The following is a 132,954-nucleotide window of genomic DNA, read 5'->3' as shown; positions in this document are numbered from 1 at the left end:
AGTAAAATAAATAACAAATAATTTATCAAATTAATAAAATAAATATACTACCATCAATTATTTTTCAAATAATTTTTATTTAAAGAGTTATGAAATAATTAAATTATTAACTAATCCAAATTAAAAAGGTGGGGTAATAAAGATCTAGAGAGAATGAGAATATTATAGTCACTCCAATGTAAAGTGAGGGTAAAAAGAAGAAAATGGTTTCAAATTGTCCAAAATTTGATTATTTGAAAATGGACAATATATTGTTCAAAAAATGTCTCGGTTTTTGGGATACAAAATGGTTGTTTGGTTGCAACCCACAATATATGATTGTTGAACAACATATTATTGGTTAGAATGATGTGCCAAACGGGGGCCTTAGGATAATTCTTGATTAAATTTTAGAAAATCTAAAGTTTTTCGAATGAACTATAAAATTGATCAACTTTGCAGGACAATTCAAATAGTTGACTGTAAGAACATCACAAAGGGGCATCAAGTGAGGATGCAAATAGGGTAACCGCCATTTTACATCCCTGAATCTCAAAATGGAGCCTCCAAGGGTGACATCAAATGGGGATGCAAAAATGGTTATCCCATTTTTTGGATGAAAAAAATGATCTTGGAGAAGAGAGAAAACTTGAAGATGCAAAAGTTAGTTATGACACATTATTTCAAATTTTGAGGGTAAAGTAGTAACTGGATTATGAATGTTAGAGAAGTGAAAGGATCTATATTTTTCACTCTATGTTGATTGTGTACAACATGCCTTATATAGGCGTTGAAAAGAAAAGTAAATAAGAAAGAAAAATAATGTCAATAAAGTAAATCAAAGATTTTGTTGATATCTTTGACAAATTCAAAGATTTTGTTGATTTGTCAAAGATATCATTGATATTTTGTTGATATCTTTGACAAATTCAAAGATTTTGTTCATTTGTCAAAGATATCAAAGATTTTGTTGATATCTTTGACATCCCCCCTCAAACTCAAGTTGGTGCAGTAGAAGTAAGCTTGAGTTTGGAAACTAAGTCTCTGAAACGACCTGGCAGGAGTGACTTGATGAAGAGATCAGCAGGTTGGTCAAGAGTAGATATTGTCAAAGATAAATTTCAAAGATATCAAAGATTTTGTTGATATCTTTGACAGAATTGAATAGAAAGAAACCAACTAACCGAGAAGCCAAAGAAGGAGCAGTCCGGCGACACGCACCAAAACCCAAACACAAAAGGATGGGGATCCAGCTCTGAGAATCGAGGCTACCAAAAAGCAAGAAAAAAATCCACATGGGAACCCAAGAGAGCAGACAGAGGAACACCAAGATTGCACGCAGAAATCCGGAATGGGACCAAAGAGGGCAAATAGTAAGATTAGCAGCAGCAAAACACCGAGAAGGGACCCATCTCTAGAGAAGCCTTAAAAACGTAGCAAAAGGACTCCAAGAGAGGACCGAGATCTTAGCACCAAGAGCGATGGTAGAAACAGCAGGGAAAAGCAACCAGAAACATGGACACCACCATACAGCAGCAGGAGGCCGAAGGAACGAACTGCGAGGAACCATGCTCAAACTGATGAAAAGGCAGAAGAAGCAATCGGGTCTAGCTAGGGGTCCGAGCAAAGGAGTACCACTGGAAGAGCACGACTTAACGGCGGAAGGAGCACTGCCACGGAGGACACCAAAACTCAAGAAAAGAGAAGAACATCTCAAAGGAGACCGCAATCGACTGGGGACGGACCCAAAACCAAGATCCCACCTAAGGAGTGTTGGACCAAGGCTGTAATAATATGTGTTGTATCAATGGTAGTACGTACACTACTCTGGAGTGCCTCAACAGGAGTGGCTCCGATACCATGTTAGAGAAGTGAAAGGATCTATATTTTTCACTCTATGTCGATTGTGTACAACATGCCTTATATAGGCGTTGAAAAGAAAAGTAAATAAGAAAGAAAAATAATGTCAATAAAGTAAATCAAAGATTTTGTTGATATCTTTGACAAATTCAAAGATTTTGTTGATTTGTCAAAGATATCATTGATATTTTGTTGATATCTTTGACAAATTCAAAGATTTTGTTCATTTGTCAAAGATATCAAAGATTTTGTTGATATCTTTGACAATGAAATTGTCGAAAAATGGTTGAGAAATGAGGACAATTACAAATTGGGTAATATATTGTCAAGAAAATGCTTTGGAATCAGAGTTCATATCTTGTTGTTTGGTTCATGAGTACCATATATGGTACTACAATCATAAATTGTTGCCATATAATGTGTGCCATTGTATCAATCGAGCAAAATGTCTTAGACTCCATTAAAAATATATCAGACCCCTAATAAAAAGAAGTATCACGCCTCCAATGAAAAAAAGAATACCAAGCCCCTAATAAAAAAAAAGTATCAGGGCACCAATAAAAACAATATCAGGCCAATCAAAATTCAAAAAAAAAAAATCTGAACAGACGTCTGAATGTCTGACGTACCATAAGCATCTAGATCCCATAAAAAATATAGCGAACCAGCTAATTAGTTGTGCCCACGATGAGTTGGAATCTTAGATCCGCCACACTTTCGGCAAGGCTTAAATCAATATTGTCACTATCATTTTGGCAGCCCCCACGAAATGTCAAAATAGAGCAACACAGGAGTGAATATATTGAATTGCCCCTCATTTAGTAGTATCCCATGACACCACGGGGGCAAATATGTCTTTTTCTATCCCAATCCATTTATAGGATGTTGACTTTGCAAGCCAAAGAAAAGACTGAAGGACATTTTTTCAGAGCCCTTCAAATTAATCAAATATGTTTGGAGGCTCCAGTCTAAAAGGTTATGATGGCTGTCAATTTTAGATCCATTCATCATATTGACTTTTGAAACTGTGAATTTTATGCTATGTCTGCTTTACTGTTTCAAAGAAAAATTATTATCTTTTTAAAATATGAGTTTTCACGACTCATGTTCACGTGTTTGACAAAATTTTATGCTGACTGTCAATCTATCATAATCCTCCTCCTTCATTCGGGCTTGGGATCAGCTAGAAGCGTAGGCGGAGTTAAATAATAAAGGCTCGAATAATGATGATGATGAGTTTTCTTGAAATAAACAGAGATTGAATCACATGGCGAACTAAATAGTAACACTCAAGATCAAGTTTGTAAAAATAAATTAAGGGAATTATTATTACCACATTTTTAAGCTAGTGAGAAATGAAGCTTGGTCTTCCAGACCCAATTTAAATTTTGTGTATTTTTATGAGTATTATATATACATATATATGTTTGAAAAAAAAAAGAGTTTGGTGATGTCTTGTTTGATTGATGAAACATTATTCTATATCACACGCAACTAGATTTTTTTTTCGTCAATATATCACACTGGTGAAAAAAAATTGAACAAGAGAATAAGCAAACAAAAAAGGGTAAAGGTATATGTTGATGCTAAATTTACACCGAAGTATAAAATACATATAAAATAGAAAGCTCTAAGAAAATGATGACACAAAATTTATGTGATTCGACAACTTGCCTATGTCCACGAAGTCTGATCTTTTATTAGAGTTGAGTGTCAATGATCCCTTTACAAATGTGGAAACGATATGTATTTATAGGCCTTGGGGTTTGTCAACTGATGCATTTATGTCAGTTCCTAAGACAATTTAACTACCTCTGGTAACCTCCTGTTGTAACTGCTCCTGCCTAATTGTAACCATCGGATAACTAAAATGTCGGATAAACTGCTTCTGGATAAAGTTCTTTTGTTTGGGAGCTGCCAATTTTCTAGAACCGTACATACGAAGTGTGTGTATTAATTTGCTCCACATAATAAATTGATAAGACAAAATGATAAATTCATTCATATTAATATATTGTAATTTGCTACAATAGTTGAAGAGAATAAGACATTCTATTGGTTATCTTCTGCTCTAGATAAGAGATCTCACAATTTTGACTATTGAGAATAAGATTTTTGTGGATGTGGATGTTGGATTTGTAGATGTGCTAGGCCTTGCTGTCAGTCCAAATGATTTGATAGGATTGTTGTAGGATTTTACACCGAATTTGACCTCTACACCAAACGAATCATGCACAGTTAGAAAACAAAAGGCTGCTGGCTCGAGGTTTGCCTTACGGGAAAAAGGACTTAAAATGCTTAGAGTGTCAATTTAGAAAAAAGCTGGAAGCAGAAAACTATCACCCAAATGAAAAGAACTTCTATTGAAAGAAAATGAAAAACAATACATTGTTGAAATGCATCATGATCTTCATTGAAAAGAGACACATCATGGGATGTAGGCGTGCTTTACAAGCTTAAAATAAAGACATAGCCCCGGGGGTTGAAAAGATAAATCTAAGAACTAGTTGGCACGGAGCCATGCTAAATAAAAAGATAAATGGCAGGAGCCATGCCTAAGAAAGCAAATAAGGATTGAAGACACTAGGTCTGTGTTTGAAGCGGGGTAGTTTGCTGTTTCTTTTTCTTCTTCTTTTATAGTGCCAAGGATGAACACTTCTTCTGTTCCTCTTCAAATATCTGTCATGGTACATCATGGGTATCATGGTAAGACCATTGCTTCTTCTTCAAGGAGAAAATGAACTCTCTTGTAATCGTGGTAGTCTATGCTTCGCGAGTCTTTAGGCTTCATGGTCGAAAATATGGGAACATGGCTAACAGTAATCATTTCGTTGCTACTTTTGCACGAAAGATCATGTAAAAATATTGGTCACTCTTTGTGAACTGTGAGACCCGTCTTACCACGTTTCAGCTGACGTGTGGGTTTAGATTTGGTACAAACACATTCCAAGGAAAGTATTTGATATATATACTTTTTTATTTTTTTGTGGATGAGAAAAATAAGCCATGTCTAGTCAACATGTCAAGTGTCACAAGAACAATTTCTACGCATTAAAGCTTACTAGAAGCAGCCAAAAACCCAAGATAAATACAGAACTGGGAAAGCGATAATTCCCAGCACCCAAGGAAAATACCAACTACGCTCAAACTAACGTCCAAGGATGTCAGGAGGTTAGAATCAACACGTTTGATCCTATCACGATAGGGTGATATCAACAGCCAAGGAAAGACTTGATCTCATCACCTCTAGACCCCTATATAAAGGCCGAAGTGGACCCAAGGTACACATGACAATTGACAATCACTAAAATTATTAGAACTACCTTTTGACACTAATTTGAGTATCACAGTGTCCTCGGGCCATGAATGACTGCCCTCTCTTTTTGTCCTTGCAGGATTCACTGAGGCTTGCTGCTCAGTCAGCCGTGTCAGCAGCTAAAGTGTGGACACTCACTAATTAACATAACTTACGCACTTCTATCTCAGCAATTGAATCTATTGAATGGCATGAGATTAAAAAAATTTATTGAACTTATTCCAACCCAATTATCTATACTAACCCAACATTCCCAGCATTCTTCCACCTCCCGATTTCATCCACCCCCAATTTCCCCTCCATACATCAACAAAAAGCAAACATTGAGTATTCCTAAACCTGCAAGTTATGTTAATTTGCGCGTATCGTATAAGAGAATCCTTGTGTGTATATATATTGGATTTGGTGTCTTTTTCATTAATTTTCTTTTATATGTCAAACTTCAAATAGTGAGACTACCACTAAAACCCCATTAATGAATCTTCATAATTTTTCTTCAATTAGTCTAATAAATACTTAATTGTGCGTTTGGGATGAGAGATTACACATTTTTAAGGAAATAGTGGGGCAGATGTTTGTACAACCATGTTAGAATCTTAAAATTAAGAGAATGCAAGTGAACTTGGTACTAAACATGCAAGGAGGATATATCATACATGGTCCACAACTCTATAACCATAGCAAGAATAATCCAACAATATCATTCAGATGCATATTGTCGTATTAATTAATATGAAATTAGTCCAAGGGTGAGGGTCAGCCTGCTAGCATTAATATTTTAATTCAACTACCAAAAATAATTAATTAGTTGCTAAACAACAATACTGAATTTTTAGTCATAAAGAGGGCCACCAAATCAACATGACTTTTTAGTCATGAGGTTGTATTTTTTTTTTTTGTGAAATAAGAGAATCGGGTTCACACAAAATGTAAGTGTAAATCTGAGGGTGTGCTCGGGAGACTTATCTGACGCTCAAGTCAGTACTAAACTTAACTTGGGAGGATGACTCATTGCTCAGAGTTCTGCCTCTTGCTTAGTAAGTAATTTAGAATGTAGGAGTTAAAATGTTTACATGATGTCTAAGATCCCCTTTTTATATGAGTTGAAGTGTTCTTGTTGCAGTAGGAGCGAGACTCTTCTCTCATTAGCTTTCATGAGGATTTTTCGGATGATATACATCATATGTATTCTTCTCTAATGGGAGCCAGACTCTATCAAGAGTTGGTGTCATATTGGGACATTAATTCATTAAAACTATGCTTACTTCAGTCGGATAGTTGTAACCTACCTCGGTCGGATGAGTTGGATCCACGGTTAGGTAAAGGGAGCCTACCTCTTTTGGATAGTGGGGATGTACCTCGGTCGATAATGAGCTACCTTGCTCTTAATTTGGACAGTCTTTTCGGACAATACCGAGGGAGGCACTTCGATCGATTCTAAGGTACTTCCTCATTCTTGCCTATTATGATTATGATTAGAATCTGTTAATTTGTTAATAGCTTAAGTCTAGGAGCCATTAGGGTGACAATTTAATCTTAGAAGATTGATTAGCTCGATAGCTTGATTATAGGAATTAGTCGTGATACGTTTCTCTTATTAGTTATACAACTCCTATATAAATATGTACTCTATACAATTGCAATATACACTGAAAAATTCCCCAATATTCTCTGTCCTTATTTTATCTCTTCTCCATTTAACATGGTATCGAAGCTTTGACTCCTTGTTGTTCATCTCCACTTCCTGCTAATCTGTAATAAGATTCTAGTCTTTGCACTATGTAGAAGCTTGATATCTCCCAACCTATTCATACGATCCTAGATGGATCAAACTATATCATGTGGTCTTAGTCTATGAGGACCTTCTTAAAAGGTTGTAAACTCTGGCATCTTGTCACCTGAGATATTGGTCAATCAACTCAAGCCAAAGATGAAACATACTCAAAATTTGTTGATTGTCTTGATGATTGGGACTGCAAAAATTATCAAGTTATTTCATGGTTCAATAATACGTCTCTTCCTTCCATTCATCAACAATTTGGGCGTTTTGAAATGGCAAAATAGATCTAGGATTTGTTAGCCAAAAGATATACAACCACTGGGCTTTCTCATTGTTATCAGCTAACAAGCCATCTACAACAAATGAAACAAGAATCAAGGCAATCTATCAACGATTTTCTTTCTCCAATGCAATCTATTTGGGATCAATTACAATTGTCAGAACCCTCCTGGAAGGATCCTCCAGATGTTGTTTTATATTGATGAGTATCCCACATCGAAAAAATAGGGCTACCAACTCTAGTTTATAAGGATCCAAGGCACCCTCACCTGGCAAGCCGATTTTCTGGGTTATAGTTCTACCTTGGGCATTATGGGCCGGTGTGGGTATTCTTCATTGGTGCTTTCATTGAGAGAGTCACGTTTGCGGAGAGGGCTGCCGTCCGGGAAAGGGCTGCCGTCTGAAGGGCGAGCGTAGCCGCCGTGGACGTCGGTTGTCCAAGGGGGGTGGTTTGATGAGTATCCCACATCGAAAAAATAGGGCTACCAACTCTAATTTATAAGGATCCAAGGCATCCTCACCTGGCAAGCCGGTTTTCTGGGTTGTAGTTCTACCTTAGGCCCTTATGGGCCGGTGTGGGTATTCTTCATATATGCTGAACATCGCGATCAATTGACGCTTATTCAATTTCTCATGGCCCTCACTGATGTTTTCAAGTTTGTATGCACTTCTCTACTCCAGCACACTCCCCTACCCACATTAGAATCAGCTATCTCTCAACTACTATCTGAGGAAACTCGAATTCGTTCCTCTAAGGTTCAACATACTAACATAGTTCTTGCCACTCACTCCAGCAAACCAGGGCCCCAATACTGTAAGAATTGCCATAAAACTGGTCACTCATTGCCCAATTGCCCAATGATTGAATGTCGCTATTGTCACAAGAAAGGTCACATCCTACCAAACTATTTCTCTTAGTGATTTAGAGGATCTCTTCAAATAGGTTTGCTCTAAGTCACAAACACCTATTGCACTCTCAACAATCTCAGGTACTTCTTCTTGGTATTTTGACTCTGCTTGTTGTAATCACATTACTTGTGATCTAGTATTTTTTTCTCCAGTTAAAGATCATTCTGCCCCCGCCATTCAAACAACAAATGGCTCTTATCTACATGTTCGTTCTCGTGGTCATGTTTCTACTCCTATCATAAGCTTATCTAATGCTTATGATATCCCTAAATTGACTTTGAATCTTATCTCTATTGGTCAACTATGTGAACTTGGCCTAACTGTTACCTTCTCTCCTACTGGCTCTGTTGTATAGGATCCTCAAACGAAGAAGGTGTTTGGGACAGGGTGTAGATTCAGCCGCATGTTCTAGCTCCAGTCTCTTCGCACTCCCTCTTTTTTCGCATCATCTGTGGTTGCCACAACTACCTCAGCTCCGTGCAAAAATTAAATTTATGGCATTTACGTCTTGGTCATGTATCTCTTTCTAAACTACGCTATCTTGTTTCCAAGGGTTGTTTCGGTTCTGTTAAAGATACTTCTTTCCAGTGTGTTTCTTATCATCTTGGTAAACAATCTGTGCTGTCTTTTAATCGTAATGATTCTATTTCTGCTACTTCTTTTGATCTTGTCCATTCCGATATATGGGGACCTTCTCCCAACACAACTATGGGGGGATCAAAATATGTTGTCGTGTTTATCGATGATCATTCTCGTTACACTTGGTTGTATCTAATGAAAAATCAGTCTGAACTTCCTGCTATTTATACTTCCTTTGCAAAAATGGTACATACTCAATTTGATAAAGTCATTAACATTCTTCGTACCGATAATGCTATGGAATATAAATATGCTCAACTTCTTCAATTTCTTAATCATCAAGGTACCCTTGTACAACGTTGATGTCCAGGTACATCACAACAGAAGGGTTACGTAGAACGCAAACATCGTCACATACTTAACTCAGTTCGTGCCATGCTTATCTCCTCCTTCTGTCCATAGCCTTTTTGGGGTGAAGTAGCTCTCACAGCTGTTTATACTATCAATCATCTTCCATCTCAGGTTCTTCACAACCAAACTCCTTATGAAAAATTATTTGGCACTATGCCTGAGTATCTATCTCTTAAGGTATTTGGTTGTGCATGTTTTGTTCTTCTTCAATCTCATGAGCATACAAAATTAGAACCCCGAGCTCGTCTTTGTTGTTTCCTGGGATATGGAATTGAACACAGGGGTTATCAATGTTGGGATCCTATATCCCAACGTCTTCGAATTTCTCATCATGTGGTCTTTTGAGAAAATACTATGTTATCGTCCTTATCTAAATTTTCCCTCCAATCTAGTAATTTATTTTTACAGATCCAAATATTGAGCTTTTTCCAGATACTCATGACATGATCTCTCTATCCGAGCTTGTTCCTGCTAGCACCTCTATGTCACCTGCCCCTGACTCTTCCATGTCTGAGGAATCTACAACCGGTGAGTTCTCATCTACTCTTCCCCCTCGTCATTCCACTTGTGCAAAAGAACCGCCTATTCATTTTCATGATTATCATTGTTTTTCAACCATTACTACTTTACACGAATCTTCCTCTTACAAGGAAGCTAGTACTAACCCTCTTTGGCAGCAAGCAATGGCAGATGAATTGCAGGCTTTAGACAAGACTCATACTTGGGATTTGGTGGATCTCCCTCTGGAAAAACAAGTATTGGCAGTAAATGGGTATTCAAAATTAAAACTACCTCCGATGGTTCCGTGGAGCGATATAAAGCACGTCTTGTTGCTCGTGGGTATACACAGGAATACAGAATTGACTATGAGGAGACTTTTGCTCCAGTACCTCCGTAAGAAGTCTGTTAGCAGTCGCTGCCATCCGTAAATGGAAGCTATTCCAAATTGATGTCAAGAACGCCTTTCTAAACGGGGATCTTCAGGAGGAAGTTTACATGAAACCACCTCCAGGGTATATTCATCCTCCACATCATGTCTGTCGATTGAGATGGGCCCTTTTCGAACTGAAACAAGCACCCCGTGCATGGTTTGCAAAATTGAATACTACAATATTACAGCTTGGCTTCTCTTCTAGTCCCTACGATTCAACATTGTTTATTCGACGAACAGATTCTGGCACTATTTTTCTTCTCCTGTATGTTGACGACATGATTATAACAAGCGATGACATGATGGGAATTTCTGAAATCAAGAAATCACTAAGTCAATCTTTTGAGATGAAGGATCTCGGTCTTCTCAGCTATTTTTTGGGTCTTGAAATATCATCTGATCATACTGGTTATTATCTCTCGCGGCAAAATATGCTTATGATCTATTGGCTCGTGCAAGGACAACAGATAATAAAAAACAACAACTACTCCTCTTGATCCAAACATTCGTCTCACCTCATCAGATGGGATGTTACTTGATGATGCCACCTATAACGACAACTTGTGGGAAGTTTGATCTATTGACTATCACGCGTCTAGATATTTCATATGTTGTACATCTAGTGAGCCAATTCATGTTAGCACCACATTCTAATCATTTTTCAACTGCACTTCATATCCTTCGTTGTGTTAAGGGTACATTATTCTATGGTCTGCATTTCTCTTCCAAGTCTTCCCCAATACTTTAGGCCTACTCTGATGCAGACTGGGGAGGTGATCTAACTGATCGACGATCCACAACAGGCTACTGTTTCTTTCTAGGCGACTCACTCATTTCCTGGCGTAGTAAAGAGCACACTCTATCATCACGCTCAAGTACAGAATCAGAGTATCGCACCCTTGTTGATACTACAGGTGAACTGCTCTGGCTGCGGTGGTTGTTAGAAGACATGGGTGTCCCTTAAACCTCTGCCACTGTCATTCATTGTGATGATGAAAGTGCCACGAAGATTACTTATATTGATGTCTTCCATGAACGTATTAAGCACATCGAAATTGACTGTCACTTTGTGCGTTAACATCTTGTTCGTGGAGTTCTTTGTCTTCAATCAGTTGCCTCTGCCAATCAAATTGCATATATCTTCACCAAGGCTCCTACTTTGACACTATTTCATCAACTAGTTTCCAAACTCAAGTTGATTTCTGTCTTACCTACTTGAGTTTGAGGGGATGTTATGATTATGATTAGAATCTGTTAATTTGTTAATAGCTTAAGTCTAGGCGCCATTAGGGTGACAATTTAATCTTAGAAGATTGATTAGCTTGATTATAGGAATTAGTCATGATACGTTTCTCTTATTAGTTATACAACTCCTGTTTAAATATGTACTCTATACCATTGCAATATACACTGAAAAATTCCCCAATATTCTTTGTCCTTATTTTATCTCTTCTCTATTTAACATTGCCTAAAGGGCTTCCGGGTGCCACATGCCTATGCATAATTAGTGGCGATATATTGGTAATAATATCAAAGCTCAATTAATTTTAAGTAATTTTCATGTCATATCAATATATCATAGCATGCATGCGTGCATTTTGTCAAGATTATATATTGATAAGTCGCAAAAATTGGCATAGTGGTGGTATGCTCCTTATAACTTGCAAAAACTATTCAGAGCAATAATTCAGAGAGAGTATGTGATGTGGCATCACCACCACCATGATCCACTCATCGTTTTCAAAGCAATAATTCAGAGGAACAATAGACTTGCACCTTCATGAAAATGGAAGGAATAAACGTTAGGGTTTAGGATGTAAAGCTGGATTCCGCCCTCTCGCAAAACTTTGATTCCATAACTTCATTATATATCAAAAAAAAGAGCACAGTCTTTTGCTCCGTTTGTTTGGTGAAAAAGAAAAACTTTATCATAGAAAATTAACTCATTTCCATCGTTTGGACCAAAAAAAGTGTTAATATTTTTCATTGTTTATTTGGTGGAAAATATTATTTGAGATCAGTATATGTGAGCAATCCTATCAAGAACCAAAGCCCTAAAATTTCAAGAAGCGCCTATTACATGATGAAATGAAAAAGAATATAACCAAAAGGTCATAACTATTAACCTAAAAGGATTAGATTGGATAATTGACGTAATCAACAAACCATGTATGTTTTTTGTTTTAAACAAAGGTAAAGTCATGTGGTTTTTTGTTATAAAAATCGGGATGATCGTATTGATTATTGATAACAAAATCGGGAAGATCGTGTTGATTATTAAGAACAAAATCGGAGTGGTTGTATTGATTTATTTCCATTTAAGGACATATTAAATATTCCATATAGGGATATAGATGTAAATATAAAAAATTCTAAAATTGGTGTAAACTTAACACCTTATTAGTGTGTAAATAAAATTTATCCTTTTGTCTTTTTGTTATTAATCTTGTTTATTCCATTATTACCATTTGTTTACAGACTCCCCCATCATCAATTGTACAATCCAAATACAAAGCAACAAACCAATGACAATGTGACATATTCTAAAGATCACGTCTCATCTCATGAACTATCTTTGCATAATTGAAGTGCTACAACGAAAAATCTTTAGTAACATGTGGTTATGGTTGAACTAGTCATCGATATCATATATGTGTGCAAGCAGCCATCGTGCAACTCTCTGCAAGTCTGTGTTAGGGTCCAGCTTACATGTTTACAAGTCTATACATATGGGTCACATGCCAACTCAAGCAAGTGGTGTTGACATTTTCTTAAGTATGTCTTCTAGTAGTTACAAGTTAGTTTAATTGTGGTGTTGTATTATGGTTATATTTATCTCTTCAGTGGGTAGTTAGTTATCTTATCATGTTACTAGTTAATTTCAATTAGTGGGAGGCTAGGAGGTGGGTGCAGTTATTGCACAATCTTGTGGTTATTAAGAAGGTGGAGTAGTTACTTGTAAAAAACGTATATATGTTGTGTTTAGGAATAAAGAGATTATCAAGTAAAGACCAGTTTGATCTTTGTTCTTGGGAGGTTTGGTTGCCCTCGAAGCTAACCATTTACCATTTATTGTTTCAACCATTGGCAAACACAAGCAATATTCCACCAAAAGGGATCCAAATTCCCTAGATAAGCCCGTCACTCGATCAACGTCGCAAGCATGTAACAATCTGTGTCGATGTAAGTTGTAGCATGATAATACATATAGGTGGCGTGCCTTTGTGTATGCGGTGAGCGGAGAAAAAAAAAGGAAAAAAAGGTGCAAGAGTGTGCAAACTACAATGCCGACCTAAAACAATGACCTTCATTTGTCATTTCACATATCCACACCCTCAAAAAGTGGTCCGTATTTTAGGTTCTTACTTTAAATCCGCATAGGAGAATTCCTATATATATCTATGTATTATCTATCAACACTTACTAATTAATAAGTAATGAGAGGAACATAGTCAAAATACTCATTGTCTGGTCAGACTGGTGATTCAATTAGCCAGATCAATTCAATATATGAACTACCCCTAACCGGAATGATCACCTATTCAGTTTTTAAAAACAATGGTTGTGATAATACCAAAATATCCTTCTAATGAGAAGCTGACAAGTGTCACCATAAAACACGAAGAAGAAGAGATGGGACTGGAGAGCACCTCGATGGGGTTGGGTGTCTCACCTTGGTAGACTTCATCATCGAGAAGATTGTGTTGCCGAACAGGCAACAAATCTCTAGAGGTTATATGGAAGATCCCAAGAAGATCTCAAGAGGATTTGTGGGGGATTCACCCTGTAAATCTCTCCCATAATCATAGGAGGATTTGTTTTTTAATATTCATTTAAAAAGGGTCCTCAACTCAGGTAAATCTATCTCACTTTCTCACTTTCGATTACTAGCTAAGGAGAGAGCTTTCAATACCGAGTTATCTCATTTGCCTCATTTTCTATTGAACTGACTTGAGTATTACAGTGTCCCCCTGAGGTAAACCTCAGGGATCTTGTAGTTCAAATTCGTTACCTGTGTAGGAAAGAGCAACTACTTCGTGATTTCGAGTATGATCAACCAACGAGATCGCAGGTCAAAATAGCCTACTTCTGAGCAACTAGTCAGTTAGTCTCATTCTATCTGTCATTAGTTTGATGTCGTCTATGGAAAAGGAGAAGTACAAACTTTCCTAAAAAACAACAATGGTCAAACCTAGAAATCCCTGTACTACCAATTCCAGACCAAGTGTCGCAGAAGGGTCTAAGATCATTCACATCAGATTATCTAAACATGGTTTTTTTCCCTATTTTAGAGAACAAGTATAGGGAACTAGTCAAAAATAGGCCCTACATCAAATTACCTAGAGGTTCCATTGGTTCCCTACATCTAGGTTACCATTATTCTTTCCTATCATCTCTCTCATCTCTCCTATCATCATTTCGTTAATAAAATAAAATAACAAAGAAAAGATAAATAATTATTATTTTAATATAGTGGAGAACGATAAGTAATCTGATGCATTATTGGTTGGATAGGAAATCTGTAAAATAGGGAATAGCGACATTTCATCTAGATTTTAGGGAATCTTTTAAGGGAAACTGGTGCAGATGCTCTAACCCTCAAGAAGAAAATCCCGAACAACTTAACGCTTCCGCCACTTCGGAGCAGTTTGATGTGCTTACAGCAAATGAACGTCATGATGGAGATGTTAACCGCACAATAGTTGTCTCAACTACAAACCCCAGTCAAACCTCAATCAAGGAAAAGGATGAAGATCACTCACGCTCGGACAGTCAAAGGCTCAATGTCCAAGAAAATGCTCGAGGGAGGGAGTCTGGAGTCGACAATTGCTTCCCCGACAAGTCACCCACCATCTTCATAATTGATTCTCCGATAATGGTGCCAAAAACTTGATTGACAAAAAAAAAAGTGTGGACTTATCTCAAGTGCAAGGTAGTCGGCAAGTAGTAATTTTGAGAAGTTCGGAGTCGACTCTATAGGGAAATAAATGCAATATTTTACGGATGAATGCAAACAACTAACTATAGAGTTAATCCCCGGACAAAAAAAACTATAGAGTTAATCATAAAGAATAACAAATATTTTGTAAAAAAAGTAAAAGAAGCGAAAGCTAGGTAAGCATGTGAATAAGAATCAAACTAAAAGCGATTTTGAGACAATAATTAATTAAAAACTCTAGTCTCTAATCCTTCCTAGTGGATGTTCAATTCTCATGTTCAATGTAATATTACAAACACACACAACAATGCATAATGAAATTGTGTGATATCAAATCAATCATGCAAGTGCAATGAAAATTGGGCATGAAGACTTCAATACAAATATAGAGGCCATCAGGCTTATTGATTTACTATAACTCTACCATACTCATTCCATTAATTTCACAATAATCAATAATCAACTCATACAATTGTGACTATGCAAATTACTCAAGTAATTAGGAAAATCATGAATTGGGTGTTTAAGACTTCCATACAAGCATGCCAAATTGGAATTTTAGATTATGAATGAATGCTTAGAACACAACACACCTCATATTATGAATTAATGTTCCCCTTGAGACTTAGCTTAGTTACGAATTAGATTCACACTCCAAATCATGAAATCACAACAATTGGCTACTCATTTACATGTATCCAAAGCATAACTATCACAAAATCAAGGGATATCGAAACTACGAATCTATTAACATACCTTGAACAATTGAACATTGCATCCATCCTTTGGGATTAAAGACTAGAAAATAGAACTAGTTACTCATGAAATTTATGATAAACATCTAATTTATTATCATCAAAATCAGTGTTTTACACAAAATTAAAGAGAGAAACAAAGAAAAACAAAGAAATCTAGAGAGAGAAACTAACCTAAAACTACTCCTACAATTATGGTAGTTAAGAGAATGTGTGAGGGAAAATCCTTACACGTGATAATTGCTTGGCAGATTTTCTATTATATTTTTTTTTATTTGTGGCCCACACCAAAAAAGATTGGCCCAATAAATGGGATCTTAGTCATCCTAGTAAATGATCTAATTATCCCTTGTTTGATGTAAGTGTAAGGCCCACAAAACCTGATGATTATTGAACCAGAGAATAACATATCATTTACTGAGATGACGGAGATCTCATTTACTGAGATCCTTATTATTTCTGGATCAATAAAGGGCAAGCCCACACCCCAAATCCCCATAAATAATCCCCTAACCCAACCCATCCCATTAGGAATACACCTCAGGATCTCAGTGTCCTAGGCGGGTTGTCCTATCAGTGGATCAACCCATGATTCCGAGTAATATGTTCTGCATAAACCTAGTGATCAAATATGCGCGCATGATGCTCTATACACATGTATATGAAGCATGACTCTCAAAACTAGGTCTCATAAATTTGATTGGAATAAGCATTAATTAAGAACATGCATGTAGTACATTAATGATTCAAAAACTAATGATTATGCACTGCATAAATTCAACATTCAAGTCCCCCACATCTCTAGCCAAAACTTTATTCATAAATCACAATAAAGCTGATTGATATATGTCACATACACTCTTACATGGCTTTTACTTGACAAGTCAATAAAGAACTTGTGTCTTTATGTTTATAAATCTTGTTCTGTGCATATATATACATATATATACACACGCATACATACATATATATATATATATATATATATATATATATATATATATATATTTCAGAGAGACAGGACCACTTTAAGATTCCTCATGAGTGTCCACCAGCTCTAGCTATATTATATATAGATAGATTGATTTATAGTAGGTTTGTTAAAGGTGATTAGGTGCAAAGAAAAGTTTTAGGCCAATCTAAATGGTGTAGTTTATTAGTTAGAGTACTAACAACAAAATTGCACAGTTTAATAATGCATTCACAGTACAATTTGGTTCTCAAGTACATATTATTCATTGGCAGACATTGTTTTGGCAACTTCTTCATAAAGAGATGGTAGGGTAAGAGCCCTTGCACTAGTGTATTTTTGATGGGCCAACATGTTTTTTTGCTTGTCCAAAATTTCTATCTCCAAATGGTGTCGTTTTGTTGTGCTCATTTTGGTGGCCCAAGCAGCAGGGCATGGAGTCATGCTTGCTCACATGTTCGCTTCGTTTGAGGCTCACCTCAACTACTACACTCACAACTACACTAAAAATCAAACTAGTAAATTTACCTCATTGTATCAATATATTTTGTTAGTTCAATCACATCAGTAAAATATTGAGTCAAATCAGCAAAACACATCCCCAATACATTTTGTTGGCCCCAATAAATTTATACAATTATGGTTGCTCTAAAGAATTTGAAAATTTAACGGAATCTAAACAAACATAATTTATTAAAACAATTAATATAAAATAAAGGTTCGGTTTTCATATATGGAAAATAGGTGTTACAATTTGAAAAAATTGGGAAGAACCTAGAAGGAGATGAGAATTTATTTTATTTTTTTTGCCCAAACCATTTGAGATATTATTCACACTTTGGGCTCAAGACTTGTGTGTCTTTGTCATTTTGAAAGGGGATTCAAGTGTTATTATGTTGGGACATGTTTATAAACCATATTGTTTGGCCTCACCTAGGTACGAATTAACAGAGAGATTGCAGTGAATGAGACAAAAAAACATAATTAAGAGCACAAGATGCCCAATAGGCGAGGCTTTGGGCAAACCATCGGCTCCATCATTGACACCATCCTGCTCCTCCTCTCCACCGCACGGACGGCCACGACCACGCCGCCGACAATAATTTTTTGTTGAGTTGTGTTCAGGATTCACGTTCCTGGTGTGATTAAGAAAACTCTGCATTCTATTTCTACCATGTAAATCAAGATGAGAATATACTGAAAGCCACAACAATAATTGGCTATTTGAGTGCATGACGAAATTAAGCAGCACGAACAATTTCCCAGCAAACATTGGGAATCAAATAATTGCTATTTGATTATGATGATTTTTTGAGCTTGGATGATATATTGATTGGATGATTTTTTCATTTATATTGTGTTTTTTACACATATATATATATATATGATATGTATTGCATATATATATTTTTTTAATTAAAGATTAATCCAATTAATCCCTAGTCTCCACGAACTGCCTAGTGGCCGACTAGCGATTTTTGTAACCATGGATTATGGTTGAACTAGTCACTGATACCATATATGTGCGCAAGTAGCCAGTGCGCTACTCTCTGCAAGTCGGTGTCGATGTAATTGTAAGCTGTAGCATGATAATACATATAGGTGGCGTGCGCTTGTGTATGCGGTGAGTGGAGAAAAAAAAAGGAAAAAAAAAAAAAAGGTGCAAAGTGTGCAAACTACTTGCGCAATGTTGACCTAAAACAGTGGCTACCATTTGTCATTTCATTTATCCACACTCTCAAAGAGTAGTCCGAATTTTATGTTCTTACTTTAAGTCTGCATACAAGAATTCTTATATATATCTATGTATTATCTATCAACACTTAATAATTAATAAGTACTGAGAGAAACATAGTCAAAATACTCATTGTCTGGTCATACTAGCGATTCAATTAGTAAGATCAGTTCAATATGTGAACTAACCCTAATCGGAATGATCACCTATTCAGTTTTTAAAAACAATGGTTGTGATAATACCAAAATATCCTTTTAATGGGACACTGACAAGTGTCACCATAAAACATGAAGAAGAAGATATGGGACTGGAGAGCACCTTGACGGGGTTTGGTGTCACCTCGTTAGACTTCATCATCAAGAAGACTATGTTGCCGAACAGGCAACACATCTCTAAAGGATATATGAAATATTCCAAGAAGATCTCAAGAGGGGGGATTCACCATGTAAATCTCTCCCATAATCATAGGAGGATTTATTTTTTAATACTCATATGAAAAGGGACCTCTACTTAAGTAAATCTCTCTCGATTACTAGCTAAGGAGAGATCTTTCAATACCAAGCTATCTCATAAGCCTCATTTTCTATTGAATTTACTTCAGTATTAGAGTGTCCCCCTAAGGTAAACCTCGAGGATCTTGTAGTTCACATTCGTTACCTGTGTAGAGAAGAGCAACTACTTCGTGATTCCGAGACTGATCAACCAACGCTTCCACAGGTCAAAATAGCCTACTTCTGAGCAACTAGTCAATTAGTCTCATTATGTTTGTCATTAGTTTGATGTCGTCTGTGGAAAGGGAGAAGTACAAACTTTCCTAAAAAACAACAATGGTCAAACCTAGAAATCCTTGCACTACCAATTCGAGACCAAGTGTCCCAGAAGGGTCTGAGAGCATCCATATTAGATTATTTAAACACGATTCTTTTCATATTTTAGAGGACAAGTATAGGGAACTAGTCAAAAATAGGTCCTACATCAAATTACCTAAGGGTCCATTGATTCCCTACATATAGGTAACCATTATTCACTTACCTAAAAATAAAAAAGTATTTTTCCTATCATCTCATTATCTCTCCTATCATCATTTCGTAAATAAAATAAAATAATAAAGAAAAGATAAATAATTATTATTTTAATATAATAAAGAACGATAAGTAATCTGATGTATTATTGGTTGGATAGGAAATTTATAAAATAGAGAATAGTGACATTTCATCTATATTTTAGGGAATCTTTTAAGGAAAACTGGTGTAGATGCTCTAACCCCCAAGGAGAAAATCCTGAACAACTTAACGATTCCATCACTCAAGAGCAGTTTGATGCGCTTACACAACAAATGAACGTCATGATGGAGATGTTAACCGCACAACAGTCGTCTCAACAAGAAACCCCAATCAAACCTGAATCAAGGAAAAGGATGAAGATTACTCACGCTTGGACAGTCAAAGGCTCAATGTCCAAGAAAATGCTCACGAGAGGGAGTCTGGAGTCGACAATTGCTTCCCCGACAAGTAACCTACCATCTTCATAATTGATTCCCTGATAACGTTACCAAAAACTTGATCAACACTAAAAAAAATGCATGTGTCGACTTACCTCAAGTGCAAGGTAGTCGGCAAGTAGTAATTTCGAGGAGTCCGGAGTCAAATCTATAAGGAAACAAATGCAATATTTTACGGATGAATGCAAACAACTAGCTATAGAGTTAATCCTCGCACAAAAAAAAACTATAGAGTTAATCATAAAGAACAACAAATATTTTGCAAGAAAAATAAACTCGATAAGCATGTGAATAAGAATCAAACTAAAAGCGATTTTGAGACAATAATTAATTAAAAACTCTAGTCTCTAATCCTTCATAGTGGATGTTCAATTCTCATGTCCAATGTAATATTGCAAACACACACAACCATGCACAATGAAATTGTGTGATATTAAAGCAATCATGCAAGTGCAATGAAAATTGGGCATGGAGACTTCATACAAATATAGAGGCCATTGGGCTCATTGATTTACCATAACTCTACCATACTCATTCCATTAATTTCACAATAATCAATAATCAACTCATACAATTGTGACTATGCAAATTACTCAAGTAATTAGGAAAATCACAACAACAGCCTACTCATTTACATGTATTCAAAGCATAACTATCACAAAATCACAAGAGATATCAAAACTACGAATCTATTAACATACCTTGAACAATTGAACATTGCATTCACCCTTTGGGATTAAAGACTAGACAATAGAACTAGCAATTCATGAAATTGATGATAAACATCTAATTTATTGTTATCAAAATCAGTGTTTACATAAAATTAAAGAGAGGAACAAAGAAAAAGAAAGGAATCTAGAGAGAGAAACTAACCTAAAACTACTCCTACAATTATGGTAGTTAAGAGAATGTGTGAGGCAAAATCCTTAGATTAAGATTTTTACCCTTTTATTACGTTTAAAAGTGCCTTTATATCCTTACAATGTCAACCCTCACTGGTTACAAATGTTTAATGTCCAAAAATTCCTTAAAAAATTAATTTTCCGATTCCAGGTCGCGAGCACCTCTTCGGATAGCTTAGGGAGCTGCCTGGATCTGTCCCGAATGTTGATCTTGGCTAGGTGTCTGGACAACGCAAAAATAGCTCCACGCTTTCCGACTTATCTATTTTACGTCCGATTCCTACAAAATCAACAGAAACATTTGTCAGAGCAAAATTAATTTAAAACAAACATAAATACATTATCTAAACACTAGAACACCCTAATTAAATAATATTGAAAGCTCAATTTAGAAGTCCAGTAAACTGTTATGACTTATAATGCCCCACATCACTTGGATAACCCAACTGATGTGGGATAATAAGAAAACCCATATCACTAACACTCTATGGGGTCTTTTATTGGGCTTAAATATTGTTAATTGAGACGACACAAGAAGAAAGAACAAAGTCATACGAGTTTGATATATACACGAAAACTGATAAACCAAAAAATGGTATCTCAGTCATCCTAGTAAATGATTTAATTATCATTTGATTTATGTAAGTGTAGAGGCCTACAAAATCTTATGATTGAACCAAAAAGTGACATATCATTTACTGAGATGACTAAGATCTCATTTGATGGACCTAGGTTACACAAGAGGGGGGTGAATTGTGTCCCCAAATTCCGAATAGGAATCCCCTTATATCAATTTCACAAATCAAGCACCACACCAAGCACACTAAGTGAGTCTTACTAATATAATTTTCCTAATTTATTTCCAAGCAAACTTGTAACTTAAGTATATAATGCGTCTAGATGCAAAATCCTATCAATTTAATCAATGGTAAAGTATAGTTGCACACAAATGGACCTATATGAGCAATATGAATAAATTGCACAATAGGAACCAATTAAAACAAAGCTTCTAACAAGATAAGCACTAGAAAGTACTTAACTTGCAATTTTACAGGACAATAGCAATATGAACAGAATAAACAATAATATAAAGTAAATAAAATAAAGCAAGTTATGTTAGATTAGAAGAGTTAATGAAAGCTGTAAAAGTAAAGCAAGTAAAGAGCACACAAGTAATTTATAGTAGTTCGGAGACCCTTCTCCTACGTCTACTACCTAGGTTCACCACCTAGGATTTTCCAACCTCCACTAAGGTGTGGCTTTTCAAGAGCTCCACAAAACTCTTACACAAGGGTCTCAAAATTACCCCAACTCTTCCAAAATCTCACAAATATAGTACCCGGTTTGGGTTTTACAAAGATAGGCTCAATGATTCACTCACTCAGTGTTTGCACTCAACAAACTGGGAGGAACTCTCAAGAGATTTTAAAGTGAGGCTCACGGATAGAAAATAGGATTTGAGTTTAGAAGAGCTCACAAGAAGAAAAGATTCTTCACACCTGGAATTGCAATAGCAATCGGTGAAGATGAACAATACAGATTTAGTTCTTCACACCTGTGTTTGCACTAAGCAAACGGTGAAGCAAGATAGAAGAATATTATATGAGCTTGGGTGAGAAATTGAGAGCAAATAACTTGGATAATTCTAACACTTTCTTGTGTCTTTTCTCTTGTGCCGAGCAGCTGCTTATATAGGCCAAGAAAAATCATGTTCCCATGATTTTAGCTTTTGAGAGAATCGTCCATAAAGTCGGCAATAATGTCTTGATTCTTCTCTTTCAATTCTGAGATTTTGCCTTGCAAATATCTTTGGAACATGTGACAGAATCAACTTCTCTTGACTTGTATAAAAAGAAAGCTCCATGATCTTCTCTCAATTAGACACACTTAATTTGACACGTCAAAGTATGAATTCAGCTTTGAATTTTGCACTTGTAATTATGGTAACATAATCAACTTCAAATTGACAAAGTCTTCTCTCCAATTTTGGAAACCTCCTTGAATTTAGCCATTCTTTATTCATAGAAGAATCAGCTGCAAAATCTTCTCAATAAATTTCTTGTGATTTCGGTAAGTCAATAAGAGAACTCCTTGATTTGATTTCCTTCATTTTCTGGTCTTGAATTGCATTTAATGTCAGAAAATAAACTCTTGATATCAGCTTCATATAAAGAATATTCCTCCATATGATCTCCGTTGAATGAATGAGAAGTCCTTCTCCATTGATTTCGGATAACAAGTAAGGAAAGTAAACCTTTTGCTTTTAATCTCCAAAATATCACCAAGTCAAAAAAAAAAAATTTCTCATGGAAACTGAATCCTCCTCTTTAATATAGATCACAAACATTTTATATTTGAACTCTTGATGAAGTCCCTGTCAACTTTCCTGAAAATTTGCTTGTAAACTCATTTGAGTTTCATGTTTGAACCATAGATTAATTGAGATTAAATAATTAAAATATAAGCATATAATATCATAACATATATAGACTAATGTGCATGTAAGTTTTCAGCTCAAATAAATATCATATAGTCATATAAATCAATCGGATAATAACTTTGCACAACAATTTCGGACAGATATTTGGGCAGAGATTTTGAGTAAGAAAAAGTCAAAATTTCTTAATCATGTCTTCATAAAAAATGTTTATTATGATGTAAATAATGTCTCTACCAAATTTCAGCTTAATCGGAATTCATTTGATATAAAAATTATCAGTGAGTTCACAAGTAGGTTTAAACCATACCAATAAAAACCACTTTCAAATTCAATCTTAAATTTATCATATAGTGCATGTAATCAAATAGCACAATAATATTGGATCATCAAAATTAAAAAGTAGGACCTTTGGTCCAACATCATTTACTAAAATCCTTATCACTTCTGGACCAATAAAGGGCAAGCCCCACACCCCAAATCCCCATAAATAATCCCCCTAACCCAAGGATCCAGGGGAGTGCCGGCTATTAACCTGTTCATCTTTTAGGCCGTTGAATCCTCATATTCATATCTGACGGTTCTGATTTAACTTAATAAAATTTCAATATTTTAAATAAATTATTGTTTTATCTCTCACTTCTCTCTCCAACAGAGATGGAATCTTGTCCTGGTAGAAGATGAAAAGGGCTGTTGAATTAGAGATTGAGGAAGAATACCAACTTCAACTTATAAACCCAGGATTTTGAATCAAAACCGTTTGATTTTTGAGGAGAGAAGCCGTCGTCACATAAGCTTTGTGCCGGTTCGACAAGGAAGATGACGAGAAGTTCGATTACAAATGATTGAAACTACCAAAACTGTAATGACCGAGAGCTGGGATGATTGAAGCTACCAAAAGTGTTAGAGACAGATTGCACAAGCCATGGCCAACAATCAGGAAGTGGCGCCCTGCTTGTTGAGTATAAGGAGTACTCCAGAAAGTACAAATTACAAACAGGAAATAAACCTAACTTAACGAGAGAGAAAATTCATCTTTTTTTTTTATTAAGTTAAATCAGAATCATCAGATATGAATCTGAAGATCCAACAACCTAAAAGATGAATAGGTTATTTGTCGGTGCATTATTGCACCGGCACTCCCCCGGATCCCCCTCCCATTAGGAATACACCTCAGGATCCCAGTGTCCTAGGCGGGTTGTCCCATCAGTGGATCAACCCATGATTCCGAGTAATATGTTCTGCATAAACCTAGTGATCAAATATGCGCGCATGATGCTCTATACACATGTATGGAGCATGACTCCCAAAACTAGGTCTCATAAATTTGACTGGAATAAGCATTAATTAAGAACATGCATGTAGTACATTAATGATTCAAAAACTAATGATTATGCACTGCATAAATTCAACATTCAAGTACCCCACATCTCTGGGTGGCGGGGACCTGCTGTATTTTTATTACAGCAGGTCCCGCTATAATATATTTTTATGTTAACAAAAATTTTTATTTTTATTTTTAAAAATAATAAATGTGTAGTATTCTTCCTAACGAATCCAATGGTATATTTTTTGTTCGAAACAAAAATCATATTAAACATGAAAAATATATGACAATTTTAGACCGTCGGATATAAACACAAAACATTCGATGTCTCGATCACGATGACTTTGATTTTTGTTTCGAACAAAAAATATGTCGTGGGGTTCGTTAGACCAAATACTACACATTTACGATTTTTAAAAATTTTAAAAAAAATTCATTGTGCCCCAAAAGAGCTACAGTGGGGTCTGCTGTAATTTTTATTACAGCAGACCCCCGGCACCCCACATCTCTAGCCAAAACTTTATTCATAAATCACAATAAAGCTGATTGATATATGTCACGTACACTCTTACATGGATTTTACTTGACAAGTCAATAAAGAACTTGTGTCTTTATGTTTATAAATCTTGTTCTGTGCATATATATACATATATATATATACACACATATATTTTTCAGAGAGACAGGACCACTTTAAGATTCCTTATGAGTGTCCACCAGCTTTAGCTATATTATATATAGATTGATTGATTTATAATAGGTTTGTTAAAGGTGATTAAAAGGAAAGTTTCAGGCCAATCTAAATGGTGTAGTTTATTAGTTGGAGTACTAAGAACAAAATTGCACAGTTTAATGATGCATTCACAGTAAAATTTGGTTCTTATGTACATATTATCCATAGATTCATTGGCAGACATTGTTTTGCCAACTTCTTCATACAGAGATGGTAGGGAGAGCACTTGCACCAGTGTATTTTTAATGGGCCAACATGCTTTTTTGCTTGTCCAAAATTTCTATCTCCAATGGTTTAGTTTTGCTGTGCCCATTTTGGTGGCCCAAGAAGCAGGGCTTGCTCACATATTGGCTTCATTTGGGACTCACCTCAACTATCACTCTCACAACTACATTAACAATCAAACTAGCAAATTTATTTCATTGTATCAATACATTTTTTTGGTTTGACCACATCAGCAAAATACATCCCCAATACATTTTGTTGGCCCCAACAAATTTACACAATTGTGGTTGCTCTAAGTATCTGAAAATTTAACGGAATATAAAGAAACTCATTGTACCAATACATTTTGTTGGTTCAACCACATCAACAAAATACATCCCCAATACATTTTTTTGGCCCCAACAAATTTACACAATTATGATTGCTATAAGTATTTGACAATTTAACGGAATGTAAAGAAACACAATTTATTAAAACAATATAAAATAAAGGTTCGGTTTTTGTATATGGAAAATATGTGTTATAATTTGAAGAAATTGGTAAGACCGAGAAGAAGGAGGTGAGAAAAATGTTTTTGCCCAAACCATTTGAGATATTATCCATACTTTAAGCCCAAGGCTTCGTGTGTCTTTATCCTTCTAAAAGACGACTCCAGTGCTATTATGTTGGACATGTCTATAAACCATATTGTTTGACCTCACCTAGGTACGTGGAACTTTAATGCTAGAAAAATGGATTCAAATGTCTAACTATGAAAATGCTAAAAAAAAGGGATGAATCGAGATATAGCTTTTACAAAACACCAATCAAGAATACTAAAACAAAAACAACGATTGCAACAGATACTGCAATTACTAGAATGACTTACAGTAAAAATAAATATTGCAAGAATATTTACTTGATTTCTCATACAGTGATTTTTGTTTGAATTCAATACAATTCAATCATTATTATTTAATAGCAGGAGGAAATTTTCATTTGGGCTCAACTTAAGAAAAAAAAAAAGAAAAAAAAGAAGCCATAGTGGACATCAGCTACAGTCTTGATATATGGCATATGCATAGAGTTACATATATCTCCCAGTGGGCCTTGCTTGTACTGGGCCCTGTACTGTACTCCATCCATGAATATTAAGCTAGATCAGACACACCGACAGCCCTAGCCAGATATGCTCGCTTGACCTCCAAGACCAGAAACTTCAGAGTCGAAGACAACAGGTCATTATGTGATTCATCTATCCAACTGATACATCATAGTCATCACTGTCATGGTCAACATGTTACAGTGTTGTATAGGAAAGTGAAAGTAGCAGAACTCATTGTTTTTATTTATATGATATTCAACAACCAGTCTTAGCCTCATCTGCATTATCCAAGTATGTATCTTCCCTCATACACACATCGGTTTCCTTAACACCTCCATTCAAGCTCAGATTCAGAGTGGATCAATCATGTTGAGCTTGAGTTTAAAGTCGTGCAATTGAGTAACTGACATAACTTTTGTAAACATTGTATGGGTCAAAAACCGTTGACCCGAAATGCTTGAGCACATGATGGACGGCTCAGCGAAGGCCCGGATTGGATCGGCCCAAATATATGTCCGGACACATACCTGGTCCAAGTCCAAGCTAAGCCCGAGGCCCACAGTTGAAATGGGTACAAGAATAGGCATCTGAGGCCCAAAGCCTATGATGCCAAACAAGTATTAGATTGGGCCACATGCTCCATCACGGCTCAACGAAGAAGCTCATCCGTACGGTCAACACGTGTTGACCACATGATTTGGAACACTACAAATAGAGGAGGACCACCCCTCATTTACTCTCTCAACTACCTGGTAACTCTCTCTCTTTCTCTAAAAGCCATTCATTTCTCTCACTAAAATATCAGTCACCATTTACTGACTTGACCATCAGAGCTTCTTCGATCGACACCACACTAGTGACCTAGCTTCACGGTCGACCCTACCTTTAATCTTACAGGATTGTTATAGGCTTTATCCGACGATTACAAGTTAATTGCAGATTTTAGGATCTACAAACATATCATAATAATTCAAGGAAGCAACAGAACTGAGAAAATGGTTTGCATTGATTCAAAGAAAGAAGGTGTTGGTGCATGAGTATAAAAATAAATAAAATACAAAGTAGAATCTTGACCGCAGTAGACTAAGGAACGGGTGCCTCGCTCTTTGCAGATCTTTTCTTCAGAACTGGTGCACCAGAATTCTCTTAGCTCGACTCCTCTAGATTACAAGAGCCCGACTAAGTAGTGTAGCTAACTCGGACATGCACTCAGTTGCTTAGCTCGAAGCGCCACAAAGAACACCATTTTTCTCCCCCTCTTTCCTCACTCCTTTGCGCCCGTGGGTTGGATCCATATCCAAACCGATCTCATTTACCTATTAGTGTGTTCCCTCTTATTAATTAGTGTTTACTTTCATATTTTTTTCGATGTGGCTATTTAATGTTCTCATTCAAGTTGAGAGGTTACAATAGAAAAGATTAAATATGGTAAGGAATAATATTATTGATTACATTAAATATTTTATTTCTAATTTTAATTTAACATAACGTTAACAGAAGGTTTACAGTTCGAGAAGCTTAACCTTCAACATAGGAGAAAGAGAACAATATATTACAAAAGCATATGACCAACGGTCATCATTGGTTTGAATAAAATAAAAAATACTAACTGTCTAATTTGTCTTCAACGGTCGGAAGAAGAGGAAGAAGACATCGTACTAGTTTAAGTGGGACAACAGTTTGTTGTGGGATATAGAAATGACACCGTATGGAAACTATACTAAACGAGACCGTTTCCTAACACCCCCATCAAGCTTAACATAGGGTTTAGACTGCTGATCTGTTAGAATGAAATTATGATATTCTCCAAGCTGTTAGCAAAGTTGTTATGGAAAGGATCAAGCCAAAGTTGGTATACGTGAGTTGTTATACAGAGGATATGTCATATGTATAAGATAGAGTTCTAGATAGAGTTTAACTCTATCTTGTAAACTACCTCCTCATAGACATGTATATATACCTCGTGTAATTGTAAACTGGACAGTGAATGAAATATACCTTTCATCTCTACTTCTCTTGCGCTATTTACTCTGTTATTATCTTTCCAATATGGCATCGGAGCCTACTGCTCACGCTAACAGTTCCTCCTCTTCCTCTGCACCTACTATCGTAGGAAATCCATCTATTCAAGTTCTGAGTCCAACGAACCAGCTGGTGAATGTTACGCTGGATGAAAACAATTACCTTCTCTGGAAGCAACAAGTGTTTGCAGCTGTAAGAGGTTATGGCCTTGAAGAGTTCATCAAAGGCACAAAAACCGTTCCGTCTCAATTCGTCACCGACGAATCAAAAGAAAATGTTATCAACACTGAGTATGTCTCACATCAACGACAAGATCAACTGCTTGTCTCCTGGCTGCTGTCTTCAATCAGTCAGAGTATATTGCCACAGCTCGTAGGCTGTAATACTGCTCATGAAGTTTGGGACAGTATCGAGCAAGTCTTTGCTTCTCAATCAGCAGCTAAAGTCATGCATTTCAAATTCCAACTTCAAACTCAAAAGAAAGGGAGTATGTCTATGAGGGAGTATATCATCAAAATGAAATCTTTATGTGATGTTCTTGCATCATGTGGTCACTCTATACCAGAAGCTGACCAAATCCTAAGCATACTAGCAGGATTAGGGAGTGAATATGAACCCATAATTGCTGTCATTACCTCTAGAGAGGAACCATTTTCTTTAAAGGCAGCATCATCACTCCTCCTTGCATCTGAAAGTAGAACCTTGCAACAATTGTCTGTTTCTGACGCTCAAATGCAGGTGAATTTAACAGTTCAACCAAAGAAGCCATGGGGTAATTCTGGATCACAGTCCTACCGAGGCAATCAACATAATGCTGGAAGGTCAAATCCAAATCAAAACACTTATGCAGCTAGGGGAAGAGGTAGAGGAAGGTCCACTGGCCGACCCCAATGCCAGCTATGCAGAAGAATTGGACACACTGTCCAAAAGTGCTATCACAGATTTGATGTCAATTTCACTGGTTCTAATATGAATTCGGGTGGCAGCAACATTGATAATGGTCAAGGAAACAAGGTTTCCACTGCAAATCTCTCAGCTTTGACAGCTTCAGCCGAACCTAGTGATGAGAACTACTGGTATCCTGATTCTGGAGCCACTAACCACATCACCAATGATTTGAATAATATGTCCTTTGGATCCGAGTATTGTGGGAATGAAAAGATTCATGTAGGAAATGGCACAGGTTTGAAAATCTCTCATATTGGTCATACTTCATTACCTTCTTTTTGCTCTCGACCCTTACAGCTCAGAAACTTACTTCATGTTCCTCTAATCACCAAAAATCTCATTTCAGTTTCACAATTTTGCAAAGATAACAATGTTTATTTTGAATTTCATCCGTTTGTTTGTTTTGTGAAGGATCAACCAACGCAAACTGTCCTCCTTAAAGGGACTGTCACTGATGGACTGTATAAGTTCGATCTGAGAGAGGGATCTACTGCCGCAGGAAATGCAAAATCTGATTCTCAACAGTCATCTGCTTATTTATCTTCCACAAATAAAGTCTCTTTTAATTCTTCGTGTTATTTGTCTCGTTCAATGTCAGTAGAACTTTGGCATAGGAGGCTTGGCCATCCTGCCTCTCCTGTTTTGTCTATGTGTCTCAATCAATGTAATGTTCCTTATCAAGCAAATAAAATTCCTTTTTTTATGCTCAGCATGTTCTATGGGTAAGAGTCATAAACTTCCATTTTCCCATTCCCATACAACATATCATTCACCTCTAGAATTAGTTGAATCAGATCTATGGGGACCAACTTCACAAACATCTCACAATGGTTTCAAATATTATGTCTCCTTTGTTGATGCATTTTCTCGATATACCTGGATCTATTTTTTAAAATCAAAATCAGATGTATATCAGTCCTTTTTACATTTTCAACGGCAAGCTGAGCGACAATTTAACACAAAGCTTAAAATCCTACAAACTAATTGGGGAGGTGAGTTTCGTTCCCTTGTACCTCTATTGAATTCTAGTGGCATCATTTTTCGTCATTCTTGCCCTCATACATCTGAACAAAATGGCATTGTCGAAAGAAAACACCGCCACATTGTTGAATTAGGTCTCACTCTTCTCGCTCAATCATCTCTTCCTCTTCGGTTTTGGTCAAATGCATTTTCTACTGCAGTATTTCTCATCAACAGATTGCCTACTACAGTTCACCAAGGTAAGTCTCCCTTTGAGGTACTTTTTAATACTAAACCTAATTATTCCTTTCTAAGAGTGTTTGGTTGTCTCTGCTTTCCTCATTTGCGACCTTATAATGATCATAAAATTCAATTCCGTTCCTCCCCTTGCACATTCATCGGGTATAGCCCAAATCACAAAGGCTACAAATGTTTAGATTCTGATGACAGAATTTACATATCACGGCATGTGACATTTCATGAACATCATTTCCCTTTTCATTCTCCCTCCTTACCTGAAACTACAAAATCTAGTTCAGACTCTCTAGCTACACCAAGTTCCATACCTATATATCCCATCTCTCATGCGACCAACACTCATACATCTCCTGTCCCTGCTTTCTCACCATCACCTGCTGTGCTTCCTCCGCCATTAGAAGTCTCAGATACATCACCTCAATCTCATCCTGCTACACTTGATAATTCTATCCCCGCTAGCCCTTCAAATAATGCGCCAAATCCTACTGTTCAATCTAATGTTCATCCTATGATAACCAGGGCAAAGGATGGAATTTTTAAACCAAAGGTGTATGTTGCAGATTTGTCTACATCTGAACCATCTACTGTCCATGAAGCTTTAACGCATGCAGATTGGTCCATTGCCGTGCATAATGAATACAAAGCTCTAATGCGTAATAGAACTTGGTCTCTTGTTCCTTTACCTGCAAACCGGAAAGCAATTGGCTGTAAGTGGATTTTCAAAATCAAGAAACACCCTGATGGAGCCATTGATCGGTACAAAGCACGATTAGTTGCTAAAGGGTTCTCACAAGCAGCTGGTTTTGACTTCACAGAAACATTTAGTCCGGTTATTAAGCCAGCCACTATAAGGACACTCCTCACTCTTGCTTTATCTCAAGCATGGTCCATCTTACAGGTAGATGTCAATAACACTTTTCTAAATGGTATTCTGCAGGAAGAAGTGTATATGCAACAGCCACCCGGCTTTGAGCAACACTTTGGTCATCAGCAGTTGGTTTGCAAATTGCACAAGGCCTTATATGGCTTGAAACAAGCCCCAAGGGCATGGTTTGAAAAGTTGAGTCTATTTCTTCGATCTATTGGGTTTAAATCATCAAGGGCTGATCACTCTTTGTTCATACGGATCACACCAGCATCCAAACTCTTTATTCTTGTGTATGTTGACGATATTATTATCACAGGAAGCAGCACCTCTGAGATTCACCAACTAATCCGGAAACTTGATCATACGTTCTCTCTCAAGGACCTCGGCAAGCTCAATTTTTTCCTTGGTGTTGAAGTTCAATATCTATCTCATGGACTGCACTTATCTCAGCAGAAATATATTATGGACCTCCTCAAAAAGGCAAAGATGGACAAGTCCAATCCACTGCCAACTCCCATGGTTAGTAGCTTGAAACTCTCCTCAAGACAAGGCGATCCAATCTCTAATGTCCAAGAATATCGAAGTATCATAGGTGCTCTCTAGTACATAACTATTACACGGCCAGAAATTGCTTTTAGTGTGAACAAAGTGTGCCAGTTCATGCAGACCCCTCTTGACACACATTGGAAGGCAGTGAAACGAATTTTGAGATATCTTAAGGGCACTCTCACATCTGGTATCACTCTTACAGCCTCCTCTTACCTCAATCTCACTGGATTTTCGGATGCTGATTGGGGAAGTGATGTGGATGACAGGAGATCTACATCTGGGTTTTGTGTGTTTCTTGGTAATAATCTCATCTCTTGGTGCTCCAAGAAGCAACACACAGTGTCAAGATCAAGTACAGAGGCTGAATATCGCAGCCTTGCAAATGCCACCTCAGAAATTTTGTGGCTGCAATCTCTGTTATGTGAACTCCAAGTCTATCAACACAGACCTCCTGTTATTTGGTGCGATAATCTGAGTACAGTGGCCTTATCTGCCAACCCAATTCTCCACTCACGAACAAAACATATTGAACTTGACTTATACTTTGTTAAGGAGAAAGTCTTGGCCAAGCAACTGTCCGTGAATCACGTTCCTTCCCATGAACAAATTGCTGATATTTTTACAAAGCCTTTGTCTGTCTCTTTTTTTCAAAAGCTCAGAGATAAACTCACTGTGCATACTCCTCAGTTTCGTTTGCGGGGTAGCGTTGACAAGGGAGGTTAACACAAGTTGCTCAGAGTGCTTGATTTGCGAGGGAATGTTAGAATGAAATTATGATATTCTCCAAGCTGTTAGCAAAGTTGTTATGGAAAGGATCAAGCCAAAGTTGGTATACGTGAGTTGTCATACAGAGGATATGTCATATGTATAAGATAGAGTTCTAGATAGAGTTTAACTCTATCTTGTAAACTACCTCCTCATAGACATGTATATATACCTCGTGTAATTGTAAACTGGACAGTGAATGAAATATACCTTTCATCTCTACTTCTCTTGTGCTATTTACCCTGTTATTATCTTTCCAATATGATCAAAGATGAAAATAGGGTTTAGTTGATTTTTCATTTTTCACTGCCTCTGATGTTACTGCTGGAGCTGGTACCTCTGCCTAAGCCAGAAGGATTCATGCTGCTGGAACCTCTGCTCCAGTTATGTCAAAGATGGCAATAAGAGGATCAACAACCATTGATACCTTGAGAGCTGCAACCTTAGGTTCAAGATACACATCCATGCTCAATGGAATGCAAGAATCAACCAATCGTGTTTCGAGTGATGTTTGAAGATGCTTGACACTCTGTTTTGATCATTTTGAGTATGTTGGGACTACTAAGTCGTTTTGATGATTTTGAGTATTCCTGTCTTAAGACTCTTTTGGTGGATGAATGTTTAAGTTGACTTATTAATATGGTATGTGTGAAATGCTACTAATATGAATTATATGTCACTAGTTTGATACACTGAGAATTTTTCAGTGACTATTTTGTCACAATTTTGAAAGATATAACCAACTAGTTGGTTGGTCTCTCAGCTCTCAATATCAGGATGTGTCACATGGAAATGAGCAAACAAAACAATTCACCTAAATTCCACTTGTGCAACATCAATTATAAAAATGGTTATTATTTACTTTTTTTGTGACAGGTAAACAATTTGACTGATCGGATTTGCATGAAAACTAACTATGTCCAGTGATCAAATTATTACGTTTGAAACGTGAGTGATTAAGTTGTTACGGACCCATCTATCAGTGACCAAATATATCATATTATCATCTTACAACTTATAATATACTTGGGGAGAGTGGGACTGAGTTGTTGCAGACCCCATCTGTCTTGTGACCAAATGTATCATTTACCTGATATAAATGGGTAAAAGGCCGATAATTCATTGTCATAAAAAAAAGAGATAAGTATGGAATTGGCCCATATACTTTGTTTTTTGGTTAAAAAATGTCTCTGAACTTTGTTTTGGCTCAAATAAGCTCTTCTACTTACAAGAATGATTCATGTTAACTCTTCTGTCAAACATTCGTTAAAAAATGCTGATGTGATCGTTAAATATATATCATGTATTTATTTTATTTTATTTTATTTTATAGTGATTATTGACATGACATACATGTGGCATTGACCAATGAAATGGGGACACATGTCATTTTTATTTTCTGATTAAAAAATCAAATAATTACTAATAATTAAAAAAATCTAAAAAAGGATAATCATCTTCTTCTGTAAAGCACCATCTCCGACGACCATCAGAATCGATTGATTTAGAGCCAGGAAGGTATGAGTCCTACCTTCTAATCTGGTAACTTCTCTTCATCCCTGCTAATGAATCAAAAATGGGAAGAAACCTGATTAAATGAAGTTTTTGGTATCGATTGCAATGAAAATTTTACAATTCTTCAATCAATATTATATTTCACTAAAATCAAAATCAAAAATCAAATGGTTCTTCAATTCCATCTCAACCTCCATCTCCGGTGACCCCAAAATCGAAAACCCTCGAAGACACTACAAAGAAATGCCCAAAACGATAGAATTCTCTCGTAGAAACGGTTTTGATCTGCTTGTTAAGCAAATTCAACTTCAAGGCCTCAACTTTTCATAAAACGACGGAATTCCCTCGCAAATTCAAAGGCGTAGAGCATTGTGAGGGCTTCCATGGAGGAGAGGAGAGAAAGAGTGGGCCCTGAAATGGGGTGACCATCTCGGCAACATAGTGGATGGGGGGGATGAGGAAGAAGAGAGAGGGAGAGAGAACATAGTTAGGTTTTAAAATTTTAATTTAGATTTTATAATTTGATACAATTTTTTGATATTTAATTTAGGTTCTTTTAATTTAATAGGTATTTTGATTTAAGTGACATGTCGTTTACACATCATTTTTTTTTCAAATCAAAGCCACATAAGATATTAGAGTCCACATCAACATTTTTTAATAAGCATTTTTTAACGGATGTTTGACAGAAGGGCTAACATATACCATTTTTACAAGTGTAAGGGATTTTTAGATCCAAAATAAAGTTTAGAGACTTTTTGTGAACCAAAAAGTAAAGTCCATGGGCGAATTTTATACTTATCCTTAAAAAATTCATGATAGTGACACCCACTGTAGAGGGTAAAATCTACAATAAAATGTATCATTGGGCCACCAGCAACCTGTAATCTGGACAGAAGGATCAAGGTAAGATTTAAGCACCGGTGTGGTACCTGTCACAGATACTCCGATGCTCAAGTTAGTACGATAATCGAAGGCTTTCAATGATAAGTAACCATATATTGAAGTAGGCAATAGTAAATGATCTAGAATTTAAGCAAATAATGAGGTTGATGATTGTGTCGAAGAGTCCTTGTCGAGGAGAGCTTGCTGGCAATAGTTCTCGAGAGAGAGAGAGTTCAAGTGAGAGGAGAAAAGATCCTTACATTTGATGAGACTCCTCTATTTATTCTGTGGACTATGGGACACATGTCTTCATCGAGATCGTTCGATCTTGAGGTAGATTGCCATTAGGGGAGGGTCATTTTTTTCCTTCAAAACTACTCTGACGCTACTCTATGACAAGACGCGGGATAGCTTCATGTGTCAGGGATTACTCTATTTGTACCTCTACTTGTTAGAGGGAAAGTTGGGGATATCTTCTTATGTCAGAGATGAGTTGATTTGGTTCATCTCTGTAGCACGTTCCTATCAAATCCACATACGTCAAAGGACCAGAAATCAAAGTGATGGGAGCACTTAACTAATGAGATGATAAAGTCGTAACTAGGTTGTTCGACTTCAACCTCAGCCACGACAATCGTGTCCGAGATCTTCGACAGTCAAAGGCACAAGCCTTCGATTTAAGTTGTCTGGTTTAGGTTCTGGTTTCGGGCCCTTGATGGGCTTTTGGCAGTTGCTAGGCTCGGGCGGTTTTTTGCCCCTACACACACCAGCCTCTAATTAGAACCGAAGCATTTAAATAAAACACGTTCACGCTTTGTTTTTCTACAAGCTAATTTCAAATATCGTAAATGGATTAACAAATGGATATAAGGCGGGAACCTACTCCAAAATCAGTGGATGGGGTCCACAGAAAATGTTATTAAAATCAGAGTAAGAAACGGTATCTGTATTTTTTAAAATAAAATAACAAAAAAGAAAAAAAAAACAAGATCCCTATTCTCTAACCTACGCAAGCCCGCACGTCGGTTTGACAGACACCATTTCCCAACGACAACAACAAACAAAACAGCATCCCCATCTTTTTCTCTTCTCCCTTTGCCTTTTTGTTTCCGAAATGACTGGATTGTGGCGAGAAGATAGAACTGTGTCGTAACGGCATCTCTAAGGAATCTGAGCCTGGTCGATCGAGAACAAGTTTCGTCGTGTTTTGTTTCCCGGGATTTTAATTTTCTTGGTTTCGAATCTGTTTTGAGTCGTCAAGATCTCACTGGTTGAGCTCCTGTCATGGTTTTTCAGGTTTGTGGTTCTTTATTTCAGCCACATTTTGTCCCTCCACGTTATTGTCGCCCAAAACCGAGGGTTCTTGGGTGGATCTGCGGGCGAAATTGTGATTTTCTGTTCAGTATTTTTTAATTTTGTTAATAATGTGGATTTCATGTCGTTAATGCATGGAATTTTCGCTTTTTAAATATTTCGCCCTATTTTTCTTTGGCATTTTAAATTATATACTCTGATGGATATCCAGCTGAGAAGCTGGAGCAAAGTGCAGCGAATTTTCGCCTTTTTTTTGAACAAAAGAAACTGAAATTGTGATTTTTTGGCCTTGGGTTTTTTTTTTTAATTTTTTTATTGATATAGTGGAACATTGGACCCAGCTCAGTTAGGTGATTGAATTATGTTTAGCTGGGTAATGTTTATTTGGTAAAGTGTAGCAGAAGAAAGGAATTTGTGATCTTGCACAAAGACGTGTATCCGAAACATTTTGTGATACTAGCAAGCTTTGGTTACTTTTGCTCTGTTACTTGTGCTAATACCATTGATATTGTGCACTTGTAGGGTAGTGTTCATAGCTAATATCAAGAAAAGAACAATTTGGAGGTTTCTGACTGTGAACATGGAGTTTGAACGGCACAACCCAGAGAACGGAGTATATGAGAGCTCTAATGGCACGTTCGGTTTAGAAGTTATGCAACCACATAGGCATGAAAGAATTGCTGATGGTACGAAATGTTCATCTCCTTTAACACACGCAATTGTCATGATCTTTACTTCAGTATCCTTAGTGTTTTACCTTTTAAGTTTTGGTTAACCTTTAGGTGAAATCCAATCATTGGCTGAGTGGTTAATTTACATGCTCCCTCATTTGGATATTCCGTTGGAAGCCACAGAGGAGGGGTTGAGAGCTAGCTTGATTGATGGCACTGTCTTGTGTAGCATTCTGAATGAGCTGAGTCCTGGTTCAGTTGAAATGGTTGGTCTTTTGTGTTGATTTATCAGTTTATTTGAATGCTGTCATTTTAATTGTACTTCTGTATGAGAAGTTTGGTTTTAAATGCTTCAATTTAATTCTGAGCATATGTTTTTCTTCTCTAGGGAGTTACTTTCGAGGGTGGTGCAGAAAATGTGAAAAGATTTCTGGTGGCTGTGGATGAAATGGGATTGCCCAGGTTTGAGCTCTCAGACCTAGAGCAGGTATCAAATGTTTCCTTTATAAAGCAATTATAGCTTGAATAGTGTTTGAACCCGCTACAGCTACCTAGGCATACATTCTAGTGCATCACCCTACACTATGCCCTGGGCTGCTTTAAGCTTAGATAAGATCTGCATGGATTGTGTTGGTCGTTTCTATTTATCTTTTTCATGTTTTTGTGAGTAATATAGTTCCTTTCTTCTTCTTCTTCTTCTTCTTTTTTTTGTTTTTTCTACTAAGAGAAAGGAAGACTCCTAGAAGGTGTGTTCCTGGCACTTATTTCCACCATCCAAAGTGCTTATCGAGTACAAGATCGAACAGTCATCAGCTATTGTATTCTCATAATGCCAATTTATAAAAATCTTGCAAGCTGGATCAATCGTTTTCAGTTTTGGAGAGTTTTAAACTGAACAACTTCCCTTAGGCCAAACCGAAGTACCATAGTAAATAGAAAAATGTTAGTTTTGGTCACCATTGTCTGGTACTCTGTAAATATTGTTAAATAAAAGGTTGATAATATTGGTTTGATTATTGCGTAGTACAAAAATAGCCCTTATATAGGGGAATAGAGGCAAAGTCAAACCTAGAGACCAAGGAAATTTATAAATCAAGGAAACACCATAAGGACCTAAATCTAACATAAACTAGTAAACTAAATCATAATAATATATTCTAACACCCCTTCTCAAACTCGAAATGGTAGCACAATATTGAGTTTGCAAACATAAATCTTTTACTTCAAGAAGAGAATAACTAATGGTTGTTGATTGAATGCACCAGCAATACAAGAATGTAAGTGTCAATTGAGCTCCAAACAAATCATTGAGTGTACGAAAAAGTCTCTATGGACTGCATATGTAGTAAAACCTTCAAAGTGCGAATCGATACTTAACACCTACGGAAAAAAGAAGACTGCAAATCTTTCAAGAACCATAAGACTCACAAAAAACGATTGGAAAATTAATGGCGGAGGATGCCATTGCTTTGTGAAAGGAGACATAATATGACAGCATACAAGAGCTGCAGAATCACAAACATACTTGCGACAGATCAGCGACTGAGATGAATAAGTAGCAAATTGTTTTGAAACAAAAGGATTGGTCGAGAATCACGGCCACTGGAGTTGATGCACGGCCGAACCAAGGATGGACACACTGCTGGTGATTGCACAGCGGCAGAAGGACTGAGAAAACTAAGGTTTCGACAAAAATTGCTGCAATCCATAATATTAATATCGAAAAGGAGAAAACAATAATATTGATGGTACTGCCAGTCTGCCACCGCCCTCAAAAGGTCACCAAGGTTGATAATATTTGTTTGATATATTGTGTAGTACAAAGATAGCTCTTATATAGGGGAATAGAGTCAAAATTAAACCTAGAGACTAAGGAAATTTATAAAAAGGAAACACCATAAGAACCTAAATCAGCATAAACTAGGAAACTAAATCATAATAATATTTTCTAACAAATACAAATAAAAAACCCAACAGAAACCAAAAAAAAAGTGTTTATATTTAAGTGAGATTCAAAACTTCACCATTGAGACTGAAAAGAACAATTGCTTGGCGTTAGATTGTCACAGCGTTAAACTGCCTGAAGTTGACTTACATGATAACTATTCAGAAATGTGTCCTTTTACTTCTATGTAGCCCTTAATTTTTCCTAACTTACCCAATAAGAAATTTGATTCACTGTGCAGGGACATATGGTGCCAGTTTTCCGATGCCTTAGGGCACTTAGATCATGTTTTAAAAATTATGTTGAGGAAGAGGGCTTCCATAATCATTCAAGAAAAAGATGGAATCTTTCGGGGAGAGAATTTCCCGAGGAGATTACTTGTTCTCAGGGCAATTTATCAACATGTGGTGAATATTATTTCACAAATGGAGAAGTCAGACAAAGGTCTTCAACAGATAACAAATTCCAACACGGCTCCCACGCCTCTTTTGCATCTGGTATGATTTATTAACCTTCTCTAAATGACAAGGAAAGAACTTATATTGTATAAAGTAGGGATATCATTCCCCCATGTCATGCATCATAAATACCATTTTTAAGATGTCTTTACTCTGCCAGTCTTTACTAATTCATAGTGATAGTTTAATAAGTATTCTGTTCTGGGCAGGGTAAGTGCAAAAGACTTGTTAAGTTATTGAATGGACCTCCCTCTTGAATTGACATGATTTAAGCTTTTTACTAAGCCAAGTATTTTTTTTTTCATAATGTCTCATTTGTTGACTGGGCGTAAATTTGTGACTTCCCCAGTGCTCTCCTCTCAGAAACATGATTATGATTGGCTGGGGAGACTGGAGAGGAAAGACCATGGTTCTTGTTTATATATTGTATGTGTGTTGTTGGGGTTCTTTCTTTCAATCAAAGTAGCATGGACTGCACTGCATGCTTCATTCTTGAACCGCCAAAAATTCATAAAAAATTAGAGCCATGGATAATTTTCCACCATGTGTTAACTGATCTTTTTTTGTTTCTACTAATTTCAACCTCTCTTTAGTTTTTTATCTTAACAATCTGGAGAATTTGATTACAGACAATAATTTACTGTATTCATCCTCTGTTTTGTACCCCTTTTATACTAGCATTGAAAATACCGTGGTATTTATCCTACGAGAAAATCGTAAAATTTCACGGTTGAAAGTCCTTTCATTAAATGTGCTAAGTCAGTATTGTCCACCCATTATATGAGGTAAATAGATAGTATTGAGTTTTTTAGTATTGTGTTATTAGCTCTATACAATTTATGTTTTACTATTTATCTTTAATTCTCCGTTATTGGTATTTAAATTTGGTCTTAACATTATTTCAGATGCAAAGATTTTGGAATTGGTGAAATCAAATGCTTTAGATGTAAGCACCCGCTCTTCTACGACTACGAGCTTCTTTGTGTTTGAGCATCAATGTTGCAGTATCAATATTGATTTTCTTTTCTATGTCAACTCACAGTTTGGAGCTTCTGTTATATTTTTTGGCTAATTCTTATGCAGGATGCCTCAACTCAATCATTGTTCAGGGTAATGAATAAGATTTTGGATGAGAGGATTGAACAAAAAAATGAAGATGTCACTCAGGTATGGGAGTGAGAGATGTCTACAGTCAGTCATGCTGCTTATGCTTGCATGAATTCATAGATTTTCATTATCGTTTTTAAATTTTCTATATGGTCCTTTGCAATGTACCTCTAACTAAGGGTTTCTTCTTCTTCTTCTTCTGAACAGAATATGGCAATTATATTGAGAAAGGTTGTGCAAATCATTGAGCAACGAATGTCACTTCAAGCAGAGAACTTAAAAAATGTAATGTGATTTAGGAAAACCCCCTCCCCCTCCACAGTCCCTCTTTCTATAGTTGTACATATTCGTTATATGTTTGCTCATGAATATTTATAATTCTTGCTAATATTAAGTATTCCATTGTTGTGCAGCAAAACAATCTTTATAAGGCTCGTGAGGAGAAGTACCGATTCAAAATAAAAGTACTTGAGACCCTTGCAACAGGGACTACAGAAGAAAATGAGGTAGTTTAACTAATTGTTTGGAGAGGCATGTGTCTGTTCTTTACCAAGTGCATCTAATTGATTTCTATCTCTTTTCTTAATTTACTACAGGTTGCCATAAAACAGCTACAGCGGCTGAAGGTTTAATTCCCAATCTTTGAGTTTCTTATTTCTAATTATTGTTTTTACTGTATACCTTGTCTTAAATTTTCATCTTTTCACATTAGATGTCATTCTGGTTCAAAATATCTCTAAACTTCTGGGTTTAATGTTGACGTGGTTGGCTGCTCAATATGGTGAACTACATAATTTTTATGAAATACAATGCTACTAGATTGAGGGTAAAATATTTTAAGCCCACAGGTCCAATTTAAAAGAAACAATGAATTGATTGAATTGTTTGGTTGTATTACTTGGTCATGTCTGTACTTTGTGGTTTGAGCTTGGCTGTATTTGTGTGCCTGTACTGTAAGCAAGTTATATGTTTGGATGATTAATCAAATGTAGTGAATTGGTAATGAATTATTTTAATATTTGCTAAGGTGGTTTACCTTAAACTGAAAATTGAATCAAGTAAGGGTTAACAGGAGTATGTTGTTTCTTCCTTTAATGATAATGGAAGAAATCTCATTACATAGGACTACTGTGTTAGGTTATGTTTTATTGATTGTGTTCTGTTTGTATATTGCAGATTGAAAAAACCAATATAGAGCAGAAAGAAAAACAAGAGGAGCAGGATTTACTTAGATTAAAGACAGAGAAAAATAATTGCGATATTGAGATATCATCACTCAAAAAAGAGCTAGAAATGGACAAAGCAACACATGAAAGACATTGCTTGCAAGTGGAAGCACAGGCTAAGGGAACTAAAGAAGAGTTGGAGAATAAGCTAAAGGAGCTTGAATGGTTCCTAACAGACTCGAGGGAAAAGGTGAAAGAACTTGAGTCTTTTTCTGAATCTAAATATCGGAGATGGAAAAAGAAAGAGCAGACCTATCAAAGCTTCATTGATCATCAATTTAAAGCATTGCAGGTTTGTTCCCCTTTCCACGTTCTAAAACTCAGAATGCATTGATGCTTAGGCTTATGGCATTGTGTTTAATATATGATGGTTCTTTTAGGAATTGAGGGCAGCTTCCGAATCTACAAAACATGAAGTCTTGAAGGCGAAAAGGACTTATGCAGAGGACTTTAATTATTTTGGTAGGATTGGGGGCTGATCTTCATAGTTGGTTTCGTGTAATTTAAAATCAAAATATGTATCTTTGACGGACGGGTTGTGTAAACTAATTATCTATACCTTTTATTACGTGAATAGGATTAAAACTTAAGGCATTAGCAGATGCTGCTGAAAATTTTCATGCAGTTCTCGCAGAAAACAGAAAATTGTACAATGAGGTCCAAGATTTGAAAGGTATGTAACTCAGAGTAATATTGTTCTGTTTGGATGAATTTGTTGGTTGTTGGCTTATGGATTTTTCTTCACTTTGGATAGGAAATATTAGAGTATATTGCCGGATAAGACCATTCCTTCGGGGTCAGAATAAAAAGCAGACAACAATAGAATACAGGGGTGAAAATGGTGAATTGGTTGTCGCCAATCCCTCCAAGCAAGTGAAAGATAGCCATAGAGTTTTCAAGTTCAACAAAGTGTTTGGTCCAGAATCAACTCAAGGTTATTGTTTCTAACCTTGTCAAACTAATTGCATGTTCTCTTCTTTTTTTCTTATCCAAATTCTGTTTCTTAAACACTTTTATCCCCTATATTTGCAGAGGAGGTGTTTTTAGACACTCAACCATTAATTCGCTCTGTGCTTGATGGGTACAATGTTTGCATATTTGCGTATGGTCAAACTGGCTCAGGGAAGACTTATACAATGGTATCAACTTATGTTTGCTCTTTTTTGCTTTAAATACACAAACTATTATAGGTAGGAAAATTTTCAATTAACTCCTTTGTCGTGTGTGTTTGTTTTTCTTTTTTACAATTTTTTCACAGAGTGGACCAAACATGTCATTGAAAGAAAAATGGGGTGTTAACTATCGAGCACTACATGATCTCTTCCTTATCTCTGAAAGCCGACAAAGTTCTATCTTATATGAAGTTGGTGTACAGATGGTAGAGATTTACAATGAACAAGTGCGAGATCTGCTCTCAAGTGATGGTCCTCAAAAGAGATATCCTTCGTTGCTTTGTGGCTTGACTTGACCTAGAATGATGCTCGTCCTTTGTTATCTTTTTTTCATTTTCTCTTCTTTTATGAAATGATTGATTCAAGTAATGCTATGACAATGTGCCACTTTACATTTTTTTTTTCCTTTAACTTGCACACACTTGGGATTTGGAATTCAACTCAACCAAATGGGTTAGCTGTCCCCGATGCAAGCATGCACCCTGTTAAATCTACAAATGATGTGTTGGAATTGATGAACATTGGGTTGATGAATCGGGCTGTTGGAGCAACTGCTCTAAATGAAAGAAGTAGTAGATCTCACAGGTCTCATTTTGAGTACTCATTTTGACTGTCACTTGTTTTTCCCAGTTTGTTAGTCTTCATTCTGTTATATTGTGTTTTGCAGTGTTCTTACTGTTCATGTTCGTGGCTCGGACTTAAAGAATGGTTCAGTGTTGCGAGGTTGTCTAAATTTGGTAGATCTTGCTGGCAGTGAAAGAGTGGATAGGTCTGAAGCAACTGGAGATAGGTTGCGAGAGGCACAGCATATTAATAAATCACTATCAGCTCTTGGAGATGTCATATTTGCTCTTGCACAAAAGAGTGCACACGTGCCTTACAGAAATAGCAAATTGACCCAACTACTGCAGAGTTCATTAGGTATTACTTTGTGTATTTTAAATTTTGATGGCATTGTCACTTGCATTCTATGATGTATTGTAAAAGCTCAAAGTTGATCATATTAGTTCTATTATGAAGGAGATTATTTACTCCTTTTTAGTTTATGAATTGATGTGAGGAGTTTTCTTCTCTCTTTTTTTCATGTTGATAGGTGGTCAAGCAAAGACCCTTATGTTTCTGCAGCTAAACCCCGATATCGATTCTTATTCAGAGACAATAAGTACTTTAAAATTTGCCGAGAGGGTTTCTGGTGTTGAGTTAGGCGCGGCTCGAAGCAACAAAGAAGGAAGAGAAATTAAAGAACTTATGGAGCAGGTTGTAGGATTTCTAATATCTGGTGTGGTTTCTAGATCCAAATATGCCCCTATGTGGATGTCTACATAGTTCAATTGTCCAGTAAGCTTAATGAAAATTCTTAATATGTTTGGCTGCGTATTGTGCATGCATCAACAGAAACAAATTCTTACCTCGTATTTTCATTTGTGTGCCTATTTGCAAAAAAAGTCTCCATTTCATTAATGGGTAAAATTTGAATGTGAACATTATTATGCCTTTTTTACTCTCTTACTTCAGTCCACTTCAACAAACTTGGTCTACATGACGAAAAATACCTATAAGAGTTACTTTCTTGGTTGATGCCATTTTCTATTCAATCCATTTGAGTCTCGGAAATAAGATGTGGTAAATTGTTAGAGGCAAAATAGCGACCACTAATTAACCTTGAGTTTTTGTTTTGACATTGAAAACTTCATTCCGGTTTCGATTTATTATTTCTAACTCCTAGTTGATATAGCAGGTTGCATTCCTCAAAGACACAGTTTCAAGGAAGGACGAAGAGATCGATCGGCTGCTGCTGCTGCCTAAGGCTAATGGCAATGGTGTTAAGCATAGTATGAATTCACTTAGGTATGGATCTTCCTCACCAAGAAGGCAGTCTGTAGGAACTCCTGGACAAACCCGACGATTGGGAGGTAAAGGCTTGGGGCCCAGTGAGAAAGCAGCTTCCTATATGGACAACTGCTCAGAGTATAGTGATAAGCATTCTGAGGCTAATTCTCAGCAGCCGATGAATGGCTTTAAACATCAAAAGGAATCTCTTTCCCATTCGAAGTCTATGGATGACTTTAGAGCTCCGGAAGTTTTACTTCGGTCAAAGGTTGTAGAAGGAGATGTAGGTCAGACTTCCACTGAAGACATTGAACTCCTTGGCTTTGGGGATGCAGATTCTGATGAGAGATTGAGTGACATATCAGACGGTGGTCTTTCAATGGGGACTGAAACTGATGGTTCAATAAGCAGTGTGGTGGAGTTCATTCTTTTCCCGGAGACTGCAAAGCCAGCTGAGAAAGCTGAAAACACAGAGAAGTGAGTGCCCTTTGAGTTTCTTAAGGTTTTATTCTCTGCTCAAACTTAATAAATGGTTTGAGCCATTAGTCACATAGTGTTCTGACATGTGCTCCAATGCTTGTTCAAGCATAAATTTGTGTCACCTGCTGCATATGCAGCAGAGATTTCTGACAATGGCCCTAGTAACAAACTTTGCCCTTACGAGACAACAATTCTTCCTTTTTTGAAGATCTTTACCGGTGATCGTATTTCATATCTTTCAAGTTCAGGATATTAGCCAAAAAATCTATGCATCTGTAACTGTGTTTTGCGTGTGCATTTGTGTGAATGCATATCATACAATTTGCTTTGGAGAGACTTTTTTCTTAACCAGCAAAAGTGTTGAAGTGTTCTATGAATTTGTAATTTCACCTTCAATGAAGAAATCCGAGTTTAATTGCATGCCTTTTGCTTTTGCTGATGAGAATTTGTTTCTCTCATTTCTTTATACTGGAATTCATTCGTCTCCTTAAAAATTCCGTAATATTGTGGTTTTTCGACATGTACCTGCTATGCCTAGCCCTGTTATGTTACATACTTTCATAATTCTGGTGCTTTGTTTTACCTGCATGGCACTTACATGCTCAATTTTGAAGATTCTATGTTAGAATTTGGTTGTTGTCATTGAACTACGTTACTTAATAAAAATCTGACACCTTTATATTCTGTTGATTAGATGCAGGCCCCATGATCCTTCGAAACTTCCAAAGCCTCCGCAAAAGGGTGTACAAACACAGCCTTCTCGATTGTCCTCAACAAGGGCCTCTTCATCCAAGGTTCCATCAAGTATGTGAATATAAATATCATTTTATTAATTGACCTACAGCAGTTATATGTTGTCATCATTTTTTAAATTTCTTCAATTCCGTTTCCTCGACATGTATCAGGTTTGAGGAAAACTACACCCAGAAGTTCCTCTCTGACCAAATCTCTCAAAAGATGGCAGTAAATCAAAGGCACTTGGGTTGGTAATAGAATTCTTGGAAGAAGTCTAGTTTTTAGCTCCTAACTACACTATTTTCACCTCTAATCCAGTCTTTACTTCATTTATCTCATCAGAGACCGTTAATAGAAAGGATGATTGGAAAGTTGTTATTTTGTTAATTATGTATGAAAGCAATGTAATTATAACAATATGGTGCTCTAGTTGATGGTACTTTGAAATAGTATTGAATTAGCAGTAGTTCTTCTCCTTTTGGTGATTCTGCCTCTTTAAGACTGGATTTCTCATTGTTCCAAGCAGCCATTCGCGACTGCAGACTCGACTGGTAAAATTGAAACTTGAGTTGCTGACCTAAGTAATTTTTTGTTTTGGTTGTTGATGTTTGTGTTCTGCCTAGTGTTCATATCCCACAATTGGTTAGATATGTTCCAAACAATTCATTCTCAAGGACCCTTAAGTTGTGGTTTTTTTCAAAATTTCATCATTTGACATAATTCAAGCCACCATAATTTATTTCCGCAACAACTTTGGAATGGTCGTCTTTTTCTTGAGAAAAAGGGATTTGTTTCTGAACTTGGAGAATCAACTCAAATATTGTCAACTTGAAAAGACGTGTATCAACTTGTCTGGGTGGTGTAGTTGGTTATCACGCTAGTCTCACACACTAGAGGTCCCCGGTTCGAACCCGGGCTCAGACAATCTTCTTTTTTTTTATATATTAAAATGTTTTCACTTTTTTTTTTTTTTTTTTTCAACTTTAGGTTGATTCCGCCTACCAAGCATGGTAAAGTGGGGGACTGCTTTGGTTAGGGGTGTACACCGGGCCTCTAAACCCGGTTCGACTCGGAACTTATCGACTAGACCCGAAGTCTTTTTTATCAGTCCGGGTCAAACCCGATGTTTTCACTTTTTTTTTTTTTTTTTTTTGTACTTTAGGTTGTTTCCGCCTACCAAGCATGGTAAAGTGGGGGACTGCTTTGGTTAGGGGTGTACACCGGGCCTCTAAACCCGGTTCGACTCGGAACTTATCGACTAGACCCGAAGTCTTTTTTATCAGTCCGGGTCAAACCCGGCCCAATCAATTGTTAATAGAGTCGGGTTTCGGATTTTTTTTTTCAAGATTTTCGCATTATAGCTTTTTTTATGTGCTTCCATCTCACATCTCTCTCACCTGTTGTGACACAAGCAAGTTGAAGGTCAAGTCAGTATTCTTCTCTTTCGCTTATTAGCGAGCTAAGGCTTCTCAGTGCCAAGGCGCCACCTAAAGCAGTCCCCTTCTCTCTCTTTTCTTATCTTCTCCCCCAAATCGTCTCTCTATAGCCACCAAAAACCCTAAGACAGAGATGAATACAGAAGGGTATCATGAGGAGAAAGAAGAAGGCTATCCACAAGAAAACTATCATGGATGACAAAAGGCTTCAGATCACCCATAAGAGAATAGGCATGAATGCTATACCAGGAATTGAGGAAGCCAATATATTCATGGATAATGTGAACACATCAAACTATGAAGTTGCAGGACATTCTTCTTTGTTTTTTTTGGGTATATTACACGCAAAAACAAATTCTATTTCTGTTCCCACATCGACAAAAACATAAGGAGAACTACATTGAAACTAGTTATAAATGCACACATAGAAACCATATAATAAGAATAAGTTTGTAATTGAAAGAAAATTTCAATCGGGTTATTAGGTTAAACCCGGTCCGAACCTAGTAGCCCTTATAACCCGGTGATTTGAAACCCGATAACCCGGATTATTTTAACAGGGTTATCGGGTGGGGTCATAGACCTCTAAAAAATTATGGGAAAATTAAGCATAAGTCTTTCATTGGAAAGTTTTGTTCCAACAAGGACACTCTTAAAAGTCTTATTTCATAAACTTTATGTAATTTGAACTAATATTCCAAGAAAGACAAAAAGTCAAAACATATGGTTTTATTATCTAAAATATCCTTATCTTCATCCTCAAACATGGCACATGCCTCCTGCACATGATTCATCTTAGACCAAAGCTTTCGTTGTCGGAAGCTTCTTCTCCGCCCCTTGTGACTTATTTGAGAGTTCTATGACATTTTTTAGTGATTTTTCATCCGGATTTTTGTTGTGTTCGAACTAGATCTACTCATACTCACCACGAGACTTGTAGATCTTGTTGTTTTCCTTCGATCTGTCATCACATCACTATTTTAGGCAGTTTCTGTGGTGATTTTTGTGGTTTTTCGGTTCTGATGTGAGATTTGCAGACTGCAGATGATATGTTATCTGTTTCGATTAATTTGATATCTGTCATAATGTTATATGTTTTGTTAAATGTTATCTGTTTTTAATGAAATGTTATCTGTTTGAATTTCTAAAATGACCAAAACTGATAACATATCAGAACAGATATAATATATGCAGATTCATATTCGATTTCAGAAGAATATTGACAGATACAAAACATATATAATATTGACAGATACAAAACAGATATAATATCTGCAGATTCATATCCGATTTCAAATGGAAAAAAGAAGTTCGAAAAAACAATAAAACCTCAAAGGTGATGCGCCTTGGTCTGTGGAGTTGATTGGAGGTGTTGATGGTCGCCGGCGTTGGCCGTATTGACCGGATCTAGCTCTTTTTCAAACGGTGGTCATGATTTCACGAAGTTTTTCGGCAACTCGAGTGATTTTCTACAATTGGTGATGACTGGGCTTTGATCGGGCTGACCTAGAGCTTCATTTTGATAGTTTATTCGTCAAAAATGATGGTCGGACGACCAACTTCCGATATGGTGGCTAAAGGAAGGAGGAGGAAGAAGAAGAAAGGAGGAAGAAGGAGGAGGAGGGAGGGTATTTTGATAAGTTGATAAGTTTTGTCCTTTTTTCTAAAGTCTTTTTAAGATTGTCCTTGTTGGAATACAACTTTTAAGTTTTGTCCTTAAGAATAAAAACCCCAAAAATTATCTGGTCGACCCTAGCTGTGGTAGTCGTAGGTTCTTAAATTATCAAATCGACCTCTAATAAGAGCCTGAAACAATGTAATAGAAGTCTGAATTCGTGTTTTATTTGTTTCAGATCTCATTACACAACTCACGAAAACAGTGTAATTAAGAATGGATAGTGTAATAAGAGACTAAAATAAAGTAATAAAATGCTTAAACAATAAATGAGAAGCTAAAACAATGTAATAAGAGATGGAAACAATGTAATAAATATTCGTGTTTTAATTGTTGTAGATCTTATTACATTGTTCATGAGAACAATGTAATTAATAATCATCAGGTGAAACATATCAACAATGGATTTTGTTGGAAATAGTTTTTACATGTTAATTCCGAATATGTAATTTTTTGGAAATCTAACATGTATTTTGAGAGGTAAAATGTTTTGAAGTTTCGGTTAAAAACAAAAGATGTGAGAGAAAAGTAGATGCCCATTTTTTCTTCTTTTTAATTATATTTGAAATTGCCTTGTCAAGTGTACATGTGGCATGCCACATTTGTTATTTATGTTTATGTACACTTTATTTGTGTATGTTTATAGCATTACCGAGTTAGAAAAGATGTATGGTTTATTCGTCCTTATAAGGATCCATTTAAAATCAATTAGGTATTTTCCCAAAACTTGGTAAGTTGGGCTTAGCTTATTTGTTGGACATGGAAGGAACAAACTCGTGGGAATAATTTCAATGTATCCATGAGAAAGGGAATCTCAGAGCAGACACTATAGTTGACTCAGATAAAAAAATATGGCAAAAGGGTACTTTTCATCCCTCAATTATTGGTCGGGTTTCATTTTCGTCCCTTAGCTTTTTTCTCTCCCTTTTTCATCCCCCAACTATGGGAAAGTACTTCATTTGTCCCTCGAATAAATCCGACAACGGAAAAATCCAATGTGACATCCTATTGTTTGTCATATCATATATAGATTCCACGTAAGCATTTTCTTACCCCAGTCTCACTTGAAGGAAAATGATATTTTCCAATAATTAAGGGACGAAAATGAAACTCGCCTCAACTATGGGACGAAAATGAAACTCGCCTCACATAGTTGAGGGATAAAAAGGTAAGTACCTTTTTGCCCAAACAATGTAGTTGAATTGAATTGTATGGGTGTGGATTTCTTTCACTGAAAATCCTAAATTATCCGCTGCTTCGCTTATAGTCTACGAGCCTTGATCCGCTCCATCATCGATCCTTAGCAATGGCCATGATTTAGAGATTCGCCAATCAAGTTAGTGCATCGCACTGTCCCTTCAGGCTTCAACAGCAGATAATCAATTGACGCCCCACATAAGGTGAAAACGATACGGTACAATCTGCCACAAGAAGACTTTTCCGCGCAATTTCTAGCAGTGCCGTTGATTACAATCTGCCACATGAAGAATTTTCCGCGCAATTTCTAGCAGTACAGTTGATTCTACGGTCTGTTGAAAAGCAACTGTAATTTGAACTTACGCTAAGTACGGTCGATTTTTATATAAACCCCACAAACCCACATTAAAACCCTAAATATTCCTTCAAGAAGAAGATTTTTTACTCCAATTTTTTCCCCCTTCTGAGAGAGTCTAGAGAAAATGAATGGCAGAACCCAGGAGTCTCTGCGAGGTATCAGTTCTCTCTAACACAACAAATGGTGTTGTAAATTTGTATTGCTCTCTTCTATTGAACTTGATTCTTGCGATCGCAATCTGTTTGAGAAATTGTTAATTCAGAAGTACAAAGAGGATTGTATTTGTTTTGCGATAGGCCTGATGTTATTGTCATTTAGCGATACTTATTGAATCAAACGACATTGTTATCTTACATGTCAAGTACTTGTGGGTTTTGTTTTGGATGGACTTATTCTTAAGATCACAATCTGTTTGATAAAATGTCTATTTAGAAGTTCAAAGAGGTTTCTCTTGTTCTTGTTTGCAATAGTCGAGATGTGATTGTTTTGTTTGCAATACTTGTTGAAACGATGACACGATGAAACGAACAACATTGTAATCTTACATGACAAGTACTTGTTGGTTTTGTTTTGGATTAATTATTTACTTTGAAGGTTCCCTTTATACGTTGTGCTCTTTTATCTGACCACTGCAGGAGTCCTGTAAGCACTTGATAGTTGATACGACATTGACTTGTTCCTCAGTTTGTTGGATTCCTGTAATGTAATGGAGCTGGATACTCTTGCTTCTGAGTCAATGTGCGTAACATAATAATTAACTGGTAAGTTTGATAGTTGGAGTCTATATCCTGGTCAATGGATTTTTTAGGCGCTTTAACTCTACTTTTTCATAGACAGCGCCTTTTCCTTCTTCTTTTTTTATTTTTTATTTTCCCACATTAATCTCTTTCCTCGTGGCTTGTTGTGTCTGATATTTGCTACTCCTAGGTGTGTTGGTTTGGAAAATGCAGAAGATGGGAATCTCTTTTATAAAAGAGAAGCCTATACATGTAACTAGTAAAAAGGGTGGTCTACAGAATCAAATTAGACTGTTAACATAGATGATACTTCTCCTCTAACTGCAGTGCTATGCTAGGTTTTCATTTCAAATCAAATCTAGAAATTAGAAATATGGAAGTCAGCAAACAGCCATACTGCTAATGGTACACAACCTTTATGAAAGAGAAATTGAAGATGATATCCTGTGATTTACCCTATTAGTTTTGTTTTTCTTCCAATTTATCGGAAAATAAATCTGGTAAATCAATATGCAATGTGTTTTTCTCTACCTTTGTTTTGAGTCTTAATTTTAAAAAAAAAAATTCTTCTGTCGTCTAGTTTGGAAGAAAACTGTGCTTTCTTGGGTGTTGCTTCAGTTTACTCAAAAAGATAAACTCTATCATGTATTATGTTCAAGTTCAACCATCCACTTTCTGGCTCAATCATGATTCAATATTGTAAAAATTAGCTTGATATGGTTGTTTCATCAAGTTTCTAACTGTCAGCTGTAATTCTTTTCTATTTTTGCATTTTTGAGACAGATTAATTGAGCTATTATTGAGTAAAGGTGTCTATCAAAGTGAACCGATACATTTCTTTTCATTCTTAGGTTCTTTGACATTTTAAAAATGTGATTCCGTACTCGGTTCATTTGTGTTTCTGACAAACTAAATGATTTGAATTTTGAACTGCACATATAGCTTTGAAAATAAATTTCTAACATACTTTTACATGCATATACCAGGACGGATTACCTTTTTTTTTCGTGTGACTTGATATGTCAGTTATTATTATTTTTAACTATTTTGTTGAGCTGTAAGCTTGTGTTCATTGATGCATTCTGTCAAATTTCTTGCAGTTTCGATCAAGCCATTGACTTTTCTACCTGACGTCTCATGAAAATTTCTGAAAGATATTAGAAAATGTCTGAGTGCAATAAACCTTTTAGAGGCGATCAACCTTCAATTGCATACAGATTTAGCCAAGTAGAGGGGGCATCCTTTGAGGTTGTCCATAAAGAATATACCCCCACTCCCTCTAATAGCAATCATCATAGCAACATAAAATCTGAACACAAGTCATCAGCAATACTGAGCACGGCTGAGCTGATCTTTGCACTTGGCCAGCTATGGGATCGTGCAAATGATCGAGCTGTTACTCAACCAAACACAAAACTGAACTATGATGGTAATAGCTGCCAAAAGAAGGTTACGCTGGAGAATCCGGGTAGAAAAGTAGTTAGCAAGGCACATAGTTCTGTTAATGGTGAATATTTCTGCTTTGATTTAGAGAGTACTAACCATTTTATACCAATGGTGCAGCCAACATTTGAGTTTCTTAAAGTAAAGCAGAAGATGCTGGTGGTTGAATGTTTTAGTGAAGCTTTTACTCAGTCATTATCTTGGAGATTTCTGCGAAGTTGCTCCGAATTTTCGGATGAAACTTGGAAAGGAAAGGGACTTGCAAGCATAGGGATCTCCCATAACTTAGATAAAGTATATGGGTGGATGAAGGAAATGGTTCCCGCTGGACGAAAATATCCTGTCAATATCTCGGCTAATGAAAACAATAAAACTCATGATTGCTGCAGTCTTGGAGGTAATTCCAGCATTGTAGGGAGATGCATATCAGGAAATAATAGAAATCCTGCTTACAGTTCAGTTGGAGGCCCTGAACACCATTCTGATTTTTTCAAGTCAAAAGAAGCATTGTCATGTGAGAACACATGGGTGGAAACAAGTGCAGGACTTACCCATTCTCTGTACTCGGATTATTTCTGCAATTCTGTAGATACTAAGGCAGATGTTCGTTTTTTATGTACGCCTAATTCTAGTCTTTGCACAGATTATCATATTAATGTTTTAGCTTCATGTGGGAGTACACATGAAGAATCTAAACATAAGATTGATGGTGGTGAGCTGCCTGAAACAAAAATTCAACAGCCTGAGAAGTATGCCGCTGTGTGCAAAAATGGTATTGATATTCACCCGTCAGTGCGTGAAAGACCTCGTTTCATTCTTGCTAAGCAAGAGCATGCTTTTTCTGGAGCATTGGCTGGTGTATTTGTTAGCCTCTGTCTGCATCCTATCGACACAGTTAAGACAGTTATTCAAGCTTGTCGCGCCGAGCAGAAGTCCATCTGTTACGTTGGAAAATCAATTGTTTCTGAAAGAGGTAAAAGACTATGACAAATGAAGTTTATTTTTATTGCCTGAAGTCTGTAAAACTTCTTTCAAAAATGAGGGGGCTTCTGCTTAACATTATAACTTAGCTTCTTTATACTTCAGGTATGATGGGACTTTATCGTGGAATTTCCAGCAATATTGCATCCTCTGCTCCTATCTCTGCTATTTACACTTTTACATATGAATCAGCCAAAGGGGCTTTACTTCCTTTTTTCCCCAAGGTAGTTTTGCCTATAATCTAGCCAGTTTCTTCTTCTTTTCCCCCCTTTCATTCGTTATTATAATGTGGGCCTTGGGGCAATGAGCTAACATTATGGCAATGTATTCCCTCTATAGTTTAGGGCCTTTTCATATTCTTTACAGCAATGCTTATTTGTGTTTTGAAAACCTTACCCATTCCTTTTTTTGTGCAGGAGCACCAGTCGGTTGCTCATTGCATTGCTGGTGGTTGTGCAAGCGTTGCAACTTCATTTATCTTTACCCCTAGCGAGCGAATAAAGCAGCAGATGCAAATTGGTGCCCGCTATAATAACTGCTGGTATACTTAGAACACACTTATTTTATTTCCTATTGGAATAGCCTGTCTTTTTTGCATTCTGTAGTTAAAGGGATTTGCCTATTTTAGTTAGGTTCTTGTAACTTCTTCATTATAGCCATTAATTTAGCTTTCGCTAAGGGTTAGTGTTCTGTTGTTTTATTAATGACCTTGCAGGAATGCCCTTGTTGGAATTATCGGAAAGGGCGGCTTGCCTTCATTATATGCTGGATGGGGAGCTGTGCTCTGTAGGAATGTTCCCCACTCAATCATCAAGGTTAGGTCTGTTGTACATACTAGATGGGGTTCACGTGGTATGCCAGTTGAAAATCAAAGTGAGAAGTGAAAAAGGGGGAAGGGGAAAATGGTTTCTTGAGTTATTATTCATTTAGTAATCTGATTGCTTTATGGTAAGATGAGGTTTGCACCATGCACACGAAGGAGAGACAAAGAGGAAACATTGGACTATAGTCTAAATTCTCTTCGGTTTAATGATAAATAGAGGGAGTGTATATTGAGTGGTAAAACGGTTCAAAACATGGATTCTAACACCTTTGGAATACGCGTTTTGAGTGGCAAAGATACGTCTTTCTTTGCGTATCTTCTGTTAATCATCCTTTTCGACTTCAGCATCTTACATCAAGGCCATCTTTGTTCTTTACCACTATGTGCAGTTTTACACTTATGAAAGCTTGAAGAGGTTGATGATATCACAAAAATCTAATGCTCAACCTAGCACATTGCAAACTGTTAGTTTTTCTCTGCCCTGTCCCATTTTCGGTTATTTTCTATAAGTTGTATTTCAACCATCCTCATTGTACTGGAACCAGAATTTTTTTTGAGTGACAGTAGTCACTGTATATGATAACGTAAGTTTTACAATTATACAGTTAGTTTGTGGAGGAATGGCAGGATCCACTGCTTCTTTATTCACAACTCCTTTTGATGTGGTAAAGACAAGACTACAAACACAGGTTTGTAAGTTTCTTCCATTGTTTGATTGTTCACATAATCCCAAGTCCAATTTGTGAAATCATGTACCTGAAGTTTTTTTTGCTTACTAGAGCAGTTGGAAAGCTTTCTTAGAGAGGTAGAGGAGTTCGTTATCTAGTCCCTAAGCCTTTTGGAGGTTATGTTATCTAGTCCCTAAGCCTATGGAGGTTCAACTGTAAGAAATTTCCATTTCATATGTGCTCAAACTTCAGAACTCCTCCCATCTGTTTATAGGTGGGCTAGTGGTACCATGGGTTATAAGGACACCTGGAAAATCGTGACCAAAAAATTGGATGTCATAGAACCAAAATTAGACCTCATTAGAAGTTGTACACTGTTGTCTATGTTTAGCTAAATTAATTTTCCCCGTTTTCGTGTTTCACCTGGTAGCATGTATATTGTATAGTTTTATTCATGGGTCTCACATTTTCAGGTTCCTGGGTCGATGAGCCGATATCATAACTGTTTCCATGCTCTTAAAGAAATAGGCAAACGGGAAGGATTGAAGGGTCTGTACAGGTATTAGTTGCTTACTTGCTCTATGTTTGCATGTTTTCATCTCCAACCATGATTGGCTCATTTAGGTCATGTTTTGCATGGTAAACAATAAAATGTGGACTTAGATAGTGTTTTAAACTCTTTTTTGCCCTAGACATTTATCCCTGCTTTAATATTTGTCTGTGTTGCCTAATTTATAGCTTAGGCATTTGTGACTCAACTCCTAACTAAGGTAAATAAAAAACGCGTGATTGTTATATATTATTAACCATGCTTGATGTTTAATCTTGTCAGGGGATTGATACCAAGATTCATTATGTACATGTCTCAAGGAGCGCTCTTCTTTTCATCTTATGAATTTTTAAAAAGTTTATTTTCTTTGGAGATGCAACCGCTTAATGACCAAAGAATCAAGTACAAAAAGGAAAGTGAAGTTGATTCAACACCATTACCTTCCCCATCCTAACAAAAAAGGCTGCATGGTAGCATTCATTTGTATTTTTTTTACATGAGCATAAAGAGAGTTTTTTTTCTTTTTTTTCTAGTTCACTGATATCTCTCTGGTAACACAATTGTGTGGAGTCTGAGGCATATCAAGATTCAATTCAACCAATCCTTGCTAATGCCAGCTTATAGATAAGGAAGAAGTGTCTATTGAAATAACTTTTTCGTCGGAACTAGAAGTTGTGCCTGAAATGTGAACTGTGAAGTATTGGGTTTGCCAGTTGTTTTGGCTGAATGAGAAGTCTGTCCCACAATATCTTAGGCTGTATTCGCTCACTTTTAGGTCACTGAGACCACACGGCTGCCACTGGCTGTGCATTGTACTATTGCAAAGTGTTGTTTTTCCTGATGATCTGATTCATTGTTGTAACCTATCAAAGTTCATAATGAGAAAAAGGAATACTTGATGGGAGATAGTGTTGAGACCAGTTTCTTTCCCGGACTTTTGAATGCTTTAGTGGTCTCCTTTCCCTGTTTATTTCTATTGCGAAAATGATATTTATCCCAACAACAGGGATTCCAGTGATCCCAGTTGTTGAGGTGTGGTTATTGTATGGTAGGTACTAATCTTTTGAAGTTAGGGGTTGAGTGAATTGACAACAATGTGCTGACTGCAGAAATGGAATTTCTTAAAAATAACCACTCAAAAGATGGTATATGTCCAGGAGTGAAGCCAAGACATAGGGACGGACAAATGATTTTATGTCAAAGTGCACAAAGTTAAAGTAGGGGGTTCTTCGGATTTTTTTTGGGTTATCTATTAATTATACTTTCGAAAGTACAAAAAATAAATAGTTCTGAATCAATAATCTTGACTTTCCCTTCATCGAGAGAGATTGATATACACCAAATCTAGGAACCACATTATTGTACACTAAATATTTGTCGTTAGAACACACCAGAAATCGTCGATGATCAAGAAGTCTCGACATATGATGAGATCTAGATTTTGAGTGAAAAAAACTTGAATCAAAACCTTATTTAACACAATAGCAAGTATATTATAATAGATCTAATATTACTAGAGAGGTGGAAGAAAGCGAGAGAGGGGGTTAATGATACATTTGGTCCTTCGCAGATAGGTTGTGTGACAACTCAGTCTCTCACATTTCAAACATAACAATTTGGTCATTGATCTTTGTGACGTGTAACACGGTCAATTTTCATGCAAATCCGGTCAATCAATGCGCTGACATGGCAACAAAAAGTCAAAAAAAATCATTTTTTCTAACTAATAAGCATAGATCCAGATCTACTATCATGGAAGAAAGAAAAGAGAACAAAGCTCAGGATTTATTCTTTTTTCATCCCAAACTCTTTGATGGTGAATCTAGGCAAGACAATCTCCCTTCTAGGCCAGAAGCTTGACCTTCTGTACCACCCATTATTCAGGTTTGACGAGTACATGTGTCCAGCCACTCGTTAGTCACACCTTTGTCTGCCTCGCTCCCTGATCCAAAATCTTTCATAATTGGCACACAATCCTCTGCTGGAGCTCCCATGCGTCGAGATCATGCACATTGTCCTTTGTTTCCCTATTCCACGTTGGCAAATATTAATTGAAAAAAATTAGTATTTTTGACTTTTTATGACAGACCAACAATTTGACTGACTGAATTTACATGAAAACTGACCATGTTATACGTCACAAAGATCAATGACCAAATTGTTACGTTTGAAATGTGAGAGACTGAGTTGTTATATAGTCCATCTGTGAGGGACCAAATGTATCATTTACCCGCGAGAGAGGTGACTAGATTTTTTTGAGAGAAGTCTTAGAGAAAATCGTAACAAAATTGATTAAGGTACAAAGATGGATGGATTTTTTTATAAAAGATTTAAATTCGAATCTTTATACTTACAATTATGATTTGTCAAGATATTTAGAGAAAATAAAGGATTGGATCAACTAAAACCTCATGATCTATCCTCGTAAAAAAGAAGATTTGGTAAAATCTTCTTGATCAAAGGACGATGTAGTACTTATGGTTGCATGTCATATGATTTGGAGTTTTTTTCTCCGTATAGGGCTTTTGACGAATTTTAAATACCACAATGGCACTCCCATGTTTAATGACGTTGTTCCAAATAGCGTCACTAAAGATAATAGTTTTTTCAATTAGGAGACAATTTTTACAATAACATTTTCCTTATATTTTACAAACGACATTGTTATAGACAACGTTAATAATGGACGAACACTAATGATGCCTTTTGTAATAGCGTCATTTAAAGAAATAACAATGATGTTATTATTAACGGTGTCATTGTTAGAAGAAGTACACAGCTCAAGGCAGTTTTTAGCAACCATAAATAAAGCAACATGTAAAGTAAGAAATACTAACCAAAATCTAGCGGTAGAGTAACATTTAATCAACAACATGGCATCATATAAAATCACGTACCAATTGAAGTTTCTAATTCATTAACAAACTACATGTTAAGTAACATAATCAAGGCGATTTACATGTCAGTCCTGCTCCTAGTGCGTGGAGGCCAAGTGCTAGGAGTAGTAGATGGTCCTAGAGCTGGAGCTTCCTGTGTTAGCTGTGATTGTTGCATAGTGAAATCGGTAGCAAATAGAGCACTTCCACATCCACGTCCGCGTCCTCGACCTTGTGTACGCCGAGGTACTCATGGTGGTCTAACTACAATAGCATGGGTCGTAACATCAGCCAGACGATGTCCCTCGCCAAGCTCATCAAGAATGTCGCGACATGTTGCGAACTAGTTGTGGACAACAGCTTCAGCAGCATCATTAACCGCATCCCTCAAAGAAGCAGTACCTCTCCTAGCCCCCGCCAATGCCAAAGTTGCCTGCTGATATGAACTGCCAGCAACATTTTCATCAGAAAATCCGAATGAAATATTTTGATTCCATGGTGTCATTATTATTACCTTCACCAAAACATACCAAAATTAACATTTCAACTACTCTATATCATCACAAATAAAAACTCAAATTTGCAAAAAATTGAACTCCTATGCTTGAACCAAATCGAAAGACCCAAAAACCTAACTCTACCAGGAATATCAACACCTAATCGTATCCATTGAATATAGTAGAACCAAAATTCATTCCAACTCATACCAAACTCACCTATACCTAAATCCACATGCTTACCAAACAAATTTCCACATAAATCCACACAAATTTACAAAATCGCAACAACTAAACCCAATCAAAAGGAAAGAAACAAGTAATTCTTACCTCAGTTTGGAGAGTGGCTCGGCGCTAGAGGATAGGGCAAAATCCTTCAACCACGGTTGAGGCACGATGGAGGCACGGTAGAGTCATCGGGGGAACGTACGTGGAGTCACCGGAGGCAACAAGGTGGAGTTGTCGGTGGAGGAGAGAGTAATGAGGACGGGGGTAAGTGTGGCGGCGAAGGGAGGCTGTTTAGATTTAGGGGTTTTAGGTCTGATGTGTTGCGAAAATGATGTGAGACCCATTTGTTATTCTTCAAGGGATGACACTATTCCAAAAAAGTCATCATATGATCTGAAATGACGTCGTCACAAAGAGCGTTATTTCTGATGCTCTTTATAACAACATCAATAGTATGAAACGTATAATTTTCCTTAAGACACTATTGATAACTGCGTCATTAATGTATTGATTTTTAAAACCTTATGACACTATTGAGGACAACGTCATTAGTGTAAAAAAATATTGATGAACAACGTCAAAAGCCATTTCGGTAAAAAAAACATGGGAGTGTCATTGTGGTATTTAAATCCGTCAGAAGCCCTATATGGAAAAAAAACTCTATGATTTGCTTAGGTGGGTGATAGCTGAACTAGGCAGTCATTCGGGTGATAGCTCAACAATCAACAGAATATTTGTAATGCTATCCTATAGTATACTACCACCATCTATCAATACTCCAGGATATGATTATGACAATGGCATACCTGAGTCTACCGAGGTTTTGGGCGAACTCTACATAAGGGATCTTAGAGATTTGAATCTATACTAGTATTAGTATTTTGGGCTACACTAGTATTAACATTTTTCAAAAATTTTAAGGTCCTGGGCTAAGGCCATCCTCATTGATGCCCTTCTGTATACTTTTGGTTTGTTTCTATAATATTTGCTGCTTATCAAAAAAAGAAGAAGTAATATATGTATGTCACCATGATATCAACCACTGAAGTTTCAACAATTCGATGGCAAAAGCAATTTACATCAACATATCATACACTTCATTGAGACTTGCAACAATGTCGGAACCTATAGTGATTCTATGGCGAAACAATGTATGAGTTCCCTAAAATAAGCTACATTCCAACAGTAGACAGACATTGCATGCTGGATCCATGATAGTAGAATAAGTTGGAACGACATTTTCTAACTGATTTGTACAACACTCATGGAATAGACGGTCTTTAGAATTGACTAGCATATTAAAAGAAGGAAAATTCGATGATTGAATTTAACTGCTCGGACAGAACCGATCGACTGCCTCAATCGATTAGTCAGTTATCGTCAAATATATGTTAGTGAGGACCGACTAAAACCCCGAAAAAATCGACTAAACCGTCAATAATCAACCAAATTGGTCGATTATTTTTATGTCAAAAAAAAGAAGACAATGAACACCCCTATTTGATTGATATATGCATTCAAAGTATGTATTAGAGGCTCTTGTATACCCTTAAAGTTTTTTTTTTGAAATATCACTAAAAAATATGCTTCTCATTAAAATCGAACATTGAACATATATATCTCTAATTCAATCGATTACCAACACCTTAACATGCCTCAATCCCACCATATTGCAATATTATCAATTACAAAAGACAAATAGCCGCCTCAGACATCAATGTTTCCTTTTCAGCTTTCACAATCGAGAAAAATAAATAAATAAATATTTAATTAAATAAAGCAAGAGAAGGCATATTTCGCTTCTCTCTCTTCATCACCTCTCACTTCGGGTGCGCAGCCTTTTTAAAGACTTCTTCTTCACCCTTTGACTCCCCTCCCCAACCCCACTGCTCCATTTGTTTCATTTCGCCGTCTTCGATAGAGCGCCGCCATCTTCTTCACGTCGACGGCCCGTTCCTCTCAATTTGGCGAGACTTCTTCGCAGACACTCGCCGTGCGTCACTGAAGGTTCTCTTACCGGACTCGTTGAAGGTTTCTCTCACTATCCTTTGCCTTCCGAATTTATCTTTCGTTTTCATTGTTTCAGTTTCTTTGAACCATTCCGCCCTCACAGATATTACCTTTTATTGAACTGAGATTGTGTTCTCTCTGTGTATTTGTGCTGCTAATGTGGCATCGAAGTGGATTATGTTTCTTTGCTTGCGATTATCGGTGCGTTTTTATTATTTGAATTTTGCATTGAAGGCCTTCTAACTGTTCAGTTTTCTCAGAAGTTTATTTTTTTTTATGCAATTATTGCATTACGGAAAGTATGTTTTATTTTGGAATTGAGTATTTCATATATATTTGTTCGAGAGTTTTTGGAATTCAATTGCTTAAGTTGATTACTCGGACTATGAATGTTAACACGAATGTGCTTACATAGTAATTAAGCGGGACAGTGTGTTTCTTGATAATGGCTAAGTAGCAGATCAAATGAATTAGGTTAGCTGTTTGAGAGTTTCATGAATCCTTAGTTATTTAGGACTTCAATGCAAATTATGCTCACCTGGATATGGAGTTACTTTAAACTCGTGCTTTAGTTGAATGAATTTTGTGAGTGGTTTCAGTTTCATTTTATTGTTGATGTAGAGGCTATGCGTTCATGTTGAGATGCTCATTCAATGTCGGGTAGAATTGGTTGATGGATTTTAATAAGCTGTGGTTGATCCACTGATATGCTGTATGTGTTGCTTTCCAGGAAGTATACCATGGCTCTCATTGCCCAGGCAGGTCCCTCATATTGTGCTCGGACTGAGACAACATGTTGTACAACTGGGCATAGTGTGGTGTTTAGCACGGCCAGTAATTTAGATACATTCAAAATGAAGGAAAAGTGTTCTAGTTTCCCTTCGTTATCATTTAGTTCTACCAAGAATGGACAGATTTTGCATATGGACAGCACAATTGGAAGAATGAATCGATTGTTTGTTGCTGCTAGCCCTCCTACAGAGGATGCTGTGATTGCTGCAGAGCCACTAACGAAAGAGGATCTTGTCGCATACCTTGCCTCTGGTTGCAAGCCTAAGGAAAAATGGAGGTAAAATTTGATGTTTCTTTGATTAGAAGCGCACAGATTTTGCTCCTCGTCATTATACTTACAGATGCTCTGGTAGATATTGTGTGTATTTCACGACTAGGCAGGCTATTTTTGCACTTTCTCTATTACTTTTTTGAGATGGTACATAATCATGATTATCTCCTCGTCCATTCAAGTTATGCATTGCGTTATGTAATATCTAAGTTATCATTTTATTACAATTGCTTATGTGATTGGTAAATGTGTCATTTAATTGTTACTTAGTCTGTGTGGATGGGCCACAGAAATTTTTTTGTCATAAGCACTTGAGGCTTTATTGGTTTAGGAATTTCTCATTTGAACGAAAGGTGCTGGAAAACATGTTTTAGTTACCATATTAGAAAAAAGTTTTCCAGAAAAATTTCAAACACTTAACTTGTTATCAAGTGAAATGTGAAACATGAAATTACAGGGTTTGATAGCTCTCCAGCACCTACTTTCCGAAGGTGAGTTTGTTTGATATAGTAGGTAGTAGGTACTTTATTTCTAAAATTAAGGACCCAGTACTTTATTTCTAAAATTAAGGACCCATTTACTATATGGACACTTTGCTCTATGATAAGTAGCTTCATGCCGAGAATGTTCTAGAAATTGTGTCCTTTGAGGGCAGGGAAAAGAGTGTAGCTAGGCGTTTAATGTGAGTCTTGGACGCACTGCTCTATACTGCTACATATACAGATATTGATTTTGACATCATCATCAAGGATGCATATTGTAGCACAAATATAAATTGTGGGTACCGCGATCTTCTCTACCTGAGCAGAAGTCTTGATAAAACCTCATCTAAAGACAGAACCTGAATCACATATATTTATTGAAAGTTGTTAATCACATTTAATCATAATTTTTTTTTATCATGAACCCTTTAAAATTACATTTGTACAATTATGAAATTTAGGTTTTTAATCCTTATATTATGTTTCTTCGGATAAAGTTACATCAATATCCTTTGATTCTAGATCAAAATTAATAGAGTATTTAATCAAGTTATGTCATCAGTTCATTGGGGAAACTAACATAGTAACATCATACACCCTCTAGGTACATTTTTCTGAAGCTTGAGTAATTCCTTTTGGTGTAGTAGTGTTCTACGTTGCCTCTTTGGTTTGAATTATAGAATACAGGAAATAAGGCTACTTACAAACTCTATCCCTAGCCTTGTACCCCAGTTAATAAATTCCTTGGCTTAATGCTATGTTTGGTGAATCATAATATTAATATGTTACCCCAAGTTCTGGTGTTAGAATTCAGGTGGTTAAAAGTATGTGGAAGTTTTGATTCACTTGTTCTAGTTGATCCTAGAATCCTGTATGAGTCATTGGCAAACCAAGTGCAGTGTGCCCTATAATTTTCTTCATATGGTTGGGATCCCTCCCTGGTGTTAGTTATGGAATGATTAGTTACATCACTTCAGAACCATGGTGGACTTTACTATTCCCTGGTCTTTTTTTTTTTGGTAAATCTCTGGAAGGATTTTCTCGCACTCTAAGTACCAGTGATACCAATATAAGTTAAAGTTCACGGTCTTTTATGGCACAATTGAATCACGTTCTTTTATGATGCAATTGAATCAATAGTTTTGATATGCCCGAACAGGGAAGAAGGGGGGAAGTAGAGTAGTTTATTTTGATCCTATGACATTCCTCGAACATGTAGTTTTTTTGTATTAACAGATAGCATTTTTCTCAACCTTTGAATTTGTTTCATATGTTACTAAAATATGTTTGTGTGCATATATTTTCATTTTTTTTTCCAGAATTGGTACTGAGCATGAGAAGTTTGGTTTTGAGTTTGGAACTTTACTTCCCATGAAATATGAACAAATTGCTCATTTGCTCAATGGTATTGCGGAGAGATTTGACTGGGAAAAAATAATGGAAGGTGACAACATCATAGGGCTTAAACAGGTAAACTGATATTTTTTTTATTTCTGCATATCTAAATGAACTTCACCGTATATGCGTTCAATGTCTCTGACTTCCTTACATTGTTTTTAATTTAATTGCATGTTAATGTGTGGTAACTCCATTCTAAATCATTTCTATGACTTATCTTGTTCCTCAAAGGTGTCTTCAAGAACTGTCAAGAAATATGTGGAATTTATCAAATTTGAATTTTTTTTAATCTTAAATCTATGCTTTACTTTGGATCAGGGAAAGCAAAACATATCATTGGAGCCCGGTGGCCAGTTTGAGCTCAGCGGTGCTCCTCTTGAAACTTTGCATCAAACTTGTGCTGAGGTTAATTCACACCTTTATCAGGTTAGTCGAAACGATACACTTTGAAATGTGCATGAACAACTAGATTGTTGAGTCCAGTTTTCATTTGTTTTCTTTTTAATATGAAATATATGCTCTGGGATTGATCTGCTGTTGTGTTTATCATCATCAGTGTCGTTGTCACCTTCTTCAATGATTACAAAGATTATATTGGCAAAGTTGTTTGACATTGCCAACTCCTATAAAAGCAATTCATGGAATGGCCATTACTGGGAGTTGTAATCTGATTGAATCATATTTTCATCTCTCTCTCTAGTTGTTCACTTATAAGCTTTAATTATACATTACTATCCCCTGTAGTTCTTGTTTGACTCATTTGACACCTGTCTTTGTGAAGGACTGTATAATCTTGCTCTTTGTAAAATTGATGGCATGTGCTAGATTATGGAACAGAGAAATTGTTTAGAAGCAATTCTATTCATACAAGGGTAAAAAGATTTTTTTTGCCCTGTAGCGACTTTAATGATTATATCATAAAGCATAGGTCACTTTGTTTTGTGGCCACTGGCCAACGTACACAGATTTGCTTTTCTTAATTTTTGCTCCTTTTCCTTTTTCATTATTTATTCTATGTGGATTTTCCTTTGTCAAAGTGGGTTGCATGTTCTCTTGTGTAGGCGTTGGGGTGAACTTGAAAATTTACACTTTTAAGTAAAAAAAAGAGGCAGCTCATGAAAGAAATGTAGTGACAGTCAGCAAGTAGATTGTCGAGAGAACCATTCTCCCTGTAATATTTAGTCCCTTGGGGATAATCTTAGAAAATCTAGGAATTTTTTCCAGCCGTTAAAATTTTCAAATATATGTTGCCAAGCATGTCCCAATTAGAGCCTCAAGATGGCGATATTTTTATGTAAAAAATAAATAGAATCCTTCCAAAGATGTGGCACAACCAATAATAACAATGTTTTTACTGTGAATGACATAAATAATGGAAAGTGATCTACTTGACTTATTGGGTATTATCCATATTCTATTGCTGAAGGAGTGCTTTCATTCAAGAGTAGGAACTACGTGCCCTGCCTTGATAAAAGATCTCTCAAATAATGGAGCCATAAAAAAAATACTAGAAGTAAATCACTCTCCCTAGTTCCTAGACCCTGTGAAGAGAGTGTATCTTCATGCCTTATTCAACAAAGGATGCCAATAAGGTGCACGACAAATGCCATCTGCAAACTAAAACCTTTTTGGTCTCAGCTTCCAGCTCATCTTCCATCTGCAGCCAAGACAAATACCGTAATAGACTGCAGGCCTTACATTGTTAAAATATTTTATTTTGTTTTCAAATATCATCGTAATACTCTATGCAATAAAACTTGTTTATTTTTTTTCTCGTCTTCTTATTTCAGGTGAAAGCTGTTGCAGAGGAAATGGGAATCGGATTCTTAGGAATTGGCTTCCAGCCGAAATGGGGACTTAAAGACATACCTGTTATGCCAAAGGTGTCACCATTTCCTCTCTCCAGCCCTTCTCTTTTTTTTTTTTGGTGAAAACAGAAGTGCTTTAAGGGTTAAAGGGGAAAAAAAGAAAAAAGAAGGAACTGATTTGGCATTTTTTTTCAATTCATCATGTGCTTGCCACACAATACATCAGGCAACACTAGATATTTACATTAAATTAAAAGAGAGAGATAATAAAAGTACAGTTTTTAAGATCCCAAACGAAATAGTTTGCATTCCTTTTTAGCCAAAATGTCCAGGATATTGCTCTCAGGAGATAGATACATTTTTTCAGAACTCTGTCAACACTTCTACATTGGGAACCCCAAGGTCCTTAATTTAGGAACTTGGTTTCCAGGCAATCAAACCATTTGCAAATTAAAGGTTTTTCTATAAACTTACAAAGATATATAACTGTTTCTCTTTTATGTTTGTACTATTGGGTATTTCCCATATTGTCTTGATTGTTGTTTGAGGATAGGATTGCGGTGCGATATCCCTGTTGCTAGTTTTATGTTCAGGCTGCTGATGGGTGATTCACCCCCTACAAACTTCATTTGAAATTCTGTTGCTTCCATGGTCATTGCAATTTTGCAAGCCCACATGTTTGCCACTATTTTCTTGTAGGTCAATTTATAGGAAGCTTGGTTATTTAATGATGACGAAACCTTCATATTTGTTAGAGTTGCATGTTTAGAATGATTGAGGGTCATCGGGTTATTGGGCTTTGATATATGGACAGCCCTTCCAGATTTGTCCATTGAGCATCATCCTTGATTTTAGATACTTTAGCCACTTGTACTCTTACATGCTGTTTTGGCACAGGGACGGTACAATATTATGAGGAATTACATGCCTAAAGTTGGCTCACTTGGACTTGATATGATGTTCAGGACATGCACTGTTCAGGTGAATTCCATCTACCACTTTTAGGACATAAACCCTGGAGTGCTGGATATTTTAATGATTTGGTGAACGTTTTTTCTCCCCTCATTTATCTCCATAATGGGTGTATGTATACAAACACTTTTAATAGGTTAATCTGGACTTCAGCTCTGAAGCTGACATGATCAGGAAATTCCGTGCTGGTCTTGCTTTGCAGCCGGTGAGTAACTTTGTGCTGTTGCTTCTGACTGTAATTTTCTCCAATTGTTGAATTCTAACCTGTGCAAATAAGCAGATAGCGACAGCTCTCTTTGCAAATTCACCTTTCACTGAAGGAAGGCCGAATGGTTATCTCAGCATGAGAAGGTTCTTTTAAAACTATGATATGGTTGTACTTTTTAATGTACTTCTTCCTTTTTCTTAGATGTTTTTTTTTTTTCCTTTTATTCTGTGACCAGCCAAATATGGACTGATACCGACAACAATCGCGCTGGCATGCTTCCCTTTGTTTTTGATGACTCTTTTGGGTAAGTTTAATCTTTTTGCCATCCCATATAACACATCTAATAGCTTGTTTGGGACTAAAAAATAACTGGCGTCTAATACTAGTAGAAAAGCTGTAAACCAAAATCATCATTTATCTTTTTAAAAACTGATCCGTTTGCTAGTTTGCGAATGAATGATCCCTCAAGTCATTCCTCAAACAGGGTCTTAACTCGCCAGCTATAATACTACAGAATGTTCGCGGTAAATGTGTTAAGACTGCTCTTTTTTCAGATTTGTTTTCTGGTGCTTGTGATCTGGATGAATCTCTTGTATTTGATATTTTAGAACTTATTTCTTAATTCTTATACATACTTTGGTTTTTTTTGGTGGCACGTTAGTAAAATTCTTTTTTGGTGTTCTCAGCAAAAATGCTCACATTGTTTGCTGGGGAAATTTCAATTGAGTTGTTGAAATTAGCTTAGATCCTTGCTTGCTTTTTCTTGAGAATTTTTGAACCTGATTCTGTGTGATATGTGCAGCATGCTAACCTTTCATTTGCTTATGCATAGAACCTTTTGGTTTTCTCTACAACCTACATTCACTTATAATATGTACCATACCCTTCAGGTTTGGGGTTCCATATGTTGCCATACGTCTTTTGCATCCTTTGCATCCAAAATGTTAGTATTCTGATTGAAATGCTAAGAGGATGGCCATATTATATGTGTCCGTTTGGGCAACCATTTTACAGCACAACATATTGTTTTAGTACAATAAATTGTTTTGACTCACCAAACAACATTTTTGGGTTAGAATTCCCAAACAATTTTTGAGTATTCCAAAACCATTTTATTGTCATTTTGAAATTGTTCCAAATTGAACAATTCTCAAACCATTTTGAGTGTATTTTCCTATTATGTCCTTGATGTTATTTGGAATTTTATTTTTAATATTATAAATTAATAAATTATTATATGTCCTCACCGAGATAATGGTACATTTATTATTAATATTGTAAATAAAAGTCTTAAAATTAATTTCAATGTTTTTATTAATATTATAAATTATTTGTTATTTATTTTCCTATTTATTTGAATATGTTACCACTTGATTGCATAATACCCCTGCACGTAATTTGTCACAACAATTTTAACACTAATATTCTATAAGCAAAAGTATAACCAAACACCTATCAGCGTTTCAGGAACCATAAATGCTATCATTTTTTACCAGCATATAAACTACTCTTTAGCATAAATGCTTTGTTGCTGCCAAACGACTACTTTCTGGCTGCAATTCCGAGAAACGACTACTTTCAAAATGCTACCAATTTGAACAATTTTTGTAGCATTTCCATTTATATTCTTTTTATGTCCTTAGTATTTCATTAATAATCTTTATTTATAAAGTAATTAATTATCTTTATTTTATAAATTAATTAATTATCTTTATTTTTTAAATTAATTAGTTATCTTTATTTTTTAAATTAATAAATTATCTTTATTTATAAATTAATTTTTATTTATTTTTACATTTATATGCGTTTGTTGCAACTAAAATGCATAATACCCCTACACATAATTTGTCACAAAATGTTACATAGCATAAATGTTACCATTAACAGTGGAACCAAACACTACCAACCATTCATCTAGCATATCTGCTACTAAAATTGTCCAGCATTTTTGCTACCATCATTTTGCTAGGCACTAGCATAATTGCTACTTCAATATGCTTTACCAAACGGACTCATTGTAGACAATATATACTACAATATATGCTACTGTCAAAATTGTTTACCAAACGGATTGTGATTTGCCCCAATAAAATCACCAGGTGGCAAATAGTGATATTCTAGTTCTAAGAAATGTATCCATTCTACATATGCAGAGATTATATGTTCTGGGATATCCTTTTCATTTTTCAACAGTTATGTGTGTTGTATTGTAAAGGAAGTAATATATCGTGATTCTTTGTCTTTTAATTTTTACACTGTTCTTTGCAGGTTTGAACAGTATGTTGACTATGCTCTAGACGTGCCAATGTATTTTGTTTATCGGAAAAGGAAGTACATGGACTGTACTGGGATGTCATTTCGGGTTTCCAGCTATCCTTAATAGCTTTGAAGTTTTAGGCTGTTAATGTAGCCATGCCATTCGTTGTCCTCAAATCATTTTTTTTACATATTTCTTTATAAGTTTATATATTGCCCTTTACTTTCTAGCTTATGCTGTTGATTGTTTGAGAATAACACAAGTTGTACCACACTTTTGCAGGACTTCATGGCTGGAAAACTTCCTTGCCTTCCGGGTGAATTGCCTACCCTTAACGATTGGGAGAATCATTTGACAACAATATTTCCTGAGGTTTGTTGCATGGATTTATGGTCAAGTGGCTTAATACATCTACATATATGTAAACCAGATTCGCTGTTTGATTCAGGTCAGGTTAAAGAGATACTTGGAGATGCGGGGTGCTGATGGAGGGCCTTGGAGGAGGTTATGTGCTTTGCCAGCATTTTGGGTATTTAATTTCGTTCCTGTCTAAATGATACTTTCTATTTTGTGTTTGGTGGTGTCGTTTGTTTGGAAGAGAAAAGGGTAGAATACTCGGAAGTTTACTTTTAGCTTCACTTGTGAAAATTTGAAAAGATCTATTTGGAGACGATTTTTATTGGTATCTGAATTAGCATCAACATAAGAATCTGTACCTTTTGTTTGTGTATGAACATGTGGCCCAGTGGTGGAGTTGCAAAGGTGCGACCTAGAGTCTTAGGTTCAATTCCTGGTAGGCTCTCCACATATATTATGCGGGGGTAAGGTTGCATACATCGTGTCTGTTTACGACCCACCCACTGCGGGAGTTCCGTGCACGGTAGTTTAACTTTTTTTAGTGCTGTGTTATATTGTGCATTCTTCAAATCCATTGTGGACATTCTGTTGTTAAATAATATGTCTATGAAAGGCATGTGGTTACTGCTCTCTTCATCAGCATTAATTATGCCCATATGTGAATCCCCACTTGGTTGAGTAGTGGAATCCCATATCCATCAGCAAGAAAGAAGTCATATGTTCAAACCTTCTCTCCCTTGAAATACTTAGCTGCTGAAAAAGTCAACAATCCTGCACAAGCTCAATGTGTAATAAACTTACTCGGTCCAGCAAGTCATGTTGATTTTCTTGCATCTATCAGGTAGGCGTATTATATGACGAAGTCTCGCTCCAAAATGTTCTAGACATGACAGCTGATTGGACGAAGGAAGAACGAGAAATGTTGAGGAATAAGGTAATAGCAAAGTCCTCGTCGTCTTCTTACATGTATTAATCTTTTCACAGTTAGAGGAGGTAGTTACTCCATTTCTTTATGGTCTGTTTATGCCGATTGATGCTCACTTAACACGTTATGGGATAGGATATTAAAATTTCCAGCTGTTGTGTTTGTCAAGTATTTACTCTTTACTTTGTTCTCTATGGCATTGTGCCTGGAGAACCTTTCGAATTTTAAGACCTCCCATTACATGGTCACCTTCTCTTTGTATCCTTTTCTTAAACATATTTAGTGAACTTGACTGCTACATGTAACAGTCCTTCATTTTAACTCCGTCATTGCAGCACTTCATAAAGCTTATTTTTGAAAAGTCCTTTTGACATCAAACAGCAATGGAATAGTCAAAAACAAGTGTTCTAGTTACAAGATTACTTAATCGTACTTCATTTTCATCATTGATAAAGAGCCTTCCTTAGCCCATCTTTCAACAGATCTTGATAGTGAAGCTAATATATAAATCTTTAAAGTAGGTTCCAAAGACAGGTTTGAAGACAGCATTTCGAGATGGATTGTTGAGGCATGTTGCTCAAAATGTTGTAAAATTGGCAAAGGTAAGTCTCACGATGTGGTGATGGTTCTGCTTTCTTTTTCTTTTTTTTTTCTTTCTCTTTTTTTTCGGTTTCTGTAAAATGTGATGTTCTTCTGCAGGATGGATTAGAAAGGAGAGGATATAAGGAGTCTGGGTTCTTGAATGAGGTAGCTGAGGTGGTTAGAACAGGTAATTTTTTGGGAGTCTATATCATGTATGTGAGTATCATCTCTCTCTTTTTCACTACCTAGTTCATGAAAGGGTTTTTCTTATAAGCAAATAGATGATAGGGGCACCGAGGCAGTGCCATGCAACGATAGAAAGAGGGAACTAACTACAGAGAAATCAATACGTGTGAAAATGCGCTTATTTTGTTGACCTTGAGAGGTTAGTGCTTCACATTATCACATAAAGAGGCCTTGCTCAAAGTGGTGCAAAATATATACGAAATTGGCATTGTACGAGATACAATTTTTCTTTGAAGGCGCTATATAATTTATTAATTGTAGAAAATTGCTGTTCAATGAGTTTCATCAAACCTATTTAGGTGTGGAGAATATTTCTTAGGGTTAAAATATCCCTCATGGGTAAAGACAAGATTTTACCCCTCTTTGTGAGGCATTCGCAAGAATCGAATGCATGCCTTGAAAAGAAACAAAATCAAAGAAAAAACGAAATGGGTATTGTAAATTTGAAAGATAAGTCTTTGTTAGCATCTTGGTTTTGCTCCTTTAAAAGTCATTTCCTTACATCGTAGCAGTTCAGGGTAAATAATGCTAACGAGGATCGGTTAACACATTGTTTATTTCCTGATTTTAATGCATTTATTTGGTAGAGAGTATGTGGTGGTCTGAGATTAGTGACAACGTGATGGCAGGTGTGACACCAGCTGAGAAGCTGCTGGAGTTATACGATGGAAAATGGTGTCAATCTGTGGATCCTGTTTTTGAGGAGCTACTCTACTGAGGTAAATTAGAGTTATGACAATTCATCACTGTCCTCCTGTGCCTGTGCGTAACCCTCTCTGATTTAGGGTGTACCTTTGTTGTTTCTGTTCCTACTTTAATAACTTCACCGCAATAATTATGATGTATACCCCTTGGCTTTAGGAACCTCTTCCCGATATGATCGTTTAAAACATAAATTATCAATAAAAGTTGTTGAAACCTCATTAGAGAAAATGAATCCAATTTTCAAAGCAGCGAGAAGGTGGTTTGTGTTCCATAAAAATGCATGCTTAGAACACTTCAGTGTGACGAGCATGATCTCTATACCAAGATTGATTCATCCTGTAGTTTCTTTAATGGAAGACTTGATGCGTATGTTGAAGTTGAGAACAATTAGTTTACAGAACTCGTGGTTCGAGCCTGTGCACTTCAATGATGATGATGCATTGGCTGGTGTTGCTAGGGAGATCCACCGGTGGAGTCATTAACCAAGAGTAGACTCTTTTTTTCTTTTTTTTCCTTGGCCTTTTATGGATTGGGCCCCATACAAAACAATAAAGAGGATATCAGGCAAGACTTGGCTCCCTATATGGTTCAATTTTGATTCACTTACATTGATAGGGTACGACTTGTAAGGGTCCAAATTATAAGTAACTTTAAAGTCTAGAAATGAGTTTCTAAACAGTAGAGTTTGTCTCCTCTAGAGGTCGTGAATTCGATTAAGCCCGTACATAATATTTTCATCTACTCATCTGGTATGCATGGTTTGCCCATACATAAAAAATAAAGTTTTCATCTACTTATACGGCTTGCGTATTGTTTCATCTACTTATCCCAATAGTGTATGACACTGATTGAGGGTGGTTTTTAATGGGTAAAAATATACATTTGGTCCCTCAATTATACATTTGATTTCATTTTTGTCGTTAAACTTTTTTGCTCTTAAAATCGTTCCTCAACTATTCAAAGGTTCCTCGTTTGTCCTTCAAATGATTTCGGCATTAGAAAAATCATAGGTGACATCTCAATTGGCGTAATCTTTACATCTGTCATCTCACTTGGCTTAAATTTTACACATCATCTCACAAAATTCTCAAAATACTTAACTATTGAAAATTCCCAAACTATTTTGTTATATAGTTTAAGCATTAAAAGTGCTGGACATTAATAGTTTAGCGATAGTATCGTTTATGTTTGTCAAAATTTGTCAATTAGGATTACTATGATATGCCAAAATAGATGTCAATTTGGATTTTTCCGACTACTCTCTTATTTGAAGGACGAAATAGATATTTTTCAATAGTGGAAAGATGAAGTTAAGAACAAAAAAAATTTAAAGACGAAAGTGAAACTAGAGGTATAGTTGAGGGATTAAATGTTAATTTTGTCATATTTAATGAGACCCTTGTTATGATATCACTCCATCCAATAAGTGTCACACACTACTGGAATGATAACTGATGGGATGTGTAGCAATTCTGTTAAATTTATTAACAAGGGACATGTGATGCCTATTACATTAATTCTTCAAAATTTACAAAAAAAACAAAAAAAAACTGGTATAATACATTGCACATGCTTCTTGATATTCGTGGACAAAAAAAATTAGCTCAAGGACAAAATGGGACACGACTGTAAAATTAGTTTGCTTTAAAAAATATAATTAAAAAAAATAGAGTATAATTATTTTGTTTGATAGAGGGATAACGGCTTATTCTAGTTGGCTAAGCTCTCTAACTATAGATTAAGGACCACATGACCATGTGATCATGAGTTCTAATCCCATGCCCTAAAAAAAACAATGATATTTTGCTTGGTGGACTATGATGCGCACTTACTGACATGCTACTTTGTCTTTTCGATGTAATCTAAATGACAAAATATAATATTTAATCCCTTAATTATACACTTGATTTTATTTTCATCCTTAAATTTTTTTTCTCTCAATATCGTTTTTTCAATGATTCCAACGACGAAAAAATGATATGTGACATCTCAACTGACATAATTTTTATACATTGACACACCTTCTCTAATCCACAAAATCCCTAATTTCTTTTGTTTCCCCCACGCGTCTCCTCTCTCCCCTCTCTCTCGTGATCCGGCATTCCACTAACCTAATCTCTCTCTTCCTCTCCCCCTTGCTTCGAGTTTCTATTGCACGATCCTTTGACTCCATTTCTATAGCAAACTCAAATTTTTATTCAGATTCCCTTTAATTATTGCTTTGGGTATATTATGGGTTAATTATACTTTTCATCATCGAAAGATAACGATTGCTCACTTTTAGCACCCAAAGATTTTTTGTTACAATGTCATCATCCGAAGTTCTAAAATGAGACTTTAAAGGTACTCGGGCAGAGTTTCGCTGATGTGGCATTAAGTTCGGTCAGGAGTCCACTGACGTGGCATTAAATTAAAAGGTCATTGGTTAATGTATGTTTACGTGGAAAAAAATAAAAATAAAAATATTTACATATTGCCACATAAGTATCTGAAATTCCCGATATACTCCTCCCCAATTGTCATCTTCATTGCCTTTTCAACTGAATATCTCTCTCCCCTAAATTTCTCTCTCACTGTAGCTCAAACAGTACCACCGCCACACTCTTCTTCTTCTACCGATTAACTGGTGTATATTGTCTGGTCTCCCTCTGTCTTATCTCTCTCTAAAACTCTACTTTCTCTCTCTTACCTCTCCTCTCTCTTACCGTTGTCATTGCCAAGTAATCCAAAATTTGCTATTCATCCACTAACAAACCTGCAACACAGCATTTAATTCTTGCAAATAACATATTCTTGCAAACAGATTGGGTTCAATACCAATCCTTGCAAATTTGTTGGTAACAGATTGGGTTCAATACCCGCCATCAAAGGGACCAAGTAGAGCTTCAATAAATGGGTAATTAAGTAGTGATACCCGTGTAACTCACTAGATCGGTTAATTGATAAGATTGACTACAATAAGAAACAATCTTGCAAATTAGGGCAAACACTCGTGGGGTAGCTCGGAGATGTAATAAGGTGTTGTGTTGAAGACAAGTAAATCGATTGATTCATCGATAAGCATTGGAGACCTGCAGTTTAGACTGGCATTGCCAGTGGTGACGAAGATTCCGACGCCGACCATGGCTCCGATTTCAGACTCAGGCTGCTTTGTTGCAGATAAGGAGATAGAGAGGACAAACAAGAGAAAGTAAAGGTTTTTATTCTTATTTTTTAATGACACGTATTATTATTATTTTTTCAAAAAAACCTAGGTGGAATTTATAAGTCCCATGTCAAATTGCCATATAAGCATATCCAATTTTACAAGTGTTGACTATTTGCCATCTAAGCGTTGACCTTGCCCGTTACTGTAGTAATTCTGACCGAATCCCTTAAATGTCTCATTTTGAATCAATGAGTGACGACTTTGTAACAAAAATTCTTTCGGTGCTAAAATTGAACGACACTTATCTTTCGGTGACGAAATGTATAATTTTCATATGTTCATATATTACCCTCATTTTTTTATGAATTAAAAATAAAAATAAATGGATGGTTACATGGAAGCATTTTAAAAAATCTAAGTTTTATTTTTATCTTATTAAATTTATTTAAATGTTTTTAAATATTATTATAAATTGTTTCCTATTTATTTTACAATTTATTTTAATATGTTATAACTTGATTGCATAATACCCACGTAATTTGTCACGAACAATTTTTACATCAATATGCTATCAGAAAAGTACAATCAAACAACTACTAACATTTCAAGAACAATATATGCAATCATTTTTTACCAGCATATGCTACAATATATGCTACTATTAAAATTGTCTACCAAACGGACCAATTAATTAACAAGGTTGATCAAACACGTATGCAATTTACTCTATTAACTCTCTTTATTTTTGAAAGTGGTTATGAAATTCCAAATCTCCACAATACGGGTAATCTAAATACAATCTACTCCAATGATTAGTGTCCAAACAATCGATTGCATAAATAAAAGAAAGCAATGAGAATCAAAGACCCGATTTAACGATGGAAACCTTGTCGAGAAGAGTAAGAAAAAAACCTCTAGTTTATGAGTGATCAAAATCTCTCAAATTCACTATAGAGAATTGAGTATACAAGGGAGCACTATAATTCACAAACCTACAAAAGAGAATGTACCTAAAAAATTAGAAGTCGGATTAAGAACATACCTTAGCCAAATAATCCACACTCTCCATGATCGAATCTATGCATGACCAGCCTTCTCCAAACAGGTTTCTCGCGTACGAACTCTCCGTGAACTCTCGGGTTGGCTACTAGAGTTGTCCCTTGAATCCCACAAACTCAAACATCCTATTCCTAAGGCTATGGCGAGAGAAAGATAGAGAGGTTTTTTTTTTTTTTTTTTGAAGAAATACGTTCTGTATATTTATCTGTATTGTTAAATCTCATTAGGTAAACTCATCCCTTATATAATATGGTGAAGATAAACCCAATATTATATCAAATTAAACTTTGAATTAATTCAAATGCAATTACTACCTCATGTGGGCGGATCACAAATCTAGACCAAATGTACTGGGAACTTCGACTAGCTCGTATGACACTCATATGCATAGTATATTAGTATCTCATAGAGGTATCGAGTTCGAGCCTCCTCCATTCTCTTTTCCTGTAATAAAAAAAAAAGAGAAAAATTGTTAATGTACTTCTTTCTACATGATGCCTAAAACTGTCCATGTCTGCTAATAGGGTTATCCAAAAACCTCACTTGTGCTGCCATCTTATCTTCATCATGTGTATTCTTGAATCATGTCAATTTGATACACACTCTACCCCACCCCACAAGTTGATGACTCTGATGGAATGTGTTACCTTATTTTGTTTTTTTATGTTGAGGAGCCTTGAATGACTAGAAAACCACCCACACTTAAATCTTCTACTATCACTAATAATGGGTTACATCAAGCTTTCTCTAAATTAATCAAAAGGCTCACAATAATATGTAGATCATCAAGAGCAACTAGTCTTGGCTCAATACCACAATAATCATCATCTATAATAAGATGGATCTCAACATCAACAAGAGAAAAGATTAAATCTCAGCAAAGTGGATACCTCAAGAGTGGATTATAGAGAGGCGAATCTAAAAATCAAAAAACCGATAGAATTATAGAGTTTGTACATGTCAACAATATTGTTCGCTTTGGATTATCCGGTTTTCGAAGATACATTGGTAGTTCCCGAGGATACATCAGGGCACCGATAGAATTATAGAGTTTGTACATGTCAACAATATTGTCCGCTTTGGATTGTTCGGTTCCCGAGAATATATCGGCCCGGCACAACTTTGTTCCTCCCAAGCTCAACTACTACAGACCGAACCACAAACTCATTGAGCAAAGCCCAACTACTAATGGGTCAAAGTCCAAACTTACTCACTAGACTTGGGAAAAAGGTCTTGTTGTATGTTGGAGTGGGTTTTGTTCATATAAACCACATGATCGGCTTTGTCCCAACTGATGTGGAACTTGAGTCATAACATTTGTGACAAGGATTGTTCCCTCAAAATTTGAGCCAAATCGGACAAATTTTACGCGCATAATCTTCTTGCTAAAAAACTCTCCTAAAAAACTCTCCTAAAACCCTTTTTCTCTAGTCTTCTTCTATAATGGAACTTACGTTCATGGATGTTCTAGCATTCACAGTATCTTCATACATAAACATAATTGAGAGATTTTCATTATAGAATTCCAAAATACCAAGTGGCCAACTACCTGATCTGGCAATAAGGCCAGACAGACGGACGAGACACACTAAGACTTTTTATATGTTTTTATCAGCTCATCACTCCAAATAATTGATTGAAGCTTCCCACCCTTTTCCCTGTTTCACCTACTTCATTTGATTACCTTCATCAACAAAAACAATGGAATCTTGCATTGATTTTTATGGTGTAACTACCTTATCTGCTGCACCCACATGAATAAACTACCCTATTTTTACATAAAAAACTCCTCTTTTCATGGCAATTATAAGAAAAATCAATACATCAGCTGAGAAAGAAATTGGGGCATTTTTTGAATCTTAGTGGCAGTTGGGAAGTCATTATAAGGGGATGTGTCGGTTGAAGCCAGAGAGTTTTTCCATGCAATTATAGTATGTTTTGTCTCCTTGCATATACAGCTCACCAGTTTTGTTGTGTTATTGACATTGGCCCCTCCTTCAATAGACATATCACATTATTTGCTCTACTTATTTTTAGAATTATCACTAGTTGATAGGGACAGAGAATAACTACATAATAATAATAATAATAATAATAATAATAATAATAGATATAAAGTAATACCTTTGTGGCCATGCACCGAGTTTCGGTCTAACTCATTCCGTCGTCGGTGAGAAATTTATGTACGCATATATTTGACGACTCGAATTTAGACTCATATCAGATATGTAATGATGCATTCGGTTAAAAATAATAATAATAGAAAAAAAGAATCAGTCTCTCTCCTCAGTCCTATCCCTCTAGTGCCTACATAAGGCCAACACCATTTCAATCTTCTTCACTCTCTCTCCTCTCTATCCCTCTAAAACAATTAAAAGTTTCAGATAAAACTACTCTTCTGATCCAAAAATGAGAGAAATTCTCCATGTTCAAGCAGGCCAATGTGGAAACCAGATTGGAGGAAAGTTTTGGGAGGTTGTGTGTGATGAACATGGCATTGATGCAACCGGAAATTATGTTGGGAACTCTCGTGTGCAGCTTGAGAGAGTTAATGTTTACTACAATGAAGCAAGCGGTGGCCGGTACGTGCCTAGAGCCATCTTGATGGACTTGGAGCCAGGTACCATGGACAGTCTGCGTGCCGGTCCTTATGGAAAGATCTTCAGACCTGATAATTTTGTTTTCGGCCAAAATGGTGCTGGAAACAACTGGGCTAAGGGCCATTACACTGAAGGAGCTGAATTGATCGATTCGGTCCTCGATGTTGTCCGTAAAGAGGCTGAGAATTGTGACTGCTTACAAGGTATTCTTAGATGTTCTGTTCGGGACTTCAAATGTTTTGTTAGCTGCAAAATTGACTTTATTTCTCTGCTTGTTCTTGTTATTGAATAGGATTCCAGATTTGTCATTCACTGGGAGGTGGAACTGGATCTGGAATGGGGACTCTACTGATATCCAAGATCAGGGAAGAGTACCCGGATCGAATGATGCTGACATTCTCAGTCTTTCCCTCACCAAAAGTGTCTGATACTGTTGTTGAACCTTACAATGCCACCCTTTCTGTACACCAGCTAGTCGAAAATGCAGATGAGTGTATGGTCCTTGACAATGAAGCTCTCTACGATATCTGCTTCCGAACGCTCAAGCTCACCAATCCAAGCTGTAAGTTGCCATGTTTACTTCAAATTTTGCAGACTTTGTTTTAAGTTTTTTGATTCTCAAAAGGTGTATATATATGTTTCAGTTGGTGATTTGAACCATTTGATCTCAACAACAATGAGTGGAGTGACATGCTGCCTTCGCTTTCCCGGGCAACTAAACTCGGATCTCAGAAAACTAGCAGTGAATTTGATACCATTTCCGCGGCTTCACTTTTTCATGGTTGGGTTTGCACCCTTAACATCCCGTGGATCACAGCAGTACCGCGCCCTCACCATCCCTGAACTCACACAACAAATGTGGGATGCCAAGAACATGATGTGTGCAGCTGATCCGCGCCACGGGCGATACTTGACAGCATCGGCTCTATTCCGCGGAAAAATGAGTACTAAAGAGGTAGATGAGCAGATGATCAATATACAAAACAAGAACTCCTCATATTTTGTTGAATGGATTCCCAACAATGTCAAGTCAAGTGTCTGTGACATTCCTCCAACTGGGTTATCCATGTCTTCTACATTCATGGGGAATTCTACTTCGATCCAAGAAATGTTTAGGCGCGTGTCGGAGCAATTCACTGTCATGTTTAGGAGAAAGGCTTTCTTGCATTGGTACACTGGTGAAGGCATGGATGAAATGGAGTTTACTGAGGCAGAGAGTAACATGAATGATTTGGTATCAGAATATCAGCAATATCAAGATGCAGTTGCAGCAGATGAAGAGGAGTACGACGAGGAGGAGGAGGCGGAGATGTGAATCAATTTATAGTTGGTTACTGCTATGAACAAAGAAGATGATGTTGGTTTGTTATGATTTATGTTTGTGCTTGGATCAAATAAGGGGGTTCTGTTCCATGTTTTCTGGAGTTTGTATGTATGTAATATGCATGTAACATTCAATTGGTGAGTATTGTTTGCAATTGTAAGCTAGTTTTGTTCTTGCAAGTAACGTAAATTTGGCTGGCTTGCTTTATTTGACAAATATGATATTTTGTTCTTAAGACCAATAAATCTAGTCCAGATACAATTTTCAGCTGCTGGTCCCAAGACATGGAAAGCATGGCGCTATATGAAAGTATTCAAGGAATAAAAATTTCCAGAACAATTGAGCAATTAGCTAATTTCAGCAAAAGAACTTGCAACTGCTACAACTACAGCTACTACATACCTAAAATAAAAGTTCAAAACCCAGTAATGGGAAAACAAGTCCAGGTCCACCAGAGCCAACCCTTCGATGCCAAGAATCCGGTATTACTAATTAGATTTGAGGTTTCTGTAGCTTCACAATTTCTGCACAACATTAAAAAAAACAGCATTATAGTATAGCAGTGAAACAGCTCCGCGCCCAGCGGATGCTCTTTTAGGGAGAATCCTTCCAATACAAACAAGTGATGCAGAGAAGTATAGAACTAAATAGAAAATTGATTCCAAAAGGGAACATCGCATAAAACAAGCCAATGTTAGTGCTTGCAGCAGCCATCCGCAGTAGCACTGTACACAAAATTACAAATACGGCAAATCATCTATTCACTCGCTAAATGCAGCTTTAAACAATACTTGAATCCCTCCACAGACGACCGTTTCAGAAGCATTTTAAATATTCCCCCACAACCTCAGTAATCAGAAACTCGTCTAGCATTTTAAATATTCCCCCACAACCTCAGTAATCAGAAACTCGTCTAGTTTTCGGAACTTTGTCCAGTTTATTGTAAAAGAATCTTTCACGAGGATGGCTACTTTTACTTAAATCAGTCATGCACACCAAAGATCAGAACCAGTTACATCTATCCAAATCATGCTGTGCTTTAAGACTGAAGAACCTTTTATCATTGTGGCTGGAAATTGAGAAGCTTGTATTTGCCAAGGATCGACATCTACAGGGAAAAAATCAAGGGAATACGACCAATTTGTTTTGAGTTTCCTCCTGTCAAGCAGCTGCACCCCTTTTATTCTCAAGGACAGATCCCTCCCTAAGTGCTACTTGTGCCTCATTCTCCTTTCCCAGTGTAAAAAGAGCAACAGCTTGTAAATAAGATGCAATATGCCAAACAGGTGATATTACTTGTGCCTGCAACGCATCATTTAACGCTTCTTGTGGCATGTCGCTCATAAGATAAGAAAGACTACGCCTTGCATATACTGTAGGTGAGACCATGGTTCCAACATCAATGAACTGCAAATACGCAAATCATCAGCTCATTTCATAATTGGTTCTCATACTTGTTCAAAAAAAATAGAACTTTTGAGTTGAAGCATAACACGTGCTGTCCAGAGTACAAAAAAGGCCCAGAGTTGAGGTTTTAATCCAGGAGACTAGTCTAAACTTGTATTTTAGCTTTCCAGGAGAAGAGTTGAGAATTTTATTTTCAACTCACCCATCCTAATTTTAACCGTCATAGTTACCCACAAGTAATTCTCCTTTGCCAATATGTACATAAGTAATAAACTTGCACATGCATAAACATGTCTCACATGTATCTTTCATTTCAGTTAATTAGTTAAAGAATGGGTAAACTTGTCTCTAACCTGAGAATAGCAATCAATGGCCGCCCTAAAATCTTTATGGCGAAAAGCACTATCACCCTTTTTCTTCGAATTTAACGTTTCCTGCATCTGGTTGGTCCACATCTGGAATGATAGCTGCAATCCAGGAAAAAAAACAGTAAGGACTGTTCACTGTATACAGCTGAAGAAGGAAGAGATTAACAGAAGTTTATAAAAGACAAAATCCATGATCCAAAAAGAAAGAAATCAGATGGCTGAAGGAAAGATCCAGGGTGGTACAACTACAGTCTACAAATGTCAGGATCCTTGCTCCAACATCAAAGAAGAGTACATTGGTCTGAAGTTTGACAAACACTCTCGACTAGTTTACAGTTTGGTTAAGGTTTAGCAGGTAGATTCAAATGTCAATAACTGAATCCCAGTAACAATGTAAAGCGAACTAAGAACTGAAGATCATATGATAAAGATACGGAAGAATGCCTACAGACAGAATGACGTATGAAATATCTTAAATTATAATCAATGGTCTTCTATAACAATATCAAAGCTCAGCATAGCTGTAAAAATCGTTTTCTTACTTCCAAACAAATGATCTTGAAACCCAAACCAATGTTATCTAACAAAATTGCAAGCCAACCCGTATCAACGTGACAAAAACCCGAATTTTCTAACTAATAATCATGGAGACATTTCAATAGCATATATTATATGAATACCAAGAGCATTCAGCTCTCAATTACATCCGAAATATCATAAACACACCTCAGAAGCTGCCCCCTCATCATCTTTGTAACCCAGATTTTCTAAGATCTCATGCATAGCAGTCAAATCCATTCTTAAGCACATATCACCAAGTGGCGTAAGAGGAGAAGCTGCAGAACCATGTGGTATATCCATCAATACATGAGAAGAAACCTGCAGAACAAATTACTACAATTTTCTCATTTCTTCCATGAAATAGTATTTTCCCAACTTTCAGTACACTCCACAGCCGATGTATAATGCACATTAATCAAAGCAAAGTTCTTGCATTGTAATTGTCATCAGTTTTATAAACCCTAGAGCACACAGAAATATAATATTCAAAAACAGCCTCAAGGTTCCTTTCAAACTTGCATAGACTGTTGAAGGCCATCCACATTTAGTGTAAAAGTGGGAGAGGCCAGCTACATTAAGTAGTACAAACATACGAATGAAATCAAAAGGCGCAGCCTTTCCACCATCTGACAGTAGACCCTGCCACAACTTAAAAGCCCGTCACACACAGATTCCGCGAGCAGATACTGAAGCTCATAAATTTATATAACTAAATAAATGCATACAGCGTACCCTTTCCCCGAAAGCTGGTTGTATACACTTATCTTGTAAACCAAAACACAACGAGAAAAAAAAAAGTCACTTAAGATACAAAAGATGGCAACCTCAGTATCCTTCTGAAGTGGAATTAAAGCTGCTACCAATGACTTTGGATTTGGTCGCTCCCGGGGCTCATATTGTAAACATCGCGAGGCTAAACGCACTAGCTCTGTCCCATCATCATTAGTAAACTGACCTTCTAAGCAAGAATCTGTCAACATTTGTACATTCCTATCTCGTATTAGGTCCAATGCCTGAAGGAAATGATGCAAGCTATGTTAACTTTGAAATTACAGAAACAAAACAGGGTTTAAATCTTATGAAACCCAGGCACACACAGGTGAAAGCGAAAATAAAATAACAATAAAATTATTAGTAGACAATCAAGGAAATAAACCAGGATACCTACCAGAAATGAGAATTAAACTACTTTAGAAAATCTATGCCATCAAATTACAATTAAATAAAGAGCAGAAAAATCTTTTAACTTCATGCTTTCCATATCAACCTGCATAGGATGTATTTTATAGATAAGAGATGTATAGGCATTGGATTGATCAATTGATTTCCAATCAGAACAAACTTGAAAGAGCAGATAGTCAGCTTATGTCAGATCACCTTTTGTACATTATTTTGCTCTTCAAGGTCTTTAGTCTTTACTGCTTGTGCAGCGTAGCAAAATTGATCTACTAGAATCTCTAGTTTGTATGCTGATGCACTAATTTACACATACTCGTGTGTAGGTGTTTATGAGTCAGATAAGGGAATATTCCATGTCCAGTTTCTATTTCCATGTTGCATTTTCTTTCAAATTGCACAATTATGTCATAGTTGCATGACTTTGAAATTTAACTTTTAGTTATAAGATTCTACATGATTAGCACATTTCACTAGTTTTTTCCCCTTTTTCTGAAGTATGTGATCGCACTTTCCAGTAGTATCATATCGTTTATTTATCAGAGTTAGTACTGCAAAAATAGTATGTCAATATGACTTTCTGAATTCTATTAACTTCAAAAATTGGTACCTTACAATTTTATTCAATCTTAGACTAATAAAGTTGAATCCTAGCCAACCAAATTCATTCATAACTTAAGAGTTGGTTCAAAACAAGATGAAAAGAAGTGAGACAACATATTCAGTGTTAAAAGAATGAATGGCAACTAACGCAAGATTTTAAAACGCTGTTCATTAACTAGTGCAAGGAAGTGTCTCTTTATGGATGTGCCAAGTTTGCTGAGTTAAGGAGCTAATGTTTTCAAGGAGAGCAGTAAATAAAAACAGTTACTGAACAAGAGCGAGAAGAAACAACTAGCAAACTGTTTCAAGATAGTTAGATCTTAATGGCCCTAATAAGGAGAGAACTTACATGGCTAGGAGGAATATGTTTTCCGCTGAGAAGATCAAGCAAAAGGGTGCCAAAGCTATACATTACACTTTCTGGTGTCACTCTTCCTGCAAAAAGAATCAGATGCCACTATCAGAAAGGAGAAAATATAATCAACAGATAATAACCATATGTAACTTAAATAATGAAGGATAAAAGGTAAACAACTCTCGTGCACAAAGCTCCCGCAGTGGGCGTGGGTAGGGGACAAGTAGGCTGTATACAGAACTTAACCCCACATAATATGTGGAGAGGCTGTTTCCAGGAATTGAACCTTTGATCTCTAGGTTGCACCACTACAACTCTACCTGAGTCTACCACTGACATGTTCATTTGAACTTAAATAATGATGGATATTCAAGTAAATTATGATCTGTGGGTTGAAACCCCTCAGTGCTTCTTCACTAAAAGTCTTTTACATTCCAAAAAAATAAATTCAAGTAACTTATAGTCTTTTGCCATTCAAAAAAAATCAGTCTTTGTGTTGAAATAATCTGTAATAATATCTAATGGATATCCGAAATGGCAAAGAAACAGTTGCATAAAGAAAGGTTATTGGCAATTTAATGAGCAGTTTAATACGCTATCAGGTTTACTCTGGATTGGGTGCCATTAAAACACATAGGCACAATACAGTTCATAAATTAACAATACAAGCACCTGTCCTCAGATACTCAGGAGGAGTAAATGCCAAATTTGTACTGTAACTTTTTCCATCTCTACTGTTCTTCATCAGGCCAAAACATGAAAGTCTAGGGTTGCCTTCCTGATAAAAAGTTTTAAAAAAAAAAAAGCAATCTGAATTAACTGTAACTACAGGAAAAAAATGCAATAACACAGAAGATAATATCATACTTACATCGTCAAAAACAATTCTATAAGCATTTAAGTCATGATATAGGCCACGTCCTTTGCTGGTGCAATATTCCAAAGCTTGGGCAAGATATAGAGCCACCCTCAATCGCATTGCCCATTTCATTGGTTGTGTTTCCCCTGAAAAAATTGCATGCTTAAAAATGACTAAGGTTCACAACAACTCTCATTATAATCCTAGTAAATAAGACGAATGTGAGGTTAATGATCATTTGCCTAATTGGATTTCCCTGTTGACTGGAGATAAGAGGAAGACATAGCATAATATTTCTTATACCATGACTAGTTTTGGAGTACAAAATAATATCAAGTGAAGGACCTGTCATTCTCAAGTATAATGAAAGACAGATAAATATAGCAGAGACAGTGGAATTTGTGACACTTAAAATGACAGACAAACACCGAAATGTGATGAAATGAATTTGGATGCGCTGCAAATAGCCTCATGTATTACAGAATTTACAGTACTGCATTCAACCACTGACACCCACTGTTCTATCAATCATGTGTAATCTAATCATAAGGTGGTGCTTCATGGTAGATAAAGCATTCAAAAAATTAGTCCTCTATTCAAATATAAGAGAAGTCTATTTTAATAAATGGGGAAAGGAGACCAATATACATCTAGTAGTGGCAGAAACATAAAGGATTTGAAATTCCAATGTAAAAATGGGAGCGATCTAAAGAATGGACCTGTAAAGAAACTTACAATGAAATAGGTGCTTTGCCAATGTGTCGTTGGGCATATATTCTGCAACAAGTAACCTCTCATCACCTTCATAGCAACAGCCAAGTAAATTTGACAACCGTTGGTTTCGCAGTTGACCAACAGCTTTGGCTTCTTCCTATGTTTATAGAATGTTAAAGTTAAAACTCTGGCAAATTTCACAAAAGATGGGACGAAAATATGATAGGCAGTCCATAACAGCCCAACTCGTTAAGGAGTCCCATGTTATCACTCTTTAATAAGCCAAGAAACTAAATATAGAAGTTATTAACCTACTTAGATAAATAACTTATTCAAATCTTCCTCAGCCGACTTTATGAAATTAGATAAAATGCTCTCTCTCTCTCTCTCTCTCTCTCTCAGTCATTAGGGCATCTTGATAAGGTTCTAAGTATGATAAACTTATACAGCATTATAAAGAGCCTAATAAGGGCACCACTAAATGCCTTGGCAAGTAAATCCATATGCCGACAGGCAAACTACATTCAAATAACTGGCATATGCATCAGGCAGCATAAAGGTAAAGGTAAACAACACCCATGCACAAGGCTCCCATAGTGGGTAGGGTAGGGCACACGCAAGATATACGCAGAACTTACCCTCACATAATATATGTATGCATTAGGCAACATAAAGGGAAAAAAAAAATGAAACAGAATTTTTACGAAAATTTAACAATGAACATGAAGTGGCCTCATCAATATATGATTACCAAAAATTGTCGGCCATCGGGCCAAGCCGGTCTATTAAAACGCTTCACAGCAATCCGCCTCTGATTTTCAAGCTTCCCTTTATAAACCACATTTGGAGCCTTTTCTCCATGCTCAGAGACTATATTCTCAGCAGCAAACCCAGATGTAGCCATCCTAAGTGTTTCAATACTGTATTCACGAAATGCGGGTACATCATCAACCTCACTCTTCTCTTCATTTTCTGCAAACAAAGTAACCCATACATCAGGAATCACTCCCTATAAGTAAAACCAAGAAGCAAAAAGCCAATTTTACTCACCAACATCCTGCACCTCAGGAATTGATGCATTATACCCAGAACTCCAACAACACAGTGACAGATTCGAACACCCGCAGCCCATCCCACTATCAAAATCTGAATGTGAACAGTATCAAGATTTGAGCTCTTCAACCTATATGTAATTCAACTAGTTCATCCACTCTCTTTCCCAACTTCAAGATTAGCAGAAAACTGCAAGATACCCATAAAAGTTTCAATTGCTGCCACGACAACTATTGATAATTTTGAGAAGCTTTGCTGTAAAAATGCCTTTTTGAACACAAATTGTCTGCAACAATACGAAATTTATATAAATTCTCCTTCGAAAACCTATTAAAAACAATAAAAGAAGCTAAAAAAGTTCGTTTCACAGAATTTCATTTTCCCAATAATGCTAAAAGAGGCTAACACAACTATAATCACAATATTCAGTTCACTCCCGCTATTCTTAAAACGAATTCCATTTTTCTATAGCTTCTTTTTCCCTCTAAAAAGCCTAGCCAAACAACAGTGGCAACCATTCTCCACCGAGTCAACTATCTCCACCAGGTCAATGAAAATGGTAGTTCTCTCTGCACAACTTTAACTCACAACTTCAATCAAATCAGAACAGCAAAAAAAAAAAATAGACATCTATAACCTCAGACCAGCATATGTAAGAGATATAAAAGCAAAGACAGAGAACCTGAATTGAAGAGCGAAGTTCGCTCAGAATAAATGGAAAGATAAGGGTTTTAGATTGCAATATGTCTGGGTTTTGCAAGAAAATCAAACCTTTTTTATTGCGAACTGATTTCTTTTTTTGTTTTATTTTTCTGAGCTGTGAATCTGAGAGAGACTGTTGTTCTTCGTCTTATGCTAAATGAGAATTTTGTGAGAGCTTTGAGATTCGATTTATCTATCTTCATTTAAATAATATTTTATATATATATATGTATGTATATATATATGTATGTATATATTAGTGTTATCATAATTTCCTTATTTTCCACCGACATGGACCCTCCTTTCTCCCCTTTTCTACGCGCAGCCTCCGAAATAAATTTTGCGTTGCTTTCAAAAATTTACTTAACTAATTAATACTACTGGCCACTACATAATTATTATGCCCTAAAAATCGTTCTTACACTATTTTAAGCACCAAACACCACAAACCCTAAGGGTGCATTTAGTTGGTATTTAGATGGGAAATGAGGGTGAGATTAACATATTCTCTTATTAGGTTGATTTTCAAACGGTGGAATCTCAAACTCGCTCCACATTCTATTCTCCCTTATGGAGAATAGTCAAGCTCACCAAAATGATGAGAATGGTTATTTTCGACAATGGATGATGAGTTATAACGCGTAAAAGACTCTTTTACCTTTATTACAAAATATTATTTTATTTTCCAAAAAAAAAAGTAGTATGAAAATTATTTTATTTTCACACTTATATTGACTTTTTTATTTATACCAAAAATGATTATATTCACCTCGTACTCATTTAACGTTCATCTCACACCATTATGAATTAAATGCACCGGAACTTTAAATATCTATGGGGAAATTTTAAACTTAACACCCCATACTTGGGGGATTTGGTACTGGATTGTGACGCAGCGGTGCAGCACCCACGATTGTTTCACACACACACTAAAAAGCTTGATATCATATTCAGATAAACAAATAGAATGAAAAAATGGAAAAAGGATAGAAGAGATGGGTGTGCACCAATGGCTGCCCGTAGTTGAAGCAACAAGAATCTTTGGATTATTAGATCATATACCTATATGTTCAATGTGTCACTTTTCAGCCATCTCTTTTGCCTTTCATAATTGTTATTTTGTTTCAATCATAACAAAATACTGTAACAAATATTTACATTGTTGGTGCAGGAGTAAAAAAAAATAATGAAAAATATAGAAATGAAATTCGACCGTAGTGGATTGAGGCATGGGTATCGCTCTCTTCAATGATATTCGAGCCATATGCAGTTCCTTGGTTAAGAACAGGTACACCAGAAATCTCCTGGCTCGACTCCTCTAGGACACAACAGCTCGACTCAGTTGTGTATCTAACTCAGACCTGTACTGGATAGTTAGCTCCAATCTGAGAATACATTTGTAAGTTTACATAAATGACCTTTGTATACATATACATTAATAAATATGAATCAAGTTGCTTATTCTGTGGGTTAATTAAGCTGTTCCAAGTCTTAGATTCTCAAAGCAAGAGGTGAGGAATAATAAGTATTTGCTAATAAATTGTTTGTTTTCCTTTGTGAATACTATATAAATTGCAGGTAACGTTTACAACTTTCCATGCACTTTGAAAATCCATGACATTGGACATGAAATCCATGTCAGAAAATATATGGGTTTCGTATCTTTTTTTTCTTCTTCTTTGTGAGCTGCAATTTTGAGGAACACATAAAATTGACCTAAATTCAATTTTTTCCTAATTTATTGTCATTAGTTTTGAAGTTTTTTTCGTGGCTTTCTTTTCTAATGGATTCGACATTGAAAATTCATTCTTCTTCTTCTGGGGACTTTTTTCAGGTGGGAATGCAAGCCTACTCAAAAGATCTTCCAAAAGATGAAGGTATGACAAACTATTTGCATTTAGAGGCTGTAGAATCATCGTCTAAGGTAGTTGCTTACTCCGTGGGTTTGTTAAGGTGTAATTTTATATCTTTAAGCATTTGATATTAAAGCATGGGGTGATTTCTCCAATAGGGTATTCTTCAGGAAAAGGAAAATAGTTAAGGCATGTCCATTCATGAGTAAATTGATTAATAGCTTTTAAGTTCCATCTCACCTGTTTTTTGTATTTGTTTAACAACTGCCTTTTTGGATGAACTCTTAAAATCTTGTCTTGGTTGTTGTTGCAGAGTTAAATTTCACTCACCTTAGTCCATTACCACCATGAATGATCTAGAGAAAAAAAAAATCAAGACTGAAAATCCTGAGAGTGCACCTGCAGAGATTGAGGACTCATCTATTGAGATAAAAGTGTTGTTCTTTGTCAGAACTTGGGATCCTAACTGCCATGATGGTGGACATGGAGTTTGATGACGCAAATTTCTGCACGATTTTAGACGTCAGCACCTGATGCCAAGGAGTGATGAGAATGACCCTTGGTGGTTCGGGGACACTCCGACGCTTAAGTCAGTAATCTTATTCATAATAAATCAATATTCAAATGTCTTGTTCGTAAAAGCCTACCTAGGATGAGTGTGGTCATCCTCCTTTTATATAGGTGCTATAAAGTGTGTCCATTGGGATTTTCATATCCCGATTGTTCAATCTATTGAGATCTTGAAGTTGAAGTTGTGATACAAGGATCCATCTTGATCCTTTGTTGTGATATGAGGCTTCTTCATGATCCTAACATTGAGATCGTTGAAATTGTTGCGATATGAGGATTTGTCCTCATCTAACTTTTTAGTTTGAGTTTGAATCCTCCCTAGATTGTCGTTAGGAAATTCTCTAGGTCGAAAGATTGCACGATTTTAATTTTTTTTGAGCCGTCGTCATTGGTTCTTAAACCTAGGAAATACGTTGGTGGTATGAGAAGGATCGGACATTTGTTTATATACCGCTCGATTTAGTAATGTCAATATCATGTGTGATAAAATCTTAACAATGCTCATGGGTGATAAAATCTTAACAATGCTTATCTTCATTATTGTCTAAGCAAGAGTATCTTTATAACATGCCCACACAAAATTATTATTACTCAACAATGTATTGGGAAACAAAGCTTATAAATTCAACTCAAGCTAAAGAGCCAACTATAGGACTTCTTACGATATGGTCTTTATTAGTCCAAGTGTATGACCCATAAAAATTATTTTTCTTTTTACCAGACTTCTTAGCTTTTCTAATTGGAATCAATGTAATTTCGAAACTTTTCTTCTGCCCCACATGATCAAATGATAGAGTTTCTAGATTGATATTCACGAGTAACCCAATTGGTTGTACGATACTAATAACATAATCACTATTTGAATTTCCAACATTGGTGACAGTCCTCTTAATTGTTATCTTGCTTTTTAATTGCGGGACTGCTAATGATGGATAGTTGAGATTGTATATTGGTGTTATTTCTTCTGGACACTCAAAAGTTGGCTCAAATGATGTAAATTTGTTGGTATTTTCTAAGTCAATATTGCATAGGTATATAAGATAGTCGTCTGTGTAAGAAGCATCATATACTAAACCAGGATATGCTGCTTTTGTTGGGTTGAGGAGACCAGACCCAAATGCAAGGGGAGTTGCAATTTTAATTACCATCATAATCAGTTATAAATCCATCCATGTTGTTTCTCGTTGAGGCTATATGGTGAAATATACATGCATTAGATTTTTAGATATATACAATGAAATTGTCAGAATATGAAAACAAGACCTAATTAATTACTTGTAGTTAGTAGAGCAGATCTTATAGCTGCATTACTCCAGGTAGGATGAATGGCTTTAACAAAGATAGCTACAGCAGCAACATGAGGAGTAGCCATAGAAGACCCAGAAACTATGGGTATGTTTGGCAGTGAGTTCAAACACTGCAAAACGCACCTCATTGTGTTTTATATGGATGCATCTGGGTTATTTGTGTTTGGGCATGTGGTAGCAGCAACCTCACCACACCTGAGTTGAGTTTTTTAATAAAGCAGATCACAGCTATGGCCAGCAAAAAAGTGGAAGTTAAACGCACGCGGGACGCTAAATCTTCCGTCAGATACGTTAATGAAATGTCAGAAAAGTCCTCCTAATTTTTTTATTATTACAACTCTACCCTCAACCCTATCATCTTCTCTTTTACCAGTTACAACAAGTCCAGCCGCTCCTCCACTGTTCTCTCCCTGAAGCACGACATCCTCCTGTCAAATGGCATGATTGAGGTAGTTTCCAAAGAGTTTTTTCTTGTTTATTGGTATTTTTGTTCATCAATTCTTGTTATCCGTTCTCTTAACATTTGTATGCGTTTTTTATCGACGAAAATAGCGTTGAAACGTGACATCGGATCGGGTTCGTTTCAGCACATAAAGTAGCTGGATCTCTTTCAGAATAGCAGTAGAGGAGTAGTTGGGTGAGTGTTTGCTTTTCTACTCCGTTAGATATTTTGCTATTCTCCTATATTCGTTCTTTGATAATCATAATGTATTTAGCTGAACTTGATTAATGGTGATCATAGGCCCTGATAGTTGCTTGCGTTAATGCCCAGCTCTTGCTTGGTCTTCGATTGAGGACCATTGTACTAGTCTTTTGTACCCCCCATTAAAAACAAATTATTGCCTGAGGGTGAGGGGAAAAAAATCCGTTTGTTTTTAAAGTTGTCTTTTGCTTGTGGCTGAAAGCTAAATCCATATCGTAAAGATTCCCCTCTTGACAATCGATTGAATGGCTAGTGAATTGATGCATAGAAAAGTGGGGATTCGGCCCATAAAACCATGCTCTCCCTTACTTATACAACCAAGCTTTGCCCATGAATCTTGTTCTATTCAATCTGCTTTAACGAGCATCATACATGCAGGAAACATATATACTTTGCATTATCTATATTGCATAAATTAAATGCGGTATACAAGGAACCTGTGTCCTTATACTTACCCTGCCAGGAAAGAGCTTTGCCTATTATGGTCTTGCACTTTGTTCTGTAGGTCTAAGTATGGGTTAATCCATTAGACCATCTCCAACCCAGTTTGTAAATGCAAATGTGAGATACTGTTTTGTGAGATACTGTTTTGATTATGATACTGTTTTGTGAGATACTGTTTTGTGAGATACTGTTTTGATTAAAAGACTCATCTCTCTATCTCTAGTTTTTTCAAAAGACCCAAACCCATGTGTATATACATGTATATATATATACATATATATACCATACACCATTTTGACTGCAATGCTAGTGATTATATGCTACTATTTATCTTTGTCTTTAATTTATGCAATATTTTAGATTAGGTAAAAATGAGTCAACAAAGGAATGATGGATGTGATGAAGCCCCCCAAACAGAGAAGGCAAATTGGGAGCAGGCTTTGACTGCTATTTTCCTTACTTGCATCTGCGGTACAGAGTCGCACACAGTCCACAGCCCAATCTTGTCTACATGGTTGCATTGAGGATGTATGTTCTCGATTGGAGGAGATACCTGAGACAGCAAATGGTGGTCCTTTGTTAGCTTTTGCCCTGAAGTTGTTTGAAAATAAAGAACATCGAATTTACTTCAATGGGATCAATAGGCCGGAGTGGCAGGTCACTTGGTTGAAGACGAAGTATGAAGAAGTTCATGGACCAGGATCTGCTGATCATCTTTAGGATTGTTGTTTGAAACTCAAGTGAAGATTGTAGTGGCTTGTATGGCGCTACACAATTTCGTACGCTTGCACAAACTTGAGGATGAAGATTTTACTACGTACAATGACGAATCGGTCAACGTCAATGCTACTTATGGCTATGCAAATGAGGTCGACGTCGGGGTATTAGAAGATATTGAAATGACGACTTTACGAGATATGATTGCAGCAGAATTATTTGAAATATAAGTTTAATGTAATTTTAGAAATATATATTAATATTATATATATATGTAATTAAAGACGATCTTTTCTTCAATATATAGAATATTAGACATTAAAATACAATAATGTTTAATTTATGTAACAATATATTTATTCCAATGTATAATTTAAACAACAAATTATCTCTCATCACACCTCAACGTAATTTGTAATTGCCAAACGCAAAACTACATAATTACCTCACCTCAACACAGTTTTTTAATTGACGCGCCAAACACTTTTTTTCATTAGAACTCACAGCACAGCACCACAGTTTTAGAACTCACAGCACATCACCACAGCAGCTGAAAACCCAACACACGCCCAAACAGACCCTATATTATACTCGGCCTTTCGAGAATCATGCGGTTCCTTAGTTGGAGATGATGCCTCACTCCATGCTCCCAATATATTCAAACCCGGAGCTACAATATCAGGCTTTGAAAAGAAGCAAACTTTTTTAAAGATAAAAACAAATTTGTGATGGTCCTTAACTTTTGTCAACAAAGAAGTAAGTAATTATTACCTTAAGAATGAAAGGATCATCGGGGCTTGGACCCCTGCCGGAGAAGCTACATACTAATGGTGCTGGTTTATCGTTAAAAATAATGGTCATGGCATCTCCAATAGTTGCCATGAGATTCTCAGCAGAATCAATGTAGCTTGAGACATTCATTGAATCAGAAGCCGTTAATGTAGTGGCTGGAAGAACATGATTGTCAACTTTTACTTCATTATCCAGTTTTTTATTATTTTGAAGAACCATACCAACACCACCTGCCCTTTTCACCTCAACACCTTTTTCTGTTCTTCTTCCTTGTCTACTATCACATAACACTATTTTATCTTTAACCTTTTCAGATGAGACGGAACCATGATTGCAGCGTCTTCAGTCCAAATTAAAATAGTGAGTCCCATTATAAATGATATATTTATGAAGATTGAATAATAAATTAATACATAAAGTAGCATAAATGATGAAAATATGTCAATAAATTTACCCTTTTGCAATATCTTCAACCCTAAGATTTTCAGCATCTATTGCACGTACTAATTTGTGCATGTTCTTTAGCTCAAACGAAGTCGTTGTTTGTCCCTAAAATTTGATCATCGAACAAAGCAATGTATTGAAACAGAAAAGAGAAAAGCATGCAATATGAGACGACTATTAAATATGAGAAAAGCCTATTCTGAAGATATATACATTGCAACAAATAACTCTATTCTCACCATGAATTGCATGCCATTATTTAGCACAAGAGGCCTAAGGAACTTGCGATCAATACTACTTGCTCCAACGGTTATGACCCAAGGTGCCACATTCGATACCGTGCTCAATTTTGGACCACCATTCCCAGCAGCGCAAACCACCACAATTTCATTTTTTACTGCGTGAAGTGCACCAATGGCAAGACCATCTTGATCTTAATAGTCTGATTTCAAATCCCCCATAGAAATGCTTAAAACGTGAACACCGTCTGCGATGGCATCATCGATGGCAGCTACAATGTCGGCTGTAAGACATCCGGGCAAGTCGATTTTTTATTTTTGATTTTTGTGGGTATAACCCAACACACTTTATATATTGCAAGACGTGCATTCGGTGCACCACCAGTGGCATTACCGTTGGCAAATCCACCTAAGGCAGCTGCACCCCTAACACGTCGGCCTGCTACTATTGAGGCTATATGACTTCCGTGACCATTTACATCACGTGTTGATTTGCTATCTTCAAGGGCATTTAGTGAACCGTAGTATACCTCAAAGTTCTTAAGATAGTATCTGGCCCTAATAATTTTTCTGAAGACATGTCCAAACCATACATGTTATACATATTTATATCAATCTTTTAGGTTTCATAATATAATCGCGTTTTTGAGAAATCAATGTTCTTGTTTGAAATTGCACATTTTACCAAGTTAGTGCTGGCTTGAAGAACTTAGGTGAAAGGCTCAAAGCAGAAAATATGCACTAAGCCCAAGGGGAGCGGAGGTCGACTATTATAAATATGAGGTTGTCAAATTAACTCATTAAGTTCTTACAGAGCAATTTGAGCTTGGCATAGATATATCCAACTTTTGAATATTGTTTAATTTTCATATATTGAGTTGTGTTTTATTTGTCAGTGTGCAAAAGAGTTTTTTTTAAAAAAAAAGAAGAAGAAAGAAACATACCTTTGATTTTTATTGTTTGCCTCAAAAAAAAAAAAACAAAAATAACCATAAAACTCTATATCCTTAAAAATGATGACAACCATTAAAAGAGAAGTAATATGTCACCTTAGTACAATGGGAAGAGTTGAAATCAAATCCATCTTGGCATATACCCTTCCATGATTTTGGAATGGGATCCATACTCTCTTCATTAAAACTCTTGGATTCTGGCCATATACCTAATCATCAAAACCACATTAAGAAAATTTGATAGCATTACTTAACAAATACTCCCTCGGTCCCAATTTCCCTATCATCATTTGAAAATCCAACCTTTCAAGGAAACATTATTTAATACAATCCAACCACACAAAATAACCATGTCATTCCAAACATTATTTACATGCATTAGATTTTTAGATATATACAATGAAATTGTCAGAATATGAAAACAAGACCTAATTAATTACCTGTAGTTAGTAGAGCAGATCTTATAGCTGCATTACTCCAGGTAGGATGAATGGCTTTAACAAAGATAGCTACAGCAGCAACATGAGGAGCAGCCATAGAAGACCCAGAAACTATATTATACTCGGCCTTTCGAGAATCATGCGGTTCCTTAGTTGGAGATGATGCCTCACTCCATGCTCCCAATATATTCAAACCCGGAGCTACAATATCAGGCTTTGAAAAGAAGCAAACTTTTTTAAAGATAAAAACAAATTTGTGATGGTCCTTAACTTTTGTCAACAAAGAAGTAAGTAATTATTACCTTAAGAATGAAAGGATCATCGGGGCTTGGACCCCTGCCGGAGAAGCTACATACTAATGGTGCTGGTTTATCGTTAAAAATAATGGTCATGGCATCTCCAATAGTTGCCATGAGATTCTCAGCAGAATCAATGTAGCTTGAGACATTCATTGAATCAGAAGCCGTTAATGTAGTGGCTGGAAGAACATGATTGTCAACTTTTACTTCATTATCCAGTTTTTTATTATTTTGAAGAACCATACCAACACCACCTGCCCTTTTCACCTCAACACCTTTTTCTGTTCTTCTTCCTTGTCTACTATCACATAACACTATTTTATCTTTAACCTTTTCAGATGAGACGGAACCATGATTGCAGCGTCTTCAGTCCAAATTAAAATAGTGAGTCCCATTATAAATGATATATTTATGAAGATTGAATAATAAATTAATACATAAAGTAGCATAAATGATGAAAATATGTCAATAAATTTACCCTTTTGCAATATCTTCAACCCTAAGATTTTCAGCATCTATTGCACGTACTAATTTGTGCATGTTCTTTAGCTCAAACGAAGTCGTTGTTTGTCCCTAAAATTTGATCATCGAACAAAGCAATGTATTGAAACAGAAAAGAGAAAAGCATGCAATATGAGACGACTATTAAATATGAGAAAAGCCTATTCTGAAGATATATACATTGCAACAAATAACTCTATTCTCACCATGAATTGCATGCCATTATTTAGCACAAGAGGCCTAAGGAACTTGCGATCAATACTACTTGCTCCAACGGTTATGACCCAAGGTGCCACATTCGATACCGTGCTCAATTTTGGACCACCATTCCCAGCAGCGCAAACCACCACAATTTCATTTTTTACTGCGTGAAGTGCACCAATGGCAAGACCATCTTGATCTTAATAGTCTGATTTCAAATCCCCCATAGAAATGCTTAAAACGTGAACACCGTCTGCGATGGCATCATCGATGGCAGCTACAATGTCGGCTGTAAGACATCCGGGCAAGTCGATTTTTGATTTTTGATTTTTGTGGGTATAACCCAACACACTTTATATATTGCAAGACGTGCATTCGGTGCACCACCAGTGGCATTACCGTTGGCAAATCCACCTAAGGCAGCTGCACCCCTAACACGTCGGCCTGCTACTATTGAGGCTATATGACTTCCGTGACCATTTACATCACGTGTTGATTTGCTATCTTCAAGGGCATTTAGTGAACCGTAGTATACCTCAAAGTTCTTAAGATAGTATCTGGCCCTAATAATTTTTCTGAAGACATGTCCAAACCATACATGTTATACATATTTATATCAATCTTTTAGGTTTCATAATATAATCGCGTTTTTGAGAAATCAATGTTCTTGTTTGAAATTGCACATTTTACCAAGTTAGTGCTGGCTTGAAGAACTTAGGTGAAAGGCTCAAAGCAGAAAATATGCACTAAGCCCAAGGGGAGCGGAGGTCGACTATTATAAATATGAGGTTGTCAAATTAACTCATTAAGTTCTTACAGAGCAATTTGAGCTTGGCATAGATATATCCAACTTTTGAATATTGTTTAATTTTCATATATTGAGTTGTGTTTTATTTGTCAGTGTGCAAAAGAGTTTTTTTTAAAAAAAAAGAAGAAGAAAGAAACATACCTTTGATTTTTATTGTTTGCCTCAAAAAAAAAAAAACAAAAATAACCATAAAACTCTATATCCTTAAAAATGATGACAACCATTAAAAGAGAAGTAATATGTCACCTTAGTACAATGGGAAGAGTTGAAATCAAATCCATCTTGGCATATACCCTTCCATGATTTTGGAATGGGATCCATACTCTCTTCATTAAAACTCTTGGATTCTGGCCATATACCTAATCATCAAAACCACATTAAGAAAATTTGATAGCATTACTTAACAAATACTCCCTCGGTCCCAATTTCCCTATCATCATTTGAAAATCCAACCTTTCAAGGAAACATTATTTAATACAATCCAACCACACAAAATAACCATGTCATTCCAAACATTATTTACATGCATTAGATTTTTAGATATATACAATGAAATTGTCAGAATATGAAAACAAGACCTAATTAATTACCTGTAGTTAGTAGAGCAGATCTTATAGCTGCATTACTCCAGGTAGGATGAATGGCTTTAACAAAGATAGCTACAGCAGCAACATGAGGAGCAGCCATAGAAGACCCAGAAACTATATTATACTCGGCCTTTCGAGAATCATGCGGTTCCTTAGTTGGAGATGATGCCTCACTCCATGCTCCCAATATATTCAAACCCGGAGCTACAATATCAGGCTTTGAAAAGAAGCAAACTTTTTTAAAGATAAAAACAAATTTGTGATGGTCCTTAACTTTTGTCAACAAAGAAGTAAGTAATTATTACCTTAAGAATGAAAGGATCATCGGGGCTTGGACCCCTGCCGGAGAAGCTACATACTAATGGTGCTGGTTTATCGTTAAAAATAATGGTCATGGCATCTCCAATAGTTGCCATGAGATTCTCAGCAGAATCAATGTAGCTTGAGACATTCATTGAATCAGAAGCCGTTAATGTAGTGGCTGGAAGAACATGATTGTCAACTTTTACTTCATTATCCAGTTTTTTATTATTTTGAAGAACCATACCAACACCACCTGCCCTTTTCACCTCAACACCTTTTTCTGTTCTTCTTCCTTGTCTACTATCACATAACACTATTTTATCTTTAACCTTTTCAGATGAGACGGAACCATGATTGCAGCGTCTTCAGTCCAAATTAAAATAGTGAGTCCCATTATAAATGATATATTTATGAAGATTGAATAATAAATTAATACATAAAGTAGCATAAATGATGAAAATATGTCAATAAATTTACCCTTTTGCAATATCTTCAACCCTAAGATTTTCAGCATCTATTGCACGTACTAATTTGTGCATGTTCTTTAGCTCAAACGAAGTCGTTGTTTGTCCCTAAAATTTGATCATCGAACAAAGCAATGTATTGAAACAGAAAAGAGAAAAGCATGCAATATGAGACGACTATTAAATATGAGAAAAGCCTATTCTGAAGATATATACATTGCAACAAATAACTCTATTCTCACCATGAATTGCATGCCATTATTTAGCACAAGAGGCCTAAGGAACTTGCGATCAATACTACTTGCTCCAACGGTTATGACCCAAGGTGCCACATTCGATACCGTGCTCAATTTTGGACCACCATTCCCAGCAGCGCAAACCACCACAATTTCATTTTTTACTGCGTGAAGTGCACCAATGGCAATACCATCTTGATCATAATGGTCTGATTTCAAATCCCCCATAGAAATGCTTAAAACGTGAACACCGTCAGCGATGGCATCATCAATGGCAGCTACAATGTCGGCTGTAAGACATCCGGGCAAGTCGATTTTTGATTTTTTGGGTATAACCCAACACACTTTATATATCGCAAGACGTGCATTCGGTGCACCACCAGTGGCATTACCGTTGGCAAATCCACCTGAGGCAGCTGCACCCCTAACACGTCGGCTTGCTACTATTGAGGCTATATGACTTCCGTGACCATTTACATCACGTGCTGATTTGCTATCTTCAAGGGTGTTTAGTGAGCTGTAGTATACTTCAAAGTTTTTAAGATAGTATCTGGCCCCAATAATTTTTCTAAAAATATGTCCAAACCATACATGTTATACATATTTATATCAATCTTTTAGGTTTCATAATATAATTGTGTTTTTGAGAAATCAATGTTCTTGTTTGAAATTGCACATTTTAACAAGTTCATGAATATACTCATTTATGCTTTAATAAGTGAATTTGTTAACAAACCCTTAAAAATCTCAATATTGTCGCATTTGCTAGAAGGTTGGGCAAAAGCCACGAAGTAAGCAAGCTATTGAGTACAAGTTGGTACTGCTCTAAATTATACATCTTCCTGGAGAAGTTGTGAAGTTCAGGATATAATAAGGCCAAATCTTCTAATCTAATGAATGCCTTCTATAGGCTAATGAGTCTGTAAGAACAAATTCGTGCTGGTTTGAAGAACTTAGGTGACGGGCTCAAAGCAAAAAATATTCACTAAGCCCAAGGGGAGGTCGACTATTATAAATATGAGGTTGTCAAATTAGCTCATTAAGTTCTTATAGAGAAATTTGAGCTTGGCATAGATATATCAGGCCAACTTTTGAACATTTTTTTTCAAATATTGAATAGAGTTTTATTTGCCAATGTGCAAAAGAGCTGAAAAAAAATTTCTTTTGAGAAAACATACCTTTGATTTTTATTGTTGGCCTCAAAAAAAAAGCATTGCAAAAACAAACATAAAACTCTATATCCTTAAAAATGATGACAACCATTAAAAGAGAAGTAATATGTCACCTAGTACAATGGGAAGAGTTGAAATCAAATCCATCTTGGCATATATCCTTCCAGGATTTTGGAATGGGATCCATACTCTCTTCATTAAAACTCTTGGATTCTGGCCATATACCTAATCATCAAAACCACATTAATAAAATTTGATAGCATTACTTAACAAATACTCCCTTCGTCCCAATTTCCCTATCATCCTTTGAAAATCCAACTTTTTAGGGAAACATGATTTAATGCAATTCAAACACACAAAATAACCATGTTATTTCAAATTTTTCCTTATTTATATGAATGTATTTTTCTTTCCTTGAAACAAGGGTAATTAAACTAACAAGGGTAATTTTAAAATATAACAACAAAATTATTAATTAATGAAGAAAATGACGGTACAACCCAAAATAGAAAGACAACCAAAATGAGACATAGGGAGTATTATCTTCATTGATATTAGTATGAGAAGGCAATTAGTATGGATTATACGAAGAATCAAACAAAGGATGCAGAATACAAAATATAGAACACCAATAGGTAATACCAGTATCGATGACCCCAACAACGACATCCATTCCATATTTAGCACTTAAGAGCAGGTTTCTTCCAATGTTAAATTGATCCCCACCATGTACTTGCTCATCTTCTTCTAATCCAACTAACCCTAAGAATTTCCATGACCTTGTGGCCTGCAAAGAATTTCTTGGGTGGCTTTCAAATACTGATACCACTTCTTTAAGTTCTGTATTACAGTGTTTCTTGTTATAGAATAGATTGAGAAAGATTGAAACCCAGAACCCATGTGTCATTATTTTGTACCGGAAAGCTGCAAAGCTTCAATTGGGGTAAGAACTGCAGCGAAACCATCGATGCTATTCTTGTAACTATAAATAAGAGAATTTCTTGCTTCTTCTTCCGTCTCTTTCACTAACAATAGATATGAGTGATGCATCTCTTCTATTTCGTGCAACGCTTTGTCTCCTTTATGTCCTCCAAAGTATACTATATACACCTATTTGGATTGTCACAAAACATGTCAGTATATTATAAGGAAGCAACAAACAAAGAAAGGAAAAAAAGAAGAAAACCTGCTTCTCTGAGGAGAAGACTAAAAAGGGAATGAGAAAGAGAGAGCAGATAAATATGCAGTAATTCATAGCCAGTAATAATGTAACAAATTCCCACCTTGTAGGTACTCGTATTTATACGATTTCGACGATGAACACTAATTAATTTTTGAATCTTATTTTTGTCCCAAAGCTTTTGTTGTATAGAAAAGAAGATGTCCATATTGTATCTAGGCTTTAAAAGAAAAAACAAAAGAATTAAAAAATTTAAGAACTTGGAGAGCATCATTTATATTAAAAATTCGATCTAAGAAAAAAAATGAAAAAATTGTGAGGAGAGGAATTTAATTAAAGGTTATATTTTTTTAAAAAAATCTAGGCCAGCACATATTGTGTACAAATATCGATTAGTATGATAACATACCAACAAAATTGAAATAACAACAATATACTAAATGTTAAATCTAATTAATCATCTGACGCTTGGGATCATCCTTGTTCCCATATGCGATGTTTTAACTAAAAGTTGTAAGTTTTGGATTTTTTAACCCTGATGCAGGAATAAGTTACTTAGTATATTCGCAATGTAAACAAGGAATTGAGGTTTGTTTTATTATGATTTTACACTTGGATGATATTTAAAGATTATTATTATTATTATTATATTTTAAAAATAAAAATAAAACCACAAGCGGTGATTTCACTAGTGGGAGGCAGCACTAACTGCGTGGGAGGAATAAAATAAGGGGAAATTAAATAGAATGACAAAAAGTAACATTTGTATCCCAATAAGGATAAGTCGGGGAAAAATTTAGGAAAAAGTAAAAATATTATTAAGTGACTAAAATTTCCTTCCTATTGTAAAACACGCCATTAGTTTCTTATTCCTCCTTCCTTCTTCTCTTCTTCCTCTTTTGACGCTTCTCTTCTTCCTTCCTTTGGCGCCTCTCTTTACTTCTTTCTTTGCTACTTCTTCTCTCTTCCTTTGCTTGCGACATATATTGGTACTTTTTGTCTTCTTTTTCTTCCTTGCGATTGAGATCGGGATCAGGGCTCCTTCGCTTTCTGCAGAGACAAATCTTCAAAGTAGAGTTTTGATCTAGAGAGAAATAGAGAATGAAAATGAAAAGGCGTTGATCCATCTTCAATATCTGATATTATATCTGTTTTGTGTCTATCAATATTATATCTGTTTGGGATCTTCTAAAATTATATCTGAAAAGGTGCATCACCTTTCTTTCTTTTTTTAATTATATTTTTCTTCTATTCTAGTTATGATGAATCTGTTTATATGTTATCTTTTATGAATATGTTGAAATGTTATTTGTTTCCCCACAATGTTATCTGTTTCTTTTTAACAAGACAGATAATATTTTAACAAGACGGATAACATATTAGCAGCAAATCTCAAATTTGTATCCAAAACAAAAATTTCACAAAAATCACCTTAGAACTTGTCGAAAATATTAATATGATGACAAATCGAAGGAAAATAACAAGATTTGCAAGTCTCGTGGTGAATAAAAGCAGATCTAGTTCATATACAACATAAATCAGAATGAAAAAATCATTAAAAAAGGCCATAGAACTGTCAAAGAAGCTGCCAGCGGCAGGCTGAGAAGATTCGCGTGAAGGAGGAACTCTGTCATTATAGAGTAGTTAAGAGTCTCCATCATAAACCTACTATTTCTACAAACCTCCCAAACAGACACCCATTTTCGTGTACTAATCCAACACTTTCTTCACCAATAAATGGCTAGATGTTAACAACAAGCTTAGGCTACCAATATTTTATTCAAATATCGAAAATGAAGGGAACATGAGTGGAGAAGAAAAAAGAGCACTTGATCCAGAATGTCGTTGAAATTTTTGGGTAAACAAATGTTGGCTCTTAATGAGAAAAACAAAGAAGCTAGCGGCGGCAGGCTGAGAAGATTCGCGTGAAGGAGGAGCTTTGTCATGTTTGAGGAAGAAGATGAGAACATTTTAGATAATAAAATAATATATTTTCAATTTTTGTACTTTATGGAATAGTGTTTTAAACTTTAAAGACTTTATGGAATAAAAATATTTGGCTGTCCTTATTGCAATAAAACTTTTTAAGAGAGGGATTTATCACTTATTTTCCTATAAAATAATACATTCACAATAAATGGACACCCTAACCAAACTTTCAAGACTTGCATACTATTAAGAGTTATTAGGTTACCCAGTGCTCGGCGGCACGGTAACCGAAAGATGATTATTGATTGGGTTATGCTTTTCTTAAAAAATTCTCGGGCTGGACCTAACCCATACCGATAACCCGGTATCCGCCCAAATTACATTCTTATTGTCGATCATGATTGTTTTCAGAGTTGGATAAAAACAATGCTACCACTAATATAATGTTTGATATGCTCATGCACAAGTGACATTAAAATGGTCCTCTCCTACTCTCCTTTAGTTTCTATAACTTATCTTAGTAAATTTTTTGATCTAACTACATTATTGAGTCCAATGAAACCAAGAGAGCATGCAACTATTCCAGTCTAATATAATGTTTGATAAGCTCATGCACAAGTATCACTGGCAAAGTCTTGGTTAGAGAAGAATTAAATTGCTTTTTACTTTTTGTGTGTAGCTTTCAAAAATTTTAAGATGGGTACATGCATCTTGTTCTTTGTCTTCAATATCACATTCAAATATACATATATATGTATGTATGTATGTATATATCACCTGTTCTTCCTTCAGGAAGTTATCTCAACTCTGTATGTACTCTGCTTATATATTAATGGATTATCCCCAATTTGTGGAAGATCAGAGGAGTGTCAAAGGAGATAGTTTTATTTGGTCCGGTTGTTGGTACTTTTAAGTTGTTGAAATGACTGTCTTAAGGTCATTGTATTATACTATTATTAGGTGGTCGCAATAAAGACTTCTTTCCCCATCTATATTGGCATTAGGCTTTGTAGTAGTCATGATGCTTGGTGGTGTTGGATTTCCAGTTTTCTGGTTTGTAGACATTTGGATCTTTTTTGACTTTTTTTATCTTCTCTATGACAGCATTTCTAGAGGGCAAGGCGATAGTAGCCCAAGACTTCTCCTACCCTCCTATGAATTGGCCTTTGGTGAGCTGTTTTAAGGGTCTTTTGTCTTCTGTGTGACAACACCATTTGCTTGTTGAATGGTCTATTAGTAAGTTCTTGCAATTAACTTTTTTATCTCCTGGTTGTCATGGGTACTTTGTTTAGTGGATTGAAATGGCTGTTTTAAGATCATTTTATCATAAACTAGTCCTCTTGAGATTTTCTCTTGGCTGTCTTCAATGGTGATTGTTGCATGTTTGAGTAGGTGCACTGTGGTTTTTGGGAATTCTTTTGTGTGGTGGCTCTATCATGCATAAGAATGGATTTGCTTGCTTTTTTCTGTTTTTTGTTTTTAGAAAATATTTCCAAACATGTTTTTTTTTCCCTAGAAAACAGGAACAGAAAATGAAAATGAAAATGAAAATATAAAATATAAAACAAACCAAACCAAACGGACTCATATTTTTACAATTTCAATACCTGTGTTATAAGCTGTGAAAGAAGATGTCAACATTGTAGCTTGTTATTTTATAATTTTTATGGTAATTTTTTTATTATTAAATTTAATTTAATTTTTTAAGTTTAAACTTATAACTTACAAGACATCCTTATATAAATAAAATTCAAGTTAATATTTGAAAAAATTTAAAAATTATTTTAATAAAATAAATTAGGAAACGAAAAAAAGAAAAAAAGAAAAAAGAAGAACAAAACACCACCCTCTGAAATAAGTTACAACTTAAGATTTTTTTTTAGCCTACCTTTTCCTCTCCATTTGAGTTTCTGTATATTGCATTTTTTGGTTTGTGTATATGATTTCGATGTGATATCATTGTATGTTTGTAGATCTTAAAATCTACAATCAACTTGTAATCATCAAACAATACTTATGACAATCCTACAAGATCAAAGTGAGTCGATCGTGAAGCTAGGTCACCGATGTAGTGCCTACCGAAGAAGCTCTGACGATCAAGTCAGTCAATGATTAGAAATATTTTAATGAGAGGAGTTAATGGTTTTTAGAGAGAAGGAGAGAGAAAATACCAAGTAGTTGAGAGAGTAAATGAGGAGGGGTCTTCCCCTATTTATAGTGTTTCCAAATGACATGGTCAACACGTATTGACCATACGGCTGAGCTTCTCCCTTGGACCGTGATTGGGCCTGAGGCCTTAATATGGGGTTCCTTAGTAGCACAGTTCTTGGGCCTTGTGTGTCCATTCTTGCGTCTGTTTCAATTGTGGGTCTTGCGCTTCATTAGGGCTTGGTCTAGATATACCTTCGAACGAACGTTTGGGCCAGCTTACCAAAGGCTTTCGGGGGTCGTTCGACATGGGCTTAAGTATTTCGGGCAAACGATTTATAGCTCATACAATGCTCAATGTGAATTCGTGGACCGATTTCAACTTGAATCCCATTAAATAGTTTCGATTCAAGATTGGCCGCCAACAACGCAAGACTACTAAGCAAGAGCAAATCGAGTATGAGCAAAATCCATGAAGCGATCCACCTCGCTCTAGCCGCCAAAAAGGGAATGGGATTGATTACGCATAGCACGGGATGAGCTCCTAAGCCGACGGGGGCATATCTCTACTACATAAACTACTGTGGATGGAGCTAGCCAAAGAACGAATGGGACTAATGCATACCATTGACTAAGAAGGGGGCAGGTGAGGAATGACTCGTGGACGAAGCTAGCAAAGGTGTCTTAAGTTTATGCACTACAATTTAGTAATAGTTGGGTTGTTACTTCTTGTCATGGCTGCGAACTTATATTATTGTAATCGTCTTTAGTTTTCAGGGGCGAGTGTTGTTGATTTTGCATTAGCTTTGTTCATATTTGTGATGCACTCAAGGTGTTCGATGTTTGTTCTCTGTCAATAGCTGAGTGTAATTCTACTGTGTTAGCACCACTGCACCAAGTTAATTTTGTTTTTCTTAAACAATTATGGGTAGACCACATTATTTGAAGGAGTAGAGTACATGTGGATCCTTAGAAAAAATCGAGGCAAGGCAAGCTTGGTGGAAGCCTTAAGCGCTTGTTCGCAATTATGGCCTATTAGTATTTAGTAATAACCATTAATTGACATGCCAAGAAAAAGAGAATTGGATCAAAGAATTTGAAAATTATTTGCACTAAATTTATCTGCATATATGTTGTTGTTTTGTTATGGTTAGTATATATTGAAATTTATCTGCATTGCATATAAATTTATATCAGTGCAGATAAATCAAATTTATATTATTTATCATTCTATTATGTTATTTTATTTAATATGATTTATCATGTTATAATTTAGTATCCTACTAGTATATATTTATATAGATGATCTATGATATTATTGCTATAATTCGTATTTTTTATTAAACAGTTCAACCACTCTAAACCTGACATTAAAAACTAAATCCGACTTGAAATCGTGACGGATTTGAAAATCAAAAGTGAAACCGTTTTCAAACGAATTGAGTACCCTACGGACAGTGTTTGGGTTGATTTTTTGCCGGCCCTAATAAAAGAATTATGATATGGATATCTGTTGTTGGTCTGGTTTTGCTATACTTCATGTTCTAGTAATGAGAGCTAAGTTTGTAAGAAAAAAATTATTCTAAATATATCATTATCTATATTTAATTATGCTACGTTGCATTTAATGAAAAATAATAATTTAATTAGAATTCTTTTCCTCTAAATAAAATAATTGAATATCAAATAACTTTAATAATAATTCCATTCAAACTCTAAAAATTATTAATAAGAAGAAAAAAAATTTGACAGTAACTTTTATTATTGAAAATATAATTATATATTTAGAAACTAGAAAAGTATTTAAATGAACAAATATAATTTTTATTTAATAAATGAACATATGTGTAATATAGAAAATTTTAAATAATTGTTTATAATATTTTAGAATTTAATATTTTATGATCTTATCTATTAACACCAAAATAGACCACTAAAATCCAAGGCAACAAAAAGTAGCATCAACATAATTATGAGTCATTCATAGACTCTTGTCACTTTTGGTCACCGATTCTTAAATTTTCTTGCACAACTTGCACACCCCCTGCCCTGCCCTGCCCTGCCCTGCCTGACACCCAAATTGTAAATGTGTGACAATTTGGAAAAACAACAAAAAAGAGAAGAGGAAGGGGAAGGGTCTTCAGTCTTCACTTCTACACATTCTCACACTAACTTTAATTCAAAAGTTCACACTCTCACACTTGTTTTTTCAATTTATTTTTCCTCGCTCCCCTTGTCTTTTCTTTCTCTCTCTCTCTCTTTACTGCATTTTGATTTCAAAAACCCTAGCTTTCACACTCAAACTTGTATTTTCAATCCACTCTCCCCTTGTCTTCTCTCTCTCTTCTGTTTCCACTTACCAGCTACTGTATCTTGATCTCAAAAACCCTAGATTTCAAATCTAGGGTTTTGTTGTTTGTCAGAGTAAGGTGAGAGAGAACCTGTGAGGTTGTTAGCTTTTTGGGTGGTTTAGCTTCCGATTCAACTGCACATTTCTGATTCAAAAAATTGAGCGGAGCTTTGGGTTTGCAAGGAGGAAATTAGTTGTTGCTCTCACCATTTTGGTATTTGAATCACAACACTTCTTGCTATCTTTGTTCTGAGAGATATCTCGGGAAAACCCTCGTTTCAAAGTTTCCATCTTTGCGTGTTTTCAGGGCTCCACAAGTTTTCACACCCACGGCCCTTGCTTTCGAAGTTTCAATTAGGAGGGCATACTCAAATTTCTTGTCATTACTGCAACAATTTCATCGGAAGAGGAAAAAAAACCCTTGTAAAACCCTTTGGTTGGAATTCCTTTTGTAGGGTGGGTGGTGATTTGTAGCCTGTATCTCACTTCAGGATTTCGGTTTAAAGGGGAGTTTCAGGACCCCATCTTTAGTCGCCTAAATTAATGAGCTTCTACTGTTATCTTGCATTTTGTTCAGTTCCATATTCGGTTTAGAGGGTTTCAAACCCTGTTTTCACCGCCAAATCAACGCAGTAAATTGGTCTTGAACTTGTGCCATTTTTCTTAGTAAATGCATGGATGGGAGAGAAGGCATGACATTGTCTGGTGGATCATCTTCATATTACATTCATAGAGGAGGGATAGGTGGGTCAGGGTCCGGATCACAAGCTGGTGCATTGCATCATGCTCCTGGGTTCAGATCCTTATCAAATCCTAACCTCCAGCCTCAGTCCAATAACCGCGCTGCTTCTGGGACTGCATTTTCCATAGAGCCTTCGCCACATGCCAATTTTGGTCATAACAATGTTGGGTTGCCACAGGGCAACCCACCGGTGAAGAAGAAACGGGGAAGGCCCCGTAAATATGCCCCAGATGGGCAAGTTTCTTTGGGTCTTTCACCCCTGCCGGTTAGGCCTAAGCCATCTCCCGGGTCAGACCCTATGACCCCTAAAAAGGGTAGGGGGCGACCTCCTGGGAGTGGGAGGAAGCAGCAGTTGTCACTACTTGGTGAGTGTCTACTGCAGTTTTGACATGTAGTTTTGATGTTTTAGTTATTCATGAAGTTGTGGTTGGTTTTTCCTTGTATCAAATGTCCCCTAAGAAGAGACTTGGTTGGTTGTCAGTTTAATAGACATAAGTCAGAATACATATTTCTTTTATTTGGAATAGCAACAGTCATCATCTTAACTTCGTAGTTTCCAGAGTATTTTATCAACGTTGGCCTAAGTTCCAAATGATGTTTATTTTTCTCCTGTTTTCTCTCATGCTTATCCATTTTATACTTGAAATTTAGATTTTGTTCAGTGAGGTCAATTGTGCCTGTTTAGTGCATCTTTGAATGTCTTGATTAGGAATACAAACACTTGACACTAAACACCTTAAAAAATACAATAATAAAATAAGGAACTAACAAAATCAACTTGGAAGGTATCCAGGCATCTAATTCTATTGAGTCCAAGGGACATGACTTGAGCAATTGAATTGACTACATGTTTCAAAACTTTTTACAATGTAAGTTTGCGCTCTGATAGGATGTAAGTACCTTGAAAGGGAAGTGGGAGTGTGATTATGACATTGTTCTGAAGTAGCTCTAGTCTGGTTGCTCAATTTGTTTGCTATACATGTAGCTTTGATCGAAGGATTTATTTTGAAATGGTTAATTTTCATGCATAGGTGAGTGGATGAACAGTTCAGCTGGTCTAGCTTTTGCACCACATGTAATCACCATTGCAGTTGGAGAGGTATGCCATAAGCTTTCTACTCTACAGTTTCACCTTCATTTTCATATGCTGCCGTAACCAGTTAAGTTCTTGAAGTTGGTTATGTTGGTATTGTCCCATTTATCATGCCTTTTCCATATGGATGATAAAGCCATTAAAAATGCAATATGGAGTAAAAGGTTTTTCTTGTGGAATATGATTTAGCAGCCATTAAATGGTTTCTTTCTTGAAGTTTGTACTTTGTAGAAGCTAAGTTTAACATTAACAGAGCCATATTGTTTAACTTATTGCACTGGAAATATAATTAATTTTGTATGAGTACGAGTTGCGTGCCTTTCCCACTTAAATTTAGGCTTCCTTTTTTCATTTTTAAAAGTTTGTGATATATCTAAATCTGTGTTTGGCTTTTGTGTGTGTAAGAGCTCGTATCATGCACTTGTGCATGTGGTGGTCATTAGAACCTTCTGGACTTGCAAATATGCATGGCAGCCCCCTTGTTCTCTTTTCTATCATTCTATGTAATGGCGACTGATTGATAAGAGCTCAGGTTTGAATCTTACCTGAATTCAGCTTGACGCTTAATTAGAGAGTGCGACTTAAAATGTACCAAGACCATGTTGATAACCAAATGTTGTTTTTCACTTAATATTTTGTCGCAAGAAATAATAGTTTTGCACCTTTTCTTTCAGGACATTGTTTCGAAAATACTATCATTTTCCCAGCAAAGGCCTAGGGCTGTGTGCATTCTTTCTGGCACAGGCACAGTTTCTTCAGTAACACTGCATCAGCCAGCATCTTCAGGGCCCTCTCTCACATATGAGGTTGAATGAGTCAAACAATTGTTCTTGACATCTTGTTTTCCATTATGGATATGACGATCAGTGACTTTCTCTTCCTGACTTCTTGATAATATAATGAAAATGAGATTTGAAAGTGACAATTCTGTTTTTTGCACAGATATCTTTTGTATAAAGCTGTATGAAGCCTTGACAATAGATTGTTCTTTTCTTTTTTAGTATATTTGTGAGTATTACATTGACTTGGTATTGATTGCCTATTTCTTTTGATGAACTGTATAGGTGCTTTATTTCTTGAACTTTAGCACATCTGGCCCATGATTGTTTCTGGTTGGTATCTCTTCAAACAATTTGTTCTTAGATTGGAAGACAAAAACAGGGTGAAAGTAGGATATTCTTTTGAAAGCAAATAGGAGTAGTATTAGTGGCTCACTGTTGTGCATAAATGAAATGAAATATGGTAGATAATACTTGAGAGTGTAGCAAGCTCAGTGAACTCAGAGGTTATGATAGCTGAATATGCAGATGGTTGTGCATGTAAAATGTATTTATTTGTATTCCTGTTGTTTTTCGGCATGAAGAACCTTTGATCCTCTTTTTAAGTTTTGGCAAACATCCCCATCTGAAGGCTGTTTGAAGGTTAATATTTCATGCCAGTAGATAAGTGTTTGAATTAATATACCCCTGTGGAGCAGAGAATATCTTAGCAATAGATACAAGATGATAAGAGGCAAAATAGATTGTGCTGAGGATGTGAATTTGTTTGGAAAAAACTTGTAGGTTTTGCAAAGGATTCCATTCTAGTCAGTGTTTATAGTAACTTGCTGTTTAGTTGCTTGCTTGGCTCATTGATCTGCTTAGTGAGTTTTGGCAAAGGTTTAGGAGACCCTAGAAGCATAGTGATTCAATATTATGATGACTACATGGCAAGATCGGATTGGGTCTTTCAGCATAAAATACACAGGTGTGTGGTCTTGAAAGCAGTAGAAGTGTGGATTACGAGTGTTTGCAGGAGGTTGACTTGAACAAGGGTATATGAACTTGGTGCACAACTAGCGTTCCTGCAGTCTGAAATTGAAGTTTGCGAAAAGTGTTGACTTGCTTAGTTCCATAGAGTTGTTCTAGTTGATGAGTCCTTTTGCAATCGTCCCTGGTCAAGCTCTTTCAGGAAGTTAATCAATCAGCAAGTATACATTGTTCTTAATGAATGCAAGAAGGGGTACAACTATGTCATTTTTTGTCAGATTGTGTTTGAAGTTGCCTCAAATATTAGAGCAATCTTGTGATTGAGTCACTATCCCACCTGACCGCTTCCTTAAGCTCTCAAATTCCTGTTTGAGCTGATGCCATTTTTTGAGCTATTTTCCAGATGAGGTGTGTTGGTTTCTTTGGTTTTATGGAAGATTTAAAGGTCGTTTTTAGTTTATGGAATTTGAATTTGGTTGGTTCTTTGAGCTGCTTACTTGGTGTTACTTTCTGATATCGTTTTTCTTTGAGGTGCTACCTAGTATTATAGCTCATGCCCATGTTGCCTTTTTTTTTAAGTTTCTTGTCTTTTGGAATTATTTCCTGCTATCACAATGGTACCTTTGGTTTTGTTGAATCTTAATGTGCACGAATTAGACAGTTTGGATCCCCTGTGATTATAACTATTGCCAACAATAACATTCAGTACATAGTTGGAAGTTGAATATATATCAAAATGAATGTCGTCATTTAGATTGTTCTAAGATTCTAGCTGTTTCTTTTTATCCATCTTGCTTAAGATTTTTTTTTTCCTTATTTTTTTTGGGTTAATTATCAGTTTTTTAGCATTTAAACCAGTTTTAGTTTGTTAAGAGAAAACTCATGTTTATTCAATTTGTGCAGGGCCGTTTTCAAATATTATGCTTGTCAGGTTCCTACTTGGTCGCTGAAGAAGGTGGTCCTCGCAGTCGAACTGGTGGCATGAGCGCCTCCCTTTCTAGTCCTGATGGTCATGTCATTGGTGGTGCAGTTGCAATGCTTATCGCGGCAAGTCCAGTTCAGGTAATATTTTGATATATCTGGATCTCATAAATCTTCAGGTTTTCACCTTTCGTTTATCCCATTAGCAATGCCTCCTCATTGTGTAAGAAAGTAGACGAAACAATGCATCTTGAGTGTCGTACTTTCGTTATATCGTATTCTAGCTAATTTTTTTTTCATACATAATCAGATTTATTTGCTGTTGAAATTAATGTGTGCAAGGCGTTTGGAATCAAGCAAATTCTATGAACTTTCACTCTATTGATTTGTTGCATTCGAAAATTGTTTCTTGGGTTATTATGTCTGATGTGCATATTGGTGTAGTGTGCTTTCTATAGTAAGTTGCTTTATTATGCATTTTGATTTATCATAGCTCATTCGTGTGGACGGGTGATTGCCTTCCACAGTGGTGGTGTTTTAATGCATGTATGTATATGTATGGGCTTGTTTGTGAAGCAACAATGTCATAACGTTTCGTCCCCGTTGTAGGTGGTGTTGTGCAGCTTTGTATACGGTGGTTCCAAGGCCAAGGATAAACAAGTGGCCGCTCCGAAAGATGAGGGGGAGCCGGCACATCGACCTGGTGATAATTCAGTCACCCCAAAGTCAGCTGTACCAACTAGCATGCCATCTCAAAATTATAACCCCTCTCCAGTGAACACTTGGCCTCATTTGGGGCCAGTTGATCAGAGAAATCCCCATGCTGGTATCGACTTGACTCGTGGATGACTTTTCTGCAACAGACACATGGTAGGGATTGTACATATGTGTTGTTGTAAATGCATTGAATTTGTCGAAAAATTAAGAACTTTAAAGTTCCTTGTCTGCCCATTTTGGGGGGTAATGAGCTTGTGCTAACATAGTTTACGAGAGGAAGTAATCAAATTGGGATTCTAAGTTAACATTGAAGTAACCATACGGAGAGCGCTCTGCATGGTATGGTGGTCTGCATTACATTAGTTTGTAGCTAGTATTCATTGCTTGTACCAGTATAGTGATCTGCTATCCAACCAGATTGTGTGTGGTATTTGCTTCGAAACTGTTTGATTTAGAGTTCGTAGGAAGCCGGACCAAGTCAAGAAGGTAGTGTATGGTTCATATGATGTCCGGATGGCTCTTTTATTAATTGAATATAATTTGTCATTTTAAGCATTGTAGATTGTCACCATCTGATAAGGTGATGTTTTACTAGTTAGAATGATAAAGATTGAATGATAAAGATTGTGTGTGATTAGGGTATCCCCTTGCAGACATGTTCAGATAAAGTCAGGATAGATATATAATATAAGCCACCATCAGATTACACAAACTCTGATACATACATTACAAACACAAAAGGGCTGCAGTTGAATATAGGACATTATCATGCCCAACTAGATTGACATGTAACAAAGACATGGTCACTGCACTTATTCATAGTAATATTCTCACTTATTCACCAACAGCTAATGAAGTAACATGAGCCCTTAAGCAATCCCCAGTAATTTCTTCACATCCTTCTGCAGAAATATGTGCAAATGACAAAGGGTCATGTCTATTCAATCACAAAATTACAAAACCCATACTGCACCTAAACGATGGTTTAGCATAAACAAGAAGTTACCTCAATACTCAGAGGGGAAGTAGTTGGAGCATATCGGTCGACAACATGGCCATCTTTATCGGCAAGGAACTTGGAAAAGTTCCACTTAATGCCATCCCCGAAAAGTCCCCCTTTGCTCGACTTTAAGAACTTGTAAATTGGAGCAGCATTTGCACCATTCACATCAACCTTTACCAAACATATAAAAAGAACCTTCTCAATATTAACCTATTCCAACCTTTGGTAAAACAGAAAAATCCAACAAGTGATGTCTTACATTATTCATCTGGCAAATACCATAAAAGGAACACAAATTCAAGTTGGAGACAAGATAGCTAACAAATTAATCTTAAGACGGCGGCTCAGATTTTTGATTTCCATGACATTTGCAGAAGACTGTCAAACGGTAAAACACATCGAGCACATTTTTGGTAACTACATCATGCATACAATCATTTTAGAAAAGGACTCTTAGCTGATTGATTGTCTCTTATTTCTTAATTTTCAGTGAAACATCCCGCTTTCGACACTTCTCACTTTTATAAACTACATTTCATACAGCTATTGTACTTGACAGGAACAGCAACAGAACACTTGTTCCTGCTCTAAGGGTGTACAAGTTATTCTTAATTGACCCATAAAACTAGTGTTTTAATCATAGGTTACCAATATTATTGTTCCATACCCCACCAATTAGCTAAAATTGGCTTCACTTCATAACTCATGGTGTCCATGAAATCAAATTATAAACTTTTATAACTGGTGGGGCTTAATGCTTCTAGAGAGTTGAACAAATATGCTACCAGTTACTCAAAACCAGTGGATTAACAAGCATATCAGCAAACATCATCATGCATCCATGATGATCAAAACACTAATGGTGAAGATGTAGCTAACTCAAGCCTAAATCGGATAACAAAATGCAAGAAAATCTGCACAATTTTAAGTTCTCTCCAGGCCAAGGACTCCAAATGTTTTTGTTAATTAAAGTTACTGAAAGTAGTTCCAGGTATTGGTTACTTCCTCTATCATTTTCATATTTCTGGTCTACATCCGATCTCATATTTCTTCTAGAACACCCATTAGTGGCTTTTCTAATACTAAATGCTTTATGTCTACGTTCAAGTATGAAACAAGTTGGAACAAAATATTATTTTGAAACTACACCTACAATAAATCCTACCTTATCAAAAATGGGATACTCGGCCTTAAAGCGAGTGCAAGCAAACTCCAAAATTTGTTCATTGGTCCCTGGCTCCTGAGATCCAAACTGATTACATGGGAATGCTAGAATCTCCAAGCCTTCAAACAATGTAATAGCAAATTAGCAAGTGATAAGAAACAGGAAAATGATCAAACTGCGATCCTAATGACTGAGTATATGTTCTAGCATTTCGCTCTCTGTTACTTCACAATACACACTGTCAGATTAATGGGATGAAAGAAAAACACATGTATAGAGTCTATAGACACAGTAAATTCATTAGCAATGTGACAGATGAGCACTCAAACTGTCAAAGATAAAGCAAATCAAGAACTGTGCTGCACACATAAGTTCACATATAGATGCCATGTAGCAGTATGAAAAGAAAACCTAAAAATAAAGTCCACCTTGCTCTTTGTACTTCTCGTACAACTGAGCCAGCTCAGTATAGTTGGAATTAGTCAAGCCACTGCACAGATAGATAAGAAAACATAAACGTGTTAAAGTCAGTTCCTCATCACCCTTGGCTTTGGTTTTGGTTTTGGAAAATGAAATATGTTTAATATCAAAATTAACAATAGCAGAAACTTGACATCATAATCTCATAAATGAAAGGAGGAATCTTTAACAAAATGACAAGAAATGTACCATTGTGAGGCAACGTTAACAATCAAGAGGACTTTCCCTTTGTAGTTGCTGAGATCCACATCATTTCCTCTGGCATCCTGAAACAAAGAGCAAAGTACATACATCAAATTCCAACTTTTAGAAGGGGAAATTAGTATGCTTAGATGATGTAAACCTAGTTATCTAACCAAACCATTGAAAATATAAAAGCAAACAAAGAAAGCTAAATTACATCCAAAGTGACACAAGTGCAATTAAACTAAACCCAAAAGGCAGCAAAGGAACAAACCTTGACGGTGAAATCGTGGACTGATTGAGCACTGGATTGACTTGCCATTGTAGGATCCGATCTCAAAGCAAACAACACAGGCCTCGAAACTCCTGCCTTGAAGGATAGAGAAAACGAAAAAACTGAAGAATTACTCGAAGAACGCAAAAGGGTATGCTTGGAACTGGAAGGCAATCGTTTCGTGAAGAGAAAAGGAGCTGATTTTCGATGCGATGGTGGGGTTTCTTGTGAAGAGAATTCGACCTGAAGCATATACCATCGGGAATACACAAGTGGGGGGGTCCAATTTTATAGTGTCATGTAATGTGTTGATTTCGCGTGTATGAGTGGATAGGTGTTGGCCGTATATAAAATGTCTGTATGCCATCATTACACGTGGAGGTTTTAGGAAGTACCACGTGGGAGAGAGTTGGCCATGTGTCAGTCTAAGATTTCAGATGATTGGATGGTGATTGATGACGCCAGTGAGTGTGAATCCGAAATTCGGCTCTGAAACTTATTATGTTTTTTAGTGGAGGTGGCAAAACAATGTTGGACCTAATCAACTATTTCAAGCATCAAAAATTACATTATCCATCTAAATTTATATTTTAATCATAGATTTGAGCATGTATAAATTTGGATGTATTGATTGACAAGTCGTAAAGTATGAATGCCGAGAGTTAAGCTGCTTGTATTATCTCTTAATTAATTTGAACGACTCATTCTTATTTGAAGCAAGCTATATATGTTGTCACCCACTTTTTATGCTGTCTTCCCATCTTATATGCTAACTTTAGTGAAACGTAGTTTGGCATTGCAACTCACTTAACATGTGTGTGTGTGTGTGTGTTTGAAGTATATATGGTGTGATCCATTTTTTCGGCTCTCTTAAATGGAACGAAGGGCCTCATGAGGGAGATGTGATTGGTAATTGGTAGCCGAGTTCAGGGGAGGAGGAGTCAAGAATTAATTTGAGGGGGTCAAAATTTGATGGGGTTATTTACTAAAAAGTGATGAGAAACAAGCAAATATCTATGTAGTCATTAAAATTAAACATCACAAATTAAAACATAAAATGTTTAAGTTGTGCTAGACTATCTTTCATTGGGTAGAAATCATCTATCGTCATGTATTACTGTGTATCAATCACTAATTATAATTTCAATATTAACCAAACATAAGTATTTTTGGTAATATTTACATTATGTATATAATTTTTTTAAGAAAATTTTTCACAAATTTAAGCTTCTAGTGAAGAAAATACATGTATTTTAAAAAAGATATGCAGTATATCTGACATTATAAAATTATCTATGTGTAATAAAGAAATTTAAAAAGACAAATTTACGTATTTTTGTAGAAATTAAGAGGCGTTATTTATATCACATTATAAAATATAGCCAATAAAATTTTAAAAATTAAGGGGGCCGTGGCCTCCTAGTCTTCAAGTGGCTCGACCACTGGCCGATCGAGTTATTGCTAGTGGTTTGTCCCAATAATTGTAGAAGAGATTTGCTCAAGTATAACCTGGTTTCTATGAGACTAAACAACAAGTCCGCAACTAGCATTAAATATTAAGGGGCGGAACTTAGATGGTACCAAAACGTGAAGATGGAAGAAACAATCTGTATATGGAAAACATGAAGCTATAAATGAAGATCGAACTCAAAACAGAAGCCAAGAAGCATTCAATGAAGAAGAGTTCATTAATAGAAGATCAAGACTTCCAGTATGGGAACCAATTTGGTGTGAGGTGAATCAAATCCTTATCTTATTGTGCTTCAATTATATTTTTGATTATGTTTTTGATTACTTGCTGAATTTCATGTTTTTGATTAATTGCTCAACTCGGTCGTATTGATCGCACCTTATGGTGTTAATTAATTGATCTTTAATATTCAATTAGGTTACATCTTGTGGTGTTAATAAGTTGAATCCTTTACAATTGTGTGGATTGCATTTTATAGTGTTAATCGACTTGATTCGTGAATAAGTAACTGGATTCCATTTTGTGGTGGTAATCTGGTTGACTTATTAAAATTTTGGGTTACTTACTAAAATAGTATACTCGGGTGCCTTATTGTGTGCTTACTTTTTACTGTCTGATTAAGTCATTTACTTGTTACATTGATTATCTTGTTACTGATTATACGTGTTTAATTGCATCCGCTTAGGGTGAATAATTGAATTAATTTAAAAAGTGGTCACTTAGTCAATATTTATGAAAAATACAATTCACCCTCTCTTGCATTGCTATTAGGCCCAACACTGTGGTGGTTGGTTGTACACTTGCAAGTGTACATGAGAAGAGAGAGAGAGAGAGCAAAATAGACAAGAGGGAGGGAAATGGTAGTTGTCAACTCATGCATCATGTCGGAGTAGTAATTTGGTTTTCAGCCGCTTCTGGCAGTTGGGATAGGAGTGTTTGAGTTGTGGATGATGTGTGTGTGTTAAGTGTGCCAAAACTTGCTATTAGTCCAAAGATTTTGTTATGGCGTTGCACCAAATCTGACCTATCACCAAACGACCTGTGTGGAGTCTAAGAACACAAAACCGCTGGTTCGAGGTTGCCTTCCAGGAAAAGGACTTAGGATTTGTCTAGTGTCAAGTGAGAAAAACAGGAGATAAAATACTAACACTGGAATGAAAGAACTTATATTTACGAAATGAAAAACAACACATCACTAGAATGCATCAGGAATTTCATTAACTGAAAGGACAAAAGCTAGAGACCCCTAAAATATAACCCTCAAAAGTTCCCCAAATCTATGTGGCATTAAATTAGTCATTGATTAAAAAAAATATGTAGGATCCACTTCACATCCAACACTCCGCATTAAATGGAGGTCTCAAGCATTATCCTAATTGAAAATACATAATGTATTGATGGACGTACTTTACAAGCTAAAACAAAAACATAACCGCAGAGGCTACAACCACGGAGATTTGAAAAGTAAATAGCTAAGCTAAAAACTAGTTGACCAGAGTCATGCTAATTGTAAAGATAATGGACCGGAATCATTGCTTAAGAAAGCAGTAAAATTTTATAGATTCAGAATCTATGTTTGACGCGGGATGAGTGTGAATCTTTCTTCTTCTTTCTTTTATAGTCGGCATTGATCTAGGGTGAGCGCTGTACGGGAGGCTAGGGGGATAGAGTATTCGTTGGATGTTATGAAGTTTTTGAAGTATTTTGAGCATTTTCCATGTGGCACAGAATCTAATAATTTGATTGACTAGGGATGGACGAGACCTCTAGAACAAGGAAGAAGTATGTAGTTGATATTTCCTCTATAAGAGAAGAACAAAAACCACCTTTCATACACAAAACTCATGTCCTCTTCTAAGAACCTCGTAATTCTATTTCTGAAAGGAGGTTATATTTTTAAGTGTTAATGTTTTTAGAAGGGATGAGTAATTAATTATTGATGAGTGATCTTATATATTTTCCATGCCATCTGGCCTACAAATTTGATGACTATACTCTATACGTATGCATACTGGTATTTTTTTTCTTCACCTTGGCTGAAACTCCAAAGAAAAGTCTCTACTATAGTGAAAACCCTTCATGGGAGCTTCAAATAATATTGAGATCAGAAGGGTGTGGTGAAAGCAACTAAGGGGAATGAGGCAGAGGCCTTTCGAGGATTTGAGATGAATATAAGGAAATACAATGAATGACAGATGGCGAGGCTGTACACAGGTGAATTGGCTATGTTCAGGGGTATGCATGATGAGGCTGCGAAGGAGACGAGTGATATGGAAGTAGTCAGATTCAATAATTGCAAAATGGGGGCACACAAAACTGGGGCAGTTTTGTGCGGAATCCGAATTATTTCATTCATATCTTGCAAAGATTTCTGCTATTTCCTTTGTTTCTAACCTTCTGGAATCATATACGTACCTCGTCAGTTTCTCTTGTTATCTATCCATTTTAATAAAATGCTCTGAGGTCATTCATTTCTGAGTTCCTAATTCATTGATTGTTTTCATCAAAATTTTGATTGCTTGCGCAAAATTCTCATATAGTACAAGCATCGCCATGCTATTGAATTTATTTGAAATTGAGTAAAGTAATAAGAGAATTATGACAAGTGCATTAGGATATTGTTCTTCACAGGGACTTGAAAGATTTTGGTGTTCTTGGCTATGACGGAGCTAAAGGAAATTAAATGACGCTAAAAGGCATGGGGGAGTCGGAGAGATTGTGGTGTTCTTAACTCTAGGAGGGCTAAAAGAAATTAAATGGCGTTAAAAGGCATTAGTGGAGGCCAGGGAGATTTTGTTTAGCATTGAAGATACTTCGGATTTGATGGAAATCAGATGTAAACAGTAAATCGATGGGAAGATCAGACAAAAAGAGAATGAAAGATACAAGAATAAGGGTAACATGGCAGATTGAAGATAGGATGGAATCAAAAGATGCAGTCTTCTCATGAGGGATAATGGCAGGATGATAGGGGTGATGGTGCTGACGACAATTAACCGAAGTCGAATTTTCAAAATGAAAAAAATAAAATACAATTTCTCTTCATACATTCATACACTCATGGATATTTTCTTGCATAAAGTTCACACAAACATTTGGCCAAGCCGGGAATGGCCTCGTGATCCCGTGCCCTTTATTTTTCTGCACCAACATTTGGCCAAGCCGGGAATGGCCTCGTGATCCCGTGCCCTTTATTTTTCTACTACCAACATTTGGCCAAGCCGGGAATGGCCTCGTGATCCCGTGCCCTTTATTTTTCTGCACCAACATTTGGCCAAGCCGGGAATGGCCTCGTGATCCCGTGCCCTTTATTTTTCTGCACAAACGTTTGGCCAAGCCGGGAATGGCCTCGTGATCCCGTGCCCTTTATTTTTCTGCACCAACATTTGGCCAAGCCGGGAATGGCCTCGTGATCCCGTGCCCTTTATTTTTCTGCACAAACATTTGGCCAAGCCGGGAATGGCCTCGTGATCCCGTGCCCTTTATTTTTCTGCACCAACATTTGGCCAAGCCGGGAATGGCCTCGTGATCCCGTGCCCCTTTATTTTCTTGCACAAACAGTTGGCCAAGCCGGGAATGGCCTTGTGATCCCGTGCCCCTTTATTTTATTGCACAAACATTGGCCAAGCCGGGAATGGCCTTGTGATCCCGTGCCCCTTTATTTTCTTGCACAAACAGTTGGCCAAACCGGGAATGGCCTTGTGATCCCGTGCCCCTTTATTTTCTTGAACAAACATTTGGCCAAGCCGGGAATGGCCATAGTGATCCCCGTGCATTTCAATTCTCGTACGAAACTCGGTTGACTACGCCTTTGTTTGCCTTTTATTTCATAAATGACATACAAAGGGGGGCAGCTGTAGTAACCGGATTTCGTCCGATCCGAAAAATAAAAAATAGAAAAAGAACACAAAAAATGCAAAAGCTCATTTCTTTGACCTACAAGCCCATAGATATTCATAATCCCTTTCTTGGATCCTTAAATACTCAAATCTTGACCCAATAAGATCAAATCTTAGAAAATATCTAAAAATAAGAGAATTGTTTTAAAAAAAATGTCACATCTTTTTATTGTTTTTGCTAGAAGAATGGAAAAGTAAAAAATAAGAAAGAAAAAGCCAAGAATAAAAAGAGGGAGACAAAGAGAGAAATGTGACACAAATTGGGGAAAGAAAAAGAATTAAAAGAAGGAGACAAAGAGAGAAATGTGGCACAAATTGGGGAAAGAAAAAGAATGAAAAGAAAGAGACAAAGAGAGAAATGTGGCACAAATTGGGGAAAGAAAAAGAATGAAAAGAAGGAGACAAAGAGAGAAATGTGGCACAAATTGGGGAAAGAAAAAGAATGAAAAGAAGGAGACAAAGAGAGAAATGTGGCACAAATTGAGGAGAAAAAACAAAAAAAGAAGAGAGGAAGAGAGGAGGCGTGAGAGAGAGGAAGAAAGGAGGAGACTTTGGTTTTTTGGTGAAGCAAAAACAAAAAAGAAGAGAAAGAAGAAAGGAGGAGATTTGGAGAAGCAACCGAGCAAAAGAAGAGAAGAAGTTTGGTTTTCTTTGTCTCCTTGAGAAGGTAATGACTCAAATTCCTTGATTCAAATTTGGTTTTATTCTATGTGTTTGTTCGGACTCGTTGCCAATATGTTTACGTTATTGTTCAAACCTTTTGCTCATAGATTTGGTTCATGATGTGGGTTTTTGTTTTGTTCGATATTGATGATGATTGACTAAGGTTATTCCTTGTTTTTACCCTGCTAGTTGTAATAGATTTGCTGGTTTTTGTGCCGGATTTGGTCTTGTAATTTTCAAGTTCTATATAGAATGATAATCGGTGGTATTGGTACGGGATTTGGACTTGGTTTTGCAATACTGGATTTGGATTTGACTCATTCATAATCAGTCAATATGGCATGCTAATATACTGAATATATTTGTTGTTTGTTTGAGTATATTTTGATGTCCGGTTTGAGTATAATTGATGTTTTGTATATATGTTTTTTTGTTCAAAACCCGGCAACATTAGGAATAAGTTGTATAGGTTTTTTTAGAGATTTATGTTTATATGTGTACGGTATGTGTGTATTTATACATGGTTTGGATGTGTGTATATGCATATATTGTATATATGTTTATATGTATATGTAAATCTTTAAGTATGTGTTTGGTTTGATATTATATTTGAATACCCATATTGACCCCCATTTTTGTGTTTATTTGTTGGGTTTGGATTGAGTTGAACATCATTTGGGCCGGGATCAAGGAGAACTTGAATAATTTTAGGATTTTGCTTAAGATATTCTTTATTCTTTGTTTAAGTATGTATATTTGGCCCTTATGTTGAGTATATCACCCCCATTAACATGTATAACTTGGACATTAATTATTTGGATTTTTATTTATTTATTATAAGTATATGAGTTTAAAATTGAATATAGGTCATTTCAATTAAGAAAATCATGAGTTGTTTCCCTTTATTCGAATTATGGACCTTATTTGATTTCATTTATTAATTTGCCATAAGTTGGCAATAATAGATTAAGTTGATAGATGACACTTTTCCAAATAATCATTTATACTATAAGTTGGTGTTTAAAATTAAACCTACCAAAAGTTGGTAGGACATTTTATTAAATAAACCATAAGTTGGTATCTAAAATTAAACCTACCAAAAGTTGGTAGGACATTTTATCATTAACACCATAAGTTGGTGTTTAAAATTAAACCTACCAAAAGTTGGTAGGACATTTTATCATTTACACCATAAGTTGGTGTTTAAAATTAAACCTACCAAAAGTTGGTAGGACATTTTATCATTAACACCATAAGTTGGTGTTTAAAATTAAATCTACCAAAAGTTGGTAGCGTGGCTCCAAATAAAAACTATCATAAGTTTTAGTAATATTACAATTTTTTTTTAATGCTATCATAAGTTGATAGTATTCTTACAAATCTTTTCCCAAAACTATCATAAGTTGATAGTGTTATTTCAAACCTATTTCCAAATAAAAATCATCATAAATTGATAGTAATATTCCAAGCTTTTTTTCAAACACTATCATAAGTTGATAAGTGTGTTGAAAGTAATAATTCAAACTTTAACAATTACACCTTGCAAAGAGCAAGTTTCCATAAGATAGCCATTAGATTAATCCGGGTAACCGTTTTCAAACGGGAGTTGTGGGGTGCCTAACACCTTCCCCACACTCAATCGATCCCCGTACCCTTTTCTCTGGTTCGCAGGTCTTTTCGGTGTCCAATTGCACCTTAAATCAATTGGTGGCGACTCTAAACATTTTTCATCCTCAAACGCCGGTCCGCGTCGTGACCCCGGTTGCGACAACTGGCGACTCTGCTGGGGACACCAGGTTTTTTAAACCTAAGAGGGTCAAACCCATATGATTAAATTGATTGGCCACGGTTACTTCTTTTTGTATGATTAATTGTTTGTTTCCTTTATATGTTAGGGATGTTGATTTATTTTGTTGTGGTAAAGTATTTGTCATCTCATACATTTACACTCACTGTAGCCTACCACCCGGGCTCTACCTTTAGTATTAGAGAGGGTTGACCACTATTCTCGTGAGATTCCGTCTCCGCATGGATAGTGGAAGATATCCTCACCGGATCGACTTCCCTTAAAAGTTAAGGGCGGAGCTTTTGTCCCAATAGTTGGGATTTTAAAAGCAACATGATCTGGGACCTCGCGGAGTAGTTAGATAAACTTACCCCTGCACTTTATAAAGCCCTAGATCCATGGCCGAAACCTCCAGAAAGTTAGGTTACCCCATATAATGGCATGTTTTATTTTTGTGTGATTTATTCATTTGATGTTTTGTTGTACACATTCTTAATTGTAATTACTGGTTTCCTTTCCCATGAAATTCACATAGGCACAGTCATTGCAATTTGGTTTGATAATATTGTCAAAACATCTTTCAATTGAAACAGGATGGCGTCAAGGGTGTCCGTTTATGAAAAGGTGGACATCTATGACGTAAGAGATGAGTTGAGCAGAATGCAATCCGAGCATGAAGATAGTTTGAAAGAGGATGTCTTATTACCAAGGGTAATGAAGACAGAATTTCAGAGTCACACATTGCCACGTCTGATAAGTTTATGGGCAAAGGAAAGTCCGCAGTTAAGCCCGGAGTTCTCAAAAAAATATGGTCTCATAGGGAGTCTGCTAAGGGTCGATACACCAGTGACATTGCTTCAAGCAGCCATTTCATATTGGGATCCCGCATATAGGTGCTTCACATTTGGGCAAATAGATTTCTCACCCACAATTGAGGAATATGCTCAGTTACTACAATTGGAGCCTCATAATACAAAAATGTATTACTTCCAGGAAAACATGTCAGCTGAAAAAATTATTGCCAAGATGTTGGGATGTGAGAGTGAGAATGTCAAGAGGATGGGTTCATTCAAAGGGAGCAAGTGGTGTTTTCCAATTGAGGAATTGATGAAATACGTGGAGGGAAAGCCGAAGACAACATTGAGACAGTCAGCATTGGCACTTGCAATATATGGAGCTATATTATTTCCTTGCACTCAAGGATATGTGGAAGGGAGAGTGATCAAGCTTTTTAATCAGGTAGATCGCGGTGTGAACCCAGTTCCTGCAATAATATGTGAAACGATTCGTTCTCTCAACTTTTGTCGTCGCAATATAAAAGCAAGGTTCAATGGATGTTCAGCTTTGCTCGGAATCTGGTTAGTAAGTCACATTAAGTATTGTAGGGAGCTTAATTTTCCAAAGATTGGCTTTAAGGATCATACGCGGCCAGAAAGGAGACCGATATTGGAGTTCACAGAGGCAAAGTGGAAACCTGGCCACCCGAATATTGGAAAATGGGAAAAGATCTTGCAATCCCTGGATGTTCGCAGTGTAGAAGGAAAAGCACCTTGGTTTTTGCCTGACACATTTCTATACAGGTGTGGAGATTTTCCTTGGGTCCCTCTTTTAGGCCCGTGGGGAGCTGTCAGTCAAGCACCATCATTAGTATTTAGGCAAATAGGGTCTAATCCTTGTATTCCAGCAACACATGGGTTGTTAGATCTTGATTTTTCTTATGATGATGGAGAAGATTTGGAGTTGATTGTACCTACGGTACGAAAAATACTTCAGGCATGGAAAAATCTCAAGATTACGAATCGAGGCAAGCACACATCAGATGGTACCCTAATTTACTTTAAGTGGCATGAGAAGAGGGGCAAAACTATTTCTGAAGATCATATCCAAGGAGGAAATACCCATAAGGAAAGAACAAGGATACCTCAGAATATAGTAGGGGAAAATAAATTGAGGTTTCAAGGAAATGAGCATACGGGTCACAGAAGAAAAGGGCCTGACACTGAAGAAGTCGAGGACTTAACTGTGAAGAAGATTCAGAATTTGGAAGAAGCATTACTGAGGATGACTCAAGAAGCCGAAAGCTATAAAAGGAAGTATGAATTAACACAAGAAGAGCTCTCTCAAGCAAAGATACAAGAGATGGAGGAAATGAAAGAACTGGAAATGGTGAGTAAGAAGAGGAAGCAGCTGGAACAAAATAACCTACAAATACAATTTGAACTCCAAAGGGCAAAAGTGGGGATGTCACATGCATTAGAGGAACTTAAAGCGTGGAAGTCCCAACACCAAAGAATTGAGCAAGCAAATGTCACAATGGAAGCAGCCATGAGAAGAATGAATGAAGAAATTAAGCGGCTAAGAGTGTTACATCAAGAGTTGCTAAACCATAATCGGACTGAGATGGTCAGGCTAGCAGATGAGAATGAGGCATTACTTGATGGACTTGTAGAGAATCGTGAGGCACGGTCTACGCTTACCCGTCGAATTGAGATAGCAATGTGCCAAGTGACAAAGTTGTCTGCATGGGCTATTGCCTTTGAGGAAGAAGCTGCAAAATTGAGCCAAGATGAAGTGCTTCAGGGGCCAGAATTCGGGAAAGTCCTACAATTCTTGGCCAATCTTCGCAAGGACCTAGAGATGATTGGAGTGCTCCGGCATGGAGGGTTTCCAAACTAGGGATTAATTTTATTTTCAAGGCTATCATGTAAAAATAAAATTCGCTTTAATGAAATGATGTTTTGCTTTTATTGTCTTTTTAAATTGCAATGACTATATAGGATTCACACACAAGCATGCAGAAGAAAAATAACAAAACAAGAAAACTAACCTTGTTACATTTTTTTCAAATCAGGGGATTTAAGTGCATCATTAATCATAGCTTTCAAGAAGCAACATCGTCACCCCTATCAGACTCGCCTACAATCAAGAATTATTGAGAATATGGAGCAGGAAATGGGTGAGCATAGTCAGAATCAGGATATAGCTGAAATCAAAGAACAGATGGCCTTATTGATGAAGAATATGGCGTTGCTGATGAAAGGAAAGGGAGTAGCTGAAAATTCTGAAACACTAGAGATTCCTGAGAATCATCTGCACCAGGAAATACCAACTTACCCACCCGGGTTTACTCCTATTCGTAATCAGCCTTTGCCTGGTTTGCATCAGCATCAGTATGTTTCCCAACAGGCAACCACTCAGAACCCGACATATATTCATTCAGCTGAGACCCATGTGCATGATAATCCCTTCCCAGTCAACGCTAATATTGCGGAAGCTGTAACCGCCAGAGTAGTGAATGAGGAAGTTCAGAATGAAGAAAATAACTCAATAGTTGCCATTAAGAAGTTGGAAAAGAGATTAAGAGCCATGGAGGGTTTTAATGTTTCAGGGATGTTGAATCCGGCCAATTTGTGCCTTGTGAAGAATCTGAATATTCCGCATGATTTTGTACTACCAAAATTCAGTTTGTTTGATGGCACTGGAGTTCCATTGGATCATCTAACGATGTATTGTCGACGTATGCAGCCATATGCAAGCAATGAGAAAGTGTTGATGCATTATTTCCAAGATAGTCTGATTGGGGCAGCTCAAAGGTGGTTCAATACCCTTAATCCCTCATCAGTAGCTTCATGGGAGGATTTGGCTGAAGTGTTTATGAAGCAATATAAGCACAATGAAGAGAAGATCCCTACCATTTATGATCTGCAGAATACAACAATGAAGAGTGGGGAAAGCTTCAGGGAGTTTGCTCATCGATGGAGGGATTTGGCAGCCCAGATAATTCCACCACTGTCAGAGAAGGATTTGTTGAATGCTTTTATTGATGCTCTCCAGGAACCTTATACTTCCAATTTGGCAGGAGGTGGCCACAATAACCTAGCTGATATGATACAGGCAGGAGAGCGAGTTGAACGATGTATGAAGAGAGGTACTCTGCATTATCCCACCCTTGATAAACCGGACCCAGCTAAAGGAAGTAAAGGCAAAAAGACTGAAGTGCATTCTGTAAATTTTGATCCCGCTGTTTATGGTGCGCTTACTTCAGACTATCGCCCTAGAAGCAATGCCCCAAGGATGTCAAACCCAGAAGTCTACTATAACCAACACCACATCCGAAATCCTTACCCACCCCGATTCAATACACCGCTACCCAATCAGTACTCGCAAAACCCAAACACTTACCCAAACTTTCAGAACCCAAATACCTACCAAAACCCTCGTCCAAATTTCCAAAATCCAAGACCCAGAAGGCCGGTGGAACGTTTTGACCCTATACCTATGACATATACGGAGTGTTTCACTAAGCTACAAGCCCAAGGGGCGGTAGTACCAATACCTGGAAGAGTTCACCAGCCTCCATATCCTACCTGGTATGATCCAAATTCTACATGTCTTTACCATGGGGGCGCACCCGGACATTCAACTGAAGCATGTTTGACTTTCAAGAGGTTAATTCAGGGGATGATTGAAGCAAAATGGCTCAACTTGGATGCTGTGGACAAACCAAATGTTAACAACAATCCGCTGCCAAACCATGGAAATGAGGGTGTGAATTGTGTTGGTGAGTCTCGTGTTATCAAGAGATGGGTGTCAGAGATTACGATGCCATTGAGCCAGTTATTTGACATCTTAAAGGAGCAAGGGATGATTGAAATGATGAGTTCTTTCCGCCAAAGTAATCAACTTGACACAATTAAGACTTGCAAATTTCACAGTGGAATGGAAGGTCATACTATTGAAGAATGCAATGATTTTCGAGAGAACGTACAAGAGTTGATGGATTTGAGGAGAATTATTTTTGAAGAAGGAGAAAGTCGAGAGGGCCATATCAATGTCTTAGGGGGTTACTACCAAGGACCAAGGCCGAATTGTGTGAAACCTTTTGTTCTACAATACTCTACAGAGGACAAGCCAATGACTGTGACTCCAAAAATAGATCCTTTGTACAAGAATGACAAGGCTGTGCCATGGAATTATGAAGCAGGAGCTAGTGGAAAGCAAGGAGAAGTGGTAGATAATATTTCTGGCGTCGGTGGAGTTACCCGGAGTGGAAGATGTTACACGAGAAATGAGACAGAAGGGAATCTAATGGTGGACCTTGAAGCAGAGCGTAAAAGGAAAGGGAAAGCAATACCTGAAGTTGAAAAGTCAGGTTTTATTCCAGAAGAAGGTCTTTTTGTACGCCCAGAAGAGAAAAAGAAAGTGGTAACTGACGTGGAAGTTCAGGAGTTCCTGAAAATTATTCGGCAGAGTGAGTACATGGTGGTGGATCAATTGAAGAAAACCCCTGCAAAAATTTCAATCTTGGAGTTGATAATGAGCTCTGAACCACATCGACAAGTCTTGATGAGAATGTTAAACCAGGCATATGTATCAGACAAGATTCCTACAGACTCTTTCAATGGCATTGTAGGAAATGTGTTGGCCTCCCATTTGCTGTCCTTTACTGAAGATGATATTCCGCCTGAAGGGATGGGGCACAACAAAGCTTTGCATATTTCAGCCATGTGCCGTGGAAAGGAATTAGCAAGTATCCTGGTGGACAATGGGTCATCCCTCAATATTTTACCAAAGGAGACTTTTGAGAAGCTACCAATTGACAGATCTTATCTAAGACAAGTACCAATGGTAGTGAGAGCATTCGACGGAACACGTAGAGAGATTATGGGAGAAATTGAAATACCTTTACAGGTTGCAAGTGTAACGTTCAATGTGCCGTTTGTGGTAATGGATATCTCACCAACCTATAGTTGCCTGTTGGGACGCCCTTGGATTCACACTGCGGGAGCTGTTCCATCATCGTTGCACCAAATGCTCAAATTTGTTTATGATGGAAGGGTTTACATAGTAAAGGGTCAGTCAGAATGGATGGTTGCCAGCTTGTCTAATAGTTCTCCTATTGATGCTCCGACAGAGGGGATTCAGAGTTCATTCCAATCTTTTGAAATTGCTAGTGCTAGCTACGGGAAGGAAGGACTTTCTCCCCTAAAGCCACAAATATCAAAGGTTACGAAGAATGTAGCAAAATTTATGTTGAAAAAGGGGTTTCGCCCAGGAGAAGGACTCGGTAAGAATCGACAGGGAATTAAGAAGCCAGTAGAAATGGTGAAACATCCAGAACGTTGGGGTTTGGGTTATAAGCCAACTAGGGTTGACAGAAATCGTGTGCAAGCAGAAAAACAGGCGAAGAGGCTTGCCCGTCTGGAAGGAAAAGAATTGGAAGTTGAAAAGAAACCGATTCCCTGGCTTTATGACAGTTTTGTGTATGGAGGGATGCAAAACAAGATAAGTTTGACTGACACTGGGGCAGTTTTTGGAAAACTGTCATTTCAAAACTCGACTGGTGTAACTAGGGCGATTTTGGCAAATATATGTGATCAGTTTGAAAAATTCCAAGTTGCTGTGGTGGAAGGGGAACAGAGTTCAGCTGCTAGACCTTGCTTTGTCATCTCGCGTCCTTCAAATTTCAAACTTAGCAACTGGACCAGTTTGGAGCTCCCAGTATCTCTCAAGAACCTGCAAGAGTAATCCCGAGTGCACTACCATCGTGGGCCTAGCTCACGGCTTTCGTTTGGATCTTTTGTAATGAGCATGCTTTACTTTGCTTTCAATAGATTTTATAGTATGGCGATTGCATGTTCTATCTTTGTTCACATTTCCTTTTTCATGAAATGAAAATCTCTTGATAGTCATCCATATTCATGTTTCTTCATTTCCATTCAAGTGTTATTCTCCATTCTCAAAACCACTTTCATTCATTTCTTTAACAGGATTGAAAATGATGATAATAAAGAGGACGAACTTAATGACCCAGATTTTGATGCACCCATTAGCAATGTTGAATCTGACTATGAAATAGACGAAGAAATGGAGATTTTTCCTGAGATATTAAGACAAGTCAATCAAGAAGAGAAAATAATACAGCCGCATCAAGAGTTAACTGAAGTCGTGAATTTGGGAACTGAAACGGAGAAAAAGGAAGTCAAGATAGGAGCTGCCTTTGAAGGAGAAAGCAAAAAGAAGTTGATAGATTTATTGCATAGTTACCAGGATGTCTTTGCATGGTCTTATCAGGACATGCCGGGTCTTGATACAAACATTGTTGTTCATAAGTTGCCATTAATTCCAGAATGTACCCCTGTGAAACAAAAATTGAGGAGAATGAAAGTAGACATGTTGTTGAAGATAAGAGATGAAGTGAAGAAGCAGTTTGATGCTGGTTTCTTGGCAGTGGCTCGATATCCAAAATGGGTGGCGAATATTGTACCTGTCCCCAAAAAAGATGGCAAAGTTCGGATGTGTGTCGACTATAGAGACCTTAATCGCGCAAGCCCAAAGGATAACTTCCCTCTTCCTCACATTGATGTTTTAGTGGATAATACAGCCAGACATTCTACC

The 132,954-nt window shown here is 36.4% G+C and overlaps 7 protein-coding genes, 1 long non-coding RNA gene, 1 other non-coding gene and 1 pseudogene across 15 annotated transcripts; 7 read left to right on the top strand and 3 right to left on the bottom strand.

The window, feature by feature from the left end:
• Window positions 1–36,415: 36,415 nt before the first annotated feature.
• LOC119980453 (kinesin-like protein KIN-14J) lies at window positions 36,416–46,856 on the top strand. Its single transcript, XM_038823151.1, has 22 exons — window positions 36,416–36,718; window positions 37,259–37,422; window positions 37,519–37,673; window positions 37,796–37,894; window positions 39,594–39,849; window positions 40,716–40,756; window positions 40,894–40,977; window positions 41,125–41,202; window positions 41,331–41,423; window positions 41,514–41,543; window positions 42,094–42,435; window positions 42,524–42,605; window positions 42,721–42,816; window positions 42,898–43,077; window positions 43,176–43,282; window positions 43,402–43,580; window positions 43,736–43,900; window positions 43,983–44,236; window positions 44,409–44,572; window positions 45,054–45,622; window positions 46,320–46,429; window positions 46,531–46,856. Exons 2-22 carry the CDS (start codon window positions 37,317–37,319, stop codon window positions 46,590–46,592), a joined length of 3,252 nt encoding a protein of 1,083 aa, XP_038679079.1. The 5' UTR covers window positions 36,416–36,718; window positions 37,259–37,316; the 3' UTR covers window positions 46,593–46,856.
• A 354-nt stretch (window positions 46,857–47,210) lies between these two features.
• Window positions 47,211–47,284, top strand: TRNAV-CAC. Its single transcript has one exon. It is a non-coding gene; the product is annotated as a tRNA-Val (tRNA).
• Window positions 47,285–50,730: 3,446 nt separating this feature from the next.
• Window positions 50,731–57,127, top strand: LOC119980617 (S-adenosylmethionine carrier 1, chloroplastic/mitochondrial). Of its 4 annotated transcripts, none has more exons than XM_038823392.1 (10): window positions 50,731–51,181; window positions 51,662–51,787; window positions 52,864–54,179; window positions 54,293–54,411; window positions 54,604–54,728; window positions 54,903–55,002; window positions 55,400–55,474; window positions 55,616–55,699; window positions 56,152–56,237; window positions 56,762–57,127. In XM_038823392.1, the coding sequence occupies exons 3-10, from the start codon at window positions 52,928–52,930 to the stop codon at window positions 56,781–56,783; spliced, it is 1,863 nt and encodes a 620-aa protein (XP_038679320.1). In that variant the 5' UTR covers window positions 50,731–51,181; window positions 51,662–51,787; window positions 52,864–52,927; the 3' UTR covers window positions 56,784–57,127. The 4 variants fall into 4 exon arrangements, with proteins under 4 accessions (XP_038679320.1, XP_038679321.1, XP_038679319.1 ...); XM_038823391.1 differs by having other exon boundaries at window positions 50,732–51,181; window positions 56,511–57,127; XM_038823394.1 differs by lacking the exons at window positions 50,731–51,181; window positions 51,662–51,787 and having other exon boundaries at window positions 53,040–53,231; window positions 53,327–54,179; window positions 56,511–57,127.
• A 5,452-nt stretch (window positions 57,128–62,579) lies between these two features.
• On the top strand, window positions 62,580–73,082 carry LOC119981379 (glutamate--cysteine ligase, chloroplastic). The gene is made up of 15 exons (XM_038824471.1): window positions 62,580–62,908; window positions 64,704–64,854; window positions 65,101–65,208; window positions 66,573–66,665; window positions 67,488–67,571; window positions 67,699–67,767; window positions 67,843–67,913; window positions 68,006–68,074; window positions 70,039–70,132; window positions 70,310–70,399; window positions 70,476–70,556; window positions 71,226–71,318; window positions 71,831–71,911; window positions 72,009–72,078; window positions 72,767–73,082. The coding sequence occupies exons 1-15, from the start codon at window positions 62,580–62,582 to the stop codon at window positions 72,853–72,855; spliced, it is 1,572 nt and encodes a 523-aa protein (XP_038680399.1). The 3' UTR covers window positions 72,856–73,082.
• A 6,305-nt stretch (window positions 73,083–79,387) lies between these two features.
• LOC119980852 (tubulin beta chain-like) lies at window positions 79,388–81,243 on the top strand. The gene is made up of 3 exons (XM_038823656.1): window positions 79,388–79,852; window positions 79,942–80,211; window positions 80,294–81,243. The coding sequence occupies exons 1-3, from the start codon at window positions 79,459–79,461 to the stop codon at window positions 80,962–80,964; spliced, it is 1,335 nt and encodes a 444-aa protein (XP_038679584.1). The 5' UTR covers window positions 79,388–79,458; the 3' UTR covers window positions 80,965–81,243.
• A 102-nt stretch (window positions 81,244–81,345) lies between these two features.
• LOC119980851 (serine/threonine-protein kinase BSK7-like) lies at window positions 81,346–88,905 on the bottom strand. 3 transcript variants are annotated; one of them, XM_038823652.1, is made up of 12 exons: window positions 88,752–88,905; window positions 88,067–88,355; window positions 87,768–87,988; window positions 87,038–87,173; window positions 86,315–86,448; window positions 86,116–86,221; window positions 85,438–85,523; window positions 84,134–84,322; window positions 83,475–83,627; window positions 82,734–82,847; window positions 81,867–82,380; window positions 81,531–81,819 (listed from the first exon to the last, which is right to left on the bottom strand). In XM_038823652.1, exons 2-11 carry the CDS (start codon window positions 88,146–88,148, stop codon window positions 82,135–82,137), a joined length of 1,467 nt encoding a protein of 488 aa, XP_038679580.1. In that variant the 5' UTR covers window positions 88,149–88,355; window positions 88,752–88,905; the 3' UTR covers window positions 81,531–81,819; window positions 81,867–82,134. The 3 variants fall into 3 exon arrangements, with proteins under 3 accessions (XP_038679583.1, XP_038679580.1, XP_038679581.1); XM_038823653.1 differs by having other exon boundaries at window positions 88,067–88,258; XM_038823655.1 differs by lacking the exons at window positions 81,531–81,819; window positions 88,752–88,905 and adding an exon at window positions 81,346–81,497 and having other exon boundaries at window positions 82,028–82,380; window positions 88,067–88,148.
• Window positions 88,906–91,286: 2,381 nt separating this feature from the next.
• On the bottom strand, window positions 91,287–107,258 carry LOC119980786 (annotated as a pseudogene).
• On the top strand, window positions 92,684–94,100 carry LOC119981400. The gene is made up of 3 exons (XR_005464112.1): window positions 92,684–92,950; window positions 93,054–93,138; window positions 94,009–94,100. It is a non-coding gene; the product is annotated as an uncharacterized LOC119981400 (long non-coding RNA).
• A 1,973-nt stretch (window positions 107,259–109,231) lies between the features above and the next one.
• Window positions 109,232–115,074, top strand: LOC119980988 (AT-hook motif nuclear-localized protein 5-like). Of its 2 annotated transcripts, XM_038823912.1 has the most exons (6): window positions 109,232–109,625; window positions 109,719–110,518; window positions 111,185–111,252; window positions 111,921–112,052; window positions 113,898–114,056; window positions 114,525–115,074. In XM_038823912.1, the coding sequence occupies exons 2-6, from the start codon at window positions 110,086–110,088 to the stop codon at window positions 114,762–114,764; spliced, it is 1,032 nt and encodes a 343-aa protein (XP_038679840.1). In that variant the 5' UTR covers window positions 109,232–109,625; window positions 109,719–110,085; the 3' UTR covers window positions 114,765–115,074. The 2 variants fall into 2 exon arrangements, with proteins under 2 accessions (XP_038679840.1, XP_038679839.1); XM_038823911.1 differs by having other exon boundaries at window positions 109,232–110,518.
• Window positions 115,075–115,297: 223 nt separating this feature from the next.
• On the bottom strand, window positions 115,298–117,996 carry LOC119980989 (probable phospholipid hydroperoxide glutathione peroxidase). Its single transcript, XM_038823913.1, is given in 7 exon segments — window positions 115,298–115,534; window positions 115,639–115,806; window positions 116,801–116,919; window positions 117,229–117,290; window positions 117,470–117,546; window positions 117,738–117,941; window positions 117,943–117,996. Coding segments are annotated over 7 exon segments (717 nt in total). The 3' UTR covers window positions 115,298–115,501.
• Window positions 117,997–132,954: the final 14,958 nt, after the last annotated feature.

Source organism: Tripterygium wilfordii, chromosome 16 (assembly GCF_013401445.1).
Source record: "Tripterygium wilfordii isolate XIE 37 chromosome 16, ASM1340144v1, whole genome shotgun sequence".
In the NCBI taxonomy this organism is placed as follows: Eukaryota; Viridiplantae; Streptophyta; class Magnoliopsida; order Celastrales; family Celastraceae; genus Tripterygium; species Tripterygium wilfordii.
This window is presented reverse-complemented; position numbering and strand designations above follow the sequence as displayed.

Coding starts and splice junctions, on each gene's coding strand:
- LOC119980851 (XM_038823652.1), bottom strand. CDS start 88,148: ATGGGCTGCGGGTGTTCGAATCTGTCACTGTGTTGTTGGAGTTCTGGG. Junction 86,449..87,037: donor GGCAAAGCACCTATTTCATT/GTAAGTTTCTTT, acceptor CAATTTTTTCAG/GGGAAACACAACCAATGAAA. Junction 83,628..84,133: donor CACTTCAGAAGGATACTGAG/GTTGCCATCTTT, acceptor TTTGTTCTGCAG/GTTTCTTCTCATGTATTGAT.
- LOC119980852 (XM_038823656.1), top strand. CDS start 79,459: ATGAGAGAAATTCTCCATGTTCAAGCAGGCCAATGTGGAAACCAGATT. Junction 79,853..79,941: donor GAATTGTGACTGCTTACAAG/GTATTCTTAGAT, acceptor GTTATTGAATAG/GATTCCAGATTTGTCATTCA. Junction 80,212..80,293: donor CAAGCTCACCAATCCAAGCT/GTAAGTTGCCAT, acceptor TATATGTTTCAG/TTGGTGATTTGAACCATTTG.
- LOC119981379 (XM_038824471.1), top strand. CDS start 62,580: ATGGCTCTCATTGCCCAGGCAGGTCCCTCATATTGTGCTCGGACTGAG. Junction 65,209..66,572: donor TTAATTCACACCTTTATCAG/GTTAGTCGAAAC, acceptor TTCTTATTTCAG/GTGAAAGCTGTTGCAGAGGA. Junction 67,914..68,005: donor GGTTATCTCAGCATGAGAAG/GTTCTTTTAAAA, acceptor TTCTGTGACCAG/CCAAATATGGACTGATACCG.
- LOC119980617 (XM_038823391.1), top strand. CDS start 52,928: ATGTCTGAGTGCAATAAACCTTTTAGAGGCGATCAACCTTCAATTGCA. Junction 54,180..54,292: donor ATCAATTGTTTCTGAAAGAG/GTAAAAGACTAT, acceptor TTTATACTTCAG/GTATGATGGGACTTTATCGT. Junction 55,700..56,151: donor AGACAAGACTACAAACACAG/GTTTGTAAGTTT, acceptor TCACATTTTCAG/GTTCCTGGGTCGATGAGCCG.
- LOC119980988 (XM_038823912.1), top strand. CDS start 110,086: ATGGATGGGAGAGAAGGCATGACATTGTCTGGTGGATCATCTTCATAT. Junction 111,253..111,920: donor TCACCATTGCAGTTGGAGAG/GTATGCCATAAG, acceptor CTTTTCTTTCAG/GACATTGTTTCGAAAATACT. Junction 112,053..113,897: donor GGCCCTCTCTCACATATGAG/GTTGAATGAGTC, acceptor CAATTTGTGCAG/GGCCGTTTTCAAATATTATG.
- LOC119980453 (XM_038823151.1), top strand. CDS start 37,317: ATGGAGTTTGAACGGCACAACCCAGAGAACGGAGTATATGAGAGCTCT. Junction 41,203..41,330: donor AAGCAGAGAACTTAAAAAAT/GTAATGTGATTT, acceptor ATTGTTGTGCAG/CAAAACAATCTTTATAAGGC. Junction 46,430..46,530: donor TTCATCCAAGGTTCCATCAA/GTATGTGAATAT, acceptor GACATGTATCAG/GTTTGAGGAAAACTACACCC.